The following is a 144179-nucleotide window of genomic DNA, read 5'->3' as shown; positions in this document are numbered from 1 at the left end:
CTGGTCTGTGATATTTTGTTGTGGTAGCCCAAGCAAACTAATACAACTTCCCAGTTAAGGGCCAAACTTCCTGTGAGTGCTCTACCGTTGACCCGGTGGCTTCTAGAACCACCTGAGCCCATGGCTTCTCCACTAGTCATTGTCAGTATGAAGAGAGTTTTAGGGCCACAGCCATCGAGAACTTGAATAAAACCAGCAGAGCTTTGCAGTGCAGCCCCTGTTTGACCTTCCACTCAGGAAGGATTAATGACTAGCCTTTTTTGTTAGGAGAAGATGCTCTGACCGTGTTCAGCCTGACATGGGGGAGTGTTGTTTCCCAGTCCTATGATCAGAATCGGTCCTTCTAGGTCACGAGTTAGCAGGGAGTGGCAGGGAGTCAGGGATAGGGGTGATACTGTTGGCTGAGGCACAGAGTAGAGCAATTGATTTGTACAAAGATGCACCAATATCTATGTCTGTGGCCCAGCTGTCTTACCTTTTTCCAGCTTTGATTTCATTGCCTCTCTCAGGGTCAGTTTTTCCTACTAATGGGATGTTTCCAAAATGAGCCCAAGCCCATGCTCAGTAGGAAATTCTTCCCACAAATTATTTGTCACTTAATCACTGGGTCATCAAAGACTTTTGTCATCCTACTTGCTAGCCATGAGTTTTGTATGGAAGCACAAAAATACCCTGAAGACGTTTGTCCCCCTTAAAGAGTTGATACTCTGGAATCTGTCCCACATAGAAATGTTGAAAACTATAATATTTTTCACCAAGGAGCAAATCATGTAATCTGGAGAAGATTGGGGACCCAGTTTAAGTACTGTCTTTGGGATTTGTCATTTACTTTCCTTGGGCTTTAGTGTCTTTACTTGTAGAACAAAGGTTAATCTCTCTGATCCCTTCCACTTTAATGATCTGATGATTCTTTTGTTTTCAAATACAAAATGTCACGAAGGTCCACAAGAACAAGGGAATGAATATCAGTGATTCAAATTCAGTTCAACTCAACAAAAACATACTGAGTGCTGCTATGTGCCAGACAAGATGCTAAGTGCCGAGCCCTAAGAAATGAGTAAGACGTAATCCTCAACCACTAAATAAAAAGAGAAAATTGAGATCAAACTTCAGGGTAGGAAGAAAGTCTGTGACAACAAAATTACTGTGTAGCAGCTTGTATGTCTGTTTAAGGGAAAATGTTGTTTGTTAAATTTAACTTGGTTTATAGAAGAATATGGAGCGATTATTAGCCTGGCCCATGGGAATAAAATTTAATGGCTACTGAGTAACTGTCTGACCTTAGAGAAGCACATGACCCTTCTGGGCCAAGATTATCTCCTCTTTTAAATACGGGGATTGGACTATGCTTTCCAAGGTTTCTTCTGGTACTAACGTTCTATAATTATGGGACTGTGAACTAGCTAAACAAACAATACGCTTAAGAACCCCCAAAGGTAGAAGAAATTGACTAAATTGCTTAGAAAGCATGTTTTCCTTCCTGTTTCTGACATAACAAGGTATGATACTGTCTACATGTTACCAAGTCATTGATGAGTCAATAAAAAATATCCAAAAGACTAACCTATGTGAGTGGCAGTAACTAAAGTTCTCTGAAGGAATTTGTCGCTGACGAATTCTGCTCTTGCCACCACCCCAAACTTTGTATCCTTCGCCTCTTAGTTGTTTAAGGCTGTATTTTGAATTTTCTGCTGGCATGGTGCTGCCATAGTCATCTTAAAGTATGCATGCATACTCCCTTGAGAATGTATAAGGGCTTATTAGATTGAGCCCGAGAATCTTGAGCTGTGATTCAAGGCAACAAGACTTGTGTTCTCCCTTTCTGATTTAGAATTGTTACCCCCCAAAAAGAATCTGAACTCATTAGACCAGAGCCTCCCTATCTCCTCACATACCATCACTCTAACTTTTTTCCAGCTTCAATTCCCTCTTTCCTCCCTACGCTTCCCAAGAGGTCCAGGTTCAAGACTCCACTTTGTTCTTGAACCCTTGCCCCATACCTAACTCCATAAAAGTTTCTTTCTCTCTTTTACTCAATCCAACATTCCTTTACATAGTTTAGCTGCCTCACATGTGCTTGTACATTTCCTTCAAATGCTTCTTTGACTTGTCTGTGAACCATTTGGACTTTTTCTGTCAGCCAGAATGGAAAGTCTTCCAACATAAACACTATGATTTCCATGTATTTTGTACCTCCCATGATGTGTGGCTAAGTGCACAGTGATGTTCAATAAAAGTTTATAAAATTCAATTGAGAAAATCTGGAAATAGTTTTTTGATTTATTTTTAGTCTAGCTGAATTTCAACAGTGTTTCCTCATTACTATAGGAATGAGGAATACTACTGTGTGGGAGACCTGGGGCTGGATGATGGATAAATAGATAACTAGGATAAAGTCCTTGCGTTTAAGAAGTTCAGGGTCTAGGAGCGTGTATTACTTAATTTCTCTGAGCTTCAATTTCTTCAACTGAAAGTGAGAATGGTAACTATTTCATTGGATTGTTGTAGGTACTTCAATAATTAGTTTCCTCCTCTTCTCTTTTCCTTATTTCTTAAGGGCCTTAAATTAAATTGATTTCATAATGGTTCTATTTTTTTCTTCTTTAAATGACTCTATTGTGTGTTCATTTTGTTCTAAAATTAGCCATGCATTTGAATCCACTTACATTATTTTTAATTTTAGATCATACATGGCCACGTAATAAATGAATCCAGGCATGATTCTGAGACCAATATTAATAATCTCAGTTGTCAATGATTAGATTATCATTGTGCATTATCTTTTATATTTTTACATGACAGCTTTAGAGGCCTAGCCTCAAGAAGATAACCTTTAAATTTCAGAGAAATACGAAGTATGCCTCAAATATGAAGGATTCCTCCTTGACGTGGCATAGTTTAAGTTCAGACTCATTGGTGAGCTGTAGGAATGTAGGTGTGTTCCAGAAGGAGCTGAGAGGAAGACAGGCCATAACCTCGAGGTCAAGTGTCGCCAAATAGGTGGTGCGATCAGTGAGGCCACCATTAGCAGTCAGAGAAATCCATCTTGTCTCTAAATTCTTTGACCCCAGCATATATTTCTCCCATGGAAGAGAGGTTTTGGGTTTATATTAGAAAAGAATCTGGTCTATCCGCCATGCGAGTACTGGTTCCCATTTGTCCCAGAAGAGAAGCCATGGAACCAGAAGCTCTGCTACGGAGCCTTCTTCTTCTATGTCACCAAGGGGCACAACCAAGTTCCTCTAAGATGCTGGTTAAGTGAAGAGAAGTTCCACTTGCCTGATAAACCAACCATATGGTTGAATTTTACCCTAAAGATTTGCTAAGGGTGATCTTTGAATGCAATAATAAGTCAAACTTGGACAAACTGGGAGAAAGGCCTGACTCTGTGATGAGTCTGAATTGTAGTATATTTAAAAAGTGATGCAGTGATTCAGTTTCCCCGTGTATAAGATGAGGAGGTTGGAAGGAGGACCAATCCTCAGTGATCCTGAGAGTATAATATCAATGAATGAACTCCAAAGTCCCTAAAAAGGGAGAAGAAATTGATGAATATCTGAAAGGATGTTTTCCTCATATTTATGTGACCTTATGTATAGTGTTAATTCTAATGCCACTAAGACATTTACAGAAATATAAAGATTCAGGTCTTTACTAATTACTATGATTCTCTGTGAGGTACCTTACCTGTGGTGCTACCAGTCTCTCTTTCAAAGATCCAGAAGCTACCCCTCCTCTAGCATGTAATTGAAGCTCAACAAATACATGTTAAATTATGAGTGAGGATTAAGAACAACAATACCTGTAGAATGTTTCATGGTCTGTAAATGCTAATTTTTTTTCATTATAAGCAAACTTCTACTCTTTCAACATAGCTCAGTCGTCACTTCCTCAGGGAAGCCTTCCTCAATTGTCCGCCCTGTGACAAATCTCCAATTATGTACTCTGACGGCACCATAGGTCTATCACTTGTAGAATATAATAGCATTGTACTTTTCCTGTTTGGTTTGTGAGATTATTTGATTTTGTCTCTCACCCAACTAGGCTCTAAGCTCCACCAGTTAAGGTTCCTGTCTCATTTTGCTCATTTCTCTATCCCTAGTGGGCAGCAGAGTGCCTTGCCACTTTGTGGGCACACTCCACATACTGTATTTATTGAAGGTAGCAGGGAAAAGAAGAAAGAGAGGAATAAAAATATAAATATTTTCAATAACCTGAACTAGAGTGGCAAAATAGTGCCAAGCAGAATTCAGATGGCTTGGCCGGATGAATCAGTGAAAACAGTTTGTGCCTATCGTGGAGCTTCTCTATATGTAAATGAAATCCGAGAGGGGACACAAAGTTGCCTGTTATTATTTACGTTGAATTTCTAGCCCTCAATTCCTCCAAAATTATTTTAGGCTTTTACTAGTCTTATTGTTCTTATGAGCAAGGACAATATCAATACAGATTATCTAAAGGAAGCACACACAGCATGTTCCGCCCCCCAACCCCCAGAATCTGGGTTGGGTACTGATTTGGGTTTTGCGTTTCCTGGCAACTCAGCAAAAGGGGAGACACGTACTTTCACACAGTTTTCTTTTTCTGACCAAAGAAACCATTCAGATTCATCAGCAGACATATATTTTTCTGACACCAAACACAACTGAAATTTCTGAGAGGGTGGCTTACCCTCTCAGAAAGGTCTGTCCAGCAGACCTATCTAAGAAGAATCTATCTGAGAAAGGCCTATCTCAGAAAGTTCTGTCCAGCAAGCATTAAGATGCCATTACATTCAAGCAAAGCTCTTGCACGTTTTGAATTTTGTTTATAGGCGGTCACTTCTCTCGAGAATACCAAAACAATATCATCCCAAGAGGATGGAACTCTTTTGCTTTGGTTTAATGCCTTGAGTTTTCTCGACTTCCCCTGGGGCTCTCAAAGCCCTCAGAACTGCCTCCAGTCTTCTGTGCAATGAAAACCTGAGGCTAGGAGTGAAAACGCCTCCCTCCAGCCCTTCTTTCCACCCCACTGGGAATACTTGTCTGCTGTTGACATCTGAATATTTCCTGTGACAACAGTATATACTATCAGTATCTTATTATGTTTTTCCTCTTTGTTCTGTTATTTATTTATCCACCATCTGGCTAGACCAGAAGATGAAGTCTGGAAGGAAGTTTTTCCTTCTTCTTTACACAAATGAGACTCTGGCAGAGGGGCAGAATAAGCCACGGGCTGGATGAAAATCTCTGGATTGGGTAAAAGGAAATCAGCCCTTCCCTGATGTGGCAGGTGAGCCACCCAAAGGCAACTTGCATAGTTAACAGGCAGTTAGGCAGGTCTACACTTGGGACGACGAGGAGCCTGATGCGCTTGGGCTATCTGCTGCTGTGCCGACTGGCTTGTAGGGAGGTGATATCTGGGGTGCTCTGCCACAGTGGCACAAATGAGGCTTCTCAAGCATCTGGGCTGTCAGTGGGAGCCCGTGGGTATCAGAAGTGAAGAAAAGGCAAGAACAAGCCATGATATCAGGCAATGGGATGCGGGGATTCCAAAATAAATCTAGTTAAATTCACTTTCCTCTTTTCAAATAATTTTTATCTCAATTGGGTCAAATATATAGTAAGTGGACTATGAAATATTATAAATTAGGCCCACCCACTAGGTCAACAGAAACTAAAAGGTCTAATGCTACATTTAAACAACTTAGTGCCAATTTTTTTTTTTCTTTGTAAGGAATCTTTTCTGTGCTTGCAAATGGGAAAAGGGGCGAGAACAATCGGAGCAGAATAGGAAGAAATCTATATTGCAAGGAAGGAAATTTAATAAGCCTTTTGGTCTCTTTTCACTTATTTTCTGTTGTTTGGGAGGTAAACTGATCTTTGGTCCTGCTAACATTCTTTTACCTTCTCTTGCCCAAGGTCATGTCCAGTGGCCACCCTGGAAGTTCTAACTATGTCAATGCCATTTCTTGCACACTGGGAAAGGCAGAAGTTCTTTTGACTTAAAGTTATTTTATCCCCCTTAATTTATCATTTTGAAATGTACCTTTTTTGAGATGAAGCCTCAGATCACAGGAAAAATGAGCAAAGGCTTATAGTAACATAGCGTGTGGTTAACTGAGAGGGACCTATTCAAATGAACCCAGCTTGACTAAGCAGAATCCTGCCAGCTGGCCATTTTAAATCAACCACTACCTATGGAACTTGGTAACAGCAACTTGAAGAACACACATCCTGGGAAAATCCCCTCAAGGTGTTCCAACTCCTCAGGTGGGTCCTTGACAAGTTTTCCAACTTGGGAGTGGCCCCCCCCCCTTGATGCCATTTGGCAGATATAATACCTGGTGAAGCCATTAAGAGTGAAACGTATCTTTAAGAGAGAATTATCCTTCTATCAAGGCAGAGTTTCTCACCTAGGGGCAATTTTGCCACCCTCCGGGGAACACTGGGCAATATCTGAAGACAATTTTGGTTGTCACACTGAGAAGAGAGTGCCAGGGATGCTGCTAAACATCCTACAATGCATAGGACAATCTCCACAACAAAGAACTGTCCAGCTCGAAGAGAATCTTCCTCCCAGTGTGTGGGAACATAAGATCCTTCTGTACCCATAAAGAGGCCATTCTCACCCTAAAAAATATTTCAGTGATGTCTTCAGCACCAGTTCTCTCTCTTCCCTGAAGGTTCTAGTGCTCCATGGGGACTTTGGGTAGTAAATGCAGACGTCAAGTGATTGATTAAAAAAAAGAGAGCGCCTTCCAAACCATTTGTCTTGTTCTTGTCCTTAATCTTGATTTGCCCCGTAGGTTACTCTTATCATGAAGACAGTGTGGATAGCTGTCTCAGCGCCTTTCCTCATTAATGCTGCTAGAAATTGATGAGTCGCTCTCAGGAACTGTGGATTCTTTTGGCAAGAATTATGGCCCCTATTTATTTTGGAGGACCCGTGCGGTTTTCTAAGTAAATATATGTAGAAGATTCCCCCCAAAATAAACACTACAAGTAATTGCCTGATGTACGAAGTTGACATTTTGGCTTTGTGACTTGCTCTGATATGTAAAAATCTAATTTTCTCCATGGAACGATGCCACTGCAAAATTGTGAGTAAATTAGAATCAGTGGTTTACTTATAATTTGAGTAATAGCTTCTGTTATGATGTATCAATATTTATTTACAGTTTCTTAAATTGACCCAAATCCACTTGGCAAATGTTAAGTACATGAGTAAATATGGCAGCAGAGTGATAGAGGTTTGAGTTCTTTTCTTCTGAGCTCATGTGACAAAATTCTCTTTGAGAATGTATTTGATGATTGAAGTTTTGAGGTCTTGTGTACACTTTTTCTGAAATGACAGAAAATAAGATCATCAGGTCTATAATAAATTCAAAGTTTATCTAAATCAAAAGTTCTTACTGCTTTACCATCTCATCAGTGAGACAAGAAGTTGACAATAGCCCTAAGGAGTGCTTCTTTGAACATTGATTTCTGTATCTGGATGTTCTCAATCAGTGTATAAGGAATTAGAATGTCATAGCAAACAGCCAAACCACTGGAAAAATCTACCTCTTAGATGTACATTTGTAATAAAAAAAAAAGGTTCAAATTAGATGTAGCAACATCTCCAAATAAATAGTTAACAAAAAGTTACTCATTAATTGTTACCCCAAAACAGAAAACAAGGGCCTTTGTATGTTTAGGTTAGTTTGCCTTAAGCTCTGGTTAACATTCCGAAATTAATTTGAAATCTCTAACAAAAGCTGATGTTTATTTTTATTTTTTTAAAAAAACCACTTTGAGCTTTTATAAAATGGTAATTACAAAGGCCAAATGTCTGGGAATTACATGCAGTCATTTTTATGGACTGATTTACAAGTAGAATAAATTGTCTTGGATATCAGTGTTTCCTTCTTTTAAATTTATTTTGAAGGTAGTATGTGAACAAGTGTATGGGGATGCACATCACAGAACTGGTTATAAGATAAACGAAAGATTAGAAATAATTAAATGTTCAAAATTATGAAATTAAATAAATTTTAGTATATCCATATGATAGAATATTATACAGCCACTAAAAATGATGATGTAAAATGATACTGACATGGAACAATGATGATGAACTAACTAGTAAGTGAAAAAAATTGTTTACCAACAGCATGAGTAATATTGTATAATTTTTGATATATATGTTTACAGTAGGCAGCCTCTAAGATGGCCCCCAGTGATCATCACCTCCTGGTATTCATGCTCTTGTGTAATTTCCCTGTCTTCCACATTGGACAGGGCTGACCAGTGTAACTAATAGGACATGCAGAATTGATGGAGTGTGGCTTCTGTGTAAAAGTATACACAACATCTCAGCTTCTGAATTGCTTCTTGGATCACTCTCTCTGGGGGAAGCCAACTGCCACGTCATTGAAGAGCAGCCATGTGAGAGGTACATGCAGCAAAGAACTGAGGCCTCCTGCCAACAACGAGCACCAAGCCGGAAGTGTGAGTCCGCCATCTTAGAAGCAGATCCTCCAGACCCAATCAAGGCTTCAGATGACTGTGTCTTGACTGTAACCTCATGAGAAAACCTCAAAGAACCTCACAAAACCCCAAGAAATCACCTTAGTTTCTCCATTAGGGGCAGGATTCATCCTCATATTTCTCTATTGAATGGAAGAGACAAAGGACCAGCTGGGAATTATTTCGGTTGAGAAGATGGCCATGAGACATGAGGGGTCACAAAAAGCTTTGATGATAAAAATCTCTTCCTCCCAGCCTGCCACCATTTGAGGCATCAAATCTCTAGCAAGCCCCAGCAAAAAATACAATATTCATCCTCTAGAAAGTGGAATAGTAAGTCCTTCAGAATCTGTTCCCACATTGGTGTAGAATCGCTTATCAAAAGATTCAGAAACTGTATCAGGGAGGTTTCTGGGAAGCCATGGTTTGTGAGGTGCATTTTGAGGGAACAAAGGCAATGGTATAGTTTGTTGCAATGAAACTTCTCACAGAGGTTGGACTGAGAGAGTGTAAAATGTAATTGAAGGCTCTCACTGAAGTGACACCAAAATGAAGGACACATTGAAAATGCTGCACTTAATAGAGTGAGACACGACCACTTCTTTTTTGGACTTGACTGAATGTGGGATGTAGTCTGAGTTAAAACTACTTATTGTGGAGGGAGATAATCGTGGGTAACCTCTGTGATGTACCTTGGCCTATTTTACTTTTTAAGCTGCACACAGCCAAATCCTAATTTTGAAGTGTTTCTGTGATATAAGCTAAATTGTCAGTTTCTGTGGCATTTTTATGACAGCCTTGACTTTTAAAGGGGAACAAAATTTTATTTGGAAAATGAGCCAACCAAGCATGTCTCTGTTAACAAATCGAGCTTTGATCCTCTTGGTCTGTCATTCTCACATCTAAAGTTTCAGTAGTTTGAGATGGATAGAGGCCTGGGTATCCAGGGCTAACATGGAGTTGGAGTGGGGGAGTGGGAGGATGGGGCATCTAAGGGAGGAAAAGTAGATTGTCACACAGATTGTATAGTATAAGTGAACCAGGAGACCCTGATGTATATATACAGGCTGCCAAGTTCAGGGGACAGTGGAGATGGGAAGAAATGTGTTGATTACTATAAGTGGAAGGGGCCCTTGGCTGCTTTGTTACTTAGTTGATCAGAAAGGAGTCTTATCTCCATAGGAATTGTGTTTAGAGGCTGAGCAGTCCAAAATAAGCCTCCCAGTGGCATTCTCCCTAACCCGCCATGGCGTTTGCCAGCCTCTGGCTCCAGTGTAAGTGGCTAGTCAGTCCAATGTGGGACTCTGGTAAGACACTAAGATCTTGCCATTTGCTTAGGAAGAGAGCTAACTGTTTTTTTGCAAAAACAGTTGATGATGCACATGTTTCTTCTCAATTGTAAATAGTTCTGTGTTTTTGTTTTGAAGCTGGGGTAGAGGGAAGGTGGGAAATATAAATTTGCTGCATGAGGAAATGTCTTAAATACAGACATGCCTCCCTCCAATCAACAGGACTCTTTGTTAAAGGGAGCACCTTGGTAACCAAAGCCCTTTAAGTAGTTGCAAAAGTTTAGTTATATTGACTGAATTACTTTAAAGGCTTGGGTCTATTTCTATAGAACTGAATTGATAAGAATTACAGTATAGAAATTGGACTGCCCTTTGGAGTAATGTAAATTATGATTATAAATAAGCATGCAAAGTCTTAACAATAACCTTAAGAACAACAACAACAGACTCAGAAAGCAAATAGAAAGATGTTGGATTAAAGATGAATTGAACACATATATTTAACTGTGATCCCTCCAAAAACCCATTTAAAGTGGTATTAAAATGTTTATTTTAAAGAATAAACAACAAGGACACTGAGTATGAGAAAGGAGATGATTGCAACAAAATTTTGGAGGCTGGAAAGCAGAGGGACAGTGATACATGTGTCAAGTATCTTTTGTACACCATTTCAAATCTTCACAGCCTTGGGCAGGGCAAGAGAGCTGAAAGATATCCATCCAAGGCACTCTGGGCCTTTCTGAGCGATGCAGGGGCTCTCCAATGCCTGGGGACATAGCAGAAAGAGCGAGAAGAATATTTTGAGGAGCAAAAAGAACTGTCCAGCAATCCCAAAGTTTGGCAGTCTGGCTTTAAGCAGAGATGGATCTCCTCTAACTGAGACATGAGTGGCTGGGCAATAAAGCACAAAGAGATCTTCAGAGTCTCTCCAGTGCTCAGATCCCACAGCCTGCTGAGGAGAAAGTCTTAATCCCTTCTTTAAAACGTTTGAGGCCAAAGTGAGTGAATCTCACTAAAGCTGCAACAAAGTCCAACTACAGAATAAATTGACTCAGCCCCCCACACTTGTGGACTGACACCAGAAGGTGTATGCTCTTTACTGGAGGTAAATATTAGTGCGTTATCTACTATTCTTTAACACACAATTAGTGGCATACAACCAAACTTGAAGAGATGTGACGAAGCAAGAAAATATGAGCTATGGTTAAGAGACATCAATAGAAGCAGACCTAGAGACGTTCCAGGTGTTGGAATTATCAGACAGGGACTTTAAAACAAGCAGGAAAAAAATATATGTTAAAGGATCTAGTGGAAAAGGTGGGCAACGTGTCCATGAATAGATGCAGAAAATCAGCAGAGAGCTGGAAACTATAAAAAAGAACGAAATGCAAATCTTACAAATGAAAAAAAGATATCACAAATGAAGAATTTATTCAATGTGTTGCAAGCAAACTGGACACAGTAAAGGGAAGGCAGGTCAATAGAAGTTATGCAAATTCAAATATAAAGAGAAAAAAGAGTGAAAAAAATGAAACAGAGGGCCCAAGATCTATGGGACAGTATCAAATTGTCTAACAGACACATAATTGGTGTCCCAGAAGAAGAAAGAAAATGGGGCAGAAGAAATGTAAAGAGGCAATTGTAGAGAGTGTTCCAAAATTTATGGAAGATGTCAACCCACAGATTCAAGAAGGTCAGAGAAACACAAGCAGGATAAATACAAAAAGTCTAAACCTAGGGATATCCAAGTCAAATTCTGATGAAAACCAAAGATAAAGAAAAAATCTTAAAAGCAGCCAGAAAAAAAAAAAGACGTGCTATAAAGGGAACCAACTATACAAATTACAGGTGACTTTGTAGAAACAATGGGGGCTAGGAGACAATGGAAGGTATTTTTAAAGTATGGGAGGGGAAAAAAATCTAGAATTATTTCAAAAAATTTAGAATTATATACCAGTGAAAATATCCTTCAGAAATGAAAGCAAAATAAAGACATTTCAGACCAAACAAAAGATGACAGAATTCATCTCCAACAGATCATCACTGAAAGAAATGCCAAAAAAGGGTATTCATATGATAACAAGTGGAAGCCCAATTTTGTGGGAAGAAATGAAGAATGTCAGAATGAATAAATACGTGGGTAAATGTAAAATCCTTTATTGTTGTATATAAATTCAATGTCTTTAATAACAGTGTAATGAGGGTTTAAAATAGATGTAGAAGTGAAAATCATAACAAGAGCACAAAGGACAATAGAGAGGAAAAATAGAAATTTTATAAGGCAATGTTGCTCATGAAGTAGTATAATAGTATTTAAAAGTAAACTGTGATAAGTTAAAGATACATATTGTAATTTCTAGAGCAACCACTAAAAAAAAAAAAAAACCCAAACCAACAACAACAAAAGAAACCAGAAAGAGGTATATCATAAAGTCAAGAGAAGAGATAAAATACAAAAGTATTCACAATTCACTTAATAGAAAGCTGGAAGAGAGAGAGGAAAAAGAACAAAAATGGAGACAAATGGAAAATGAATGCCAATGTGATAGACTTAACCCAGTTATATCAACAATTACATTGCATTTAAATGGAATAAACACTCTAATTAAAAAGTCAAGATAATCGGACTGGATTTAAAAAAAAGCAAAGACCTAACTACATTTAGTTTACAAGAAAAACAGTTTAAATATAGAGACACAGATAGCTGAAAACAAAAGGGTTGAAAAAGATATTCAAGGCAAATCCTGAGCATAAGAGGAAATCAATACAGATCCTACAGACATTAAAATGATAATCAAGCGTTATTTTACACAACTTTATGCCAATAAATCCAACAACTTAGGTGAAATGGAAAAATTCCTTAAAAGTACAGTTTACTAAAATTGATAAAAGAAGAAATAGAAAAATCTAAAAAACTCCTATGGCAATTAAAGTAGTTGAATTCAAATTAGTGTTTTTGTATTCTTTGGATAAACACCCGGAATTGGAATAGCTAGATCATATGGTAGTTCCATTCTTAATTTTTTGAGGAATCTCCATACTGTTTTCCATAGTGGCTGCACCAATTTATATTCCTACCAACAGTGTATGAGGGTTCCCTTTTCTCCACATCTTTACCGCACTTACTTCTTGTCTTTTGATAATAGCCATTCTAACAGGTGTGAGGTGACATCTTGTAATTTTGATTTGCATTTCACTAAGAGTGATGTTGAACATCTTTTCATGTGCCTGTTGGCCATCTGTATCTTTTCTGGAAAAACATTCAGGTTCTCTGCCCATTTTTTAATTGGGTTGTGTTTTTTGTTGTTGTTGAGTAGTTTGAGTTCTTTATATATTTTGAATATTAACCCCTTGTCAGATATATGACTTGCTGAATATTTATCAGAAGAATACGAAAACACTATTCAAAAGGATACATGTACCCCTATGTTCATCACAGCATTATTTACAATAGCCAAGATATAGAAACAACCAAAGTGTCTATCAGTGGATGAATGGATAAAGATGTGGTGTATATATACAATGGAATACTACTCAGTCATAAAAAAGAATGAAATGTTGCCATTTGTGACAACATGGATGGATCTTGAGGGTATTATGCTGAGTGAAGTAAGTCAGACAGAGAAAGACAAATACCATAAGATTTCACGCACATGTGGACTTTAAACAAAACAAAACAAACCAACCAACAAAACAAGACAAAAACAAACTCATAGATACAGAGAAGATATTGGTGGTTACCAAAGGGGAAGGGGCTTGGAGGGTGGGCAAAATGGGTGAAGGGCGTCAATTGTATGGTGATGGATGGTAATTAGGCTTTTGGTGGTGATCACCTTGTAGGATATATAGATGTTGAATTATAATGTTGTACACCTGAAACTTATATAATGTTATATACCAATTTTACCTTAATAAAAAACAGTAATTGAATTCATAATCAAAATCTTTCTCACAAAGGAAATTCCAGGCCCAGATAACTTCACTTGGGAAATTCTATCAAAAGTTTAAAGAAGAAATAATATCAGTCTTGCACAAACTCCTTCAGAAAATAGACTTCTCTAGGGCCGGCGCCATGGCTTAGCGGTTAAGTGCGTGTGCTCCGATGCTGGCGGCCCGGGTTCGATCCCGGGCGTGCACCGATGCACCGCTTCTCCGGCCACGCTGAGGCCGCGTCCCACATACAGCAACTAGAAAGATATGCAGCTATGATGTACAAGTATCTACTGGGGCTTTGGGGGAAAAAATAAATAAAAAAAAAAAAAGAAAATAGACTTCTCAACTTGTTTTATGAAGCCAGTATAACCCTCATAACAAAAATGCCAAAGACATTATTAGAAAAGAGAAAATTATAAACAAATATTTTTCATAAACTTAGAAGTAAATATTCTTCACAAATTATTCAAAAAATTGGACCTATCAATATATTAAAAAATAACATATCATGGCCAAGTAGTGTTTATCCTAGGAATGGAAAGTTGGTTTAAGATTCAAAACCTAGGGGCCGGCCCGGTGGCGTAGTGGTTAAGTTTGAGCGATCTGTTTTGGTGGCCCCGGGTTTGAGGGTTTGGATCCCAGGCGCGGACATATGTACCACTTGCCAAGCCATGCTGTGGCAGGCATCCCACATAAAAAAAGTCAAGGAAGGTGGGCACGGATGTTAGCCCAGGGCCAGTCTTCCTCAGCAAAAAGAGGAGGATTGGCAATGGATGTTAGCTCAGGGTTAATCTTCCTCACCAAAAAAAAAAAAAAAAAGATTCAAATAAGGGAGAAATATTATATGATGATCTCAAGAGAGGCAGGAAAAAATCTGATAAAATTCAGCACTTATTCGTTATAAAGACAAACATAAAACTAGAAATAGAAGGCAACTTGCTTAGTCTAGTAAAGGGCTCAGAGATTGATGGCATTAGGTACCTCTGGGAGTGGAGTGAAGATAGGATTAAAAACAGGAAGACTTATTGAAAGTTTGTTGAAAAGCAGCTAGACTTGAGAACTCCTCACCCACTCCATGCATTACAATGACAGCCTCGCTGCTATCACAGCAGAAAATTTTGAGGTTTGTTCTCTGTAGCAAGAAGAGTGTAGACTATGGGGAAATGGGCACAATCGAGGGTGGAGATTTAGTGACAATTTGTGTGGTGAATTTTAAAACCTCTCTCCCTCTTCAAGCCTTTTCACTAATGCTGTTCCTAGAATGCTGACAGCCAGCTTTAGATTCTGGACAAGAGATTTGAAGATTGTAGTCTAAGAATCCAACTAGCATAAGAGAAAAGTCCTAAAGATACTGGCATCAAGCTTTCCCCAAGGAAATGGCCCAGTCAGAATACCATTTATGGCATTCTAATAAAGACCGCCGTCAGCAAGTCTCACCCGTTTGCATAGATCTTCCAATCTATTGTTTTTTCTTTTTTGGTGAGGAAGGTTAGCTCTGAGCTAACATCTGTTGCCAATTCTCCTCTTTTTGCTGAGGAAGATTGGCCCTGAGCTAACATCCGTGCCCATCTTCCTCTACTTTATATGTGGGATGCTGCCATGGCATGGCTTGGTAAGTGGTGTGTAGGTCTGTGCCCAGGATCCAAACCGTGAACCATGGGCTGCCAAAGTGGAGCATGTGAACTTAACTGCTATGCCACTGGGCCAGCCCACAATCTATTTTTTTAATATCCCATTGTTAAATATGAAGAAACAGTTAAGGATCAGTACACATCTGAGGAAGCTTACAACATAAACGACAGAAACCAAAGTTTCTGGGAAGAAAACAGAGAAAACAACAACTGGGAAGAAACAGAGACTATGCAGGAAGATGAAAACTTAAGAAATAACTATTATTAATATCCTCTGAGGTATAAGACTTATTTCACTTTGCATTATACCCTCAATGTCCATCCATGTTGTCACAAATGGCTGGATTTCGTCGTTTCTTATGGCTGAGTAGTATTCCATTGTGTATATATACCACAGCTTCTTTATCCATTCGTCCCTTGATGGGCACTTAGGTTGCTTCCAAGTCTTGGCTATCGTGAATAAGGCTGCAATGAGAAGGTCAAATACCGTATGATTTCCTTCATTAAGTAGTAGATAATAACAACAATAAACAAACACATAGGGACAGAGATTGGATTGGTGGTTACCAGAGGGGAAGGGGGGAGGGAGGAGGGTGAAAGGGATAATTCGGTACATGTGTGTGGTGATGGGTTGTAATTAGTATTTTGGTGGTGAACATGATGTAGTCCATGCAGAAATAGAAGTACAATGATGTACACCTGAAATTTTTACAATGTTATAAACCAATGTTACTGCAATAAACAAAAAATTAAAAAAAAAAAAAAATATCCTCTGAGGTATAAGAGAATTCATGAAACAAGAAGAGGGTGTTATTTAAAAAAAATGATTAGAGAACAAGAAACACCCCTTGGAAATTGAAAATATAGTACATAAATGAAAACTCAGTAGAAAGCTGGAAGACAAAGTTGGGAATCTCTGTAAAAGTAAAACAAGAAAAAGAACAAAAACAAAAAATGGAGATGAAATAAATGAAAAAAAATGCAAGAAAATTATGAGACATCCCCCTGCCATTAGATCCTTCATTACAATAACAGGAACTCCAGAGAAGAACGAAAAAATGTGGCATATCATTGTGAAATTTCAGAATATTGAGGATAAAGAAAAAATCCTACAAGCTTTCAGAGAGAAAAAAATAAAAACAAGTCACATATGAAGAATCAAGAATCAGATTGCACACCACCACCAGGAGCTGGAATGATATCTTCAAAATTATGAGTGTATATATTTTCCCACCTAGAATTCTATACCTAACCAAACTATGAATAAAGAAAGAAGGTAAGCCAAGGGCATTTGCAGACCTTTGGGGGCTCAAAAATGTTATGTGCCCTGCACCCTTTCCTAGGAAGCTATTGGATAATGTGTTCCACAAAAATAAGGGCATAAAGACATAGGATCTAGGAAGAGAGAGGTCAAAGGAATTTTCAAGTTTGATGAAATGAGATCCTAGGAAGAGAGCGTGGAGCAGGTCTAGAGTGGAACAGGTCAGATAATACCAGGAAAGATCAATACAAGTAACGGAAAAGATAGAACACCCTCACGTGTATGAATATGTAGAGAAAACATTGACTATTGAGGGAGAAATTGGAATGAATTAGTAATAAATAGAAAACTAAGCAAAAAAAGAAAATCATTACTTTAGAGAAAACAAAAAATTAGTGCAAGAAAGGGGAAGTAAGGATGGTGTATATACTATACGTACATGGCTCATCTGTGAATAACATTGCCATTGTCGTAATGCAAACACTGAGTAATGATCTAAACAAAAGTGTGTTGCACTGAGAGGATCGTGGGGCAGAGAGTGTGTGTGTATGTGCGTGGTAGTGGCGGTGGTAGTGTCTGCTTGGTGAAGGAAGGGGAGATGGTGAATAAGAGCTAAATCTTCATCTTCTATAGATAATACCTAAAATTGAAAATTCCAGAAGTATGAAATATAAGCATGTTCTTTAGATATGTGGAGGTGAACAACAAAAGAAACAGCTAAAATGATTGAAAGTGGTTGCTTTTGAGAAAGAGACGAGCTAGATGTGGGAAGAGTATAGAAGAATACTGTTATTTTGTAATGTCTCCTAGAATTGTGTGATTCTATAAGTTATGTACAAATCTAATTTTGATGAAAATAAAAACAAAAATTGAAAATAAATAAAAGAATCATAGTATACTCATTTTTAAAAAGCAGATGGGGAAATAGGGAATGAGGCCAAATTGGAGAGACAGGACCTGTCTATTTTACACAGGAGATTGCAGACTCGGAACACTCTCAAGGAGAAATCCAGGAACCTTTGGGTGGAGGGAAGGTAACCCTGGATGTGGCATAGTGTTTGTACCTACAGATTACTACTGTCCAATTTAAATCTAATTCAAGCCACTTTAATTTTTTGGAAGCCACATTAAAATAAGTAAAAAGGAAATGATAAAATTAATTTTAATAATATTTTATTTAATCCAATCTATCCAAACTATGATCATTTCCACAAACAAGAAATATAAAAATTATTACTGAGATGTTTTCATTCTTTTTTTCATAGTAAGTCTTTGAAATCCAATATATATTTTACACTTAGACACATTTCAATTCAGATGCTAAATTTTCATCAGAAATACTTGGTCTGTGTTTAGAGTTCATAAAATTTACAGTTGAAAAAAATAGATTCACGTACCCAAGTTGTCCCAAACATACTTAAAAATTTTCCAATAACTGAATTGAGTACCAAAAAATTATTTTGCCTTAACGTTCACATTCACATTTGTAAAACTGGTTCATTTTTTTGCTTCAAAGAATTGACATGACTTTGAAGCAAAACCTTATTAATTTTAAAACTATATCTGTCCAAATTAAGTAAATCCACTAACTCTTATATCAACTCAGTATTATTAACATTGAATTCAAAGGACTATTGCATAAATTGAAAAGCAACTCTAAATTTATCAGTATTAACAAAGTGATGTTTACATTTTTCTTATAATTTTTGCAGCCCATTTACATAACACTGTTGATTGCAACTAAAACAGGCATCTTGATTCATGTTTTAAAAAATGTATGAAAACATTAATTTGCTTTATGAAAAATTTCAATTTCAACATAAATTATTTTTGCTTTCCATAGGAATTAAGTTTAGATCATTCATATGCAATATGACATAGTTGAGAAAACATAAATCACTCTGCCTTTTATTTTTAGTTCAATTATTGAATGTGGTAAACATTCCTTTTGTTTCAAAAAAAAATCTTGAAATGGAGTTACCAGTACTGTAAATCTTTATAAAATTCATTCACAACTCAAGCAATGAGTGTTGGTAGAGAATACATGATCACTTAATTCATTGTTTTCTACCTCTTTCAACAATTCCATAAACTAGTGATTTATAGCACATCTATACTGAACGATTTTAACAACTGTTCATGACACTTTCATAAGAAAACTTAGCACAAATATTTTCAATTATGTATCACACAATGGAAGGAAGCAAGTGAAACATCAGTCCGTTGTTTTAAAATTCTGATAAGTCCAAATTTTTGATCTAACATAGTTGTCCCATCATCTGTCTTGATAGAAACTCATTTTTTCATATCTAGTTGAAACTCTTCTTTGACATTTGTAAAACATCCAAAACTACCTACCCATTGGGTTTGATTTTTTTTTCAGGTCATGAATAGACAACTTTCTAAGTAAATTTGGAAGTTCTTTGAGACGAAAGTATACCCAAAGTGTTAACTGGGTAGTGTCTCTTACATCATATAACTTATCTAAAGCTTAAAAAAAAAAAAAAAGAAAGTACATGCAATTTTTCACATTTTGAATCAATTGGCCTTTTATTTTATTTATTTATTTATTTCCCCCAAAGCCCCAGTAGATAGTTGTATGTCATAGCCGCACATCCTTCTAGTTGCTGTATGTGGGACACGGCCTCAGCATGGCCAGACAAGCAGTGCGTCGGTGTGTGCCCGGGATCTGAACCCGGGCCGCCAGCAGTGGAGCGCACGCACTTAACCACTAAGCCACGGGGCTGGCCCTCAATTGGCCTTTAACATTGTTAGAAAGGTGTTACATTCTATAGGTATTTGTTTGGTGGCTTAATTGACATTTTTCATTTTTTGTAAAATATCTTTTAGTCTTTTCCTCATAATTTTCTAACAAAATTTCCATAACTGAAATAATTTCTTTAGCATCTCTCTGTCTAAAAATGATTTTCTTTTTTTGTAAAAGAATTCAAGCCATTTTATAGTTGGCCAAAGTTACAAGGTCAGATCCTGTTAAAAATTGAGAAATTTTTGTTGGGTGTTTAATTCTGATTTCATATCACTCATTTCTTCAATTTTTTTTTTTAGCTGTTGGGAGAAAACTTATCAAATTCATCATGTGTTTGGTTTAAATTGCTCTTAGTATTGTGCTATCCACTTTATTGTCATTTTTTTTTTACATAACAGAATTTTTTGTTTTGCTCTGTGGCAGCCAACTACAATGGCCATATGTTGTGAAATTTGGAGCACCCCTTCTTCCAATCTCTTTTATTCTTTGATGTTCTAGTCATGGTACTAATTTCTGCATCTCCACTCAGTTCCACATCAGGAGGATGACTTCATTTTAAATTTTAAAATTTGTCAATACTCTTTTTTTAACTAGAAACATCATTTAATTATATTATAATTAAAATAAGGATTTAAAATTTAATTACCAATTATGATTTACATAGGAATCACTATAACTTGAGCTGTCTGCATTTTATATTTTATATTCAAATAAACACATTATAATGTTACATTAGTGCATAGAAAAATAATCCCTTGAACTGAATCAATCTGTCCGCTGGCTGGACCAGTGACATGTTATGCATAATACTAGAAATGATGCCAGTGCCCGAGCCACACACTGCCACCTACAATAATATCTTAATGTGATGCAACAGTTACAGTGAAGTGTAGTCCTACCAATATGTTCAAGTTGTGTTTAACAGAAGAATATTTTGCACTGCTTCAGTTTTTACATTTAAATCTAAATTCATTAAAATTAAATACAATTAAAATTTCAACTCCTCTGTCCACAGTAGCTGCATTTCAAGTGCTCAGTAGCCACATGTGTCTAAAAGCTACCTTAACGGACAACGCAACTATGGAGAGTAAGAGAATGAAAACCTACTAGGGTGCCAGGTATTTTGTTAGGGACTTTCAAAGACATGATCTCAATTATTCCTCAAAACAGTCCCATGTGTTGTTATCTACATTTTGCATAAAGAAACAGGCTCATTGAGATTCAGTGACTTATGCAAAGTCAGACGGTTAATCAGTGAAGGAGCTGGTTAGTCTGAACCCAAAGCCCATGTATGTGTGTGCCATGATGACATGGCCATTGCTTGGGTATAATGATATATATATCACCCAGTGGGAAAAACAGGATGCTTTTTCCTTATCTCCCTGCCCCCTTTTAAAGTTTCCAAGCCTCTAATTGTTATAACAATTTTGTATGAGTGAATTTATTCAAGAAATATACATTGTCTCTTATGGGCCAGGCACTATTTTAGTGAACAATAGCAGAGTCTCTGCCTTCATGGAGTTTATGATCTTACGTGAAAGGAACAGAAAATTACAAAACAAAAACAAAAACAAAAACCAACACTTTCAGTGAGATAGTTTTCTCAAAATTAAAACTTGTGAACTTGCCTAAAATGAAGCTCTCAAGGTGATAGTGCTTTCTGTGATTTTAGAATGGGGATAAAGTATCTCCTCCTTCTACATTAATTCTGCCAAGGTCCATCATGCAGACAGTTGCTTAGTAGGAGCTTTCGTTATTGGATGGGAAATAATTGCGTCCAATTCCTGTTTGTCCACTGTTATCTTCGGAGCTGATGGGGTCCAGTCTCTCAATAGAAGTGAGCAACAGGGCAAAGGGGTACGTGGTAAAACTAGAAAGGCAGCATCCTCCCAGATCAAGAGCATCACACTGAAGAGGGGACTTTTTTTGTGCCTTCTAGGGAAGCACAGTCGGATCACTCTATGCTAAGGTACTGATTTGATCTGTAAAACCACGGTCTTACAATGTATTGTACCTTTGGCTTATTTTCAGACTATTGCAAGAACTACAAGAAGCCAAGTTTCCTTTGAGTGGAGCAATCAGCTTCATAAAACTACCACCTGTGGTTTAGGATACAGCTCGAGAGCACTGGGGCTGGGTCTTCAGGGTAGAGATTTATGCAAATAAAAGGATTTTTATTTTATTTTTTTTGGTGAGGAAGATTGGCCCTGAGCTAACATTCATTGCCAATCCTCCTCTTTTTGCTTGAGGAAGATTGTCACTGAGCTAACACCTGTGCCAATCTTCCTCAATTTTGTATGTGGGATGCTGCCACAGCATGGCTTGATGAGCGGTGTGTACGTCCCCACCCAGGATACGAACCTGCGAACTCCGGGCCACCAAAGCCTGCAAACCTAACCACTACACCACCGGGCTGGCCCTGAAAGGATTTTTCTTAAATAGCCTCAGGGGAGATGACTTACAGAGAATTTTAGAGTTCAACCAGGTCATCGTACAAATATGGAAATCTGAAATTCAGAGAGGTTAAGTGATTAATCCAAAGTCACAAAGCATATTCATTCAGTGAGACTAGGACTTCTACATTTTCTTTCCAGCTAATGAGTTGCGGTCAAGGAGGGGAAGCAGGGAGGAGGTGGGAAAGAGAATTGGAGGAAGCTACAGATGGCGGGTAAAGTTCAACAAGTCTGGGGTTTAAAATCTGCTCCTGTCCTTTCTAGTCTGACGTTAGGCCGGTTTCTTAACTCTGCTGAGCTTCAGAATCTCGCTGTGAAATGGGGATGACACAGACCTCCTAGGCTTGCGGTGAAGATCTGATGAGATGATGCATGTGAAAAGGCCTCGACCTTTTGAAGATAAGACTTTTCCTTTACTCACTGTCTCAAAGTACCACTTCCTTTGATTGGTCTTCAAACCATCCACTTCAGACTTCCAGTGCCCCGGGCCCCAGTCTTAAGAGTTCTGCATTGGTGGCTCAAACTCGGCTGCCCTGAGCCTGCTGGTCCCAACCTCCCCTGAGACTCTGTCTCCCAAGACTTCCCCAGTTCTCCCCAAAGCCCCGTTCCTATGATCATACCCTGTACCAGCCTCTTTCTTGTCACCCCTCAGTATCTGGCCCATCCTAGTTGGAGCTCCACCCAACAATAAGAAGCCTTTACAAGTATGTGGATAATGTAACAGGCTTCAAAGTGCTTTCACAGACATTCTCCCCTTTGATCCTCACAACAGCCCTGCGGGGGACACAGGGCAGCTGTTACCCTCCAAGTTTTACCACTAAGGAACCCAAAGTGCGTAGTGGCTAAGTGATTTGCCCAAGGCCACAAGCTGGAGAACTACTTGGTGTGCAAGAAAGAACACAGGCTTTGGGGTCAGGAAGTCCTAGGTTCAAGTCTCAGCTTTTGCCACTTGCTGGCGGTGTGGCCTTGGATAAGTTATAGATCCTTCCTGAGCCTCAGTTTCCCATCTATAAAATGGGGGTATTTGTTGTACGTCCTGCAGGATTGTGTATTTTGTATATGCAGTACTTAGTAGACAGCAAGTACTCAGCAAGCCAGTCCAGAATCCAGTGCACCGCACCATCTCTCTGCACTGTTTCTCAAGACCGCTACAACTGGTAATAAGCTCTTCATCTCTGAACTGCAGGAGCATTCACTGTCTTTGGTTTAATGCCTCAGAAATCAACTCTGGCTTACAGACAGCAAATAGGATTTTGCCAAGACACTGTTAAAGTCACAAAATGGAAGAGCTGAAAACTCACTTTCTGGGAAGGAACCGTGGCAGCCCCAGGGATCTCAGCTGCACATTGGGGATGGTCATTGAATGACTCAGTGCCAACTCTCCTTCTTCCCCATGTGTCTCTCTCCTCTCAAAATCTGAATTTACAGAAGAGAAGATGTGATTGACCTGGCTTGTGCCGTGTGCCCACCATGAGGGCAAGTGGGCAGGGATGGTTGGCAGCCCACTGGAACAACATGGAATGGAGGAAAGGCAGCTCCACAAAGGGAGAAATGCTCTCAGATAAAGGAAGTTCATTACTTAGTCCTCATGTAACTCTAAAACCAACTGTCCCGTGTGGCTGGTTGTATTCATTTGTGCTTCTGTCTTAACACCCAACTAGACCATTAGTCCTCAGGAGTGCGGTGGGAGTGGGTGGGGTGACACCTCTGTCTTATGCTCAGATTCAATATGGAAGCCCAGAGACTGGTCCAGTACCTTGCACATAATTGGTGCTCAATAAAGAACAGATGATTGATAGATTTTGTTTATTTTATTACAGTCCTTAATCTTTTTAGTCCAAAAAACAAATTAATTTGGATCTTTCCTGACTTATGCTAGCTCCTAAACCTCAGAACTCCTACCTACGTGCAGCCACCAATAAAGCAATCAATCAATAACAATTTATCTAATTAGCTTGCTCACGTGAACCAATAGACTCCTCAGGCCTAGCCACTTCCCATCACAACCACTGGGTGAGGTGCCAGGTGTCTTGCCAAAGGACTTGATTAATAAGTCATTGTAATTGAAGCTGAATACAATTAATTGCATAATTTTGAACTCTTCAAGATTAATTCCACAAAAATTACATCACAGAATTGGGGCATGATGAAGTATTTCTAATGAAAGGAATAAACAGAACTTGCATAAGTGCTGTTCATATTTGTGACATGTTATGCACATGCCAGGCATGGACTCTTGGCACTCAATAAAAATTTGCAAAGCTCAAATACATATATGAATTCCTAAACACGTGGTTCATCGTTAAAAAAATGCAGACACCCTTGTCCTAGTCAAGCCCAACATTTTGAAAATGTTGCAGACACCCTCTTTAAATCTATCCTGGTTTTATTCTTTCTGTAGGCAGAGACCCCAGATCGGCTCATATCTTTTTGTTGTTGTTCTTATTTTCTCTCTCTTTGCGGTTCCCTTAAATTTGTTCTTTCTAATGGTTATTAACTTCCTAGAGGACGTGTCAGAAAATAGCTGATGAATAAAAATAGTCCCGTCCTTCGTTGACAAAACTTTTACCCAACTGAGCAGACAGGATTTTCATGAAGAAAATCTGAGAAATTAATTAATTAACTGTAACTGAATTTCACCTCTTTAACCTTAACTCGTGAGGAAACCTGATCTAAATAAACATCTGACCATTCAATCTCTTCCACTTAAGGTTAACTTGAGTTTATTATTCAGGCTACTGCCCTTGTGTATTAGGCAATGCATAAATTACGCATACTAATTACCCTGGATGGGGCACCACTTTAATGAATTCTTTTAATTAAACTGCAACACAGTGGTTTTGCACAGGATGGTCTATATTTCATCCTTAAACTACGTTAACCTTCATCTTTGTCTGGGCAGCTCACATGTCCAACCGGAGAAGGTCTGAGTTTAATTCATCTAAGTATATACACTCAGCAACACCCCCTTGACTATCATAGGAAAATTTGAAAAATGTTTCTCTTCTGCTTCGAGGTTAAGAAATTAGATGCCTCTGTGAAAAGTTATGATTCTGCTGGGGATACTAAGGTGGGGAAAAAAAAGGCAAAACAAAGCAAAAAATTGAAATGACAGTTTCAGCCAACATTTGCATATATAAGTTTGTACTTAGACAAATTCGAGAAGATACACAAAAAAATGTTTCGAGAGTTTGTTTCTGGGAAGCACTGGGGATCTGAGTTGGGAGGGAAGTGTACTTTTCCTCCTCCTCTTCCTCCTCCTCCATTTCCTCCTCTTTCACCTCCTCTCCGCCCTCCTCCTCCTCCTCTTCTTCTTCTATCATAAGCATGTGATACTTTTTAATGCAAAAAATAAAAAACAATAAAAATATCAAGAGGGTTGATAGTCCACTGGGAGAGACAAATAAATCACAATGTAATGTGGTAAGTGCTGTGTTAGGTGAACATGCGGACTATTCTGGAAACACAAAGGAGGGATCATCTAACTTTGTCTGGTGGAGTCAGGGAAGGCTTCTCAGGGGAGGTGGCACTTAAATTGGGTCTTGAAGCATGAGTGTGAGAGTTTTTCAGGCTGAGCCTCAGCTCTTGAGTAATGGGAAGAGAATGATAGCATAAGATGATTCCATCCACTCTAAGATTGTTCTCTCTTAGAAATTCTGTTTATAAATATGCCCCCGCAGGACTTTCCTGATGACATATATAAATGGTGTTTAAATCATTCTAATTTCTGACAAGATGATGGAGAGTGATACATTGTAAATGATCCTAAAGAAAAGTATCTCACTCTGGAAAACAATCTGATATGCCTGAAATTCTAACTTCAGAATTACTCCAACAGTCCTTGTAAATTTTTCACCAAGCCCTAATTTAAATGGAAATTTGTACAAAAGCAACTGACCTGTAGGATACAACCAGTCTTTATTTTGATGAGAAAGATCAAGAATACAGGGTATTTTCATCAGCAAAGCCTAGCTCTTAATATCATAACATTACATTTAGAAACGGAATTCCCACTCTTTCCTGACCTCCATCTGTGGCTACAATAGAGGAAAGATAGGGAAAGTAAAGACCATGATGGTCTCAAATTCCATATTTTACCATTGATGGAGTTCTTTGAGGCACCAAATTCTCTTATTCTGAGCCCATTAAGGAGCTCTGGTATGGACTGGGCTGTTCCAAGCCCTGCAAAGGAATCCTGCCTCCAGTCAGAGCAACTAATCCTAAAAAGAGGGATTTGGTAAAATTTGGCTCTCTTCACCTCTTAGGAACTCCATTTGCACATACAACAACAAGGGGAGAGGCTCGCAGATTTATCTCATCACTACCCTGACACTGGTACCATCAACAGCTTTCAATTATTTACTGAGCCACAGCTATACGCCAGATGTAGGGGATACCAAGATGAATGTCACATAGTTCCTGCTCTCCAATAGCTCACAGGGAAAAGAGTTGCAGACAAACCACTGTAATATAGTGGAATGTGCTCCTCTAGAGGGCTGAGCCAAGCGCAGAGCAGGAAACCAGGACTCTTCCCGGTGGAGCTGGGAGGGCTTCACCGAGAGCCTGGAGACCCCTAACTAGAGTGCAAATATACCTTTGCAGTGGGAGATATTCTGAACTGCTTAACTCCTATTTTCCGTTTTAGACCAAAGAAGCAGAAGAAAGAGAGGATGGCTGATATGAATGGATAGAGTATAATTTAAAGGCAGAGAATTCTATAATTGGTAGATGGCTAAACCCAAAGGGAGATTTTTCTCTCCTCTGACCCTCTCAGCAAATTTAGGAAGCCTCACAGCTTATTAAGTAATCTATGACAAAAACCAGGCTCTAGAGTGATTTTTTATAATGACAGTGATGGCTCCAGAATCACACAACCCAGTTCCTCTTTGGATGTGCTGTGTGACCTTGGGCAAGTCGCTTAGCCTCTCTAGCTCTCAGCTTCCTTGTCTGTAAAACTTGGATAATAATAGGACCTACATCACACGGTTGTTGATGGTAATTAAATGAGATAATGTATGTAGGGTACTTAGCAAAGTGATGGGCCCCTAGTAAGTAATCAGTCAGTGTTAGCTATTATTGTAATTAGTATGAGTAAGGTAAGTGCATCTTGGACCTTTAAGCAAGAGGATTTTATTGCCAGATTTTCAAAATGAATCTAGGAGTCTTCCAAAGCTGATAGAGTGTAAGAATGTAAATTATCATAATGCTATAATCACATGAGCACTTGAAGCTGCAAAATACATACACACGTATTCATTTCAGTTTAGAAACCAAATTACTGTTACAGATGACCCATTTGAAAGGCGTGGGGTGAATTCTTAATCACTGCATGCTACTTTTATTGACGTACTTAAAAGCTGAAAGGAAAGTGTCAATCCTTTCTGACCCTGTGGATTCCTCAGAAGAGACTTGTCCAACACAGAGGGGAAGTTTGTGCTTCTTTCCAGCGTGCTGGTGAGAGAGGGTGTATCCCAGATAGCAAGAGCACACTCTGGAGGGAGGGCCCTTGCCCCCAGGAGGGCGCACTCAGCCGCAGAGGTGACCAGGAGGCAGCCACCTGGGGCCACCCACTCCCCAGAGTAACTCTAGGACTCGCGCTTTGATCTCTGTGTTTCTCCTGGCTTCCTGGTGGCGTTTTCTGCCCCAGGCTTTCCACATGCAGTGTCTTCGTCCTGTCCTCCTTGTAGGGAACATATGTTGTGACATACCATCTGGCCTTTCTGCATCTCCCCAGTGGCCATGGCATAAAAACCTGCCTGTGTGGCAGCTCCATGTGCCCGCAGTCCCGTTGGTCTTTTTCTTGGGCTGAGCGTTTTTCAACATCAATGGATGTCATTAGGAAGAACTAAGACAAGAATATGGATTTAGGACTGCATTAGGACCATGAAGGGAGCTTCACCTTGGAAGAGGAGCTGCTTGGCCGGGCCCAGCCAGAGGCTCCTGGGCAAGCGGGGTGCAGGTGCCGGTGGAGTGGCTTGCCAGTGTGCAGCTGGGCACAGTGTCACACAGGCGTAAAGCTCCAGCGCTGTGGCAGAAGCGTGGCGCATTGGTCGTGCTCACTGACATCCAGAGCCTGGCTCAGAGGAAAGGGGACATCTTGCTGACAAGAGCATATGTGTCTATTGGCTCTGTGATGGAGAAAATACCAGAACTGCTCACATCCTGGGGTCGGCATCATTTGTGTTGCTTCTCTTTGAACAGAGGAAGAATGTCCAGTTGCTGAATGGCAGTTATTTCCAGAGGGTGTGGAGGGAGAAGCCAAGATCAAGCTCCAGAGAGTTGAAAATAGAGGATAAAATTTGGAAGTGTAGATTATTCTATGTACATGCAATGGAATACTACGCAGCTAAAGGAAAGGATGGGGAAATTCTTATGTCCTGATATAGGAAGAATTCCAAGATGTAATAAGCCAAAAAAAAAAAAAAAAAGGAAAATGGAAGATAACTGTGTGTAGACTCTTCTACCATTTGTGTAAAAAGGTTGAGAGTGAGGAGGGTATTTTTGTACTTGCTTGTATACACATAAGAGTGTCTGGAAGAATATATAAGAAACTAATAACAATGGTTATCTATTTGGGAGGGGCAGGAAGAAACTGAGCTGATGGAGGGTGGCGTGGGAGGAAGTTTTACTGTATACTTTTATTTATTTTAACCTAATTTTTAAATGTATTGCTCCTTCACAAAATTAAATAAATTTAAATGTGTTTAAAAGTTTTGAAAGTGACATTATAAAACATATTGACAGCCCAGTGGAGATGGCGTACTAGTAGATTTACAAATACATTTTTATTAGTTTGTCTTTATGTACGTCTTCCCACGTAAATAAGGCTATTTGATTTCCAGAAATATCTTCCATAACTGATTATCATGTGATGGAAAAAGTTAGGCATTGCATATTTTACACTGAGCATTTTTCCATCAAGAAAAAAACCCCAAATAAGTATAAGTTGTATTAATTAACAAATTCAAGGTTTGAATATGGTTATGTGTTAATAACTAGAAGGAAGCATTAACCCTTTTTCCTTTTTCCTGTGATTCAACTAACATTCGTTGAACAGGCATAACACGCTGTTGACAGTTTGCTCTATAGCCCACAGTTTTCACTGCATGAAACTCAGCTTGTGTAGTATAATTCATGCTACATTCAGACAGGAATAGGTTTGGTTCAGGGACTTCTCTGAAAGGTTCTTTAGTTAGCTGGTTTGTCCGGAAAGAATATCAATTGGCTCCTGCAAGTTCAATTTTTTATTTTCTAACAATACCTCGGGGGCATTAGGAAGATGACCAGGATGCTGCTTGGAATGAGCTATATACTATTCACATCCTGGTAGACGCAAGGATATTCATGTTCCTCATTGTCTCCCTCTCTCTCCCCAAAATACACAGATCTAACCATAGGGCTTCTTGTAATACATCCATTTCTGCTTCTCTAAAGAGTTATGGAAATCCTTACTATAATGACTTTGCACGGCATAAACTTAGCTAAATTGGAACAATTTTTTCCAGGATTCCTTTCCCTATAGGGTTCCAGGTTACGATTAGCCATAAAAGAAATTTGCATGAGATTTGGAAGGCAGAAATGAAGTAGTATCAACGTTTAGGCTTTGAAGGTTGGTTTAGGGTGCCAGGCACTGCAGCAACTTGGTATGTTGTCACTGATCTGCTAGCTCGTCTTGTGGGCGTGGGTTGTACCTGAGCCCACAGCACCTTTGGCTTCCACCAGGTTTCCTCCCTCAGCTTTTCCAAGTCTTGGACAAGGTATGTATGCAGGTTTGTGGCAAAACAACCCTTTCCAGCAGGTCATCCACATCATGGAGGATGGAGGCCTGGAGGGACAGAGGCAGGTTCCAGTATGTCTTCCTGGGTTACTGTTTGTCCTTGTTCTCTCCACTTCATTGTCAAGTCCTCTTTCCCAATTACCAACCCAGCTGAGCATGCCAAATTCAGACCCAACACCAGACATAGAGGCCACTGCCTTGCATAGACTCCACTTGCTCCTACAATTGCATAAGGTCTAATCCCTTTAATGAATGCTTTATCCTATATCTCTTATAGTAGTTCCGCTTTTCTGATCGAACTCTGACCGAGGCACTACCCAAAAATGTCCAGGGACATGTCTTAGTGTTGTCATTGCTGACAGCACAGCAAACCTAGGCGTTATGATCTCCATTTTGCAAGTAAGAAAGCTGACTCTAGAAAGAAAAGTAAGCCACAAAGTTGAGAATCTAAGTCTCATTCCAAAACCCATATCTTTCCACCATATTATATTGCCTTGGCTTCCAAAGTAAGAGAGAAACATAGTGCAGAACCTTGTCATAATAACTGAAAAAATCAGCCTTTGGAATAGACTAAGGAGAGCATTTCCAGCTCCTAATTCAGAGCACTGGGGCTTGAAATGGAACTTGCGTTGTGATCCAAAGCAAAGGTCTAGAGCAAAAATGCTTTGGAATCCCTGACTTCAAAATATACTACAAGGTGGAGCTGGCCCCAATGCTTAGCGGTTAAGTGTGCGCGCTCCACTACTGGTGGCCCAGGTTCGGATCCGGGACGCGCACCAATGCACCGCTTCTCCGGCTATGCTGAGGCCACGTCCCACATACAGCAACTAAGAAGGATGTGCAACTATGACATACAACTATCTACTGGGGCTTTGGGGAGAAAAAGGGGAAAAAAAAGGAGGAGGATTGGCAATAGATGTTAGCTCGGGGCCAAACTTCCTCAGCAAAAAGAGGAGGATTGGCATGGATGTTAGCTCAGGGCTGATCTTCCTAAAAAAAAAAGTCTTAAAAAAAATGTACTACAAGGTGATAGTAATCAAAACAGTATGGTACTTGTACAAAAACAGACACACGGATCAATGGAAAAGAATAGAAAGCCCAGAAGTAAAACCACACATCTACGGACAGCTAGTCTTTGACAAAGGAGCTAAGAACATACAGTGGAGAGAGGAAAGTCTCTTCAATAAATGGTGCTGGGAAAACTGGACAGCCACACGCAAAAGAATGAAAGTAGACCATCTTCTTTCGCCATACACAAAATTAACTCAAAATGGATCAAAGACCTGAAGGTGAGACATGAAACCATAAAACTCCTGGAAGAAAATATAGGCAGTACACTATTTGACGTCAGTTGTAAAGGGATCTTTTTGAATTCCATGTCTACTTGGACAAGGGAAACAAAGAAAAAATAAACAAGTGGTATTTCATCAGATTAAAGAGCTTCTTTTTTTTAATTTTTTTTTTAATTTTTATTTATTTATTTATTCCCCCAAAGCCCCAGTAGACAGTTGTATGTCATAGCTGCACATCCTTCCAGTTGCTGCGTGTGGGACATGGCCCCAGCATGGCCGGAGAAGCGGTGCGTTGGTGCGCACCCGGGATCCGAACCCAGGCCGCCAGCAGTGGAGCGCACGCACTTAATCGCCAAGCCACGGGGCCGGCCCAGATTAAGGAGCTTCTACACAGCAAATGAAACCAAGATCAAAATGGAAAGGCAACCTACCAGCTGGGAGAAAATATTTGCAAATCATATATCTGACAAGCAGTTAATCTCCATAATATATAAAGAACCCACACAACTGAACAACAGAAAAACAACCCTATCAAAAAATAGGCAGAGGATATGAACAGATACTTTCCCAAGGAAGATATACAGATGGCCAAATAGGCATATAAAATGATGTTCAACATCACTAATCATCAGGGAAATGCAAACCAAAACCACACTAAGATATCACCTTATACCCGTTAGAATGGCTATAATCACCAAAACAAAAAACAACAAATGTTGGAGAGGTTGTGGAGAAACGGGAACCCTAATTCACTGCTGGTGGGAATGCAAACTGGTGCAGCCTCTATGGAAAAGAGTATGGAGATTCCTCAAAAAATTAAAAATAGAAACACCTTATGATCCAACTATCCCACTATTGGGTATCTATTTAACAAACATGAAATCAACAACCCGAAGAGGCTTATGCACCCTTATGTTCATTGCAGCATTATTCACTATAGCCGAGAAGTGGAAGCAACCCAAGTATCCCTGGACTGATGATTGGATAAAGAAGATGTGGTATATATATACAACGGAATACTACTCAGCCATAAAAAAATACAAAATTGTTGCATTTGCAACAACGTGGATGGACCTGGAGGGTATTATGTTAAGCGAAATAAGCCAAAGAAAGACAAACAATGTGTGATTTCACTCATATGTGGAAGATTAACACATAGAGAGAACTGTTTGGTGGTTACCAGGGGCAAGGGGGTTGGGGGTGGGCACAAGGGGTGAAGGGAGGTGTTTATATGGTGACTGACAAACAATAATGTACAACCAAGATTTCACAATGTTATAAACTATTAAGACATTAAAAAAAAAAAACCAAAAAAATGCTTTGGGCAGGGGCTGGCCCAGTGGCATAGTGGTTAAGTTTGCTCGCTCAGCTTCTGCGGCCGGGGATTCACAGGTTCGGATCCTGGGCACAAACCTATGCACTGCTTATCAAGCCATGCTGTGGCAGTTGTCCCACATAAAATGGAGGAAGATGGACACAGGTGTTAGCCCAGGGCCAATCTTCCTCAGCAAAAAGAGGAGGATTGGCAACAGATGTTAGCTCAGGGCTCATCTTTCTCACACACACACACACACACACACACACACACACACACAAAAAGCTTTGGGCATCCTGGGGTTGAGGAGATGGGTGACATTAGCCTCACAACTTACTTAGCTATTTTGAACGAATGCAGAAATGAGAGCCAGGTGGTACTCAGTACTACGAACTGAGGAATTTGGATTCATTCTCTATAATGCCAAAAAGTCTTCTATAACAAAATCCATAAATATCCCCAAAGACTGAGAGTATTAAGTAATGTTTGGAAATATGGGTTTTTGAATGCTTTTTGCTTGTTCCAGCTCCTCTTAGAAACACACATACACAAAAGTTATATGCACATACTTAAACTTGTTCCTGGGTTATTCTAAAATTTTCCGTCATTCAAAATTACCAGGAAATATGATTTTAAATCTAAATTTATGTTGACTATGGAAAATGGAAGTAACTGCCAACTAAAAAATATAGAGCAAAAAGAGAAATTCTCAATTTCATGTATTAGTTGAAATGTAGTAGAGAAAATGTTAGGAGAGAGCAGCTCAGTTTCGGAATGAGAGATTTCTGGAAAGCCCTGGGCTAATTCATATCTTGGGACAGAGGAGGTTCTGAATCAATATAGCAGAGAATTTAAGATTAGGCCTGTTTTTAACCAAATGCACTATAGTGCAGAGAGAACTATCTGAGTCTGCTTGGGCTGCTGTGACATATGTCACAGACAGGGTGGCTTCAACAACAGACATTTGTTTTCTCACAGTGCTGGAAGTCAGAGGTCCGTGATCAAGGGGCCAGCCAATTGGTTTCTAGTGAGACCTCTCTTCCTGGCCTGTAGTCAACCACCTTCTTGCTGTGTGATCCCTTGGCCTTTCTTTAGGGCGTGTGTGGAGAGAGAGAGAGAGCAAGCTCTCTGTTGTCTCTTCTTATAATGACACTAATCCTATAGGATCAGCTCCCCACTCGTGTGGCCTCATTGAACCTTAATGACTTCCTTAGAGGTTCCATCTCCAAATATAGATACACTGGGGGTTAGGGCTTCAATATATGATTTTGGGGGGGCGGGGGGGGACACATTCAGTCCATATCAAGAGTAAATGTCTGTTATAGAAAAAGTGATCCAAATCAGAGCCTAACGTTCTGTCTGTATTTCCCTTGTAAAGCTTGTCTAGGTAGAAGATTCTACCTTGATTAAAGACCACAAGTAAACAAGAGGAAATGAGAAGACCTTGAGATTTCAGCCTTGTGTTTGAACTTCACCCATTTTGTCTTTCACATCAGCATCTCAAATTTCCTCACCATGTTCAGGTTGTAACCCCTCTGATTAAGGAAATAAGGCTTCCTTACCTTAACAGACAATTAGCTTTTACGATTAAATAGAGAGAGTCATGATTAACGACCTTGGTGGTTGTTCTTCCCTGATGTGCACATTAATACAAGCAGAATGCTCAAAATTCTGAGGAACGTTCATTCTTTGAGCCTACCATGCTCCATCGTTGTGGATCCAAAGCTGAGAAAGACTCAAACTCTGCCCTCCAGGAGATCAAATATAGTACAAAAGATAGGTGAACAGATATATTACAACAAAAAGGGAGAGATCTTGTCAATTTTTCCTGATGTCTGGCATATCATTGATGTAATGTGCACCTTAGCTGATTAATTGCCAATAACTCCAGCAGGCCTGCAAGTAATAAAATGCAGGAGAGATTCTGAATCTTTGGTGGTATGACAGTTGTTATGAGAGGTTCGGGGATTCGACCGGAGACGTAAAAGAAACTTTCTACTCCAAACCAATGGACTGAAGGTATATTTTATTATATAGAGGATAGTAAAGGCAATAGTCCACAAACAGATCCGAATAGGTCAAATAATAAGAGGGAAAAAACACCAGCTCGACTGGAAAGGGAAAACATCCACATCAGCTGAGATAGCAGCAGATCCGAATAGGTCATATAATAAGAGGGAAAAACATCAGATCGATCGGAAAGGGAAACACCAGATCGACTGAAGGGAAATGACACAAATCAACCGGAAAGAGAAACACCAGGTTGACCGAAAAGAGAACACATCAGATCAATTACTTCACAGTAAATCAATTACTCACAACATCCACGCCCCACTGCCGGGAGAGTCCTATCAATCGACACGGCTGGGCAAGGATCACACGTCCTGGGCAAGGCGTCCCTTCCACAGGTGGAAGTCTCACCGGGTCTTAGTCTCCAGCAGTTTATATAAGCAGTTACAGAGTTTACAGAGTAAGCATCTAGTGTTCCCATGCACCAATGTTTATCAGTGGCGTACGTGCATTGAGCCCCTTGGCTAATGTCCCAGCCCAGTAATTGTGTACGTGCATTGTTCTCTTTGGTTATCGTCTTAGCACGGCACAGATGGCCAGTCCATCCCGTGCTACGACGCTCCAAGAGCCTTGAAATGTTACAACTTGCAACTCTCTCCGTGGGAGAAGGGCCAGTTCCCACCACGCAGAAAGCAGCTTTTATATTTCTTTTTGTGTTGGTGGCTGTAGGTCAATGGAGCGGCCAAACATGGCTGTACTCATGTCAAGACAACAGTTTTCTAGAATGTTTTCAAAGCAGGAAAATATGTTCAAACGGTACAAACTAAGTAAGAGCCAGACCTTTAAAGAGAAGCTAGAACAATATTTCTAATTGTTTTCATGTAAAGAAATCCTACCTGTTCTTTAGGAGTCAATTCTTCTATTAAGCCTCTTTCAATTCTGACAGCTAGAAGTGATTGCCCCCTGAGAACACCCCAGAACTCCATTCTACTCACCTACCTTTTATCATTTAATGCCTTCATCTATAATTCCATTATCATGTATGGGGAGTTTTGCATCCTAAAATCCAAATGTCAGCACTGTGGAATGTTAGACTAGAAAGCTCTCAAAGAGATCCTTTGATTCAGCTTCCTCCATTTATAGATGAGGAAACTGAGGCCCTTTCAAAGAATATTCTTTGAGAGATTAAGCCTCTTTGAGATAGTGACATTTAACTACAGATTTAAAGGAGGCGGAGGGAGTTAGTGCAATGTCTTAGAGAGGGCACGTGCCTGGCATGTCCACAGAAGGCCTCGTGGCCAGGAGGCTATTGTGGCTACTGTGGCTGGAGGAGAGAGAGCAAGAGAGAGACTGGAATGGGGCCCGCCCGGTGGCATAGTGGTTAAGTTCGAACACTCAGCTTTGGTGGCCCGGGGTTCGTGGGTTCAGATCATGGGTGCGAACCTACACTCCTCATCAAGCCATGCTGTGGCAGCAACCCACATACAAAATAGAGTAAGATAGACACGGATGTTAGCTCAGCAACAATCTTACTCAAGCAAAAAGAGGAAGATTGGCAACAGATGTTAGCTCAGAGCCAATCTTCCTCACCCAAAAAAAAAAAGAAAGAGAGAGAGAGAGACTGGAAGGGGAGGGGATCTGAAGTGGGGATGGTGGGTCAGATCATGGAGGGCCTGTTGGCTTACAGCCATTTCCTCTGAGGGAAATGAGAGCCTTTGGAAGGATTTTTTTGGGGGGGGAGGTGTCAGCTTTGCTGAGGTATAATTTACATAGAGTAAAATTCACCAATTTTAAGTGTACAATTTGAAGACTTGACATGTGTGTGGAATTGAGTAAACACTACCACAATCGAGATATAGAATGGCTCCATCACCCCCAAAAAGTTCCCTCATACCCCTCTGGAGTCAATCCCTGTCCCTACTCCCACTGATCTGATTTCTGTTCTTGTATTTTTGCTTTTTCCAGAAATTCATATAAATGGAATTATATGGCATGTTACCTTTATATTTGGCTTCTTTTACATAGAACAATGCTTTTGAGACTCAGTCATGTTGTTGCATATGTCAGTAGTTCATTTTTTTTATTGCTGAGGAGGATTCTACTGTATGGACATACCTGTTTTGTTTATCCAGTTACTAGTTGAAGAAGATTTGGATTGTTTGCAGTTTGGGGCCATTATAAATAAAGCTGCTATAAACTCTCATGTATAAGACTTTATGCAGAGTGTTTATTTCTCTTGGGTAAATCTCTAAGAGTGGAATTGCTGGGTTGTGTTTATGTTGTTTATTTGCAACTTGATAAGAAATTACCAAAATATATTCCAAAGTGAGTGTCCATTTTGTATTCCCGTTAACAGTGTATGAGAGTTCCAGTCATCCTGATTCCTCATCAACACTTGGTATTGTTGGGTATTAAATTTTAGTCATTCTAATAGGTGGTTTTTAATATGTATTTTTCTAATGATTAAAGTTGTTAAGCACGTATATTTTCAAGTGCTTGTTTGCCTTCATCTCTCTTCTATGGTGAAGTGTCTGTTCAAATCTTTTTCCATCATTTTTACTCTTCTTATTATTGAGTTGTAAAAGTTCTTTATGTATGTTTGATACAAGTCCTTTATCAGATATATGTTTTGTCTTGTCTTTTCATTTTTCTTAATTCTAATTTATCAATTTTTCTTTTATGGTTTGAGTTCTTGTGTCCCCTTTAAGAAATCTTTGTCTAACCCATGGTAACAAAGATTTTTCCCTACTTTTTCTTCTAAAAGTTTTATACTTTTAGGCTTTACATTTAAGTCTATGATCCAACTTGAGTCAAGTTTTGTGAATGAGGTAAGATAAAGATCGAGATTTTTTTTTCGTATAAGTATTCATCTGTTCTAGCATCATTTGTGGGAAAGACTATTTTTTTTTTTTTTTTGGTGAGGAAGATTCACTCTGAGATAACATCTGTTGCCAATCTTCCTCTTTTTTTGCCTGAGGAAGATTAGCCCTGAGCTAACATCTGTGTCAATCTTCCTCTGTTTTGTATGTGGGTCACTGCCACAGCATGGCTGATGAGTGGTGTGTGTCCACGCCCAGGATCCAAACCTGTGAACCCGGGCCACCGAAGTGGAGCATGCCAAACCCAACCACTATGCCATGGGGCCAGCCCCAGAAAAGACTATTCTTTACCCATTGAATTACCTGGGCACATATGTTGAGAATCAATTGACCATATAGTGTGGGTCTATTTCTGGTCTATGTCTCTCTTTATGCTAATACCACAAAGTCTTAATTAAAGTTGCTTAATGGTAGGTCTTGAAATCAGGTAGTGTAAGTTTTCCAACTCAGTTATTTTTTCTTAAAATCACCTTGTCCATTCTAGGTCTTTTACATTTCCATATAAATTTTACAACCAGGTTCTCAATTCCAACAAAAACCCTTTAGAAAGTTTTGAGTAAAGGAGTGACATGGTCCAACTTACATTTTAAAAGGATCACTCTGGTGGCGGTGATTTGCTCAGTATCAAAGCCAAACCTCAACTACACATTTTACAAGGATATCTTAAATCCATTGGACAGAGTGAAAAATAAATAAGCATCATCTTATCAATAAACATTCTCAAATAAATCTCAATGTATTGCATCACCTGAAGATACTTTACTACTAGAAAATTTAAGAGTATTAGAATGTTAAATGCATTTGGACCGGGTCCAGCAGATGAAACTTACTCATGATTACCTTTGGCAAACTATTTGATGGTGAAAGGAGTCTAACTGAGCCCAAAGGAATGCCTCCCAAGAGTGGAAGACGCTGAAGCCAGGATATGGTCCTATGTCCTCTTTCCTTCCCTGGCAGCTGTGTAACTGCAAAAGTAACAGTATTTTTGAAAGCAGACTGCTTGGGTTTGTAGAATCTTGGTTTTTCCAGAGTTGTACTTGTTTTTCAAGTGGGAGAAAAATGAATGCTATTCTAATTCATAAGTCAGCAGGGGAAGAATTTTGTAGCTTCCCAGATAATCTCTCTGCCCTTTGTGCCCCCTTCTTGCCAAATGGGCAGTTTCCTACATGTCAGAAATCAGGGTGTTCCATATGCAAATAAAACGACATTTTTTTTTCCCCACAAAAGTCAACATTTTTTCTCCTGAAACGATTCCTCATTGGTAGTAGTTCTCTCTTTTCTAAAATTTGGCACTTTCCATCTTTGTTGGTAGAGTTGTTCCAACTGCACAGCATTTGAATGTTCTGGACGGTGTCACAGGAAACTGTGGAAGTTGTCATTTGATTACTAACTGGGTGACCTGAGGCAAAACACTTAACCTGAGCTTCATCTCTTCCAGTAAAACACAGCTTTCACCATTAACTACCCTCTTTACCACAAGTCTTGTGAGAATCAAACGTGACAATGTACATAATGATATGCTAAGGACTCTGGGGTCATAGTGTACAAAGGTTGGTCACTAAAATTGCAAACAGTAGATAATGTTGATTCTGTGGACCTGCTTACATATTTTTTAAAATGTATTGAACTAAGCCAGTGTTTATTGGGTAGCTACAACCCGCTTGCCATGGTACAAATTACTATGGGGCAGAAATGAACAACAACTGCAGTGCCTGTCCCCTCAAAGAGATTATCGCTTTAGCAGGGAGAAAAGTCTTACATACATGAAATAATGAGAGGCCAATAATAATAGCTCATATTTGGCAACCCTTTTCAAGTTTCCGATTTCTTTCACGTGCTCTATCTCATCTCATTCTTACAAACAACTCTTTGCAGTGTGTAGGGCAGATATTTTCATCCTTGTTTTATGGATGAGGAAACCTAGGTACAGAAAGCGCAGGTGATTTCTCTGAAGTTATAAAGCTCATAAACAGTGGCGTCGGGACCCAAATCCAGATTATTTGCTGACTCCTAGTCCAGAAAATATATTCTGGTAGTTCTCAAACTTTGATGTGATTAAGAACCATTTAGGGAACTTGTTACAAATGCAAGTTACTAAATCAGTTGATCTGGTCTAAGATTCTGATCTTTAACAAATAGTTCAGAGCCAGCCCTGGTGGTCTAGTGGTTAAGATTTGGCACTCTCACTGCCATGGCCCAGATTCGTTTCCTGGTTGTGGAACCACACCACCGGTCTGTCAGTTGTCATACTGAGGCAGTGGCTCACATAGAGAGCTAAACTAACAACTAGGATACACAACCATGCACTGAAGCTTTAAAAAACAAACAAATAATTCATATGATTTTCTTGCAGGTAGACTGTAGTTTGTTCTTCACCAGTTTACTCCTCTGGTGCTGACCATGAAAAGCAGAGCAGAGAGCTGCTATGCTGCTGTACAGCTGGCATGCAGAGCATAGTGGTTATGAGCATAAAGTCTGGAGCCAGGCTGCCTGCATTTAAATCCTGCTTTCACTGCTTACTAGCTGGGTGAATTATGGAACCACTCTGTGCCTCAGTTCTCCATCTATAAAATGGGGATAATATCAGTACATACCTGACGGGCTTGTGATGAAGATTAAACAAGTTATTGATTGCAAAGTAGTTAGAACAGAGGTGGCATACATACAGCAAGCTTCGTGTTTGTGAGAAGGGGCCCATAGAAACACTGCCCTACGGAGGATGATGGGGGACAGCCTTTCTGAGGTGCAGTGGCCTCATCCCTTGCCTTAAACAACTCCCATTCCTTCTCCTCACACCCACTCTTCTGATCTTGCAGACAGCTATTGGCAGCCCTAGGCACCAATTCTCTGGGAGGCAGACTGTAGCCCATTATCTCTGCTTGCAAAGGAACTAGAAGGTTCCAAGGGGCCCTCCAGACTTAAGTCAACTTTGTTGCTTTAGCCCATTTAAATCCACATTCTCTGTTGAAGGAAATAAACCAACACAGTAAAGCTAGCTGATAGCCACACCATCTGTATTATGGCACACAATGATGGCTAGAAGTTAAAGGTTTGATATATAGGTCTATTTTTTTATTGCCAGTCCCTGCCCCTGAAGAACGTATTAAAATTTCCAGATGAGTAACCAAACAATAAATAGATGAGACAGTTGCTGTGAATATCTGATTTTTTGCATAGTAATGAGATATTGCTGGATAATGCATTCTGCCATCCCCAGTTTGTCTAAATTATCATTTTGATTGGTCAAATGCATAAGAAAGATATACCAATAAAGTCGTGTCAAGTCCTCTGTTGTAAATTGATGCAGGATGGAGGTTTCTTTAGGTTTGAGGTGAGGTGGGGGCAGGGAGAACTAGTTCTTCAGAAAGTAACTTTGGGGAGATATTTTCTTCAGCCAGTTCGTAATCAAAGGCATCTGAAATTCTCCCTTCCAGAGTCACATGCATAAACATGAGGTAGTTTGTACCTTCTAAGGCCTTGTGTGTTGTTTTTGGAATTGAAAATAAGAACCGAATTTGGAAAAGAAGGGTTGTTCTAGGATATCTGAGGTTTGTTTTGTGTGGAGCATTTTCCCCTTGATTTTGCATCCCTGAGACATAACATCAGAGTGTCGATAGAACTTTTGAATCAGAAAGACCAATCATTAGGGAACATGATGTCAGCAAATCCAAATAGCTCTTTTTCCACCTTAAAAAAAAAAGGAAGAATTTTATAAGTTCCAAATTGGGATGAAAACTAAAATTGCCTGAAGTATTTTGACTTGCAGCTCCTCTTTCTTCTTGGTTATGTAACACTTGGTTTAATCTGTTTGGTAGTTCAGTCTGGATTTTGTTTTTAAACTTTTCCTTTCGCTGGGTTGAACTATCATTTTCATCTTTTCTTCTGATTTCAGTTTTCCATGGCCCAGCCTGTAAACTCCTTGAGGTAAGGAGCGACATCTTGGCATGACTTATGTGCCCTGAGGCGCTTGCGTATACTAGGTGCTCAGAGCACAGACCCAGCACTCAGACAGTCTAGGGCTGCTAAGCACGTATCATGTTTTGAATTTTTCAAAACAATAACCAAAAAGGATAGTATGGTATTTATTGTAAATAAATATGGCAATGATTTATCAAGCGACAACCATGGGCCAAGCATCAGACAGACAGTAGCTCATTTACTGTGTACATCTTGGCAAAGAGGAAATTCTTACCCCTATTTTGCAGGGAAAGAAACTGAGGCTCCAAAAAGCTTGGTAGTTGGGCCAAGGTGACGCAGTCAGTAAGTGAACTTGTGTCCATCTGATTCCAAGACTCCTTTCACTAAGCCACACATTCTTCATCATTATCATTGTTAAAATTATATTTTTCCATCCTCTTTTGTCTCCTGGTTATCCTCGTCAGCAACTGAGCTGACACACACCCCCTGACATTTGAGTGCTTTGCATGTTGGCACGTAGGTCACCCCAGCCACGAGAGCTGGGAACTGGCATCTTCAGAAATCCTATCCATCCAAGGCCCTATTGGCAAAGTTGAAGTAAGAACCTTATTGGAGTGACGGAGCTGAAGATTTCCTGGAAGTCAGAACGCTGCATTCTCAAGTAAAAGGATACTCTAGTAAAAGGAAAAATGCATGAAGGAAAAACTGGGAATTTTTTTTTAAAAGATAATAATATAGTGGGGCGGCCCAGTGGCGCAAGCGGTTAAGTGCGCACGCTCCGCTGCGGCGGCCCGGGTTCGCAGCGACGGGCCGCTTGGCAAGCCATGCTGTGGCAGCGTCCCATATAGAGTGGAGGAAGATGGGCACGGATGTTAGCCCAGGGCCAGTCTTCCTCAGCAAAAAAAGAGGAGGATTGGCAGACGTTAGCACAGGGCTGATCTCCTCACCAAAAAAAAAAAAAAAGGATAATAATATAGCTGTAAAGAAATCCCTAGATGTACTGGGGAAATACGATTTCGGCTAGTCTCAAAATCTGTAAAACAGACAGTGTGTTGAGTTGGGCATTGGAGGGGAGCTATTGCAACCTCAAGGGAAGAATCTTTTGTTGGATTGACTTGCTGTGATTAATTTATTACTAATTAATGACATTTTGAGGATCATCTGAGGAAAAGGATACCAAGTGTGACCTCAATCAGGGATAATGTCTTTCCTGTATTGGTCTAGTCACTATTGGAGATGACTAAAAATAACTAGGATACCCATTATTCTGAGAGATACTGTCTTATAGCTCATTGCTTTAAGCTCCGTGCATTGTATCTGTGCACAGCTTCCCCCCATCCTCCCACCCCCACACCGCCCCTCCATGAGTTCCTTGAAGACATAGATTGACTATCTTTCAGGGCTGAGCATAATATCTGACCAGAGTAAGTATATATAATTGTGGTATGATTAAAAAAAATAGATATTTTGGTTTTATCCCAGGTTCCCGGCACAGAGCTCCTAAAACCCTTAGAATTTGTTGTCTTTTATATGCTAATAAGATGACTTATGGTGGGAGGCTTTAGATAGCTTCTGAATGGGGACTGGTCACTAGAAAAACCAACCAAGTAGTTACAGGGTTAGAACTTTCAGCCCCTTTCTGGAGAGGGGAGAAGGGCTAGAGATTGAATTCAATAACCAAAGGCCAATCAATCATGCCTATGTAATAAAACCTCCATTAAAAGCTCTAAAGGATGGAGTTCGGGAGCTTCCAGGTTGGTGAACACATTGATGTGCTGAGAAGGTGGCACGCCCAGAAAGGGTATGGGAAACTCTGTGCCCTACTCCCCTCCTCCAAATACCTTGCCCTGTGCATCTCTTCCATTTGGCTGTTCCTGAGTTGTATCCTTTATAATAAACTGGTTGAGTTGTTCTAGCAAATTATCAAACATGATGGGGGTTGCTGTGGGAACCCCTGAGTTTGCAAACAGCTAAGCAGAAGTGCAGGTAGCCTGGGGACTCCATTTGCAGCTGGTATCTAAAGTGGGGGCAGTCTTGTGGGATTAAACCCTTGATCTATGGGATCTGCCCTAACTCTGGGTAGCTAGTGTCAGGATTAAATTGAAATGTAGGACACCCAGTTGACGTTGAGTGGTTGAATTGAAGAATTGGTTGTGGTTGTTTGGAAAAGACATAACTTTTGATGTCAGAAAAAAACCCACACATAATGTTTTATGAATGAATGAATAAACGAAGGAATGAAAGAATCTTTGTTACTTGGTGTGTTTTAGTCACAAGCTGACTTCAATAGTAAAGGGAGCTTCCTGGTTCAGACACTTCAAAGGTCCAGGGCAGGACCAGCATCAGGCAGTGCTCTGTAGAGTGACTCAATTATGTCCCAGAGACTGTTTCTTTCTGTCTCTCCACTCTTCTTCTGCAGTGTTAGCTGCTTCTTAAGCTAGCTTCCCTGGGTCTCCCAAGATGGCAGTCAGCAACTCCCAGCCACTTCTCATTCAGTTCCAGCAGGAAAGAATGACCGTCTTTGTGTCACTCTGTGGAAGCATTCCTATCAAAATTCTGAGAATCACTCTGATTGGACCAACTAAAGCCACATGCCCATCTCTGACCAATCACGGTGCCTGGGAATGCCTTGATTGGCTTAGTATAGGTTATTTGGTAGAAGCAGATTTCTTATTACCTCATGCATTCCCGAACTGAAGCTGGAGGTTTTGGAAAGCTGAGAATAGATGCTGGGAAGGCAAGCAGCTAATCTCCATTCCACTTGAAATGTGCTTACATGACATAACAAGTAATGTGGTTCCTAAATGTATTCATTTGTTTGTTTAATACCTTATTACAGAATATTTTAATCAGCTAATCTGTAGTAAATGTTGTGTCAGGAGAAGTCAGGCCTTACCATAAGCTAACTATGTAGCGTATTACATATTAGATCAAACCAGTGGTGTGTTTGATAGTACTTTGTAAACTACACAGCCTGTAAAAATGTATGAGGTGATCCCATGAGCAACTAGAGAAAGATAAGCATGTATAGAGTTGTGATAGACTTTTAATGTTTGATCCAAATTCTGTAACAAGCTTTGAATAAATTTGTTAATAGCCTCCAAATTCATAATCAAATGGATTATTACTTGATGAAAATCTAGACTTCATCCTGACCTTTTGCCAGATTTGTGGCTCATTTACTACTCAATAAGTGTAGGTATGAGAACAAAAACCTCACAGACCAATTGGCACAACCCCAATTAGCTCTGGGGTTGGCAAACTTTTTTCTTAGAGAGCCAGATAATAAATATTTTAGACCTTACGAGCTATGTGGTCTTTATTGCAACTTAAAACTCTGCTATAGTAACACAAAAGCAGCCACAGACAATATGTGAATGAATGAATATTTATGATGAATAAATTTTGATAAAACTTTATTTATGGGCACTGAAATTTGAATTTCATATAATTTTCATGTGTCATGAAACGTTAATCGTTTGATATTTCCAAGTTTTTAAAATGTAAAAACCATTTTTAGCTTATGGGCTGTACAAAAACACGTGGCAGGCTGGATTGGGTTCGTGGACTGACATTTGCCGGCCCCCGTTTTAGCCCAATGCTGCAGAAACACGAGATTTATGAAGAGGAGATGAGAACGGCATTACCTGAACCAATACTTTGTGCATTCACACACACAAAAAATCACCCTATTTTGTATATAGGTTCTATGAGTTTAGTCATTATTCTTTTTTGTCCCTTTCACCAAACTGATAGCAATGGATGATCCAAAATTCCCAGAATTCACACTTTTACCTTTAAAGTTAAAAATATTTAAGCTTTTTTGAGGAAACATGGGAATGATTTCAGGTTATCATTGGATATCTTCATGATTAGGCTGCATCTTTGCTGGAGCTGGTGCAAGCTCCCAAGCTTAGCAGATCCTTACCCAAACTCAACATTTTCCTCCCAAAGTCACTTGCTCTCAACCATCCCTATTTCCATCAATGGAATCTCATTTCTAGTTAACCAGGCTTGAATCTTTAGAGTCATTGTATAGTGACCATTCTATAGGAACCCTGCTCAGTCTGAATGATTCTGTGTGGTTAGAACTATCAGGTTGAATTGGGTTTCTGTTACTTGCAACCCAGGGAATTCTGACTAACTGATTTGCCATTTAATTCCTTTGTTTCTTACCTCTCCTTCCCAGCACCTCTCCCTCTCACTATCTAGTTAGCCACCATGTCCTCTAATTTATTGGAGATGTCTTTCAGATCCATCTCTTTCTCTCTAAACTATCTCACCATCACCTCCTTCTGTTTGTCAGAGTAGCCTCAATAAACATTTTGTGAAGGACAAGCTATATATTACAATGGCTGTAGAACAGATCAGCAACAGCACTGGATTTAGAGTCAAGTAGAACCTGGATTTGAATCTTATTCAGCCACTTACCAGAAAACTTATTAACTCCTCTAGGTATTAGTTTCCTGTTTGTATAATGAGAATCACCTCATAAGGTTGATGTGAGGATTAAAGAAGAATAACATATGTGAATCAAACAGTACAGATACACAGTTGGCACTCAAGTAATGAGGGTTCCTATTGGGTGAAAGGAACTGTGAGAGACCCATCTGGCATCCTTGAAGAGCATTCAGATGTCCTTTCCATGGGCCTTACTCCCTTCGATCTATCTTGCTCATCACTTCTTGCCTTCCTGCCAAGGCCATTTCAGTGTGCAGCCTCGTTGCTCATAAATCTCCTAAGGTCTCCACTAAACTCCACAGACTCTTCATTCTGGCCCCAAGAACCTTCTATCTTCTCTCTCCACCCAATCTGACTTCCCTCTGGTCTCCACCATAAGGCCTCTTTTTCCACCAAGTGACCTCTTTTCTGTCTACCAGATATGCCACCTGAAGTCCTTATGCTAGTAAACTTGAGTTTAAGCTATTTGCCTTCACCCAGTGCTAAACCCCAAATTCTCTCGAGCCCTTCCCTTCCTCCTCCTTCTCCTTCTGCTCCTCAGAACTTTCACAGAACCTGGTCTCTCACCTAGGCACACTCTCCATGTGTGTGCTCTCCTCTTCTTCCTGGAGATCAGGGCTTATCGTGTATATATGTTTAACCATTTCCCTGTTGCCCAACTCCTAGCACAGTGGAGTGCTCATGCCCAGTGTTCAGTAAGCATGGGTTGAGTAAAGGAATACAGACTTTCACAGAGCTGTTGGATTAAGTGACCCAGGATCATAAACACATTATGACTCAGGATTTAGTCTGGAAAACAGAAACCACACTAGATATTTCAAATAGATGAAATTTAATACAGAGAATCAGTTACATGGGTGTTGGTAGGCTTGGAGCACAAGAAAGAAACACTGAGAGAACATCAAGGTAGTAACTGCAGGAAGCAGCTACCACTCCTAGGACCACAGAACAGAAAGGAAGAGGTGGGAGATGGCAGAACCTAGGAGTGTGGAGAAGGGGCCCCATAGAGCTGAGACCAGACCTCAGGAGGGAGTGCTACCCAGCTGATGGTGGTGCCTCTGGAGGTCAACAGAGGGACCCCAAGGAGCTGGTGCTCAGATCTCTGCTGGCACACCTCAGGGGGCATGGTGAGGCTGGCCCTGGGAGTGCTGAAAGATGGTGCAGGCTGGAGCCCAAGCCACTGCGGGAGGGAAGCTGACAGGAACAGCAAAATCAGGAGGAAGGTTTCTTCCTCCCCCTCTCTCCTTCCAACATTCCTCTAGGACTTCCTATTTGCAGAAACTCAAAGGATGTCAGTTGGCAATGGAGTTTGGGACATAAAATTTTCAGAACAAAGTATAGACGGCTGAATTTGGAGCTGAGAGAGGATAGATAAATAGCCAGCTCAACACTTCTGATGTAACTCTCAATTTTCTAGAGGAAGAAAGTAAGGCTCAGAGGGTTTCAGCGATTTGCTCAATGCCCCCTCTTTGCATCGTTGATTCCATGATCTTCCCCTTAGGAATAGTGTTGTTATTTTTATTTTAGGAGGAGATAGTACCAAAACTTGATAAATTGTGAGAATATATTTCTACTTCTTGTCTCCCTTTCAGCCATTTCATGCTGATTAATGGTTTGTAGCATATGCCATATAGGACCACATATGTTGCTGTGAACAACCAGGAAAAAAAAGCTTACTGCTTTGCCAACTTTATTGGTTCCAAAAAAGGATACTTTTATAAGGTTCAGGGAGGGTCATGTGAGTCAGCCTCCCCAACAGCATATTAATATCCAGTTACCACCAAGTTGGTGGAGACAAGGGTACCTCAGCATCACTCTGAAAAACAAGCGTAACAAATGGCAGCAGAAACCATCATAGAACCTTCTACTCCAAAGTGGTAGCAAGTTTTAATTTATTTTTTCTGTAAGATAGTTGATAAATGAAGGCAAAACAAGAACATCTCCTAACTAGATTATTTAATATCTAAAAGCATCTTCTCCCAGTTCTCCCTTTCCTGCTCCATCTGCTGAGCCCCAGGGAACATGGGCATTCACGGACACCAAACCCAGAGGACTGGCAGTCGACTGGCTGAGCTCTGCCTGGTTGGGCATTTTGAAACTCAGATGGAACCAGAACAGAAGAAGGGAGAAAGGTGCAAAAAGAACCCTGAGCTTTGGGGTAGGATCCATCGTTAAAGATAGGCTGTCGTGACTCCAGGACTAAGCCTGGTCATTCAAGTAGTAGCCCCAGCACCTCTTGTAGTGGGGGGTCTTGTGCAGTGCAGAGAGGCCAGAAACATGGGGTGTAAACCCTTATGTGGCAAGTTGAACCACCACACCAGGGTAAGGTGATCAAGAAGGCTGGGTGAGCCTCACCAGCATTCTTGACCCAATCACATATGGCAAGCACAGCTCTGTTAAGAAAAGGCTGAGGGGCTGGCCCGTGGCTTAGTGGTTAAGTGGGCGCGCTCCGCTACTGGTGGCCCGGGTTCGGATCCGGGGCAGGCACCAACACACCGCTTCTCCGGCCATGCTGAGGCCGCGTCCCACATACAGCAACTAGAAGGATGTGCAGCTATGACACACAACTACCTACTGGGGCTTTGGGGAGACAAAGGGGAAAAAAAGGAGGAGGATTGGCAATAGATGTTAGCTCAGGGCTGGTCTTCCTCAGCAAAAAGAAGAGGATTGGCATGGATGTTAGCTCAGGGCTGATCTTCCTCACAAAAAAGAAAAGAAAAGAAAAAGGCTGAGAGACTCCCAGCACACAGCAAACCGAGAGCACACAGCAAACCGAGAGCCCACTACCCAAGTGTAAAAACAGACTGTGTCCTCGGGAGTCCCTTAAACTGAGGCCCGTGGACAAAATGGAGGCCAGAGCTGGACAGTAAACACAAAGACACACACCCTTCTTAAAATGCATGCTTGTAAATATATATAAACGCCAGACTCCTGGTAAGTGGATTGAAAAAGATATGTCAGTACACAAGCACACTTTTAGAAAGTACCACTAAAGACATTTAAGCATTAAGAGAAAACATCAAATATTGACCCCTTCAATATTTGGTTCCATCAACAACAAACAAGAGTAGTATATTTACTGAGATAGACAAAGTTACATGAATCTTCCCCTCCCACCCTCGCTGCTCCCTCCCTTCCTTCTGTATTTTCCTTCTTTCTAAAAACACATTGAGGGGCCGGCACCGTGGCTTAGCGGTTAAGTGCGTGTGCTCCGCTGCTGGCGGCCCGGGTTCGGATCCCGGTGCGCACCGGTGCACCGCTTCTCCAGCCATGCTGAGGCCGCGTCCCACATACAGCAACTAGAAGGATGTGCAGCTATGACATACAACTATCTACTGGGGCTTTGGGGATTAAAAAAATAAATAAATAAAATTTAAAAAATAAAAAAATAAAAAATAAAATCACATTGAAAGTACAAAAACTGTACTTCCTCCCCCTTCTGATTTATGTTATGATCTGACAGAGACCGTGAGGGAAGAAAAAGGCACACAGGTTAGTCATTTTCTTCTGAGTACAAGAACACATCCCTGCTTAGATTTCATATCTGTTGCCCTTGTTTCCAAAAGATTTGAGTTCCTCATGCATGGATCCAGGTTGGTTGGAAATACCTTGAGACCCATCATTTTTTTTTGTGCGTGTGGGGGTTTCCATTGTAACATTTTTAGTATCCAATCTGAGATCAAAGATCAAATATTGCTGTGAGCTAGCATAGAGGGGTATTTTGGTCTTATTGAAGGTGGTCCTCGCACACACATGAGTTAAATAGAAGATTGTTTAAGAAGAAAATGCAATTTAGTGAATCACAACTCACAGCAAAGCTGGGAAGGGTGAGAGAAGTAACAAAAGAACAATTAGATTGGCAGCTGCAAAAATTATCTTGTGTCTGAGACAGTCTGCTTAAAGCCAGCAGAGGGGAACCCTCCTTCTCCCACTGCAGACCTCAGAGAGCTCACTAAAGCCCTTGAGTCTAGAAAATGATGGAGAAGCTGTCTTCAGTAACAAAAATATCTTTATATTAAGCCAGCTTTAACTGAGAGTCCATTGGGCATTGATACCATTTACTAGCTGGGTAATCTTGGACAAATTAGTTAAATGCCCTGTGTCTCAATGTTCCCATCTGTAAAATGGGCGTAATAAAAAGCGCCTATCTCAAAGATTGTTATTAGGATTAAATTAAATGAGTTAATATTTGTAAAGAACTTAAAACAGTACCTGGCACATGGTAAATGCTACATAGGCATTTATTAAATTTTTGAAGTGGCAGGAAAGTAGCTTGTACCATTGGTTGGTGGAGAAAAGAAGACTAAAATTGCCCCAATTTTTATGTTAACCATCTCTATGTGTCTGGCTATTTCCTCTCATATCTTCTCAGCAATCTTAATAACAGATCGTTAACATCATATGTTACAATCTGTGAAAAGGCCCACTTTAGGAGAATATGCAAAAAAGGAGCAACAATTTCCCTTGCCATAGCATCCCCTTTGCACTGCCACGTTACTTCACAGAGTTGGGAACAGGAGGGCAGACAGTGAAAATTTGGGGGTTAAAAAATAGCATGACAGGGCCGGCCTGGTGGTATAGTGATTAAGTTCGTGTGCTTTGCTTCAGCTGCCCAGGGTTCGCAGGTTCGGATCCCAGGCACAGACCTACACACCACTCATCGAACCACACTGTGGCAGGTGTCCCACATATATAGTAGAGGAAGGTGGGCATGGATGTTAGCCCAGGGCCAGTCTTCTTCAGCAAAAAGAGGAGGACTGGCAACAGATGTTAGCTCAGGGCTAATCTTCTTCACCCAAAGAAAAAAAAAATGATGAAAAATAGAAACAGACTTTCTGTCTGCGAGTCTGTCCTGAAGAGTTTAAGACTAAATTCCTCTTAGGCAGGCCAATTTTTTTTTTTTTTTTTTTTTTTTTTGTGAGGAATGTCAGCCCTGAGCTAACATCCGTGCTAATCTTCCTCTTTTTGCTGAGGATGACCGGCTCTGAGCTAACATCTATTGCCAATCCTCCTCCTTTTTTTTCCCCCCAAAGCCCCAGTAGATAGTTGTATGTCATAGTTGCACATCCTTCTAGTTGCTGTATGTGGGACGTGGCCTCAGCATGGCCGGAGAAGCGGTGCGTCGGTGCGCGCCCAGGATCCGAACCCGGGCTGCCAGTAGCAGAGTGCGCGCACTTAACCGCTAAGGCACGGAGCCGGCCCTAGGCAGGCCAATTTTTAATAGCTATTTTTACTTTACTATTTCTCTATTATGGCCAGTAATGGTAACTTAAGTTTGCATTACACTTCAAAGCACTTTCATCTGCTTTGCTCAACTTGATCACTGAGACAAGCCTTTGAGGGGGCCCTTATTCTCATATGAGAGACGGGTACTTGTGAGCTAAGGAGACTTGCTCAGAACCATTTAGGTAGAAGGTGATCAAACTAGGACTCAAATTCAGGTCTTCTGACCAAAACATTTTCTTGAAAGATCTTGTTTGTGTAGGTGATCCTGAGTAATAGTTGCAGAATTGGATTGAATCAGACTGAGTTGAATTGGCTTGAACAGAATTAGAAGGACATGTGGTCAAGATGTCCTGGGGGATCCTTTTAAAGGACCATGTTAACAGAAACATCAGATCTTCATCCAGCTTCTCTTTCTCTCAGCTTTCCTCTTTCCTTCCTCTCTGTGTTAAGTGAGCCAAGCGGAGGGTAGGCGTGATCAGCCCTGGGGTGGTTGGGGTGGTTTGAGGGCTATGGAAAAGTAATTGTGAACAAGTTCCCTTGGTCCCATGATTTTTTTTCTTATTCAAAAAACATTTCTTCCAGTTCAGGAGAATTTCAACCTTAGCCACTAGCTATGGCACTTTTCCTGCTTGTTCTTTCTGGGTCTGCTCCAGGCTGCCCGGATGTTCTCCAACTGACAAGTACCTGATCGGCACCTGTGTCGTGCCTCACACAATGTTAAACCACTCTGTTAAAAACAAATAAAATCTCAAGAGCCTGGAGTGGGAAAATCAGACATCAAAGAACCATATAAGAGAGGTCAAAACGAAATGCTACAATAAGGAGACAAAATCTGAAGCTCCGAATATTTGCCCTTCTTTCCCATCCCCACCACAGCCTCCTGCCACATCTTCAATCTTGATAATTAGCCATCTCAAAGCAACTGAAGAGATGACATAGTCAACACCCACTGTGGGCCTGGACCCTCTAGACTTGTGGTACTTTGTCTGGAAGACTGTTTTCAGTTTCAGGATGTAGATAAAAGAATATACCAGTGGGATTCACCAAATGAGTAAAATAAAGGACGTGGTTTACCTGGAATCTCTCAGGACCTTTCCAACTCAACATTCAGTGTCTTTATTTTTTTTTATTCTTATTTTTTGCTGGGAAAGACTTGCCCTGAGCTAACATCTGTTGCCAATCTTCCTCTGTTTTTTTTTTCCCTCCCCAAAGCCCTAGAACATAGTTGTATATTCTAGTTGTAAGTCCTTCCGGTTCTTCTATGTGAGCCGCCGCCACAGCATGGCTACTGACAGACAAGTGGTGTGGTTCTGCACCCGGGAATCAAATCCAGGCCACAGAAGCAGAGTGCACTGAACTTTAACCACTAGGCCATCAGGGCTGGCTCAGCGTTCAGTGTCCTTATGATTCTAAGTTGAGGCAATATTGTTCTGGGTCCCTGGATAGAAGGCAGATAGAAATGGGGAAATCAAAGCTGAAATTCTAAATTAACTTACATTATTGAATTTGCAGGGAGCTGTTAGAGAATTCCACATGCCAGCACTAATGTATTTTACATCATTGGAAACAGTGTTTTGTTAGGTATGAAAGATGTTCACCGAAACAATCTTTGTATTAGCAAAAACAAACAAAACTTAAAAACATTCAAAATACCCCAATTAGGCATTTGGTATGCCACTCAGCATACTATACAACCATTAAAATCTATGGTTATGAAAACTGTGTATTCCCATGTTATGAAAACATGGGAAATTCTTATGATATAATGCTGGATAAAAGCAAGATATAGAAATGTAAGTAGTATACTGATTATAATTATGGAAAATATTGAAAGGAGAAGTGGATTATTTTAAAACATGCATAGGAAAAATAGAGAAAAAACATTTCTATAAAATAGTTGTAGTATTTTTACAGTAAAGACTAAATTTCTAAATGAAATAGAACAGAACAAAACCATATATTTAGAAATCAATATAAATCTCTCCATAAACTCCACCATTTCTCAACACAGTGAAATTCCAAGTAATTATTTTATATACTTTATTCAGCATCTGTCATTGTAAGAATTGGATCATGTTTGGCTACATAGCAAAGAATAATTAGCAATATAATTAATCAAATTGCTGTTCATATTTTTATGTCAGTTAATCATTTTCTTGTTTTATGGGAGGGGCTCTCCTTTTATTAAAGCCAGTAGCATCCACAAGTAAATTTAAATATATTTCACATGTTTTAATTGTATAATCTTCGTATCACAGCTGAAACATACAGTCGATACTCTCATATACTGACACCTGGCACAAAGGCATAGTGTTTTTACCTAAGCTAAACTAACAGGACTATTTTCAGAACTCCCATCCATTCAGTCAACTGTTCCTCTGTGTTGGGGACAGGAATCACTGCATATACACGATCTGGAATAATCTGATGTTCATAAAATTTCATCCTTGCCTGTTCTTCCTGCCTTCTCCCTATCCACCAACACACACTGTTAGCATCTTCCAGGCAGTCACAGAAATATTTGATTCAGTCTAGCTAATCCGTTGAACATGGAAAGGCTGGGTAGTCATTTGTCAGTTTTTCTCTGATATGAAATCACACCAGGAATCTTGAGACAGACCATTATTTCAGTTTTGGGTTTTTGGTTTTGTAGCTGACATAAATATCATGGCACCCAGGGTGATGGGGAACTTTTCAGTGATCATTTTATTGTTATACATAGACCTTCAGTCTATCAAACATATGTAAATAAATAAAATATGTGTTGGTATTTCCAAGTGAGCCAGACATTTGCAGCTCTCTGTTTCACTGTAGCAAGTCTGGTGGGGGAGTACAGATGCCAGGAATTTTCCTGTTGTGTGAAACCAGTCTTGGCTGTAATGTCTCTCCAAGGAGTTGCTCTAATTAATGCAAAACACTCTAGATACTATTTAATAAATACTAAGCTTCCTCTAAGTGGCACAAAATTAAGATCCTTTATTGAATGGTTTCTCTATATGCTACTCTGTGCTAGAATCATTGGACCAATACATTCTATTTCAGGAAGGAGAGGAGAAAAATCTATAGCAAAAACAGAGTTTGGAAACAATTATCTCTGCAAACCAACAACTCTTTCTGTACTCTATACCTTAGTAAACCCAGTCAACAGGGAACACTCTGGGGAAGAAATTAACTGAGTAAATAAAAATATACAGGCTGCAAAGCATGAATCAGAATTACAATGTCTCCAAACAACAGATACTTAAAGAATGCTTTTTATCTGTGAGCTTAATCTGCTCTAATTAATGCTCCGAGTTTGTTCCTTCAAAAGCTTGCCACTGGTTTGACACTGGTTATTTGCAGACACAGGCAAAAGGAGGCTGCCTCCAAAGAAGAACCCTTTGTCCATTTTTCTTGAAAATTTCTGGAAGGAAAATCTTCCAAGGAAGGTTTCATTTAGCCAACTACCATTTTTCATGGATAATTTCTGATTCGTTCATTATTAGTTCCGGTGAGTTTGATAGCTTATGGTTATAAAACAACCAACTATTTCTTCAGTAGTTTTGGTGTGTCTCTAGGTCTGAGCCACCTCCCATCCTCAACTCCAGATACTAATCCCACAAATTAAATGAAGAATAGTGTCAAATATGACCTTACAAATCTTGAAGCTAAAATCAAAAGTGTTCAAGGTTTTGGTGTAGCTGGAAAAAGTACCAGGCAAAATTTTAAAATACAATAGAAAACCCTCTATATACTTTCTACTTCAGATCAGATCTCAATTAGACTTCAATTTGAGAAAAACTGATCCATTCCTCTGCAATTATACCTCGAAAGCTGAGGAGTCTGCTTCTTTATTTTTCCCTGCTCTGTCCCAGAAGCGGCTCCAAAGTCACTGCAAGCTTTCTAAGATGCTGACACATAAAAATCTATAAAGTTCACCAAAACAAAAATGTTAACCATTGAAGACATAGGAGAGAAGTATCGTCACAAATTATCTCAATTACCACCGACATGTGGCTTGTTGTTTTCCCCCTGAGAATGGGAAATGAAAATGTAAGAAGATTCTGCCTTGGAAATTCTAACCAAAGAGTAACTCCTGTCCTGATTTTACATTACAAGTTTACCATCACGGTGCTCAGATGGGGTAGCTATCAGAAACTGGGGTGTGTGTGTGTGTTTGTGAGAGAGAGAGCGAGCAACAGAGCAGGTGAGGTTGAAAGCTCCACTTTCACGTCTGTTGTGACACCTATGACTGGATATTGGTTGAAAGAAGAAAACTGGATGACCCAAATGTAATTCTGGTCATTGAAAACAAGCTGTTGATATAATCCATGCCAAGCAAGGAGGTAAGAGACTTGGAGGTGCGTGTGATATAATGATGTTTATGTTGATATAGATAAAGATTTGTTTAAGTCAGAGTTATTATCTCAGACCTGGGTGTTAGTTGATCATCCAGAGCTCCTTGGGAATCCTGAGGCCCACATTGCCACCCCCACTCACTTTCTTCCCCTCCCCCCCTTTTTCAGAAGCCAGAGGATGCCTGCTGCATCTTGCACTGTAGTGCAAACAGATCCCCGCAAAGAGAGAGGAAGATAAAATGAATTTAAATTCCAAAGGGGTTCCAGTGCCCGTTTCCTAGTCCCCGAGTCAGCAATGTGTTTGTGAAAATTCAGCCTTTTTGTCTCCCAGTAAAAAGGAGCTAAATCTACATCGGTGGCCCAGTCTCGGGTTGCTATTCTTTGCATTTTCTATTCGAGTGAATGAGAGTGAATGAAGTGGCCGGGACCCTTCATTTGATCTACTCAATTGCATAAAGTGACAGAATTCTAATATATTTGTTTAATGCTCTTCAATGGGCTTTCACTTTTTTGCTTGCAAATGAAGCATCCGTGGGCAAAGTTTCGTCCCCCTTTAACACCGGGACATATTTCATAACTCAGGCCGTGGTTTGAAGTGATCTTGAGAGGAGTTTTACACTCAAAAAGTGGAAAATAAAGAAACAGATGTGAAGTTATTGTAAATTCCTAGAGTGGGCTCTGGGGCTATTGTGTCCCCACGGCGGGCGGTCCAGGGGCTGTGCCTTTCATGCTGTAATTGAAACATATTAATTAGATAATTTGTTGTTAGTTTAAACGAAACAAATGCATCCCCTTTGAGGCTTCACAGCCGGTGGGTTGGGTTGTTTTTGTCTTGTTTTTGTTTGGGTGTCTCTGTGCATATGTGGCTTTAGGAGAAAAAAATTAATTGACATTTATATTAAGAATTTGAGAACAGATCCTGATACTTTCCATTTCTTAAATGGATACCTTTTACAAAGAGAGTTTCCATTTGTAAGGGTATAAACCATCCCTCACCGCCCCCTACCCCAACCTTGCATAAACTAATGTAAAACCTGCTGTTTGCAACACTCCATTGGATTCTTCATCCCTCCCACCCCCCAACTTCACCCTACTGGCCAGATTTATGCTTCCAAGACACTCAATGTCCTCGTCTATTTTAAAGGAATTAAACTCACTGCTGTAATATTTAAGCCATTCTGAAGATCATTTACTAGCACTGCTTCTGCTAGTCTTCAGGCTTCTCAAAACCCCCAACCCAGGCGATAGGAGCAGAGAGAACTTCTGCAGTTTCCCTCTTGAGAAAGGGCACAAAATTCATCCATTGTGTAAGCGTTTCCCCAAATCACAGAGAAAGCCGTTTAAAAACACAGTTGAGTATAGAATCACGTTAAAAAACAAAAGTTACAGAATAGCTGAGTTTTCAAATCAAAAACCTACATTTAAAAAATCAATACTGCCCAAATTTACAAAACAGAAAATAATATAACTTAACTCAATTCTCAGGATAAGACCCCAAACGTACACTTCACTGCATGGTGTTGTCTCTTCCAGTTTTATTTTAAAGCTGTGTGTATTGACTTTGGACTTGAGCCAGGTGAAAAGATTTAACATGACAAAGAGAGCCATTGAAGGTATCATAGTTATAAACTTCCTTATTTGTGGGGCACTTCAGCTAAACAGGGTGTAAGTCTCAAATCTGGGGATGGAGTAGGGTGGAGGCATGTGTGTCTGGGCTGCCTTTGGATTTCTGATCCAGGTCAAAATATCATCAATGGATTTTTTACTTTACTCATTCAACTTCGTCTAAGATGCCTGCAATTGTGAAAGGAAGGCTCACAATGCCCAAGTTATTTCATTCTTCGCAATACACCATGACGAACTTTCCAGCTGAAAAGAACATTTTCAAATACTGAGTTGAAATCACTCCTTTGCTAAAAATCAGAAATAGGATCTGCATCTTATTTACCTCCATTTATTAAATATGTGTATGTATGTACACACCACTTATCCCTGAATTCTACTTCATATTAGAGGAAGAATATTTTACCTGACTATTTAAGCTGATAATTTATAAAATGTTTGAGGCCCATGTTAGCTTTATGCTTCCTTCATTCCCAGTTTGAATTCAGTGTTAGTAAATTCAACGAGACTAGAATATTCCAGAGATGGTCTTAATTTTATTTTGCAGGAAATATATTTAAATTTTTTAAATGTAGATGATTTCTTGTTGAGAACAAAGTTTTAAGAGTTTCCTAGCCCAGGGTGGATAAGTTTTCCAGGCTTTCTTTAGCTGATCTTGTTGATATAATTGTGAATTGGGCTTGATGAATGAGTTTAGTTGTCCCCGTCTGACGAGCTTTAGTAGCTTCATGCATTTTAATCAGTCCAATGATTCATTTATTTTCCACCCTTTTTTTTTTTGGCTGTGTGTGGGATCTTTCCTTTTTAAAAATGGTCACAACAGGATTAATTAGCCTTTGCATTAATCCTAAAATTTTTTTAAAGATAACCCTCTAAATATATAAGGGTGGCAGGTGGTAAGGATTCTCCTGATAGAGTATAATGATCATGATTTCTACGTGGGTTTCTCTGGATTGCACGAGGCTCTCTTGTTTAATCATTTTACACAGTGAAGTGTTAATCACCATTTAAGTTTTTCTTTGTCTTGTGACTTCATTAGTTAAATACACACCTCACTCCAGAAATATTGTGACCCCTTTCAATAAAGTTTCCCTTGGCCATGAGCCATAAAATCTTGGCAAATTTTAATTCTCTGCAAAAATCTGAAGAAAAGCAAATACTTAGAGTCAAACATTTAAAATAACATCATTCACTTCTTTAAAATAAATGCATCAAGTGTTATTTTCCCACATGAAAGAGTGAAAAGAAATCTGTTCAATTCAAAGTAAACAGGTTTCCTGACACGCAAGGTGAACTTTTAGGTAACTTCTGAAAAAGAAAATTTCAATAACTGCAATAATTTAAAGGAGCAAGGAAATGAATATTCACTCCAAATAAGATTCATCAGAATATAAGCATTAAGTAAGCAAGTCTGTTTTTACTTTTTGTATCTCCATATTTCCTCTACCTGATTTCTACCTAAGCCTTACATTTATATAAGTGCTGTATATTTTGTGAAATGTATATTTTAAGATAAACAAAAATACATGTAAAGTACTATATTTTTCAATAAGTTTTTCTTTCCGCACTACACCTGTGCACCTGATCTATAGTAGAAATAGTTTGTTTCCTCTTTCCCTCTGCACAAATATCTTCAAGAGTCCGTCTGAATTTCTCCCCCAATCTGCAAGTGCATAAGAGGAGGTTTGATTGTTTTAAAAATAAAATATGAAGAAGACAAGCTACTCACTGTAGTGCAGAAAGCAACCTTCAAGAAGCACTACATCTCTTTTGTAAAGTTATTGTTTGCAGCAACTCTTCAAAAACACACGAAACTAAAATTTGAATTTACATATTTTAATGAGAAAATATTATTTGGACTAGGTTCATAATTTAACGTAGACACCTTTTTAAAATTCTTTGTCTTAAAACAGGCATGCTGGGAACAAGAACATCAATATTTAAAATGCCATGCTAATTCTGTACAGGGAGGGAGAAAAATGAAAGGTAAAAATTTTACAGCTCTGATGACACTACAATTTTTTTTTTAACTTAAGCAGGTCACACCAGAACAGCAGTTCGTTTTCCAGCAAATTACCTAAGATTCTAAAGGAATATAGCAAACAAAAGTGCATTTTACACAGTGTATAATCATTCCTATTCACAAGTATTTACATCTCTTTGCAGCCCTTTAGCTTCTGGGAAGAGTTCTTGTAGCAAACAGAAAGACTTGTCCATGGGAGACCTATCCGGTGACGTCTCCTTCATGTTACCAGTCAGTTTATCTAAGTTCTTCTAGGGTTGACCTGATGCTTTCTTGGTTTGGGCTTATTTCATTTTCTTTCTTTTTCTTTCCAACAATAAAATAAATAGCTAAAAAGGTCTCTAAGTAATCGGAAAGTTAACATCCCAATTAACTTTCCCATCCCCCCCTTCCCGCCCCTAAACCTGGCCAGAAATGAAGAGTAAACATTCACATTACAACAGGTACTTGTAAAGTGGGCTTTGCCCGCTCGCCCGCCAAGCAATACGATTCAAGTTCACTGTTTACATTTTCCGGGCGCTTTGTAAACAATACAAGGTTACTTTTAGTTTTGTTTTGCTTGTGTTGAGGACAATCGTCCCCTTCCCAGCTTGGCAGCCTCTTCCGTAACTCGCAGCCCCTGGAGCCTCTGGCAGGAAACAGAATCCGAAACAAAAAAACTCCGCAGAAGCCGAGGAGGCAGGGCCGCTGCTCGGGGAAGCTGTGGTCCGCCCAGCGCCTGCCGGATGGGCGGAGGCGAGTGGGGTAGGAAGATTAGTGGTCCCTTTTCGCGGCAGATTTCCAAGACGCAGACAGAGATCCCGCCCTCCGCTGTGCTGCTGCAGCCCTCAGGGAGTTCTGTTCCAGGAAACCCCTGAGGCGGTTTCTCTGGTCGTAGAACTAACCGCGCCGAGTTCGGAGCCCAGCGGATCCGGACCGAGGGAAGACGCGCTCCTTTCCGCGAAGGCGGGAGGCAGGATTTCCCCTGCCTCTTAAACGGAGGGGGGTTCGGGGCTTCCGGGGATGGGACGGCTTGGCTCAGGTGCCCCCTGCCTTCGCCTCTTGTGGGAGCGAGGATAACTCCCACGCGCCTCCAATCCCATCTGCAAGTTTGTGTTTTGTCTCCTGGGTCCAAAACAAAGTTCTCATGGGGGAGCGAGGGTTGGCCGAAGGTGAAACGGACAAATTAGGGTGGCAGTCCCAGGTCGGGGAGAGCAGGACTGGGAGCCGGGGAAGACGAGTGAGCTGGCGGGGAGGGGAACAAGATGGGGCGCCGGCCGCTGAGGGTCAGTGCACCGCCACCGAGTGCAAGGCGGAGGCCGGGCTGGTGAGCGTTTCGCTGGGAGTGGCGGGGCTGCTTTGGCTGGTGGCTGTTTGCGAGGACGTGGGGCTGAGCGAGGGAGGCGAGTTCGAGAGCAAGGTGGGGATGGGCGCGGGCAGCGAGGGCAGCGCGGGCACTGCGGCCGGCGTGGGCTTGATGGGCACCGGGATGGCGGGCAGCGTCTGGCCCGCTGCGTGGCACAGCGGCTTCAGCGGCACACCGTAGGCGCTGTAATCGCCACTAGCCATGGAAATGGGGGTGGCCGAATCGATCATGCCTGCAGAACCGTACACGTGTGGCCAGCCAGTGCCCAGCGAGCTGCCCATGGTAGTCAACTGGTTGGGGAGCGGGTAGGCGGCGGGCACCGGCTGCATGGCGGAGAAGGCCAGCCCCCCAGGCATCTTGTACTCGCGCGCGATGATATTCTCGATGGCGAAAGGGTGCTTGAAGCCCGAGGGCTGCGCCACGCCGCCCAGGTTGTAGGCGGCAGCAGGCATCTGCGGCAGGTGCGTGCCAGAGGCCGCGAGCGCGCTGAGGCGCAGCTTGGCCTGCTGCTGCAGATACTGCGCAGCGTCGGCGGGCTTGCTGGGCGCCAGGTGGTCCGACTTGAGCACCTTGAAGCGCTTGCGGCGCCGCAGGAAGCTGCCGTTCTCAAACATGTCCCCGCAGCTGGGGTGCAGCGCCCAGAAGCTGCCCTTGCCCGGCTGATCTGGCCGCCGCGGGATCTTGATGAAGCAGTCGTTGAAGGAGAGGTTGTGGCGCAGGCTGTTCTGCCAGCGCTGCGTGTTCTCCCGGTAGTAGGGGAAGCGGTCCATGATGAACTTGTAGATCTCGCTCAGCGGCAGCATCTTCTCGGGCGAGCTCTGAATGGCCATAGCCGTCAGCGAGATGTACGAGTAGGGCGGCTTCTGGTCGCTGTACGTGTTTCTGCCGGGCCGAGGCATCTTCTTGTTTGCCCCCTTCTTGCTCTGGGTCCGCGCGGGCCGGCGGCTGCTCGGATCTGGCAAGGAGGGGAGATAATGGGGACGGGGGGGGGGACATGGATGCACAGACAGACATTGTGAGGTCAGCCAGGCCCAGTACCAACTTAGGGGGTGGCGGCTAGGGGCTGCAGCGCTGGATCAGCCGGCGCCCGCGCTCTTTAACCAGCAACTTTGCGTGTAGAGTGAGACTCGGCCAGGGGGCGCGGGAGGGGAGGCCGGCGAGCGGCGCGAGGGTAGCATGGAAGTAAACGGGACCCGGAGCGGAGACCGGGGCAGGGATGCAACCGAGAGTGGCTCACCTTAAAGTTGCTCCAAGTTGCGCGTCCGCATCCAGGATGGCGCTGCAGCTCGCCGCGTCCCTCCCGGCGCGCAGCCGGGGCGCAGTGTCCCGGCTCCGCTGGGCTCCCCACGTCTCTGAGCTCCGCAGCTCAGCCCCGCAGCGCCCGGCGCCGCCCGGTCCGCAGCGCTTCGGAGCAGTGCGCTCCGCGGGCGGCCCAGCTCTGCTGCGAGTCCCGGCGCGGACGGTGGCAGCGGCGGCCTCGGGGCTCAGGAGGGCGCTGCTGTGGGCTCCGCTTCTCCGCTGAGCTAAGTGGCTGCCTCCATGTCCTCCCTCGAACCATCTGATAGTTTTAAGCGGTGACAGGAGCAGAAAAGACCCCTGTAGCGGCGCTTCATTAATGTGCCACTTCTTAGCTATCATATGACAATCGCCTTGGGAGGAGGAGGAAGAGGAGGGGGAGCGGGGGCTGCAGAGGGAGGGGACTGAGCGAGACGGGAAAGCCTGGCCAGCTCTGGTTTCTTTCACACCTATTTACATGGACACCTTGGCCAATAGGAATCACTTCCAGCTCAAGACTGGGCGAGGGGGAAGAGCCTCGGCCACCGGCGGGGAGCGGGACGCGCCGGCCTGGGTGCGCGGTGTGAAGGTATGAGGAGGCGGCCTCCGCAGAGCGGGGATTCAGGCGACCACTCACGTTCACAGACGGAGCTGCTGCGCAGACGATGTTTGACATGGAAATTGCTTGGCTGGGGTATTCTGTTTCCTTTGCATTGTATCGGGTTTGTATTGTTAGCTAACTTCAGGCATGGCTTTCCCCTGAAGCAGACCCTTTTCCTGCGCTTGGCATTACCCGGGGTGGTTGCATGGGTTGTTAGAATGAAAATACACCCTTCCCCCTAGTCCTCCAAGAGGCAGGTCAAAGTTTGGTTTGACCTTCCTAGGCTGCTGCCTTAGCTCTGTACAGTGGGCGTGTATCTTCAAGTGATGGGGTTTTTGAAAATACTTACAAAAAATATAATCGGACAGCCTCGTTTAAGAACCCATTTTGAGTCTAAGTGTATTGGCCGAATTAAAAAAAAAATTAAAATAGTGTATCTGGATGAATAGGCACGGTCTTCACTCTTCAAGTCCTCCAGCAATTTAATTAGACACAGGATGAAGGCTCTGGGGCTGTTGGGGCAGACAGCGTGCGGACCTGGGGAGGCCTGAGGTTATGTGGCACACTTTGTCACCAGATGAGCCTCAGGGTCTCTCGCTTTCCCCAGGTGGTTTGAAACTTTAGGAGTTAGGCGTTGCCTGGAAGTTTGCATTTTACAGCCGGAACTTTCTCCCCTCCCCGCCCCCCCGTTTTTTTTTTGCATGGTGAGAACTTAGGGTTTGGAGAACCCAGCAAAAGCTGCCTGTGGCCCCACCAAAACAGCGGTACCTTCTAGGCTTGCAAAGAACAAGCGAGGTTTCTTTTTTTGGGGAGAGGAGAGGGCGAGGATGTGCCTCAGGTCACCCTGCCCGGTGCGGGCGGCAGGCTCCCTTCGGTTCGGAATCGTATCGAGAGGTTCAATGAATTATTATTATTATTGTCATCATCATCGTCGTCGTCATCATCATCAAATTGCTATGAAATAAATAGTGAGTCGACCTCGCCTGCATGCATTGCCGTCTACAAGTAGACGCTAGGAGTTCCCACTGGTTTCTGCACATTCCCCGACCTTTATGGTTTTTAAAAGTAATTTATTTTACCGCGTTGTTAAAAACTAAATACCTACAGCCTACGCTGAATCATCTTCAGTTAGAAATGTGAGAACTTTTTTTTTTTTTTTCCAGGAGGTGGTGGTGGTGGTGGTGTTAGAGTTCTGGGTGTGAAGTTTCGACACCTTTACTATGTTAGATCATTATTAGTAGAGCTGTTTGGGGTTAGCATAAAAAAAGATCTTTCAGCGCGCGCGCGCACGCACACACACACACACACACACACACACACACCCTCCTTTAACCACAGTTTCGGAGGTGGTCAGTAACTCACCAAAACGTAACTTAAACACGATGAATTTAGGAGATTAAACAATTTCATTAATATTGAAAAGGCTCTCGCGTCTGGGCTGCCTCGCTTGAGATGCAAGCGCACGTTTTTCAATATTAACAGAAGTGCTTGAAGAAAAGAATAATGTCATCTTCTTAATTCGGGAAAAATAACGAGGAGGAGGAGGTGGGTGCGAGGGGTGGGGGAGGACGCTGACCTGTCTCTGCGGGTGCAGCTCGAGAAGGGCAGGTAAACCCTCCGCGCAGAAACCAGGTGGACCCCGTGGGACCTCTGCCGAGCTTCGGCGGGAGGCAGCGGTGCTTCCCGGAGCTGCGCGCTTCAGCTCCTCACGAGGTGCGGCGTTTGGGGGTTACTTGGTGCGGCCGAGTTCGGCTCGAGGGTCCTGGAATGGGAGGAGCTGCGGAGCCCGGGAGCCTGAGGGATCCCTGATGAAGAATAGTGGCGAGGGCTTGTGTTTCCCAGAGAGGCGTTGGTCCACAGCTTTCCTGCTACAGAAGGCAAGCTGCCCCTGAGGTACAAAACAGAGCGTGCTCCTGTGGGCGAGGCAGGAGCGCTCCTGGGAAAGAGCGGTACCAGCATCGAAGCCCCTAAGGATTTTTAGGATCCTCTTAGTAAATAGGTGCATATTGATATATAGATACGTAGATAAAATATTGAGAGTGGTTGGGTTCGGGATATGGAAGATCTCTTTCCCCCCAGTGACAGCCAGGAAGATTCTTTTCTACCGGGTGTGTGTGCCTGTTGAGGGTGGGGGATGGGGAGAGAGAAATGTTTTATTTTAACAATTGGCATTTTGTTGCCTTGCAAAGGGCCTTTGTATGGCTGTCCAAATCATTGCTCGGAGTAAACAGAAGATTAACTAAATGCTAAGAGTAGAAACGTTTGGGTTAAAAAAAAAATCCAAGTTGGAATAAATCAGTCCATCTCCCCGGGAAAGTTGTCACCACCAAGTTGGACATGCGAGGATACAAGTAGGAATTCGTGTCTGAGGAATCTTCAGAGTTTGGCTAGGGTGAGAATGGGAGGTGAGGCACATTGCCCATGCCCAGGGTTAATTAAGGAAATCGAACCTAATAGCACAAGTTTGTCTTGGGTGGGGTAAGGATACACATTTAAAAGGTGTACTTTGATACAAAATTGTATCTTGGTTTCTACTGAGGATCTACAAAGCCCAGAGAAAGGGGTGGGATTTGCATGCTATTTATAGCGTTTTAAGACCGGTATTATGAAGAGGAGGAGGGAGGTAGCACTTTCCAGAAATCTTCAAAAGTGCATCAGAGTCTATTGTACGGAACCCAAAGCAAACAGAAGCTTTGGGGAGGGGGCACATCCGACCCGGGAAAACTGTATAAAATGCACATAAGTCAATTATACCCATGTGCAAACCAAATGGAAATCTCTTTCGTGCAATAGCCATTCATCGCCTCCGCGGAGCCCACCACCGACCACCTTTCTGCTTGGAGAGTTCGCAATAGCCTCTTTTCCCACAAGCTGGACCACACACGGCTACAGATTTCGTAATAATTTATGCTAATTTCCCTCCATAAATCCACAATTCGCTTCAGTGGCACCCGGGCTGCTGAGGGAGTAAAAAGGAGACAGAGGGGTGACAAATACAATATTGATTTTGATTCCTTCTGTTGTCAAGCAGGTGTGTGTGTGTGCGTGAACGGTGGAGCTGGGGATTGGGGGCGGGGGCTCCAGGAGAGGAAAACCGTCCCAAGCCCAGCCAACCCCTTCATCCACACTCCAGAAAGTAACGCGCCCTGGTTTGTTAATATTTACCAAACACCAACGGGAGGTGGAGGGAAAGTACCCGGCAACTTCCGAAGGTTTCCTAGGCGCCAAAAACAATACCCGCCTTCCCGACTTAGAAAGTGAACTCCTGCCTGGAGCGTTTCGGCTAAGCCTTCCTTTGCCTTCTCCTCCTTTCTCCCTCCGAGACGTTTCCTCCCTCTCCTCGAGTGTCTCCCGCCCCCAGTCTGAGTCTCTCGCTCCCTCTCATCTTTCTTTCCCGCCTCGTCCTGGACCCTTGCCCCTCACTTCACTTCGCTTTTTTCCCCTCTCCCCTCCACTTTTTCCATCTTCTCCAAATCGGCAGTGAAAGAGCTGGGGCCGGGGTGGGGGGTGGGGAAAGGGAGGTCGCGGGCTGGCGCATGTCGATGTTAGGTTTTCGGGCCTCCTGTGGCCCACCCCACCTTTCCAGGCCGCCCCCCGCGCTCGCCCAAATTCTTAGCCCTCTCTGGGGACCCGCGCTAACGCACCGCGCTGCTTTGTCCCATCAGTCATTCTTCACCAAATCTGCACTTTGGTGGCGTGAAACGATTTAACTTTCTTTTCAAAAGGATTTTGTTCCCGGGGTATTCAGCACTAAAACAAACTCCCTCAGCCTGTCAGCGGTCAATTAAAAAAAATTGTCGTCCTGAGTGTCCTGGATGCTGTTTGTGCTCGGAATCTGTGCGCCTCCACCGCCAGCATCCCCGCATGGCACAGCCTAGCTCTAACATTCTGGATCTGGGGACCAGAGGGAACCCGCTCAGTGAGTTCTCCCGACCTGGGGCAACCAGAGGGCACAGTCTTCCGGGTTCATAGGCCCCCCAGGGACCCTCACCCAGTGGGCACCGCGTCAGGGGAAACCTGTCAGCCATGACTTTCCCAAGACCGCCCCAGAAGTTTGAGCCTGCACCCCTGGCCACTTCCACCGAGTCTGGCGGGAAATCAAATTGCCCAAGGAAGAGAGGCGGGGGAGGAGACACATTTTGCGCTCTGGTGCCAACGGCCAAGCGGCAGTGAAAGGACACAGCGCCTTTTCCTCCCCCCTTCGCCAACGCCCCCCACTCCAACCCACCCCGGAGCTGGGCATCAGAAGGAGTCCGTGCTTTTTCCGACTGGTAGAAAAGAATGTCTGCCACGGAACTTTGGAGCCATGTATTTCTTTGGTTGGTGACTGGGTTACATGGGCTTTGGACCTTAACTCACAACAGGGAGGTTGAAAAGAAACTTTCAAAGAGGAGTATATCGCCTGAAGCCAGTTCTCCCGTCCCTGTTCAATCTGGCTGGGTTCTAAGAAAGGCAAGAGTCTCAACCTGCTTCTCAGTCTTCACTCCCATCCAAACTGTGGGGGGGGGGGGGCTCAAATTCTGAGGTGTCCCCTCCTTGGTTCCTGTTGCCTGGCAGTGGGTAAGGCCTCTGGCTGTGGCTGGGGCAACTGAAGTTAAATCTGTGTTTGCCTTGGGGTTGGGAGAAAAGGAGTGGCAACACCCCGCCACACACACACACATTTTAGAAGTATTTCCCAAGCAGCTGCTGCAATTTGGAGAGTATGGAAGGCTCAGTTTTCCCTCCACCACAAGCACAAGACAAACAGTAGCCAGCATCAGGTGCCGGTCTGCTTGACCTCCATCCCCAAGAAGTGCCGCCCCCCACCCGTAGTGAGCAGGGAATTTCAATGTCTGTGAAATCAACTCGCCCTGCTCACCATAATGCCCTCTCTTTGGAATCAGTTTGCTAAATACCATTTGGTCTTTGCTTGCTGTGGTTTGCTTTGAGATTTCAAGACTTTAAAGCCTTAGTTTCCAAATCCAATCCCTCCTTTGCACTAACAATTGCATAGCTTTCAATTGGGCATTACCGAACCTACAAATGTGTTTGTCTAAAAAGTTATTTGCAAAAGGTTGGTGGGAGGATTTTTGTTGTTGTTGCTAAACCCTCCCCATAAGTTTTGCTCTGCCCTGTGTGAAATAGAAGCAGCAATTCAAATCTGTTATTATTATTGGAGGAAATATTGCTAAAGCCACCTTGGTATTGAAGGGATTAACTTGCTTTTCTCCCAGCCCCTAACTCTGGGGTTAAGACAGCAGTAGATCAACTGTATAATGTGTGCACTGTTCGCTCATTTGTACAAGCAGAACAAAGGTTGGACTAAGCCAAATTGCATTGCACTTGTGAACCGAGTCCTGATGTGAAGTATCTTTTACAGCGGAGGGAATGAGAACAATTTCGTGTATGTCTAAAAGGGAATAACAAAGCCACTTTCTCGAGCATCTCAAAGTGAAGTAGCGAGGCGTGACATTCCCAGGGTGAGGAGGGACAAAAGCAGGGTCAGGGGGATGAAAAAGAGAATCAAACAGCCACTTTCACATGTCTGCCCTCAACTGCTGCACCTCTCCATAATAGGAAACAAATGTTGTAAAAGGGGGGATTGCTCCCATTCATTCAAAATAGCAAATGATAGCTAAACAACATTGTCAAAACTGAATCAACTTCTGTGCAGTACCACCCAGAAAAAGGTATTGTGTTTTGTTTAATAGCGGGGTGGAGCAAAGGGTCTTTTTTTAAGGGGGAGGGGGAGAAAATCACCCTATACTTTTCATATTAATTTTCTTTGTCAAGAATTACTTGTTTGCTCAGATTTTAAGGAAAAATATCAGTATCTGTGGCTAGGCACCCACTCTTAAAATGTTAATTTTTGGAGGATTTTGGGAAAGCAGAAACAGGAAGGCGAGTTTTCCCTTTATAAAGTGTTTCAAAGCTTCCAATAAGTGGGAAAACTTTTAACCTGCTTTGAATGTGTTATTTGGAAAAAATAAGATATTGATTGCAATAGAATATTAAGGTCAATCCTGGACAGTAGGCTAAATGTACTTTGCTCACAAATTTGAAAAAAAAATCGATTCTAGGGGAACTGCAGATATCTGCAATGAAAAATATTTTGCATCCATAATATTTGTTGGTGCATTCTCCCGCTTTAATTTGTTTTGAAACCGAATAACCTGTAGGTCTTCAGCCTTAAAACTCCGCGCTCTGCTTTGTTCAGGCTGACGAGGAGGAGAGCTTAACCCGGTGGACGTGTGCAGTATATGTGTTTTCTTAATGGCAGAAGCAGGTTTCGCTGAAGACCACAACAGCCTTTAGATACAATAACTCGCTGTGTTCCTGGGAAGGTTAAAACTATTTGATTTCTCTTTTTCTTTCCCTCTCTCTCCCTCCCTCCCTCTCTCCCTCTCTCCCTCTCTCTCTCTGTTTGGGCTTTTTGTTTTTTGTCTCCATGCGTCCCCCGCTGAGCTGCCACCCACAAAGCGGGGTTTGGAAAAGAAAGAAAGAAAAGAAAGCAGGCGGCTGATCCTTACTGGCCTCCCCCAGCTAAGAACGGCCAGGAGGCGGGGCTTGGCGGGGCCTGCAGCGCCGGCCGGCGCTCGCCGCCCCTGGGCGGCCGGGTCCTTCCGCTCAGGCCCGGCTCACCTGGGACGAGGGTTTCGCTTCGCGGGTCCGGGTGCGGGGTGTCGACCCCTCGCGGGGTGCCCTCGTCCTCAGCACCGCCCCTGCTGCGGACGCTCAATTTGCTCACTCCTGGTGGGTCGCTGTGTACTGACAGGCTGTAGGGGGAAACCAGGTTGCCCCGAAGGCTTATCTGCGCCTCAACAATAGATCCACCGTCTTCTGTGTTCCTCAACCTCTCTCTCCTTCCCCCTTTCCTCTCCCGCTCTACCCCTATCCTTTCTTTCTCAGACTCTGGTTTCAATTTCCGCAGCGGAACGGACACCAGATTTTAGGTCCACAAACTAGTCGCCTTCCCAGCAATGCAGAATGTCCTGGATCGGCAATGCATTTCCTTGGGTCCCCAGCCGGCCCAACCAAATGAAATGAAGGAAGGAAGGGAGGGAGGAAGAAAACAGAAAACTTAAACATTTCCACCCCAACCCCATCACCCGCATACCTCTGCGGCATAGTGGTAGGCCATGATAAGTGGGTGGCTCCAGAGAGCGGGATAAATCGTTAACTCGAAGTTCATGGCATCTGTGCAGTTTTTAGGAGACTTTGGCACTTAAAATTGTGACTGACATTGTTCACCGCCCCCTGCCCCCCGCACCAACAGCGGCCCTAGTAAGCAACCCCTCACCTCCCCCTCATTTATTTTATTTAATATTTTTATTAAGGAAGAATTTTGGAGATACATGTTTATATATAAATACTTATATATTTAAAATAAATATTAAATCTGCACTGCCATTTTTCCCTTAAAGTGCCTCCCTCTCTCCATCTTTTGGATAAATCCAGAACCACGGAACATTTAATAATTCCAAAAAATAATTCCGATTCGGCCGGTGAGTTTCTTTGGAGTGATAACCATTTGTTTGTGGTGGCCATAGCGATTTGATTGGTGGAGCCGATGGCTTCCCTTAACTAAGGTAGGCTGCCTTTTCTTCCCGCGCCGGCAGTAAAGACAACCTCTCACCTCTCGTTTCACCGCCCCCCTCCCCAGAGCAGTTTGGGTTCATAGTCTTTAACTGGCTCTCCTGAATGCCCGGAGTTTGGGAAGGCTATTGATGTTTCCGTTCCGTCCGTTCATCCTCTTTTCACCTATTTTTCTTTAATTGAAAAGAAAAAAACTACACACAGAGTAAATTAGATGAACCGTATAGAGTGAATAGAGTGAGTCAGAGCCTTCCCTTTTTCCATGTCTTTTACCCCTTTCCAAAAGGACAGAGGGAGCGGCGGGACTCGTAGGTTCCACAGATCTTTGGTAATTATTAGCAACTTAGGTTCTCGCGCCCGGATCTCCGCGACCTGTTGATGACTCGAGTCGCGGAGCGCGGAGCTCCGCGTGGAAGTTGGTTATGTAAACTGCTTGTGTATTTCACATTATCATCGCGCTGTCTGGAGGCAATGTAGATTTTCTAAAGATCTAATGAATAAACAACTAGCAACTGCTGGCGGTGTAATTTACATTGTTAATGCCTACATGTGTATAATAAATATGCATTTGTATGTCGTCAAATAAACTCTTTTTAGTTTCTAACCTGTGGTGATTTTTTTTTTTTTCAAAAAGAAAGAGGGTGGGGGGAATCTCGTCTTTCCAAGGAAGAGCGTTTATTTCACTTGCGTGGCTCTGATGAACAGGGCTCTGCCATCGAGTCCAGGTGTAGGGTCCGCAGCCAGGCTGTCCCTCCTACCCGCCGAGGAAAGCTCGGCTGGGAGGAGCCCGGGCACTGGACTCGCCAAGAAAGGGAGAAGAGCCCAGGAACTTGGCGCGGTTGGGGGACGGCGGCGCATCCTGGACCCGGGAGAGGACAGCATCCACAGGATCCGCGTATTGTCCCCCGAGCTATCGCCCTGCCCCAAAGAGAAGTGCCAGCGACTTCTCTCAGCTCGCCACTTGGGTTGTGAGAGTTGGGCTGCTGTGGCTTCGACAGCCTCTGGGAAAAGTTTCCCTCGGAATTTCCCAAGTAAAGACTTCCCCACGCGCCTCTGTAGACAGCATTTCGGACCCGCCTGGGGGACCGCAGGGAGGAAAGAGACGCTCTGGCCCCGGGTCGGAGTCTTACACTCCGCCGGATCGGCCGCTTCCCCCGGTAGGCAACCTCGCGGAGGGCAGCAGGAACACGGATGCTCCCGGGACCCACGGCCTGCCGAGCCGCGGGGTAGCTGCTGTTTTCAGAAGCCCTCCCTGCGTGTCCCTCGCCGCTTATTTCAGGCTGGGCGCCGACGTTTGATATCTCTCCCTTCCACCAACCAGGTGCCACTTTCTTAGCGCGCTCGAAGGCAAATGTCTCATCTTTTCCCGTCCTGGATCTGGAATACATTATTTTAATTAAGTCTATGGCGATTTACTTTCCTCTGAGATCTATTCCACGGTGCAATTAGGAACGTATTGGTGCTAGCTCCTATGAATATTCAGGAGCATGTCAATTAATTAGCAGACAGAGGAATCTCATTATGGTGCTCAAAACCCTTTTAGTGTTAAACAGAATTAAGGGGGTATTTGGCAATGCGCTGGATTAGTGAATATTTTACTGTGCACTCATTTAACTTCATTATCATAGCACTTACACTACTCTCTGATTTTATTAATTAAATTGCTCATTAATTTGTCCAAAAAGGATAAAAGTTTTAACGTGCCACCCAATAACTTGGAAAGTAAACTTTCGCCCTGCTTGATCTTCGCTCCCGGCCAGAAGAGGACAGATGGCGGCTTGCACAGCCGGAGATGGAGGCGCGGTTCTCCTCTCCCTCCACTCTCAACTTTGGGGAGCGCACGCACTCCGGCTCCCCACACTCGGGGAGCAGCGGGATGTCCAGGAGGAAGGGCCGCGACCACACAGCAGCCTATTTGCTTTTTGCCTTCCGGGACTGGCCTGGAAATCTGAGTCGTCCTTCAGCACGCAAAAAAAATGAAAGCTTTTCGTTCGCCCTCGGGAGTGCGGGTGACTCGGTCCGGAGCGATTTGTTCAGGGACCCGGGAAGAGCCCTAGGGACTTCGGTCAGCGCGCCCAGGCCCCTCTGCCTCCAGGCCCCAATGCTCGCTGTTTCCCAAAGGCGTGAGCAAAATGCATTTCGTGGGGTCAGCATCCGCGACGCCCCCTAAAGGCCTGCTGAGAGCAGCGCCCACGCCCTAGGCCACTTGAGGCCTTTGTCGGAACACTCTGCCCTCGACCGGGGTCACCCCTCGGGCTTCAGCCAGGTTCGCGCCCAAGTGCCGCTCACGCCCACCTGCACCTCCCCCCATCCTACCCCAAAAGGTTGGAAAGACAAATATTAAAATTACTTGCACAAGGGAACTGCTAAAGAGATCCCAAATTAATATGCATGTAAAATTAATTAGTTGCATTTCGTGACATCAAAATAAGTACCTGGGAAACAGAACACCTTCTGGGCATTGGGAACATATGCTGGAATTAGAGTTAATTGACTAATTACATAAATTAGGCATTAATTTTGCAACACATCAAGTATAAAAGATATCTCAATTAATTTTGCATAAATTACCAGGTGAAACGGGGCAGCGGTCCGGCCAGGATCCCGGTTCTCCGACCTCTCTGCCCTTTAGGGCCCAAAAGCTAGGCGGCGCGGCGGGCGCCCGGGTTGAGGCTGACTGGCCCGCGAGGAGAGACCGAGATCTGCACCGGGAGTCGCCGCCCGCGCAGGCTGATGACCCGGGGCAATCGTTAATGCGAAGAAAACTTCCCCACTCATTAAAATCAATTACGTGAGGTTAGATTGATCAGCTTTTGTCAGAAAAGAGCGAAGCAGACCCCTTTACTAGTTTCCCCTCCCCCTAAGTGCCCCCCCCCCCATCCACCTGGTTCTGTAGCGATCCGGGCCATCGCTGAAGAGGTCCCGCCGGCTGGTCCTCAGTTTCCCTCGCTGAAGACATTAATTTTTCTGGGTTTGACGTCGGCTCTGGGCCACTTTCCATCGATCTGGACTCTGGCCTGGCTGTGCAGGACGCCTGGTTTCTCTTGGTGGTCTACATCCTCTCGGGCACACCATCACTCCTTACTCACGAATCCAGATTTGAGGGAGTGATGCTAAGTGATTTGAATAATCTCGTCCGTTTTGAAGTGGCTGTAAATTAATCTCTGGGATGTGAAATCTAGGTAAATAACCCAAACATTCTCCTAGAAGACTGGTTCGTCGGAGCCCCTAGCTTCCTCCCCCCTCTATGGCATAAATGAGTTCTCTCCTTTCTCATGGATGAAAGAACAGAGAGGACACAGCATGGGTGTTCAGTTTAGTTTTCTGGGTCGCCCTTCCCTAAGGGGAGCTTCAGGGAACACACTAGTAATTCTCCCTCAAAAACCATCATATGTAACATTTGCCTTTAAAACAGTTTATTGTTGGCAAAATATTAATAATCTTGACAGCAACTTTCCCCTAAGTTCTCTACACATTATAAGTGAAAGGAAAAGGAGTCCCAAAGTAAAAGGGTTACTTGAGCAGTGGATCAAGTCATGCCACTTCCAAACCCTAGTGAAACCGCAACAAAACTCATATGCATTCCTCACATAAATTACCACCAATTACAACACAGTTTGGTTCTGTTGATCTAGTGGAATGTTACTAATGGAGGGACAGATTTCTCCGTAGCTTCTGGAGCTGTCATCATGTGCCTGGTGGGTGGTTTGTAAAAGTATCTGAAGTCACAGACCCATGCCCCACCTCTGCCCCAAGATTCCCAAGTTGTAATCATTTTCTTTTTGCGAACGCAAACACAGAGAATGAAAGGAAATCCTGAGAAACCCTTTATCGTCTGATTATATACATCTTCATCAAGGTGCCTAGGTGACATTTGTTAGAATATAGTCCTAACTCCTGATGGGCTTAAAGAAACCTATGAATTCCTGAGGTTACTGAGACAAGTACTCATTTTGATGTAGAGGTTTCCTGCGGTAGCCAGATGCTGAAGGCACTTGAGGGAGATGTCGACAAGTGGATAATTGTCAGCAGAACTAAAACAGACACTTTGTTTACAGTCGAGCATGATTAATTGAGAGTAAATAAAACAGCACTCTTTATAAAATCACCATCCAAGTTCGAAAAAGGCGGTATGTTTCTAGGAATAAAAGAAGTGGACTTATGTACAAGGGCTAGTTTTGCCAGCCCCTTGAAGCGGCAGCTGGCAGTGGTGTGTATCAGAAATAGATATGCTTTATTGCTTTGCAGCTGGTCTGCTTTTTAAAAAAATTTTTTTTGCCAAATTTATAGCACTGGATTAGAAACATTTTTCTCCTAATTCACTGAGTTTTAAATTCCTCTCATTAAAAGATTATTCTTCCCCCTCCCTTCATTCTCTCTTTAAAATGTGAAACTCACTTAATGCAAAATAATTTTTAAAATGAACCAGATGTGATAAGCCCAAACTGATGTTGTCAAATAAGGCTATTAAATGCCATTGTGATACTACAGTTTGTAAGAGAGCATTTCTATTCCCCGTGGCTCTCATAAATTGCAGAGGCCAGACTCTAGTAAACATCTTATGATTGTCCAACATAATAAATTTTAATGGAACAGGAAATATGTCTTTCTTTCAAAGCACAGTGTGACATATATGCAAAGTATTTTTTTGGCCTTTGTCCTGCTAGACCAGAGGGTAACCAGGCGAACACCTTTCTAATAAACTTTGCTAATCATGTTTGTGCAGATTAGTGCTGCAGGCATACTGATCAATTGCCTTGGATAGATGCCTTGAATGGATTGATTTTTGGCAGTCTATAAGTGGATATTCTTCGTATTGTAATATCATGCCCAATGAAGTTCAAAACAATGAGCCTAAGGCAGTTAGAAATAGTTTTGGATTACTAACAACTCAGTGAATTCACTCCTGTTGTCCTACTGTAAGTCTGGATACAGAAACACAAGCCAGGCAAATAAGATGCCAACCAGGACTTTCTTCGCGCTGCCGGAAATGGCTTTCTCTTGGGACTTCTTGCAGTTAAGAACCAGGAGCTTCTGAGACTAAAGCAAAAGCAGAGTGGCACGGAAGGATGGAAGCAGAGAGTGAGTCGTGGGGAGGAAAAAGAAAATGGAGGAGGAAGAGGAGGAGGAGGCAGCAGAGGAGGAGGAGGAAAAGAAGAAGAGATGGACCCTTTCTCTTCTGTGATCCCCGGACTTTTTGTGAATCGATACTTTTTCCTTTGCCTTGAGCCTGTTTGAGCTAAGTTCTGAAGGGGTCACGACTAATATACTTTTCCTATTGTCGTGAGACCCGGAGCAGCTTTCGTCCTGAAAACCTTGCCTATTCCTTCTGTTTCTCCTCACTGTACGTTGGTGGGCACTGTATGTTGCTGGTGGGCACTATCTATTGCCTTGCTGATTGCACACTTGTGGGATACTTATCAGGGCTCCCAGAGCTTGCCAGTCTTAGGATGAGGAGCTAAAGTAATGTCTCCATCAGCATATCCCTAAGCCTTTAAGAAATCTTAGAAGTCAGACAGCTTCCCCCTCTCCCTCCCTTTCTTTCATCCTTCCTTCATTCTATAAGCGTTTCTGAGGACTAATTCAGTTCTAGGTCATTAAATAGCAAAGCAGGGCTCTGATAAATTCATTTCAGTTTAAATTTCAATTGGTGAAAGAAAATACATACCCAAGAATAGGCACCAGCTTCTCAGATTGGAGTTTTTTTCATGCTGTAAGCTCTTCATAATTTCAAAGTATTTTAAAAAATACGTTCTCTCATTTGACCCTCACAATAACCCATAGGGGAATGGAATCTATGAATAAAAATGGCTAACAGCCATTGAGTGCTACGTATTAGGCCAGCAGTTCTGAAAGTGTAGTTCTGGGACCCTGGAGTTCTCTGAGAGCCTTATATGGGTTCCATGAGGTTCACATGATCTTCATGATAAGACATTATTTACCTTTTCCACTCTTATTCTTTCACTAGTGTACAGTGGTGTTTTTCAGAAGCATCATGCCGTGATTTTTGGAACAGATTGAATACAAAAACATGAGAATCTAATTGTTTTCTATTAAGCCAGACATTAAACAGGTTAACAAAAATGTGAAACAATGGTACCGTTCTCATTAATTTTTTTGTTGTAGAAAATAGATTTTCTTTTTTTTTTTTGTGAGGAAGATTAGCCCTGAGCTAACATCCGTTGCCAATCCTCCTCTTTTTGCTGAGGAAGATCAGCCCTGGGCTAACATCCGTGCCCATCTTCCTGTACTTTATATGGAATGCTGCCACAGCATGGCTTGACAAGCGGTGCGTTGGTCCTCACCAGGGATCTGAACCTGCCAACCCCGGGCCTCTGAAGCAGAGCATGCCAACTTAAGCGCTTCGCCACTGTGCCAGCCCTGAAAAAGATATTTTTATAAAAATATGTTATTTATGTTAACACGTAATGGATTTATTATTTTTTAAGTGAATTAACAAATAAATATTTAAAAATTTTCCCAGTTTTAATTTTGAATGCAGTAAATACCTATAAATAAACTCTGATAAACAAAATCCTTTGGGGTAGGCTCTGCTATCATCTTTTTTTTTTTTTATAATTTTATTTATTTATTTTACCCCCCAAAGTCCCAGTAGATAGTTGTATGTCATAGCTGCACATCCTTCTAGTTGCTGTATGTGGGACGTGGCCTCAGCATGGCCGGAGAAGCGGTGCGTCGGTGCGCGCCCGCAATCCGAACCCGGGCCGCCAGCAGCGGAGCACACGCACTTAACTGCTAAGCCACGGGGCCACCCCTCTGCTATCATCTTTTAGAGATAAGGAAACAAAGGTTGGGAGTGAGCTTAGGAAACCTTGAGGTTCCACAGACAGTAGGTAGGATGGGAGCTCAAGGCACTCTGCTGCCAGAGTTTGAGATTTGACTTCTATTTTATAGTTGAAATTGAAGTGTTCCTGTTCTTAGTTAAGAATGCTGAGACCCAGAAAGGTTATGTGATTTGCCTAAGCTCACACAGCCAGTGACTGAGCTAGGGCTCCCACAGGTCTTCCCACTATAGCCAATGACCACTATACTCCCTACTGTCCATTCAGTGGTGTGAAGGGAAGCTGGCTCTTGGTGGGGAAAAGCCTTCATTTGTAGTATTTGCCGATTTCTGTAGTGTAAATACTCCCACCATGGCTGATTTCAAGCCATGACTTCCCATCAACTGGGAAGAGATGAGCACAACGGGCTTTTGTGAACTGGTAAAAGCTGGTTCTAGTATACCAGTGCCTCCACTCTGTTTCACGTATAATTTTGCTCTTTATCTTTGAAATTGTTTTCGGGTCACCTCAAAGCAACCATGACGTGGTAGATGATTCCCTGCTCTTGGACTCAAAAGACCTGGCTTCATCTCCCAGCTCTGCTGCTTACTCGCACAGTAAACTTGGGGAAGGGACTTCATCTCTCAGACTCAGATTCTGCTTGTAAAACAGGGCCCATAATATCTGCCCTGCCTATCTCGCTGTTTGTGTGTGCGCGCACATGCATGTGTTCAGGAAATGCATTCCTTTATATGAAACCACTTTATGAAATGCAAAATGTTATACAAATGTGAGACATGGTGACTGGACTGATCTGTTCCTTGTTAGATGTGCCCAGTTCACACTCCTCCTCTGGAACATCTTCTCTAGGTTCTTTATCCTTGGTCAGAATTGATGGTTTTCTTCTTATACTTCCATAATACTTTGTCCATACCTCTATTTCACCACCCATGCATCATCTCATAATTGCTCTTAAGTCTGTCTGTCACCAAAGCAGTAGAATGCAATAGTTAAATTCTCAGAATCTAAAGCAGTGTTGTCCAGTATAAACATAATGTAAGCCACGTATGTAATTTTGAATGTAGTTTCTCGTAACCACATTTTAAAAAGTAAAAGGAAACAAGTAAACTTAATTCAATAATATATTTTATTTTAATCCAATCTATCTAAAATATTATCATTTCTACATACAATCAATATTAAAAATTACTAATGTGATATTTTACATTCTTGTTTCATACTAAGTCTTTGAAATATGGGGTGTATTTTACACTTACAACATATTTCAATTCAGACTAACCACATTTCAAGTGCTCAGGAGCCACATGTGGCTAGTGATTACTATATTGGGCAGCATAGCTATAATATCAGTCTCCTTGGGTTCAAATCCCAGCTTTTCTATTTACTAGCTGGACAATTTACTTGGCCTCTCTGTTTTTCAATTTCCATTTTGTGAAATGGAATTAATAATGCCATCCACACCACAGGGTTGTTGAAAGAATTAAGTTAATATATACAAATAGTGCTTAGTATAAAATATGCATACCATAAATGTTAAACATGATAGTTTTATTTTTAGATTGTAATATTTCTAAAGACAAAACTGTATTTTATTCATATTCTCATTTTTCAGAACCTAAAATTGTGGCTGACATACAGTAGGTCCTCTGCATTGGCTGGCTGGCTGAATGAAAACTGGCTTCTACCACTTACTGCATATAGCATCAAAACTTCAGATGAAATCCTGGACATTGTAAGCAATGGCAACTGAGCATTACCTATTAATGGCGGTAGTGGTGGGGAGATACCATTTGCAGATGTATTTTAAAATAATCAGCTTTGTTAAGGTATAATTATCATAAAACTCACCCATTTTAAGTGTACAGTTCAGTGAGCTTTGACAAATATATCAGTCAATCAATACATAGAACATTTTCAGCACCCAAAAAGTTTCCTTGTTCTTCTTTATAGTCAATCCTCTCTCCCCACCCTCAACCCTTGGCTACCATTGATCTGCTTTCTGTTATTTTCGCTTTACCTTTTTAGAATTTCATATGAATGAAATCAGAAAACACAGGGTCTTTTGTGTCTGGCTTCTTTTACTTAGCGTAATGCTTTGAGGTTCATCTGTGTTGTTCCATGTATCCATAGTTCATTCCTTTTTATTGCTGAGTAATATTTCATTGTACAGATATACTACAATTTGTTATCCATTCTCCTGTTGATGAACATTTGAGTTGTATCTAGTTTTTAACCATTATTCTCTTAAAGCATCTCTCACAGAGCAGAATTTTTTAATTTTAAAGTTGAATTTACCAATTATTTCTTTTATGGATCATGCTTGTGGTGTTGTATCTAAAAAAAGACATCCACCATATTGAAGGTCACCTAGATTTTCTCCTATGTTATCTTCTAGAAGGTTTTATAGTTTTGCATTCTACATTTAGGTCTATGATTCATTTTGAATTAATTTTTGTGGAAAGTATAATGTCTGTGTCTAGATTTATTTTTTTGCATGTGGATATACAGTTGTTCCAGCACCGTTTGTTGAGAAGACTATCTTTTCTCATTGAATTGCCTTTGCTCTCTTGTCAGTGTTTATTTTTGGACTTTCTCTTCAGGTCCACATATCCAGATTTACAGTAGTTCTGCATTTTTTGATTACTGTAGTTTTATAGTAAGTCTTGATATGTCTCAAGCGTTGTAAGTCTTCAAACATTATTTTTCTTTTTCAAAATTGTTTTGGCTATTCTAGGTCCTTTAAATTATATAGAATTTAAAATCTATATAAATTTTAGAACGAACTTGTCAATGTCTACATAATCTCTAGGATTTTGAATGAGATTGTTTAAAACATCGATTTGGAGGAGAATTAACATCTTAACAATATTGAGTCTTCCAATCCAGAAACATGGTATCTCTCTGCATTTTTTACATCTTTTTTAATTTTGCTCAACAATATTTGGTAGCTTTCAGTGAACAGATATTGCATATTTTACTAAATTTATCCCTAAGAAACTCGTGTTTTTATTCTATTATAAATGGTATTGTTTTTTAAAATTTAAATTTCCAATTGTTTGTTGCTAGAATATAGAAAGACAATAGATCTTTATTTACCTTATATTCTGCAGATTTGCTAAACTCACACATTATTTCTAGTGGCTTTTATATAGATTTGTTAGATTTTTCTATGTGCACTATCATGTCATCTGTAAATAAACGCAGTTTTACTTCTTCCTTCTCAATCAGTATGCTTTTTATTTAGTTTTCTTGCCTTATTGCACTGTCTAGGACCTCCAGTAAAATGTTGAATAGAAATGTGAATAGAAATGCTCACTTTGTTCTTGATCTTACGGGGAAAACGTTCAATTTTCCACCATTAGGTATGATTGCTGTAGGTTTTTCATCAATGTTATTTATTAGATTGAGAAAGTTCCCTTCTATTGCTAGAGTTATTTTTTAAGTCATGAGTGGAGATCAAACTGTATCAAATACTTTGCATCTATGAGATGATCATATGATTTTCCTTTATCTGTTAATATAGTGAATTATATTGGTTGATATTGCAATATTAAATCAACCCACTTGGTCATGATGTATTACTCTTTTTATATTGCTAGATTCAATTTGCTGAAGGAATTGGTTTGTAGTTTTCTTTTCTTGTCTTTTTCTGGTTTTAGAATCGAGTAATTATGGTCTCATAGGTGATTTGGGATATGGCCACTTCTCTTCTATTTTGTGGAAGAGTCTGTGTAAAATTAATATTATTTCTTTTTTTTTGAGGAAGATCAGCCCTGAGCTAACATCCATGCTAATCCTCCTCTTTTTGCTGAGGAAGACCGGCTCTGAGCTAACATCTATTGCCAATCCTCCTCCTTTTTTTTTCTCCCCCCCAAAGCCCCAGTAGATAGTTGTACGTCATAGTTGCATATCCTTCTAGTTGCTGTATGTGGGACACGGCCTCAGCATGGCCGGAGAAGCAGTGCCTCAGTATGCACCCGGGATCCGAACCTGGGCCGCCAGTAGAGGAGCACACACACTTAACCGCTAAGCCACGGGGCCGGCCCAATATTATTTCTTCCTTAAATCCTTGGTAGAATTCACCAGTGAAGCCGTCTGGGCCTGGAGTTTTCTTTGTGGGAAAGGTATTATCTAAAACTTCAATTTCTTTAATAGATATGCTATTCACATTATTTACATCTTCCTGAGAGGGCTTTGGTAGTTTGTGTCTTTAAGGACATTTGTCATTTCATCTAAGTTGATTGATTTGTTGGTATAAAGTTGGTCATAATGTTTCCTTGTTATTATTTTAGACTTCTCTTATCTTTTTCTTGATCAGTCTGGTTAGAGGTTTATCAATTTTATTGCTATTTTCAAAGAATCAGCTTTTGGTTTCATTGATTGCTGTTGTTTTCCTGTTTTTTATTTCACTGATTTCTGCTCTGATCTCATGGTTTCCTTACTCCAGCTTCTAGTAGGTCTAATTCCCTTTTTACATATTTTCTTTTTTATTGAAGCTGGAAGCTTAGATTATTGAATTGAGATCTTTGTTTTCTAATATAGGTATTTAATGCAGTCAATTTACTTTTAAAGATTGCTTTGCTTCATCTGTAACCTTTGATATCTTTTCATTTTCATTCAGTTCAAAAATTTTTTTTAACTTCCCTTGTGATTTCTTCTGTGATCCATGTGTTATTTATAAGTGTGTTATTTCATTTTCAATTATTTGGAAATTTCCAGATTTTTAAAAACTGATTTCTGGTTTCAATCCATTGTTGTCAGAAACCATACTTTGTATGATTTTAATCCTATTATATTTACTAAGCCTCTTTAATGGCACAGTGTATGGCTTATTCTGGTGAATGTTCCAAGTACACTTGAAGAAAATGTTTATTCTGTTGTTGGATGGAGTGTTCCATTAGTGTCAATTAGGTCAAGTTGGCAGAGAGTGTGGTTCAAGTCTTCTATATCCTTACTGTTGTTTTCTATTTGCTTGTTCTATCAATTACTGAGAGAGGAATATTGAAGTCTCCAACTAAAATTGTGGATTTGTCTATTTCTTCTTTTAGTACTTTAGTCTTTGGCTTTATGTATTTTGAATTTCTGTTTTACTTCCATAAATATTTAGGATTATTATGTTTTCTTGATCAATTAATCCCTTTATCTATGAAATGTCCATCTTTATCTCTTGTTTATTCTTTGTTTTGAAGTCTGTGTTATCTGATGTTAATATAGCCACTCAGCTTTATTTTGATTAGAGTTCTTGTCGTATCTTTCTCATCCTTTTACTTTTCAAGCTATTTGTATTTTTATATTTAAAGTGGATTTCTTGTAGACAGCATGTAATTGGGTCTTACATTTTTATCTAATTTCACAAACACTGCCTTTTAATTGGAGCATTTAGACCATTTACACTTATCTATATGTAGTTGGACAGAAAACTACTATCTTGTTATTTGCTTTTTTTTTTTTGTCCCATATGTTTGTTATTCTTTCACCCCTTTTATTGTCTTCTTTTTGAATATTTTTATGATTCCTTTTTATATCCATTATGAGCTTACTAGCTATACTGTTTTTCTCTTTCTTTCCTTCTTTTTTTCTTTTGTGGTTGCTCTAGGGTTTAAAATATATGATTTTAATTTATCACAACCTACTGTCAAATAATATTATACTACTTCATTTGTAAAAACCTTGTAGCAATTTACTTCTATTTTCCTCCTCTTATCTTTTGTACTATTGTTATAATACATTTTACTTCTATATATGCTCTGAATCCTACAATGTACTGTTATTATTTTTGTTTAAAACAGCCAATTATCTTTAAAGAGATTTAAAAATGAAAACAAATGTCCTATATTTACCTAAATATATGCCTCATTACTCTTCATTCCTTTGTGTTGATCCAAATCTCCATTGGGAATCATTTTCCTTCTTCCTGAAGAACTTCACTTAACATTTCTTGTAGTGCAGGTCTGCTGGTGATGAATTCTCTCAACTTTTGTTTGTCTGGGAAAATATTTGTTTTGACTTAAATTTTGAATGATATTTTCACTGGGTATAGAATTCTAGATTATCAAGTTTTTTCCTTTCAGTACTTTAAAATTTTTGTTCCATTGTCTTCTGATTTGCATGGTTTCTTATGAAAAGTCTCTGATAATTCTCATTTTGTTCCTCTGTATGGATTGCATGTGTTCTCTCTGGTTGCTTTTAAGATTTCATCACTGGTTTCAGTAATTTGATTCTCATGTGCTGTGTCATGCTTTATTCTGTGTGTATTTATTATGGTTAGACTTCTCTGAGCTCCTTGGATCTGCGAGTTTATATTTTCATCACATTTGGAAAAATTTTGACCATTATTCTGAAAATATTTTTTGCTCCTCCTCCTTCTTTTTTCTGGAACTCCAACTTCATATATATTAGATTGCTTAATATTGTCCCACAGATCACTGATTTTTATTAGTCATTTCTCTCTCTCTCTCTCTCATTTTGGATAAATTTTATTCCTATGTCTTCAAGTTCCCGATTGTTTCTTCTGCAATGTCTAATCTTCTGTTACTCTCATCCAGTACATTTTTATTTCTGATATTAAGTTTTTCATGTCCAAAAGTTTCATTTGGGTCTTTTTTAGCCTGTATATGCTAATTAAGCATCTCTGTCCTTCCAGGATCTGTTTTTATTGAAGGATTTTTCTGCTGATTGTGGGTCATATGTTTTGCATGCCAGGTAATTTTGATCAAATGCTGGTCATTGTGAATTTTAAGTTGTTGATTGCTGAAAGACACTTAAAACAATGTCAGACAAAATTATTTGAATCAGTTTGATCCTTCTGAGTCTTGATTTTAAGCTTTTTTATGGCTGGCTCAGAGCAGCCTTTGCTCTAGGGTTATTTTAGTCCCACTACTAAGGTATGATCCTTCAGAGAACTCTGCTTGATGCCCTATGTGTTACAGTGTCTCTCCACTCTGCTTGGTGGAAAAGGAAACTATGCCTAACTGTGTATGAGCCCCAGTAATTGTTCTGCTTACTGCTTTCCAGTAGTTCTTTCCCTGACCTTATGGATAGATCTATAGTCATCTAAGGACTCCAGGAACTCCTCTTCAGATCTCCAGTAATGTAGCCTGCAAAGTCTAGATACCTAATCCTTCCCAAAATTCAGTTTCTGTCATCTTAGCCAGTGACACTGCTGGACTTTTTTTAGATTCTTTCTCTTTGTGCTGTGGCCTAGAAACTAACTCCAGGCAGTGAGCTGGGATAATCATAGGGTGTCCCTCATTTGTTTTCCATTGCTCAGAGACCACAGTCCTCCTCTTCCTGAAACAGTTTTTAAATGTATTTTGCATGGATATCTATTTAGAGTGGGAAGGCAATTCCCATGGCAGTTAATTTTTCATGGGCAAAACAGAAGTCTGTCTATGAATAAAATTTATTGTGAAAGAGTTTTACTGAGTAGAATATCCCCTTTTTTAGGAAGTTAATTAAAAGGTTTGTTCTTCTCCATTTGGAAATGTCACAGTCTCTTTAAGTTTAAGACAAACTGAAAGTCTCCAATTTCAACATTCTTGGACTAACACGAAGAATATCAGTGCTTTATTTTTCTTACAGGGTCTCCTTTTTTCCAATACAAATCATGTTTTAAAAATCAGGCTTTATCCACACTAAGCTATTGTAAGGAAATATATAGTATTGGGAGACTTGATATTATCTTTACTAGAAAATGCACTACCGTCCTGTTCACTTAAGCTCTTATTAAATTATTATTTTTTCCTCCTAGTTACCAGTTGGGCTTTAAGAATTGCACAAGTGACAATTTATATGGCATTCTCAGAATTTGATCACTTAAAAATAAAAAATGATAAACTATCAGTGACTTCACATAAAGTGTGGATGAGTCCTTTATCAGTATAAAAATTTAGCACACAATGAGAATAAGAAATATCTATATATGGCTGGTATCAGAATGTGCACTTCTCACTTCAATAGAGAACACTCAGTACCTCTTAGGAATAAAATTCTATTCTTTTAAGCTCTCTCTGAACAGGTTGTAAACATTTGTGATTTTCTTTTCTGAAATTAGCCTAATCCTTTGTAATAAATTGAGTTTCTGTGTTTGGCAGAGCTTCTGGAGATTAACTTAAGAGGCAGGAGTTTGAGGAATTAGAAATATATTAAATTAAATGTGTTCAAATATTTCCTTCCTCTCATGTATTAAGTACTTTGCAAAAATAATTACTTTAATTTTCTTTTGTGAGAGAGAAAAACTTTTCCTTATATATTTCATTATTCCCAAATAGAAATAAACTTTCATAAAATACCTATCATATCTTATTGTCATATTATTTTTACCTTTAAAGACAGATACATTTGGAGACATCATAACTTGGTAATAAGTAGGTAATTCCTCTATTGTGTTGTATTTTTTATATCCTGATAATTAAGCATGGTATCTTCAGTAGAGATTATGACCATGATTATGAAACTGCAAAGCACCTATAGGAAGGGATGATTAGATTCCTTATAATACTGAAAAAAAACTTTGAATTTTTCTGGTTGCTACCATGTTTTGGGCTACTGAAATACTCATGTCTTTATGGCCCCATTTTTGCTTCTAAATAATCAAAATAATATAATTGAATATCTATACAAAGGGCTAAACTTTTAAAAATTCATAGATTTTTATTTTCATTTTGTTTATAGTATATTTATGCATTATGAAAATGCATTTCAGGTTTAGTATATTACTTAGAAGAATAAGTGCAGAGTCTTCTCCCTTTATATAATTGTATACTTAATGATAAAAAGGAAATCATGATGTCATGATGCCTGTGGTTTCTCTGGTGTTCTTTGTTATCAATTAAAAAATAAACCAGATTTCTAATTCCCCAGTTCCTTGGGGATTTATTTAAAAGGCAACCTGAATTTTTACCTTCATGCAAAAACATTGCATTGTTTACAAGCTGAATATTAAAATAATATAATTAGAATGAAAAGTGTTTTCCTTTGGGGTTCTCTTTAGAAAGAGAGTGAGACAGAGAGACATCTTGGGATATAGCAGGGAACATGTCTGCAAAGCTGATTTGATATTAATGCATTCTGCTAATCAAGTGTATTTTCTGTATTGACTGAAGTTAACATTAATCCTTTAATTTGCAAATACTACAGTTCTAAAAATTACATTTCCTAGTTGATCACTGGTGGTTATGCTACATAGTGTCATTGTAAACTCACTGCAGAACAGATTACTTACACTCACTCTAGCAGATGAAATTATCCCCCAGCATATCTTGCAAAATTAGTAGAAATGCTGGTTGCTATTAAACCTGATCAGCTGGTATCACAGCAGGGTACTTGTGAAAAAATTACTTAATATCTCTTTGTTTACAGTCTTCTCTGAGGTGAATATATCTAATGTAATTATTCAACTGCTAACCAGCTACTGATGTTAACTATTTCTGTTTAAAGAAGTTACATTTTTAACAAAACCTATGCCACACTAAGGTTTTATTTTCCTAAGAATTTTATTTTGTGTATATATCTAGAAAAGGAGTCTTAATGAAGAGGTCTTGTGCTGATTAAGCCCAAAGGTGTTATTACACAGAAGAAATTTGATCATTCTTGCATCTTCAGAAAGGGTAGTATGGTGTAGAATTTAAAATTTGGATTTTGTAATCAGCCACTGATTTATAAGACAATTTGGGGACAACCTACTTTACGAGTGCCTCAATTTCCCTTTTTAAGCAGCAATTAAACTTTAATGAGACCACTGTGGATTTAGTGAAACAGACGGGAACAAACTTAGATAAAAAGAGTGACTAAACTATAAACTTCTGTTCTATTCTATTCTATTATTATCATACAAAAAAATTATTCCAAATCAGAAATGGGTAAAATATATAAATATAATGCCCTTAGATGTACGTGTAGTTCCTGTTGATTTCAAGAGGAGCCATGCAAATGTATACGAGTAGAATTTGATTCTGTCTCTTCAGTTGGCTCAACAATTTAGTTTTTTAGTTATATTTATGTTGCACTATATCCTTCAAACAGCTCCCAGAATGAATGTATTTCATGTCTTAAATCATTAGACCAGTCTTAAAATTGCTTTCTCTTTCTTTACATAAATATTCTTATGTAGCTGGTTGGCTAACAAGATCACTTGGTCATTCAGGAAACCTCTAATCCAAGGCCTATTAATTTTTCTTGGCTCTGAAATATGACCTTAAACTGGCAAAGAATCTTTTAAAAAATATATTGCTCCCCAAGCATCACTCTAAGAAGCAGAAGGTAGCTGGATTGGCTATTATTTTGGGATTTGGAAAAGCAGCTTAATGATATTCATATTAGAAATGATAAACTTGGAGAGTTATAACTTCTTTCTCCAATATATTATTAGGCTGAACCTCAGCTCACCTCTTATTTTGATGGAAGAACTTGTGCTGTTTTCCTGTGTTTGAGTTACCAGAATTCTTGAATTTTAAAAAGAAATCATAGTTAGAACAATTCAGTATTACATAATAATTTTAGTTATTTATGTTATTATTTGTTGGAGGTTGGAAGTGGTACGCGTTTTTGTTCATATCAAGTTCCTATACCCAGCACAATTTCCAACAAATAGTGGGTACTCAACTAGTATTTGTTGGGCAGGTGAATATCGGCTGCGTCTGCATCCTTCTGTTGCTGTGCCCTTGTTATAACTGCATAACTGGGCTCCAGGTGTCACACTGTTTTGCCCCACTTTCTACCCTGAAACATATCACTTAAGGTCCAACCAGGAAAAAGGAGCCACTCTATTTAAATCAGAGGGAGTTTAGTGAAGGGAACTGGTTACACAGGTGCCAGAAGAGCTGAGAAGATAAAAAGAGGATGGGAAGGCAACCCAAAAGTTAGCAGCATCAGGAAGTGACACCCCTAGACTGGAGAGACAGAAGGAGGAAGTGGAGTCACCACAGCTCAGTGCCTGGGACCACCCGATAGAACCTGAAACCACAGAGGACCTGAAATACTCTGTCTTTTCCCTTCCTTCTGCTCTCCAATTTCTCATTAGAAAACCCTGCAGAATACCGGCTGATATGGGAGCATAGGGAAAGCTGCCTGTACTACCTCTCCTCCCCCCTACCCCCCAACAGAGCAGAGAAAGGCAAGGAATGAGGCTGAGAATAAACAAGCCATGGTGTGACCCACCACCAAAGGAGGATGCTTTAGGGATAATGCCAATTTTGTGCTTTCTGTCTCCCACTTACATGTCCATCTCTGCCAGTTACTCTGCCTAGTTACTCTGACGAACCCAGTATGACTTTACCAGTGACGCATCACCAGCATCCTTTCATCCTAAGAAACTCCTTCTTGGAGCACCTGACAACTCAAGATCGAGCAGCTGGCCTTATTTTAGACTCTACTTGCCCAGCCCAGTAGAGACAAATCAGCCCAGTGGACCTTTCTTCAGAGCTCATCCACCAGCTTCCCAGATGGTCTCATGCCAAGAGCCAGCAGATGATCCACCCGAGTTCAGGGTAGAGAGAGCAAGTGATCTTGATGACCCAAGCCAATGTCCAAGTGTGATGTGATTAGGGCAGCCTGTGCATCACCACAATTCTAGGCTTACACTTTTCAATGATGATATTTTTCCTTTAGCTATCATTGGTCTTTCATACTTATTTTATGATTCGTCAATGAGAGTTTAATTTGTGTTGTGAAATAAAGACTAGCTACAAATTAAGATTTATTATTATTATTACCACTCATAAAATATTTCACTAAGCATCTGCTTCGATCCCTATAACTCCATGATATTAAGGCAGAGTTTCTCATCCTTGGCACTATTGACATTTGAGCTGGACAGTTCTTTGTCGGGGGCTGTCTTGTGCATTGCAGAACTTTTAGTAGCACCCTTCACCTCTACGCACTAGACACCATCAGCACTCCCCTCCCTCAAACCGTGACAACTAAAAATGCCTCCAGATGTTGCCACATGTCCCAGGGAAAGTGGAAATCACCCCTGGTTGGGAACCATGTGTTAAAGGGAGTACAATTATCCCGATCCCATTTTACAAGTGAAGAAAACAAACGTCAGAGATGTTAATGGAGTATGCCAGGTCTTCTTATACACTGTCTTATATTTTAAGTTTTTATGTAGGCTATATGTCAAATATCAATGAGAAATTCTTGGGGTGAAACTTTTTTTTTTTGCTGGTCTGGAGCAAAGTTAAAATTGGGAACCAAAATGCGAGAAGAAAAGGCACCACTTACTATTTTGAAATCCACATCTAGGCCCTAGAAATTGAAGTGAGAATCTTGATTTTGATAACTAAAAGGTTGAGGAATATTATCCTAATAGCTATACGTTGTAAGAAATTGAGTGTTAGGACTACTGGGGACAGAACTGGAATTTGCTTAGCAGGGAAAATAGCACTCGTGGCTTTCTATCAGGCTTTGACTTAATGACCAAATTATTTTAATTTTTTCCTACATTTTAAATCTTTGGTTTCTTCAAGATAAGAACATCTTAATTTCCCTCATTACATCTGTCTGCTCATTAATGTGGATATCTTCCTCTTTGTCAGCAGTTGGCTACCAGATGAAGTTTAGATAAATGGTCGTCAGCTTACCTTACAGTTGTTCTATGATGGAGTTTGGGTGGAAGAGTTACAGCAGATACTCCCAATGAGAACAGGCTATACTCTCGCTCTGTGGTTCATTGAACCCATATGGATAAGAACAGCTGGAAGGATGGATTTGCTACCCGAGGCCAGCAATTGTGTTGCCAACTGTGACTCCCACTTGCTGACCCTTATATAATGCATTGCAGTTGAAGGAATGTTGATCACTCCTTTCTATTTTGTGATGGATGGTGTTATTTAAAACCGATGGTCTTATAAACCATTGGTGAGTTTCCACATCTCACAGATGTGAGTGAGGCAGATAATAAATAATGCCATGATCTAGAGGAACATGCGCTGCTCTCTACCATGCAGGCTAAATTGTCCTGCTAACAAGCAGTTATGAAGGTAGCTTAGACCTGGAATGGAAAGGCTTCTAGAAAAAATGGTTTCTGGCTGGTATCGTTATAAGTAAACTTTCTTCTTTCCAGGCCTGTGTCTTAAGATTGCTCTATATGAGATGCTTGATTCCTAGGTCAGCTCCTGAGAGCACCTGCCTTACCTAGAATGCTAATACGTGGTTAGCAGAGTTACAACAAAGCTTGAGAGGACAAAGTCTTACTGATTTAGATATACTCATTCAAGCTGGGGTAGCAGGTGCCACTTCACGAAAGGTGATTATCTTTGACTGTATAAGGTCATGTGAGCCATCCACAGAGAGTTGTCTGGAAGGACTGTCATGGTTGACACCATTAACATCCACATAACTCGCCTGGCACTGAGTCCATGCTCCTCAAGCAAGCTTTCAATTACAACTTGGCTTTCCAAGTAGCCCTATCTCCAAGTAGAGTATAGGGCAGATGAACAAATGGGAGTGTCCTAATCATGTCTTAGTCAGTATGCATGACAGGTATATTTTTCATTACATGAATTAATAAATTGGCATCAAGTTGAAAAATGAATAAAGTCAGTTAAGGAGCTTTTACATTCACAGAAAGGTCGGATGGAGTCCTTGTAATCTAGCTACATCCATTTGTAGAGAAAGAAGTAAAATGAAGCAGCAGAGTGGTTTTGGCACTTAATCAGGTATTCTGAAACATACTTTTCCAGTTGCTGTTTGGAGTTTTCTCTCCCCAAGAAGATGGCAAGTTTCCTCTAGGCAGGAGCCATTTTTTCTACTATTTTTGTATGTATTATAGTGCATAGTGCAATGCTGGGGACATGCTTAACATTCACTTAAAACTTATCACTTGTCTTCTGGCTCCCATAATATATTGAATTAATTAATTAAAGTAAAGAGGCATTTGTTAATATGGAGAACAGCCTATTACAAGTACAGTGGAGAGCTATGACATGATGACTTGGTTGATTTACAGCATTATATACAGTGGGGCCACCTGTAGTAAATCTCCATTGCTGTGTAATCCATGATGCCTTTTTCTCAAGGAGCGTTTATTGTGAGTTCCAATATATGTGTGTGCCTTAAAGAGCAATGGTAGAGGCGACTGCTGTATTGGATTTATATAAAGGAAGGAAAATTCTAAATGTATCAGGAGAGTGGGTAGTCGAATATACTGGTAATACATTTACGATCTTAATTGCTATTGTGGTATTTGCCACACTACTTCCCTAAACACGAAGACTGGAACAGTGAAGAGCTCCGCAAAAAGAGTTTTTTGGAATAATTCTGTCCTAGGTGTTGGCATGGATTTAAAATACTGGGACAGAGAAGGCTAATTAAAATAGGAATTTCTCAGATCAAGAATAAATGACTGTTGGTTAAAATCTGTATTTATCCCCAATTTTGCTGGTTATTAATGGTAATAATTTAATGTTGGATTTACTTTAAGTTGCTTTGAGGGGCTGGGCCCGTGGCATAATGGTTAAGTGCGCACGCTCCACTGCTGGCAGCCCGGGGTTCGGATCCCAGGCACACTCCAGGGCCCCGCTTGTCAGGCCATGCTGTGGCTGCATCCCATATAAAGTAGAGGAAGATGGGCACAGATGTTAGCCCAGGGCCAGTCTTCGTCAGCAAAAAGAGGAGGATTGGCATGGAGGTTAGCTCAGGGCTGATCTTCCTCACAAAAAACACAACAAAAAAAGTTGCTTTGAATCTTTGGATGTTTATGTTTTTGCCTGGCTTTGAAATACTGTTTTAGTCTTTTTGGTAACCTCTGAGCTGTCATAGACAAGGTGCTCAATTGTGTGTACTGCACCTGAAATTTCCAGTGTATCAGTCTCTTGTGGCTGCTCTAACAAATTATCACAAACTGGTGGTTTAAAACAACAGAAGTTTATTCTCTCATGGTTCTTTAGGCCAGAAGTTTGAAATCAGTATCACTGGACTGAAATCAGGGTATCAGCAGGGCAGTGCTCCCTCCAGAGGCTCTGGTGGAGAATCTACTCATTGCGTCTTCCAACTTCTGATGGCTGCTGATCCCTTCGCTCGTGGCCACATCACTCCACTCTTTGCCTCCATGGTCATATTGCCTTCTCTTCTTTCTGTCAAATCTCCCTCTGCCTCCCTCTTATAAGAATACATGCAATTGCATTTAGGTCCCACCTGTATATCCAGGATAATCTCATCTTAAGATCTTTAATCTAATCACATCAGCAAAGTCCTTTTTTTGCCATATAAGGACACATTCATAGGTTCCAGGGATTAGCATAGGGATATTTTTTTTTGAGGGGGGCATTATTCAGTCTACTTGAATTATTTATTAATTGGTATAGCACTTTAGTTCAAACCTCTTTTCCCTCAGTATTTATAAGACATTTTTTCCATTGCTTTCTAGTATTCCATGGTACACATAAGAAGTGCAATGCCAGTTTAATTACCATTCTTTAGTAAGTAATCTTGTCTCCCCTGGTCTCAAACACACTTACACATACTAGAAGTTTAAAAGGTTTTCCTTTTATTCTCAAATGTTACAAACTTCTCCAGAATTTGTCTATATATTCTGCGTCCCCCCACACCTGTATTTCTATAAAATATTTAGCATGTCCTTTCTATCTAACTACTTAAAACTTTCTTCACTTCAAGGAAATATTCTCTGTAGTATTCTTTATTTGTTTCCCTCCATCTTCTCTATCTCTTTTTAGAACTCTTATTAGATAGATTTTGGACCTCAAACTATCATCTATGACACTTAATTTCCTTTAAACTTTTTATCCCTTTGTTATTTTTGCATTGTATTCTGCAAAAATCCCTTTGCTCAATCTTTTGACTTTGTATATTGAACTTTAGTCTTGTCATTACTGATATTCATCTTTTCTGTTTGAATTACTTTTTCTTTTGGCTCTCATATTTTTAATTTCTAGATGCTCTGGATAGTTCTTTTTAAATAGTAGACTGTTATAGTTTTATGGCTCTGATGTTTTGAATCTCTGAAGATTTTAACTATGCTTTTAAAAATTCTCTTCTTTTTCCTGCGTTAATCTGTTTCCTTTCATTGAAGTACTATACAAAGATAAGTTGGGTTCATTCTGCACTATTATAAAGCCATATGATAAGAACCTTTTTGTGATTTCTACACTTAACTACATCAAGCTGAGCCCTTGGGAGAGACATGTTCAGCCTCAGATGAATGCAGTGTCCAATTGTTCCAAAATATAATAACTCTAAGATTACTCATAGAAAGAGTACATTGAAATGGGCAATTTCCAACTTACTGACAGCTAATCTTCCCTATCAGGTTGTGAACCTTTTGAAAGTCGATAATCACATTTTATCCAATGCTGTGTCTGCAGCCGTTAGCACAGTTCTGGCCCATAATTACTGCTTAATAAAATATTTATTAAATAAAAGAATGAACAAATATATGATATTCCAAGTTTCACATAGATTATTACTTGATTTATATTGAAGGCAGAAACTAGAGAAAATGAGGTCTTTTGGGAAGAACATTTTATTCCAGATTTCATCATTTATATATAGTTGGACTGAAGTAAAAATATAACCAGAGGACACATCTTACAGAGGGCTTCCTGGACGCTTGAGAATGGTCACAGTCACTAACGAGCACTTTCTCTGCCTGTCCATTCTCCTAGAGATAAGAGGTAGGAGAGGCTGCTTTAATACCCCTCATGTTTCCATGCCTCTTTTGGAGCTGTTCCTTCTTTTACAAGGACCCCTCCCCCAACCCTGCCCCATCCAGCCTTCCCTGACTACTTCAAACCACCTTGATCTCTCCATTTTGAGCTACCATGGGACTTTTTATGTGTATCACACTATTTACTACTTCAGTTTTGTTGAACAAATATTTATTTTCTCTATATATGGCTCTAAGCTAGGTTCCAAAGGTGATACAAAGATGAAAAAACTTCCAGTCCTGCTTGCAAAGAACCTTCAGCCTGGTAGGGAATTTAGTATATAATAAATAGCTGTAATACAACTTAGCACGACAACTAACATGGGAAGTTCAGGTGGGAGAAATGATATCTACCTGGTATAGCCTCAAAAGGTACGTGGCTTTGGCAGTGGGTTTGGAAGTTGGACAAGTTTTTGTCAGAAGATAATGGAGGGCCAATGAGGAAAAGAGAAGATAGGAAGAAGCAAATATGTATAAAATGCTCAACTAACACTACAAAAGGCAGAAAAAGAGTGGAAGACAAAAATAGGAACAAAGAATAAGGGTAACAAGTAGAAAACAGTAATAAATATGGTAGCTACTAATCAGAGTGGATCAAAAAACAAGACCCAACTATATGTTGTCTATAAGAAACCCACTTTAAATATAAGACATTTATAGATTAAAAGTAAATGGATGGAGAAAGATAGACCATGATGATACTAATCAAAAGAAAGCAGGAGTAGCTTTATTAATTTCAAACAGAGCAGATGTCAAAGCAAGGAAAGTTATCAAGGATAAAGAGGGGCATTACATAATGATAAAGGAGGGTAGTCAATTCTCCAAGAAGACATAACAATCTTTAACATGTATGTACCTAACAATAGAGTGTCAAAATATGTGAGGCAAAAACTCCTTATATGTAAGGAGAAATAGATAATTCTACTATTATAGTTGGAGACTTCAACAGTCCTCTATCAGACATGGACAGATCCAGCAGGCAGAAAATAATTAAGGACATAGTTGAACTCAACAATACTATCAATCAACTGGATATAATTGACAACTATAGACTAATTCATCCCCCAACAGCAGAATTCTTTTCAAGAGCACATTTCACACTCACATGGAACATTCATCAAGAAAGAACACATTCTGAGCCATAAAACACAACTTAACAAATTTAAAAGAATACAAATCATAGCAAGTCTGCCCTTAGACTATTACAGAATTAAACTAGAAATCAATAACAGAAAGATAACTGGAAAATCCCAAAATACATGGAGATTAAACAACAAGCTTCTAAATAACACATAGCTTAAAGAAAAAATCTCAAGAGAAGTTTAAAAATATTTTGAACTAAATGAAAATGAAAGTACAACTTATCAAAACTCGTGAGATGCTGTGAAAGCAACGATCAGAGAAAAATTTACAGCATTGAGTGCATATATTGGAAAAGAAGAAAAATCTAAAATAAATCACCTAAGCTTCCACCTTAGAAAGCTAGAAAAAGAACAAATTAAATCCCAAGTAAGCAGAAGAAAAAAATGTTAAATAGTAGAGGAGAAATCAATGAAATTGAAAACAGGAAATCAATAGAGAAAATCAATGAAACCAGAAGCTGGTTTTTTGAAAGGATCAATAAAATTGATAAGCCTCTAGCCAGGCTAACTAAGAAAACAGAGAGAGGACACACTTTACTATATTAGTATTAATATAATCTGACATACTGTTACTAATACAGTAAAGTATGTCAGAAATGAAAATATCAGAAATGAAAGAAGAGATATCACTACAGATCCCATGGACATTAAAAGGATAATAAAGGAATATAGTAAAGTATGTCAGAAATAAAATATCAGAAATGAAAGAAGAGATATCACTACAGATCCCATGGATATTAAAAGGATAATAAAGGAATACTATGAACAACTCTATGCCCACAAATTTGACAACCTAGATGAAATGGACCAGTTCCTTGAAAGACACAATCTGCCAAAACTCATACAAGGAGAAATAGACACTCTAAATATGCCTATATCTAATAAAGAAATTGAATCTATAATTAATAACTTTCCCAAACAGAAAATACCAGGCCCAGATGGGTGCACTGGTGAATTCTATCAAACATCTAAGGAAGAAATTTCCCCGATTTTCTGCAACCTCTTTCAGAAGATAGAAGCAGAGGAAATACTTCCTAATTCATGCCATAGGCCAGCCTTACCCTAATATCAAAACCAGACAAAGACATTATTAAAGAAAGAAAACTACAGACCAATATTTCTAATGAACATAAATGTAAAAATCCTCAATAAAATATCAGTAAATCAAATCCAACAATTGATAAAAAGAATTGCACACCAGGACCAAGTGGGATTTATCCCAGGTAAGCAAGGCTGGTTCAACATTTGAAAACCAATTAATGTAGTCCATCATATCAACAGGCTAAAGAAGAAAAATCACATGATCATATCAATAGACAAAGAAAAAGTATTTGACAAAATACAACATCCACTGACGATAAAAACTCAGTAAACTAGGAATAGATGGGAACTTCCTCAATTTGATAAAGAATATCTATAAAAAATCTACAGCTAGCATCATACTTAATGGTGAGAAACTAGGAGTTTTCCTACTAAGATCAGGAAGAAGGCAAGGATGTCCCCTGTCACTACTGCTTTTCAACATTGTACAGGAAGTCCTGGCTGATGCAATAAGACAACAAAAGGAAATAGGAGGTATACTGATTGGGAAGGAAGAAATAAGACTATCTTTATTTAGAGATGACATGATTGACTATGTAGAAAATCTGAAAGAATCAACAAAACAAACAAACCAACAAACAAACAAAAAAAACTCCTGAAACTAATAAGTGATTATAGCAAGGTTGCAGGATACAAGGTTAATACACAAAAGTCAATCTCTTTCCTATATGCCAGCAATGAACAAATGGAATTTGAAATTAAAAACACAAGGCCATTTACATTAGCATCCCTCACCCAAAAGAAATACTTAGATATAATTCTAACAAAATATGTACAAGATCTAGATGAGGGAAATCACAAAACTCTGATGAAGGAAATCAAAGACAAACTATATAAATAGAGAGCTATTCCATGTTCATAGATAGGAAGACTCAATATTGTTAAGATGTCAGTTCTTCCCAACCTGATCTATAGATTCAACACAATCCCAATCAAAATCCCAGCAAATTATTTTGTGGATATTGAGAAACTGATTTTAAAGTTTATATGGACAGGCAAAAGATCCAGAATAGACAACACAATATTTAAGGAGAAGAGCACTTGGAGGACTGACACACCCGATATCAAGCCTTACTATAAAGTTACAGTAATTAAGGCAGTGTGGTACAGGTGAAAGAATAGACAAATAGATATGAAATATAATAGAGAGCCCACAAACAGACCCACATGAATATAGTCAACTGATCTTTGACAAAGGAGCAAAGGTAATACAATGGAAAAAAGGTAGTTTTTCAACAGTGGTGCTGGAACAATTAGATATCCAAAATTAGATGCAAAAAAAAAAGAATCTAGATACAGACCTTACACCATTCACAAAAATTAAGTCAAAATGGATCACAGACTGACATGTAAAATGTAAAATTATAACACTCTTAGAAGATAACATGGGAGAAAATCTAGATGACTTGGGTTTGGTGATGACTTTTCACATATGACACCAAAGGCATGATCTATGAAAGAAAAAATTGATAAACTGTACTTCGTTGAAATTAAAAATTTCTGCTCTGTGAAAGATACTTTCAAGAGAATGAAAATATAAGCCACAGACTGGAAGAAAATATTTTCAAAAGATGTATCTGATACAGGACTGTTATTTAAAACGTACAAAGAGCTCTTAAAACTCAACAGTAAGAAAATAAACAACCCAATTTAAAAATGAACAAAGACCTTAAAAGACACCTCATCAAAGAAGATACACATCTATTAGAATGGCCAAGATCCAGAGCACTGACAACACCAAATGCTGGTGAGGATGTGGAGGAACAGGAACTCTCATTCATTACAGGTGGGAATGCAAAGTGGTATAGCCACTTTGGAAGACTGTTTGGCAGTTTCTTAAAAACTAAACATACTCTTACAATACAATCCAGCAATGATACTCTATGGTATTTACCCAAAGGGGTTGAAAATATGTCCACACAAAAACCTGCACATGGATGTTTATAGCAACTTTATTCATAATTGCTGAAACTTGGAAGCAACCAAAATGTCCTTCAGTAGGTGAATGGATAAATAAACTGTAGTACATCTAGACAATGGAATGTTATTCAGTGCTAAAAAGAAATGAGCTATCAAGCCATGAAAAGATATGGAAGAACCTTAAATGCATATTACTAAGTGAAAGAAGACAAACTGAAAAGGCTACATACTGTATGATTCCAACTATATATCATTCCGGAAAAGGCAAAACTCTGGAGACAGTAAAATGTATCAGTAGTTGCCAAAGTTTAGGGGGAGGAAGGAATGAATAGGTGGAGCATAAAGGATTTTTAGGGCAGTGAAAATACCCTGTATGATACCGTAATAATGAATACACATCAATTACACATTTGTCCAAACTTAAAGAATGTACACCAATAGTGAATCCTAATGTAAACTATGCACTTTGGGTGATGATGTGTCACTGTAGGTTCATCAGTTGTAACAAACGTACCACTCTGGTGGTGGATGTTGATAATGAGGGAGGTATGCATGTGTGGGGGTGGGGGATATATGGGAAATTTCTGTACCTTCCTCTCAATTTTGCTGTGCACCTAAAGCTGCGCTAAAAAAAATAGTCTTTAATAATTAAACAAGAAGCAATCATGTGAGCAAAGACATGGGGTCAAGAAAACTGAGGCATTTTCATGGAACTGAAAAGTTGGCTAGTTTCCAGGCAGAGATAGTATCTGGTTCTCTGACAACAGCTAAGTTTCTGCATGACAGCAATGGACTGGAGCCAAAGAGTTGATGGATTCTTTGCGGGGCATAAACACTCAAGTTTATTTACTGCCTACCTCACACATCTATGTAACCTGCCTGGTCCCTTTAGGCATACAGTGGATAAGAAAGAATAATTTTAAAAGTATTTGGACAGCTTTTTTGAGATTTTGGAGGATCTTGATTGCCCTGATAAGGAGTTGGTTTTCCAGCTTTTAAGTGTTTCTCTACACTTATTACCCTGCAGGCTGCATATGCTATCAGAACTTTGAAGATTACAGAGTGGCAGTGAGGAGCTGAGTCACTGGATTTCCAGAGCATAGGTGAGTGCACTGGATGTTTAAAGCTTAAAGCTTTGCCCTGTTGAGCTATAAGCAACCACTGAGAAACATTGAGCTAAATAGAAAGTGCCTTCCATCAAAGAATAAGTATCTTGGGCAATGGGAATAAATGTATCTCACACTTATCTTGGACCTTCCATAACTCCAGCAGAATTCTACCCTTGGACCAAAATTCATAGCCTTACCAAGGCCTATAAGGCCCTGAATGATTTAGCCTCTAACTATCACAGCTTTTTGGGTTGACTGAGTTGATTTGTTTTCTTATCTCATTGATTTCTCTCTCAAATTTGGAAGTTATCTATGCTACTTCTATTCTTTCACTGGTTGTCCTCAAAATCTTATCATGCATCTTAAATTATAAAATTAATTAATATCTTAATGACTTTCTAAAATAATACAGAATACCTTGATCAGATTACTACTTTTTAACTGATATAATATTATTGCTCAGAAGTTTACATGCTCTTTTAATCCCATTAGACATTATTATTTTTATATAAATAATTATACACTTTACCAATTTCTTTGATTGTTTTCCTTCTTGCATCTCAGACCTTTCTTCTGAGATTATTTTCCTTCTTTCTAAAGAAAATCTTTTAGAAATTCCTTTATTGAAGGTTTGTTGATGATAAACTCTCTCCCTTTCTGTTTTTGTCTTTAAAATCAGAAAATATATATATATATATTTTTTAAAGATTTTATTTATTTATTTTTTTCCCCCCAAAGCCCCAGTAGATAGTTGTATGTCATAGCTGCACATCCTTCCAGTTGCTGTATGTGGGACTCGGCCTCAGGATGGACGGAGAAGTGGTGCCTCGGTGTGCGCCCGGGATCCGAACCCGGGCCACCAGCATCGGAGCGCGCGCACTTAACCACCAAGCCATGGGGCCGGCCCCAGAAAATATATTTAATTTACCACATTCTTAAAAGATGAGGATAGTCTTAAAACTTAGAAAGATACCTTTGCTGGATACATGATTATAGGCTGACATTTATTTTTTGCTCATCTCTTTGAAGACATAATAATTCACCATCTCCTGGTTTCCACTGTTGCTGTTCATCTAATTGTTATTCTGTGGAGATGCTTTGTCTTTTCTCTCTTGCTGCTTGTAAAATCTTTTTTGTTTTGTCTTCAGTGCTTAGCAGTTTCACCACACTATGTCTAGGATTTACTTAATCTTATTGATCTGTTTGGTATTAGCTATGCTTCTTGTATCTATGGATTTATATCTTTCATCAATTCTGCACAATTCTGTCATTATCTCTATGGTGTCTTTTCCATTCTCTTATTTCTATCCTTATACAACTTTGGTTAGACATATGTCAGATCTTTTCTTTTCCTCTTTCGTTTCTCTAAAGTTCTATTAATATTTTCCATCTCCTTGTCTCTGTGTTGCATTCTGAGTAATTCCCACTGATCTATATTCCAGTACACTAATTCTCTCTTCAGCTGTGTTCAATATGCTGTTTAATCCTGAATTAGTTTTTTTCTTCAGATGTTTATTTTTAAAATAAACTTCATTGAGTTATCATTTACGTAAAACAAAATACACCTCTAGTAAGTATACAGTTTGGCGTTTGACAAATACACTCACTTGTGCAATCATCACCCAAAATAAGAATATTAAGCATTTTCATAATCACAAAAATTTCCCTCTTTCTCTTTTGATCTATTCTCCTCCTCCCCCAACCTTGACCCCTAGCAACTACTCATCTGTTTTCTGTAACTATAGGCTAGCTTTTTCTATTTTAGGATTTTATATAAATGGAATCATATAGTATGTGCTCTTTTGTGATTGGTTTCTTTCACTCAGCAAAATGCTTTTGAGATTCATGTATGTTATTGTGTGTATCAGTGGTTCTAACCATTTTATTTCTGAGTAGTATTCCATTTAAAGGATAAAGATATCACAAATTTGTAGCCCATTTTCCTATTGATGGACATTTAGGATGCTTACAAATTTTTGGCTCTAATGAATGGAACAGTTATGAACATTTGTGTGCAAGTCTTTGTGTGGACATATGTTTTTATTTCTCTTGCTGGATTGTATGATATATGTATGTTTAACTTTAAAAGAAAATGCCAAACACTTTCATAATGTAGCTGTATATATTAATTCCCCTCAGCAATGTATAAGAATTCTAGTTGCTCCGTACGCTCACCAACACTTGAGATGGTTGTAACCGTTCTAACAAGTGTGTGGTGGTGTCTTGTGGTTTTAATTTGCATTTCCCTAATGACTAATAATGTTAAGAATATTTTTATGCATTTAATGGCTCTTCACATATTTTCTTTGGTGAAACGTCTGTTCAAATCTTTTGACCATTTTTTAAATTGGGCTATTTATATTCTTATTGTTGAGTTGTAAGAGTTCTTTATATATTCTGGAGAGTAGTCCTTTATCAGATCTATGTATGGTATACTGTTTGAGGTTAGGATTGAGGTTCAGGATTTTTTTTTTTCATGTAGATATCCAATTGTTCCAGCACTATTTTTTGATGGGACTGTCTTTTCCACATCAAATAATATTGGCATCTTTGTTGAAAATCAATTTACCCCATATATCTAGATCTACCTATGAACTCTATTTAGTTCCATTGAGCTACATAACCATCCTTATGGCAGTGCCATGCTATCTTAATTAATGTATCATCATAGTAAGTTTTGAAATCAGAGAGTGTAAATCCTTAACTTTGATCTTCTTTTTCATAATTATTTGGCTATTCTAGGTCCTTTGAATTTCTATATAAATTTTAGAATAAGCTTGTTGATTTCTACAAAATTGCCTGCTCAGGTTTTATTCGAAATTGCATTGAATCTATAGATCAGTTTGGGGATGACTGATATCTTAACAATACTGAGCTTTCCCATCCATGAACATAGTATATCTCTCCTTTTATTTTGGTCTTCTTTAATTTCTTTCAGCAATGTTCTATAGTTTTCAACAAACACGTATGGCACATATTTTGCTAAATTTCTCTTTTAAATGTTTAATGAATTTGTTGGTGCCAAAATAAATGGTATATTTTTTTAAATTTCAATTTCCAATTGTTTATAGCTAATATATAGAAATACAATTAAGTTTTCTGTATTGACTTTGTATCCTGTGACCTTGATAAACTCAATTGTTCATTCTCCTTACATTTTGTAGTTCTACTATTACGTGTCTAATGCTGCATGACAAATTAGCCTCAAACTTAAATGGCTTAAAACAACATTTATCATCACACAGTTTTTGTGGGCCAAAATTCTGGATATGACTTAGCTGCATCCTCTGGCTCAGGGTCTCTCACAAGGCTGAAATCAAGGTGTTGGCCATGGCTGCCATCATCTCAAGGTTTGAATGGAGAAGAATCTGCCACTACAATGTTGAACTGAAGTGGTGAGAATAGACATCCTTGAGTTCTCTCTGATCTTAGAGGGAAAGAAGTCAGCCTGTCACCATTAAGTATGATGTTAACAGTATGATTTTTTGTAGATCCCCTTTATCAGCTTGAGGTTTGATTAAACATGTTGGAAAGCTAAGTATTAAGGGTAAAATTTTTAAAAGGCATCTTTTAATATGAAACTAAAATAAAGACTCACAATCTCTTTTCTAAAACCTATGAGGTCTGTTATGTTTAGGAATTGAGAATTTTCGAATTTAGAATGATAATTTAGTTCATATAGTATTTATTACTTAAAAATTCCTTGGGGACTGGGCAATACCTCATAATCAAAGCCGTAATTATTTCTGCAGCAAAACATGAATGTTCACTCTACATGGGATAAATGGAATCCTTAATAGTCTCCTGTCAGTTCAAGTCAGGTTTTCCCATTAAATGAGCTCCAATCAGATCAAGTTTTGCTACCAAAAGTGTACTGATAAAACTGTTCATAGCTTTTTTTTGGGATTTTAAAATTGCAAATAAGAGATTGAGGACCCGTAACAGACAGTACTAATAAACAGATATGAGGGAGAAAATTTGGATGGAAGTCAAAGCATACTAAAAGCCTTGCTTTAGGAGAAGATTTTGGTAGAAAAATAATTCTAAAGCACCCAACACGAGAGGCAGCATGACAGAGGTCTCAACTGAAATAGGCAGTTGTCTTAACTGATTGAAGTTGCATTATCTTAATTTTTCAAATTTGCAAAAACATGTGACTATATGAACACATTGCTAAGCACCTCCCAAGCCCTTGGGAAAGATTTATACAAGTGAGAGGCCTTGAAGTTTAGACTTCATTAACTTCTTGGTAAACCTGACTGTGTACAAGGAAATAAAATTGTTAAAGTAATGGCTCAGAGCCTGACTCTATCTGCCCCCTTCCGCAACAATTACCTATATCCTTTAGTAAAAACGTTCCTATGAACTTTATATATTTATATAAAAACAAGCTCATACTATGCATGTGGTTTTCTCCACTCAAATTGTATTGAGCACATTTTCCCTCTATTTTATTCTTTTAATAGTTGCATAGAATTTCATCATATGAACGTCCCATAATTTAACCTACCTCCTATTTGATGGGTATTTAAGTTGTTTATAATGCTTTGTTCTCACTAACAATACTGCAATGAACATTTTTGTAAATACATCTGCACACATATCTATTTCCATAAGAGAAATACCTAGAAGAGATTGCTGTGTCAAAAAGAAGATATATTTAAATTTTTGATAGGTTCCTCTAAATTGACCTTCCTAAAAGTTTGTACAGATGTACTCCCTACTAAGTGCGTATTAATGTGTCACTTTCCTTACTCCTAGCACACACTGGATGGGATCATTCCACACAATCTTTAAATCTGATATGGTATCAGATACAGATATGGTATCTGTAATGATTCCTCATTGCTTTGATTTGCATTTCTTTTATCATTAATGAAATTGAGCATATTTATTTTTATTAATAGCCATTTCCTCTGCCATTGTCTGTTTTGTCTGTATGTTTAGTTTTGTTTGTCAATTCTGATATAGGGGTACTCATCATTTTTATTGATTCGTAGAAGACCTCATTATTGCTACCAGTATTGTTTCTTTGTCTTGTATTTTGCAAACATTTCCCCTAGTTTGTCGTTCCCTTTTGGTTTCAGATAGACCTGGTTACAAGGTTTGACTCTACTATGCTAGCTGTGTGATTCTGGTACACAATCTAAGCCTTAGTTACCTCACACACTAAAAAGGGGCAATACCAGTGTGATGGTTAGTTTTATGTGTCAATTTCACCGGGCCATAGGGTATCCAGAAATTTGGTCAAATATTATTCTAGGTGTGTTTGTGAGAGTGTTGCTGGAGGCAATTATCCTTTGGATGGGTAGATTGAGTAAAGCAGATTGCCCCCCCCCCAAGGTAGGTGGGCCTCATCCAATCAATTAAAGACTTGACTAGAACAAAAAGGTTGAGTAAGAGGGAACCCTCCCTACCTGACTGCTGAGCTGAAACATTGGTCTTTTCCGGCCTTCACACTGGAGCTGGAACATCAGCTCATCTCGGATCTTGAGCCTGCTATCTTTTGGACTGGAACATCCACCATTGGCTCTCCTGGTTTTTAGGCCTTCAGACTAGGACTGCAACTACATGTTGGCTCTCTTGGGTCTCCAGCTTGCTGACTACAGATCTTGGGACTTCTTAGTCTCCAAAATCACTTGAGCCAATTTCTTATAATAAATTCCTTTATTATATATACACACACTCTATTGGTTTTGTTTCTCTGGAAAACTTTAACTAGTACAATCAGCTATCTTACAGTACTATTGGGAAGAAAGGAGTCAATATACATGAAGACTTAGCTTAGTTCCTGTCACAGAGTGAGTATCAAGTGAAGGTTAGGTAAAGTTTACTTTATTTAATTATTTTTTGCCATTCAGAAATTTTACATAGTCAAATATATTAATCCTTTCCTTTATGACTTTATTAAAAATTTTTTTGCTAGTATTTGTCAAATGCTCCTACTTCTTGTGTTTAAAAAGTTAATCCATCTGGAAATTTATTTTTATATGTGTGTAACTTAGGATTTAATATTTTCCCCCAAATGGATAGCCAGGGCATGCTATTTATTGAATAATCTATTCTTTCAGTGTTCTCTAAAAGCCCTGTTGTCAGGAAAGTCTTTTAGATCAAGGGAAAAACACTTCTATTATCAAGATTATAAATTGTGTATCTGTATATCGACATAGAAACATACCCCAAATAAGCTGTTTCATCTTCTCAATCTGACAACCTAGAGGGAAAGAAAACAAAGAGATATTTGTATTTTTCTTGTTTACACACCTGCTTATGTAAAATGCAAGATGTTAAATCTGATTGGTGTCTTAAAAGCCATTTAGCAGTTAAACATAATCCAGGCAAACAATGGCAGAGGAAAGATATTGATTTTGTGTCACACAAATGTAGGTGGAACATCTCAGCCTTAAATGATGCTCCCAGGGCACTTTTCGGTGTGATCAGGCAAAGCCGGAGAGCACGTTGTATTTAATGATGTGAGAACTCGTTTCTCCGAGGTCAATGGTATGTGCTTAACCTTTAGGCTCTCGCATGGCCGGCTGCCCCACTGGTTTATGGAGTGGAGGCCGGCCGACATGATTGGGGATTTAGGGCAGTGATGACTTGATCTCGTCGATGCTCGCTGCTCTCACCCAGAGATGGGGAACAAATCCATCGCAGGGGCTGCCGCCTGCGCTTCTCTGAGCTGCCCAGGCCTGTCTTTCATTTCAGATTTACCTCCCGAGGTGGAAGGAACACAGCTGTTTTTGGAAAACAGGACTCCTCACATCACCGTGAGAAAAAATGGTTTGTTTTAATTGAGCTTTTAACGCCTTAAACAGCATACAAAAGGCAAACAAAGTCTAGATGACTCTAGATCAAGACTGCTTTTGTTATTATTTCTGATTTTGCATGAGCTTCCACTTTGCGCGTTTAGTGTTTTCCAAAGTTGTTCTGAAAAATACTAGTTCTTTGAGACTCTGCTAGGAAGGAAGGAGGGAAAGAAGGAAGGAGGGAGGAAAGGATGGAAGGAGGGAGGGAAAGAAGGAGAGAGGGAGGGAGGGTAAGCTAGCTGACGTTCATCATGTTTGGGGCATAGGATACCCCCCTTGGGGGACTCGCAGTGCACTTCAGCAATTCAAGTTCAGCTCCACCAGTTAAGAAATGTGTTTTATTTACAACTCAGGATTTTTAATTCATATTTGAGCCTGCAACCCATTTTTTAAAAACGTGCAACATCTGTTCTCCTATTTGGCAAATGTTTCTATTTGGTACACTGCTTTAAAATTGGGTGTAAAACAAAACTTTGCCTATTGAATGCTCTTTTCCATTAATTTCCATTATAAGCCAAGAGGTGACTTCTTATGGAAGGAAAAAATCGACCGTATTACATAACCAAAATATCAGGGAAGAATTCCTACCTTCATGCTAAAGCTCTACATTCCACCTGTGTCGATGTGCAGTTAATGCTGCCCTGTATATCTTTCAAAGAAGTTAGTCAAGCAGACGAAGCATATCACTCTGGAGCAGACGGGAACCTAACCAGGGCGTACAAACGGCTTCTCCATTCCCAGAGGAGCAGACCAAGGTGGGCAAAAAGCCACAAATGGATTTTCCTCTGGCTGCTGGCTGAGTTTTCCCTCCAGTTTTGTCTTCTTTACGACAGCTTCATCCCCAAACCGGAGTCTTCTGAATTTACAGGCCACACCCATTCGCAACAATGTTTGCCAGAAGTGTCACTTTGAGAAACTTTCCCTGAAGGCGAGGAAAAACCAATCCCCCGCCTCCTGAAGCCCTGTGGTCTGACACTGTGATGAGACCTTCTGACCTTCCCAGGTTAGCCTCACCTGACAGAGTGGCTGATACCCAGGGATGATGAGTTCATGGGCCAAAAGCACCAACATCTGAGGAGTGCAGCTGTTTCAGAGAAAAACAAAGCCTTTTTAGCAGCTAATAATATGATTATATTATTTTTCTCCTGTAACTTTTTGATGTTGTGAATTATGTTGCAAGACTTCCTAATCCTGGAGTAAATTTCTGGAGTAAACCCTACTTAGTCATAGAGCATTGTTGTTTTTATATGCTGCTAGATTCTCTTTGCTAATACTTGACTTAAAATTTTGCATTTAAATTCCTGAATGAGATCGGGCTATAGTTTTCTATTTTTATTTCATTTTTTTCAGGTTTTAGTATTAAGATTGTGTTGGAATTATAAAATGAATTGGGGTACTTTCTAACTTTTTATCATGGTCTGTAATATTTTGAATTATAAAGGAATTATCTGTTCCTTAAAGATGAGACAACTCAGCTGTGAAACTCTAGTTCTGGTTCTTTTAAAAATGACAAGTTTTCAATCATTTTTACAATGTCTTCTATGATAACTCATCTATTCAATTTTTGTCCTGTTTTGTAAATCAGTTTCTTTTGCAAACTTTTTTTAAACAGCTTTATTGAGGTGTAATTTGTGAGGTCGCAAAATTCAATTATTTTTAGTGATGTGCAATTTTTTAAGTGTACAGTTCTATGATGTTTAGTAATATAAATCAATTTTAGTTATTTATATTTCTAGAAAATATCCATTTCCTTCAGATTTTTAACTGCTTCCATATAATTGCTCATAATATTTTCCTATAGTTATACACTTATGGAAATGTTGGCTTTTCCAATGAACATGCCAGTGTGAGAGAAAAGAGAAGGAAATGGAGATAACGCCAGAGGCAGTAAATGAACTGGGGGGAGCACGTTTGTTGAAACAGCCGAGCAATATGTAAGCCAGGAGTTACAAAGTGCAATTTTTACCTCCCCAATTGGAAGGGCTTTCTAACTGCTAGTCTAGTTTAAGTACTCAAAGTTCCCTGGATGGGAGCCAGGACTGAGAAGTTTCAGACCAGGAAGGCAAAACCACAACATCTGGCACTTTCTGTTTCTTTGTGGTTTTTTAAGTTGGCCATTTCCTTCAATTAAGAATTCTCATAACACCAGTGTGTTTTACCACTTTACGTGGGGAAATTTCACTGCCTGTGTGACCATATGTCAAACAGTTTTTAACAGCAAGAATCCACCAAGCTGAACCCTCCACGTTAAAATCAAAGTTGTATATAAAATGCTTAATACCACTAAACTGTAGAATGATCATTCATGTGGATATGTTAGACAAAATGTAATATGAACCAAAGCAAGTATGAATTTATGCCCTATTTTTAAAATCAGTTTTATTGAAGTATAATTTACATGCAGTAAAATTCACCCTTTTGAGTTGTACAGTTCAATAAGTTTTCATAAATGTATATAGTCCTATTACCCATTATCAAATTCAAGATATAGAATATTTCTCTCATCTCCAAATTTTCCCTTGTATGCCTTTCTAATCAGTCCTCTCTCAGGACTCCCAATCTCTGGCAATCTCTGATCTGATTTCTGTCTCTATAGTTTTGCCTTTTCAAGATTATTATATAAGTAGAATCATACAGTATGAAATCTTTTGTGTCTAGCATCTTTCAGTCAGCAGTATTTCTGAGATTCATTTATGTTGTTGCATGCATCAGTTCATTCCTTTTCATTGCTGAATACTATTCTATTGTATAGATATACCACAACTTACTTATCCATTCACCCTTTAAAAGATATTTGGGGTGTTTCCAGTTTGTGGCAATTATGTATAAAGCTGCTCTAAATAACATATAGGTTTTTGCGTGGATATATGTTTGCAGTTCTCTTGGACAAATACCTAGTGGGATTGCTGCATAGTAATGTGTGTTTAACTTTATAAGAAACTACCAACTGGTGTCCAAAGTGACTGTCCCATTTTGCATTCCCACCAGTAATGTAAGAGAGTTGGAGCTGCTCCATCTCATCACCAACTCGTCATATTTTCAGACTTGTTAATGCTTGGCCATTCTTGTATGTATGTAGTGGTATCTCATTGGGTTTTTAATTTGTATTTTCTAATGATTTATGTTTTTATTTGCCATCACATCTCTTCTTTGGTAAAGCATCTGTTCAAATTTTTGCCTATTTTTAAAATTGACTCATTTGTTTTCTTATTATTGAGTTATGAGCTGTTTATGTATTCTGGATATAAGTCCCTTATCAGATGTTTGTCTTGCAAATATTTTTCCCAGTCTGTAGCTTGTCGTTTCATTTTTATAACTGAGTCTTTAGAAGAGCAAAAGTTTTTAATTTTGATAAAGTCTAATTTACTGATTTTTTTCCTTCTATGGTTTGTGCTTTTTTGTGTTCTAAGAAATCTTTATCCTAACCTAAGGTCATATGTTTCTTCTGGAAGTTTTATAATTTTAGGTTTTACATATATGACTATGATTCATCTCCAGTTATTTTTTATATATAGTATGAAGAAAAGATTCAAGTTCATTTTTTTGGCATTCAGTTGCATTTACTTGTTCTAGCACCATTGTTGAAAAGACTTTCTCCACTGACTTACCTTGGCACCCTTGCTGATTATCGATTGACTGTATTTCTGTGGGTCTATTTCTGGACTTTCCATTCTATTCCATTCATCTACATGTCCAGCCTTATGTCAATGTTACACCATCTTTATTATTGTCACTATTATTGATTAAGTCTTAAGATCAATTAGCGCAAGTCTTCTAATTTTATTCTTCTTTTCAAAATTACTTTGCCTATTCGAGATCCTCTGCTTTTTCCATACAAGTTTAGAATCAGCTTGTCATTCTCTACCACAAAGCTTGCTGATGCTTTCATTGGGATTTAGTTGATTATAAAGATCAATTTGGAGAGAATTAAAATCTTAACAGTATTGAGTCTTCCAATCTGTGAACACACTGCAGCTCTCTATTTAGGCCTTTTTTCATTTCTCTCATTGATGTTTGATGGTTTTCTAGCAGCTCTTACACTATATTTTGTTAGATTTATCCCTGAGTGTTTTATTTCTAATGCTACTGTAAATAGTACTGTTTTTTAAATTTTAATTTCCAATTGTTCATTGTTAGTGTATAGAAATACAATTGATTTTTGAATATTGTCTTGTCTCCTATGACCTTACTAAACTTACTTATTAGTTCTAGTAGTTTTTTAGTAGCATCCCAATGCTTTTTTCAATGAGTTATATCCTGTTATGTCTCAGGGGTGGGGGCTATTTATTTTTTGCCTGATGCCTGTGTGTGCCTGGTTAAAGAGCGATAGAGATTTTTGAAGCCTTATAATGACCACAAAATTACCAACTTTTTAGGCCTCTTGCTCTGAGTGCATCCCCTGTTTATAAAATAAATCATAATGCCCATCGTCTGTACTTGACTAGAAATTGTTACTTCTCCCAAGTTGACTAACAGGTGTTTTCAGGACCTTCTGGGTTAGGGGCTAAGAGATTGGTGATAGAAGATTGTATGTGTGTGTGCTATGGTGTATGTGTATGGATATTGAAACCGACTGTAAAGTTCCTGGGTAAAGATTGGGGGTGGGCTTCTACCAATAGGTAGCAGAGAGGGATGGTGGGTGCAGAATTTGGAGACCTTCCGGAAAAGTCTTAAGCTCCATTGCTATGTCCTAATTGTCAGTGTGGGACGGTATGCCTTATACTGGTGTTTCCTAAATTGAGTTCTGTGATACTCCAGTTTTTTTCCTTCTCAGTAAAAATTCCACGACCAAATAAATTTGGGAAACACTTCGTACCATATCCTCCTCTTGGAGTTTTACAGTATCCATTAGTGTATTAAAGGCTGTGAGAAAACCCAAAGTAAAGATGCATGTTTACACAGCTTTGTTTAATCCAGCGTTCCCCAAATTCATTCGACCACAGAACCCTCCTTTAATATAAACCCTCCTAATATCCAAAAGCTTTTTAGCTTATGCTCTACAAAATACACTCAGGAAAATACTGCATGGATAATTCTATGATCTCTTTCTTACCTTCAATAGGAGAACAATACTCATATTGGTTGTTATGGTTATTACTCATAAGGCTTTTATGTGAGAACAAGCTGATTGCTACAAAATGCTCTGAGCAATAGAGTGTGCTTAGAATTCTAGAATGGAGAGAGGTTTATGTTTTAGATGTCTTTCCTTTTGTTTGGACTTAGAAATGACAAGCAAATATTCTCCCAACATATGCTATTGAACTAAGCCAAGGGAATGATTCTCCCACACACTCAATGTTTCTTGGTCTTTCCTGATGTTCTCCTTTGCTTATACTTCAAACTCTCTGTCTTGCTTTGCTCTGATTTGATGCAAAACAGAGCCATCACACTGTAAAAAAGATTTTCTACAAAGGCATTATACCACCTGCTTCTATGCTTTGTGCAGTGATCAGGGCGATGGGAGAAAAACAAAGTAGATACTCTTCATTTTTCAGAGAAAGTAAGTTTCTAATGATTGACAGCATGCAATTAAGCAGCACTAAAATCAACGACATTGCAATTTTTAGTGTGAAGCAGCTTGTGTTGTAACTGATCTTATTTGAGACAACAGCTGATGACAGGATTTGTGTTGATCCTCAATGCAAAGTTGTAGCTTTTAAGGAAAGTGCAGCTGGAAACCTGCTCCAAATTTTCTGCGTCTGTAATTAAAAGTATAAATGTTTCAAGTAGACTACATCCTATTAGTAAGATTTTAGGAAACAAAAAGTTAATTTATTCACATTCGATATGGTCTGTAAATGCCACCATTATATGCCTTCTGCTGGCCTTTGATTAGCTATGGATTAATAAAACTTTTATACCTCCTTTGTCAGCCTCATTTTGAACTCTGTTTTTGCATACTGTTACTATTAAATAAATGAATTAGTGTCCAGAAATGTGTCATGCATATTACCTAGCAGCAGGAAGCATAATACAGTGGTCAGCTCCCCAGGAGCGTTATAAATCCTAATGTGCTCGGTAACCTGCTCACGTGGACCTATTAAAAGCATGATGATTTAGTGAAGCAGTATTTGTGCTTAACAATGGAATTTTAGTTAATTCAAAACAATGTAAATCATCTCCAATTACAGTATTTGCATATTCACAGTTGCTTCACAAGTACGTGTACTGTTGCTAAGCCAAAAAAAAAAAAATTTTTTTTTTTTTTAAAGCATTGTACTGAGTCACTTGCCTGGAGTAACGTTCAGGCACGTTTTGGTAGCTTCTGTTAGAAGTAAGCAATCTTGGAGAACAACGTTTATTTGGCGCAGCTTGCTACCTCAGCCAAAGCAATTTAGGGCATCCAAAAAATGGAAAGTTGCAGGAGAGGGGAAGCAAGCAGCAGCACCGCTCCCCCCCATGCTGTTGCACCTGGAGAGCTCAGGTGAGCGCCGCAATTGTGCTAGGGAGGTGGTGTGGCTACGTGCGTTCCTACAGGCAGCTGACGCCTTTTTGTTGCTGCTATCAAAGTCATTTCAGATCCATGTCAGTAGCTTTTTGATACCACAACTGCTGCTGGGTCCCCCTGGGTACAGCACAGACCAGAGAGGATCCTCTGGTTTGAAACAGGCTCTTTTATGCTTCAGGTCTCGAAGGGCCTTTCCAGGAAATAATGATAATTAGCTGTCCGGCTCGCAGCAACTGCTTTCGGCATTGCAGGCCCTTGGCGCTCTGTCAGGATCAGCTTGGACCTCTGCATCAGAGAGGGGACCGGCCCACTCTCCCACCAGTCCCCAGTCTTTCTCGTGAAGTGAAACAGGAGGAGAATTAATGAGGAACAGGGTGAACTTTATTGAAGGAGTTGATTCTGTGTATTGTGGATCTGGCCATTTAGGGACTAAGCACAGCTGTCCTGGCCTTCCAAATAAGTCTGGGATGAATCGAGTACTTTTATTTGGTGAAAAACAAAACCTGGAGAGAATGCTATCAGACACATTTTTCCACAGTTTGCCAATGGGCAAAGTCCACTTGGTATAAAATTGTAATTATTTGCAATATCACCATCAATTTTAGCCAGTGATAAACAGTTAGAGTGGCTTTGCAATCAGCAATCCTGGATTCAAAACTTGATGCTATCTCTTATAAGCTGGGTGCCCTTGGGTGAACTCCTTCCCCTCTCTGAACCTCGATTTATCCATCTGTGAGGGAGGTATAGGATTATGTGCAATAATATGTTGTTCTGTGGGGAGGGAGTGTAGATTAAGTGAAGTGATGTACATAAAACAGTCACAGGGTAGTTACTGCTGTTTTTACTGCTGATTCGTAGGGTGTATGATTGTGTTGAGTAAATGTGGTCTCAGTTAGAGGTTCTATGTATAGTCTGCACAAGTTGTTTCTCTGATTTCATGTAACAACCATAGTTTTCTATTGACTGTTTTATTTCTCCCTCCATCCATTCATTTGTCCATCTAGCCATCCAACCATCCGTCCTGCACCCACCCAATTAGTAATACATATGCATGGCAAAAAAAAAAATTAAAACACTACGAAACCGGAAGTCTCCTCGCCTCTGTCCCCCAGACCCTCAGCTCCTCTCTCCATAGGTGACTGTGGTTAGTGGCTTCCTCTGTGTCCTTCTGGAGGTAGTCAATGCACATCCAAGCACATATGGCGGACCCCACGAGCAGCAGCATACTATCCACACTGTGCAGCATCTGAAAAGTTAGCAATATATCTTGAGCTTTCCGTATTAGTACATATCATCTGCCTCATTGTTCTTAACAGCTGCATGATGTTTGGTACTGTGCGTGTATCTTAATTTATCTAATCAGTCCTCTATGATGGGCCCTTCAGCTGCTTTTAATCCTTTGAGGTTACATACAGTGCTACAGAGAATATCCTTCTGTGCGCTCCTCTATGCACATGGGCGAATACAGCTGCAGGGTATTCTTACAGCTATAGGATGAATTCCCGGAGATGGATTTTTTGGGTCAGATTTTTATAGAAATTGCCAAATTGCCTTCAAAAAAGATTATGCTAATCTACCCATCCTCCAATAATATGAGAATATAGGTCTCCCCACACCCTTGCCATTTTGTGTTGACTTTTAACTTAGAGCTCAATAGTGTTTGAATCTTCATATAATATCCTGACCAAGTTAATTTGCTTCTTTCCAAATTACTGTTTCAGAACCTACAGATCTACACAATAAAATGTAGCTGCTAAATGTTCAAGTTAAATAAATAGAAACAGAACCAATCCCTTTTAGAAATAAAGGGGCCTTTGAGATGGTTCATTCTAGCAGAGCAAAACCAAGGCTGTCAGTGTTCAAGTGACTTCTCTGAGGCCACACCTTTAATGGCAAGTGGAGAGGGGACTTGGTTCTCCTGAATCAGGTCCAGTCCTCTTTTTATCACTTCACGCTGTCCCCACTGTGTGAATATCCTTATGCAACATGGATCAGACTCTTCCCCCATGTATGTAACACTAATCCTGGTCACATTCAAAAGGCAGTTATGATAAAATGGGATGAATGTTGAATTGAAAGTCAACTGACCTGGGTTCAAATACCAGCTCTGTCACTTACTGATTGTGTCTTCGGGCAAGTTACCTAACCTCTCAGAGTGTCAGAATTCTCATCTATAAAACAATGGTGGCAATGTGTATACAACAATACCCACAAGGAGTGCTTTGCAAAATGTGTGGCAAGTATAAGTGTTCAGTGTCTTATTTTCTAATTGTTCATTTGCACAAGTAATTAGCAACATTTTTGTCTTCCATTAGTGTGATTTCCAAACCTGTGCTTATACTATTTGTTTTTTCAATTCTAAAATAATGTCCTTGTTTCATTAAATATAGATTAAAAAGCAAAGGCATCCATGAAAATCTCACCCTCTTTTATTGATGGCAGTGGGAGATGTGGAAGAAATTATACCTTATTTTCAATAATGGCGGAAACCTGTTTCTAGGATGCTCATTTTGCTTGAGAAAGACAAATAGCCAGTAAGCCTCATCAGCATTTCAAGGAAGGAAAATCGAGTGAATTCCCCATTGCCCCTTCGTTGAGGGGTGGAGTGAGAAGGGAGGAACATCTAGTGTTACCAGTTTTGACTGTAGGGCTGCACATATTTGGATCACTTAGAAAGTTACCATAATCCCAGCAAATATTTGTTAAGAACTCACATGTGGGTGGGTTACACAGCTATGGTCCTGGGCCTAGGGTGGTAGGGAAAGGGACAGGTTAGGAGTAAGAAGCAAGGGTTCTAGTGAGACCATTGCCACTCATTAGCCATGTGATCACTCGATAAATTGTTTAACCTTTCAGCATTCCGGTGTCTTCATCGATAAAATAGCGATAAGATTCTACTATTTTGTTGACTTATTTGTAGTTAAGGTACCACTGATCAAGCATAGTGATACCCATGGTTTATCAGTCACTTGCTATTGGTTAGGCACAGGCCATCTCTGCTCTTTGAGGCAGGTACTATTATCATCATCACCCCTGGAATCACTCCTCCATTGATAAAGAACTGGGAACTTAGGGAGCTGATGTACTTTGCCTGAACTCACATAGCCAGTCAGTTGCAGAGCTGGGGCTTGGACCCCACATCTCTTTTACTTCAAAGACTCTGCTTAACTACACTGTCCTGCCTCTGGGGCCCTTCTGTGGGGTAGAGAACATCATCCCCATTTTGCAATCAGCTGAGGCTCAGAGAGATGGTGAGTGGGCGTTAGGGATTGTCTCACAAGGCTTGGAGAGGAATGAAAGAGAGAGAATGTCTGGGAAAGTGCTATGTAGACTCAACCCGTTTACAGAGATGAGCTCATTAATCGGACTGTTGCAGATGGGTCATGCCGATGGGTAGAAGCTCACACACTGTGAGGAAATGATGCTGCGAGAGCAACTGGGTGAAAAGGATGGGGATTTGCCAGTCAGTTGCTTTGCTTGAACAATGCCTAGCAACAATTTTTGTTGTGTTTTTATAAAACTTACTGGATTTTTTGACATGGTGTAAACATAGCATAAACGATTACTATAAACACTGTAAAGTACTGTTTTATGTTTCATATTGCAAATGACTATGTGCAGAAGTTAATATACATATCCACATGTATATACATATTTATATACACATACACATTAAATACATATACATATATCTGTATTTATGTATAAAAACACACAATCTCTTTGGTGTTCTTTTTTAAACCTTCTTACAATTCCTTAGGTAGAAAGAATAATAATGCTGGCCGGTGCTTAAAAATAAAGTAGTAGGGGAGTTATTATTAAGATAGTAATTTACCACTACAAAAATGAAAAAATAAAAAGATCAAGCTGCCCTTTATTCATGAAAACAACTCATTCGTTCAACAAATGTGCTACTAAATTTAATAGTTCCAGCTTCTAGTTAGTGTTTTTAATAATTGCTGTGTTTTATTTTCTAATCAGAATATAAACTGGAAAGATGCACGGTACCTTAAGGCAATGTCATACAATTAATATGTGGGTTTTTTTTAAATCAAACACTTGGAAATTTAAAAAATGAACTTAAAAATCATTCACTATCTGACCATTGACTGGTAGCTGCTGTTAATATTGGCGTATTTTTTCCAGTTTTTTCTATCAGTGTATTGTGAGCATCTCAACACTGGAAATTTGGTGAGGACCCAAGAAGAATGAATTGTATATCAAATGCCACTCAAGGGAGAATAAAAGAGATGGCGTTTAGTTATTCATGTTTAAAGGACTTACATTATAAGTGAAAGTACTAGAAATAGTTGACCGAGCCTTGCTTAGTATATGCAAAAATATGAAGCCAATCCATTTGTAAAATCTACACACAATCGTTTTCTTATGAGAATTCTTGGTTGGTAGAAACCTAGAACATTTCAAAATTCCCATAAAACCACGAAACAGTTAAAATAAACATGAAACTGCCAAAAGTATCCTAGTGGGTGAATTTGCTCACTTTTCTTTCTTCAGTATTTAACTATAGTCTTTACCTTTCTTCTGAGCTCCAGGCCATTATGGCTCACGTCATGGGACATCCCAATTTGGCATCTCGCAAGCATTTCAAACTTAATATGTCCAAACTGAACTCTTGCTCTCCCACTCCTACTTGCTATTCCCCTGGTCTCCTCCATCTCAATGATTGACATCTCTACGCTCCCATTACTTGAACCAGAAATCTAGGAGTAATCCTTGCATCCTTTCTCTCCGTCATTTCCATATCCAATCAGTTTGGTCATTTCTACACCTCAAATCCCTCTCAAACATGTCCACTTTTCTCCATCTCCTTGGCCTCAACTCTAGTCCTAGCCACAGTCGTGTTTTGAACCACGGCGATAGCTCACTCACTGACCCCCGTGCTTCCTCTCCAGCTCACCTTCAAGCCATGCAGCTGGCCAAGGTCATTGCACTTCCCTCCTCAAAGTTCCCCAATGGCTTCCCACTACTTTTAGGACGAAATCCAAAGTCTTCAGTGTGGCCTCCAAGACCACTCACTCATTCTCCGGGCCACCAAATCCTTTGGTGTTTATCTTCCTCACTCTTTCACTCACTTTGTTCCAGCCTCACTGGCCCTATTTTAGTTCGTTGAACTTGGCAAGTCCTTCCTTCCTCAGGGTCTTTTCATATGCTGCTCCTTAATTCCCTCCCCCGTGACCTAGCTCATTCCTATTCATGTTTTAGATCTCACTATAAATGTCTCTTCCTCAGAGACCTTCCCTGAACCCCGATTCAAAAATAGGTCTTCCCTTATACTTTCTGATCGAGCCCTATAATTCCCTTCACAGCCACCATGACAATTTATTATCATATACATGTTTACATGATTGTTTAATGTCTATCTCCCCAGCAGACTATAAGTTCCCTGAGGACAGGGATTGTCCATTTTGCTCATTGCTGCACTCTCAGAAGCATAATGCCTGGCACATAGTAGGACTCAAATATTTGTTGATTGAATGAATGAATGTATATTTTCTTTCTTTAATGCTGCTTTCTGGGATTAAAGAGATTTGCGCAAACACAGGAAGCAGAGGAAAGAAGTTTTCAGCAATTTTTCCAGCGTTTTCTTTTCAATGGGCTTTAATTGTCTTCAAGAGGAAATTGCCACCATTGTGTAATCTCCGATTGACAAATTTCCTGTGAAAACTCCCACTTTCCCATCCACTTGTTTACTCTATCACTTTAGTTCAAGGCCCATTCCAATGCCACTTTCCCGTCGCCTAGAAACATATTACTCTCTTTTTTGAACTCCTATGGTGCTTATGATCTGTCTGACTCAAATGGTATGCAGTGTTCATAAAACTCAGGCCTTAAGATTCAGCCCCAGAGTAATAACGTGGAATAAAGAACAGCTAACCCAAAGTCTTTTAGAAACAATACATAGTCCCCTGCAATTCTTCTTTTAAAATTCTAATTGTTGTTTCATCCACTCAACAAATATTTATTCAACGTGTGCTATGTGCTAGGAACTGTGTTCTACAATGAGATATACCAATGAGCCAGCCCTTCAGGAAGCGTGTGGTCTAGTGCTGTCTGAACAATTGAAAAAATGCACAGTCACACAGGCTCATCGTGTGGACACCTCTCAAGGTTTACTGTGGAACCTGAACCAGACCAGAAAGACATTACACATGGCCTTTATAGGGCCATGCAGTATCCTAATGTCTTTCTTCCAAGAATACCACCAATAATGCCATATAACTTTCTAGGTATCTGAACTCCAAATGTCATTAGGAATATTGAGTGCCTGTAGCTTATGCTTGTTCACCACGCAATATCCCTCACCTTGTCTGGTTTCAGCACAACCGTAGCGGACTCTTCCGTACACTATTGTGTGCGCCGCAGAGTTTCTGCTCGATGTTCTCTAATGTGCAGAGAGCAACCCAGCCACCCACAGGTACAATCCAAAGTGTGTGTGTGCATGTGTGTGTGTACATGTGCTCGCGCACATTGAGAGATGGGAGGTTAATACTCTGGAAGGTACTACTCCATCAATGTGGGTCACATGTCAGTGGATAAATGCCCCAGCCTCCTGTCTCAGGGTGGTCTAGTGCGTTTCTTTTTTTATTTTGGTGAGGAAGATTTGCCTTGAGCTAACATCTGTTGCTGATCTTCCTCTTTTTCCTTCGGGAAGATTAGCCCTGAGCTAAGATTTGTGCCCATCTTCCTCTATTTTGTACGTGGGTTGCCACCACAGCATGGCTGACGAGTGGTGTAGGTCCGTGCTCAGGATCTGAACCCGTGAACCCGGGCTGCTAAAGCAGAGCACGCTGAACTTAACCACTATGCCACAGGGCCGGCCCTGAGGTGGTGCTCTTCTGAGGCTGGCTCATGTAGAGCCTCGGCGGCTCTGCAGTGGGATTGAGCCCGGTTGCCTCAGCTGTAGCTAGCACATGAACACACTCTTTGTCGGCTCTTCTCTCTCTCTAGTCTCTCTTCCCAAACAGACTACCTGCGCCCAAGTCCTTGTTATAGAGTTTGCTTTCAGAGAAACCCAATCTAGACACACCCCAAGACTCTGGACCACCCTCACATAGAGGAAACTCAGTAAAAACAACTAAATTTATTGTAGTTAACTGCTTCCTCATTATTTTACCTATCAGACATAAAACACCTCAGCCAAATTTCTGAGTATCTATGAGGTTCTGAGAAAACTAAGATACACAAGATAAATGTGGTTCCTGTCCTCAAGGGACAATAGCCTATCACAAGAACCACTTTTTCTAAGCCTGAGCTACTAAAGGAGAAAGTTTGGTTAGGAAGCTCCATTATCCCCCTTCTCTCCAGCCTACATTTGACTTCTGTTGGAATATATGACCCAATGAGTTACATAACTGTACAAATTGGGCCTGATGCAAAATCTGGTGTGGACTCCATTCTCCTTTTGCTGTAAGCCTAGACTCGCAATGTTACAAGTATAGAAACTCAACTCAATAACTTAAGCCAAAAGGCAATTTATTGGCTGGAGTAGCTGGGAAGTCAAGGGATGCCCTGGCTTCAGGCATAGGTGGGTCCTGAGTCTCAATGATGTTGTTAGGGTTTTGTCTGTCTTCATCTGTCATGTCTGATTCCTTTGGGTTGGCTTCACTCTCAGGCCTCTCCACATGAGAGAAAAAATGGCTCCCAACAGGTCTTGACTTACCCAGTGCTTTTGTCTCACAATCCTAGCAAAAAAGATCCCCTCTCTTTCCCAGTATCCATGTAAAGAAGTCTCATGGAGACAAGCGGGCCCTGCTTGGATTGTGTGCTTATCCCTGAAACAATCATGATGGCCGAGGGGATGGGAAACCCTGGCAGGGCTGAGTCATGTGCCCTTCACTATCTGAGAGGGGTAAACCCCATCCCCAATGAAACAGGGGCTCTGTTACTAGAAGCAAAACAGCCATAGCAGGCTGGCACACTAAAGCTAATCATAGTCCTTTATAGATCCCAAGGCTACAACAAGAAGTATTTTCCTCTTTTTTCTAGGAGTAGGGGAGTGGGTGTCCCCGAGCAAAATGAGATTCTTAAGTGGAGGGTGGATGTTTGTTTATTTGGATTTACCAAAAACAAGCAGGGGACTGCTTCAAGGTTTCTGGAGCTCTGCGTATTGCTCTGGGGGCTTCTACAGATACCCAGGTTAGCTGTGTCCTGCACCCCTTCTGATTGGTGGACACTGCAGGGGTGAACGTGATGTCCAGGTTTTTCCTATTAAGGCCACCCATGACTGGAAGCCACCGGAAAGACGCCCCAGCTGGGGGCAGGGAGCAGAAGAGGGAGCAGTAAGACCTTCATTCCTGAGCACATTCCTGAGAGTGAGAAATGCCCTCTCCTGTCTGCCGCTGAGTCAGGGGCAAGGGCAGCTCCCCCAACCCTGTAAAATGTTGAGACATAGCGGGAGGAGCCGAAAGTTGGTCCCCTGCCTCAGCTGCCAGAAGAGCGGCTGACAAAAGCTTGGGCCAAGGCTGTCTGTGCACATAGCATCAGCATCTGGATGCTACTGGTTGGGAAACTTCAGAACTTCAGCCTCCTAGCAGTGTGTTGGCTGCTGCAGGAGGCTGATTTCCTCACTGGCCCAGCCCACAGCAATATGTGGGCCTGCTCAACCCCAGGATGGGCAAAGCTGAAGCTTCTCTCTTTGATCCTTGCCATACACCTTTAACCTAAGCCTAAATGCTTTTTAGGTGGGTGGCGCCCATAGCACCTGGTCCTTGTCCATTTTCAAACCAGAGCCTTTTCCATGATCAGTGGGCAGCAGTAGGTACTCTGACAACCCCATATTGGCATTTTTTCCCATTCCTAGTCTGCATGTGGCTCTCCCAGCTGTATGTGATTGCACATCCTCCTGGTGATTCCAGGTTTTAAGTAATCAGTAGTCGAATCTTAGTCGATTCCATTTCTTTCCCCACCTTCCTTTCCTCTTTAGCTTATAATTAGCCATTTTTCTTCTCAGTGTTGAAGTCTGCTTATTTGAAACCCATCAATGAGTTAGTCCTGTGGGAGTTACTCTCAATTACAAATTGAAGACTAATTGTGTCACAATCACTGTTGCTCTAAGACGCCTCCGTGTAATCGCTCCCTAAATTAACTCTCGCCTCTCATTTAACACTAAGTTAAGGTTTTAAGATGAGCTGTGATTTGTAGTAGGAAATGCAGCAGTTGGTGAACTGTAGAGTCTCAACTATATATTTTTTAAATTTCTTTTTCTTTTCATTTGAATTCTGGAGTATTTTTAAAATCTAAAAGTAAAATGCGCTAAACGGAAACAGCATAGATTTTGCTTTTACTGTAAACAGTTTAACACTTTTTCCTGATTATTGCCAGTCTTGTTCTGAAAAACAGTTTCTAAAAAACTTAAGTCACCTCCCCCCAACACACATCATTTTTTATGTTGTCATAATGTATTTTTTTGCTCAGTGTGCCTCTTTTTATTTGGGAGGGGCGGTTAGAGGAAGAGGTTGAACTGCTGATCAGAGTGACTTGCATGATCTCCTGTATTTTGAGCTTCTATCCAACCATTGCCACTCTGATAGTCAGGTGACAAGCAGCAAGCTGGGGAGAGCTAAGTGTAAATTAACCTGGGATGGGGGAGATTAAAGGCAGTGCCCACAAGAGGAGGTGAGGCGGTGGCTTGAATCAAGAGCCACGATGGAACGAAGAGGACCTGTTAGAACACATGACATCTCCAATGGTTGACCAAGGATCGGCCCCCTGGCAGACATTATCTTCAAGACACTTCCATCAAAGAGTTGAAGAGGTGACTTCTACAAATTTGACCCAAGCTTCAGCTGCAATTCAGACTTTGAGTTAAGAATACACTTTTTATTTTCTAGCAAAATATGGCTATGTGATATTAAGTATAAATTAAAAAGTAACTTAAAAGTCTTCTTAAAAGGTTCTCTTGGCCTTAACCAAATGATGATGATATAAAAAGCCTCCAGTTGGCTTCCCCCAAAAAGACAGGTGGGGCCAAGCTCACTTGGTTTGCTGTTCTGCCACTGTGCTCAGTTGCGAGCACACAACCCTCCAGTACAGCACAGGCAACAGCTCAAAACAGATTGGCCTTGAAGACAGTTATCAGATGCTAGGGGAAAACCAAAAGGAAATGCACCAAAGAAGAGCAAGAAACATAAAACCATCAAACTTCTCAGGTACAGGTTTCAGGTCTGACAAAAGCTGCTATCTAGCCAAGCCCCCACCCCAGACTCTCTCCACTAGGACACTGCTGGGACCCTGCTGGCTTTCTGCCTGCCTCTTCCTCATGGGCACCGTCTTATGTCCTGTCACTACAGAGTGACCCCCTGGGGATTCTGGCTTCTTATTTGCTGAGCTCCAAAGACTTCACTTCAACGTTTCAGCTCACTTGGTCCCAGATTTCCTGTGAGGGACTCGTCTCATCTACACACGTTTGGAGTTCTGTAATGAGGCAAAGAACAGTCTAATGCTCCCAGCTCAGATGATTACCCATGAGCATCTCCGTGAGAATTTTGACTCAGATTAGGTGCTCCCCACACAGAAAATTCACTCAGAGTTAGAAATGGAAGAGTGATTTCCTTGAGCTGCCAACACACTCTGACCCAACCCTAGTCCTGAAAGGGATCTGACTAATACGGAGTTGCAAATAATAAACCAGAACTTCTCCCATCAGTCTACTGAACACCTCTGGCAGCAGTAACAAATGGCTTTGCCCATCTAATTCCAAAATTAAACCTTATTTCCATATTATAATCACCACTTATTGTGTATAGATGATTTGGAAAACATAGAAAAGTAGAAGCAAGTGGGGAAACTCACCCTTAGTTCCACCCCTAAAGAAAACTACTGTTAACAATTTGGTACACTGATTTCCAGTCTTGTCCCTAATATACTAGGAACTGCATTACTTAGGCAATTTTAATTTAACATTGTAATAGATGTATTTCCTCCTCTTAATATAAATTTGTAAATATATTTAATACAAATATGTATTATTATATTTATACAATATAATTAACACATTAATATATTTATACATTATATATAACAATTATATAAATCTGTATTTGTAAATATATTTATATTTACATTAAATTACATTCATTAAAAATATATTTACAAATGTAAGTTTATAAATATTTTTGATGTATTTATAAATATATTTAATGAATGCATGATAATCCATTGGCTGTATGATAGTTAATCTAAATGAGTCCCAATAAAGGGATTTATTTCCAATTTTCCCTGTTATTATTAATACTGTAACTAACACCTTTATGCATAAACTCTTTTTAGATGTTTAGGCTAGTTTCTTTACAGTAGGTTCCCAGCAGGGGGATAACTGGGTCTAAGGGCTTCTTGATGCTCATTGCCAACTAGCCTTTTTAAAGGGACATTAGGAAAACTGTTTCGTGACAGTCACAAAAGCTCTTACTGATTCAAAGGAAAGGATTTGCCCCTCAGCTGATTTGAAACAAAATAGAATTAAAGTTTTTTACATACTGAATAACAGCTAATGAGTGAGTGACCCTCATGCAAAAGTGCAGCCTGCTTTGATCGTTCCTGAAGGCAAATTAACGTCCAACCAATCTACCAAGGATGCGCTTGTATGATTTCGAGATTTCCCCAGAGCTCTCTTCCAAATGTTAAAAACAGTGATTTTTAAAATTTATATCAGTGTACATTAATGACACATTTTTTGTTAACTCTCCTAGATAAGCGGAGAACAGGCCTTTTACAAAACAATCCTTTATATATATACACATATACATATGTACATATGTACATATATATATAATGTTTATACACACACACAGAGACTCAAATGAACTCAATGAAAGTGCTTATTTTATGTCTTTGATGAAGCAGATTTAATTTCTCCCTTTTCTACACGGAATGTTCAGTTGCACTTCCTTTGAACAGGATAGTTGATGTCACTTGCTGTTACTGCAGAAATAAAGGCTCTTCTCCTCTTTGTAATGCTACACACTGATGAGGAGAAGCATCGGAATTTGCTAACAAATTACTATACGAGCTGCTTGGTGCTATTTTCCCCTCCTTCTGCCTCCCAGACAGACATTTCTTGCCTATCTAGAGCCATTTGAATTCTCAGTTCAAAGAATCTTTGTTAGATGGCCAATTTGTTCCCGAGAGCATTGGAAACAGCTATAAAAAAGGACAGATATTTCATGTGTGATGGCATCATGCCAGTCTGACTCCGCAAACATTGCTTTCGAGAATGCTTGCCAGCACGCCCGCCAGGGCACAGCAGGCTGAGGATGTGAAGAGGACCATGGTTTAATGCATATTCACAAGGTGCTCTAGTCTCCTGTGAGGTGTACTGAGTGCCCACTGGGTAGTTTGTGTCCCCGCTAAGAGCCAACTGGCGGCAACTCTAAGGGAAGCAAACATACTAAAATATTGTAATCAGATTCCGAGGGCATGGTTTTTTTCCTAGCTCAGCAATTAGAGATTTCCCCCCGGGAAATGTTATTCACATGAAAGTCTTCAAATCAAAAATATTGTACTAGAAGAGGAAGGGGTTACACAGAGATCTATAGTCAGTTCAGAAATGTGTGTATATATGTGTGTCCATATTTTTAAGCACACTCACATACACCACAAATTACATGCATATCCCCAACATATGTATTAGATGGAGAAAAAGAGAGCAATGCTGTTCCATGTCTGTGCATGCAAGCAGAGGAAATGTTCCATTCCTAGGTTGGACATCTCTGAAGGCTCTTTGAGCTTAGGTCCTGATCATAAGCATAAATAGGCTTTTCACCAAGTGGATGACTAATTCATTCATCTTGATTGATAATTTGAACCGACAAAGAACAGATCAACACAAATCACGAGGGCAAAAACATCTGGGACTTAGTTTAATGAGAATACCCCAAAACCTCTTTAGTGGTAATTGCATTGCAAGCACCAAATAGCTTTCACAGTTGTTTTTGCAAATGATACAAATTAGCACCCAAGATCTGGACAGTATATTGACTGTAAAAACACTGAGGAATTTAGCAGGGCCCTGGGTCTTTTGGCCAAATATATGCATTAACCTAGATACACTCTGGCGTATAATTTGGGGACTTCTTGCTGCAGAAAAAGTTAAGACTCTGGAATCCTACTGCTATTTGCACTTGGGACTCCCAGGTGGGTAAGTTCATCTTTGAGGCAGTTTTCTCCTATCCCCACAGTCTCCTTTACCAATTTCCCACAAATACCCTGAGAATTTTTAAATATCCAAGATGCTTAAAATCTGCGGTTTAAATCCTTTTCCATGTTAGGAAACAGATACCACACAAATTGTTTAATTTGAAGGTTTTATGGGTGCTTCCTTATACCTAAAAAGTCTGGGAAAGCTGTAATGAGATGTAACAATTGTATATCTTATTAGATCTTAACACACCTAGTGAAACAATAAGAAAAGATTTTCAAAGCAGTCGGCTGTGCTTTGATTTATTTCCTTCTTCAGGCACCTCTACCTGAGTCCAGCGAGAAGTCAGGAGTAGGTGCTTATTGTACAAATCCTGCAGAGGGAAATTTCAGACAAATTAAATATATCAGGCTGGAGCAGGAAGGCTTCACTGAAAAAAAAAAAAGAAAAAAACAGGTGTCATCAAATGTGGAGTGATGAATGGATAATGCCTTTCTCACTGCCTAAAATGTTCTTTCCCTCCTTTTGCTCATCTCTATTTCCTTCTTCAAGACGTTCCTGGCAGCTAGACGCCAGCAAGACTGGGTGTTCCAATTTGTACAGCATTTGCTTGGGCTACATTTTAGCACCTAACCTATTCTACCTGCACCTGTTCATTTCTGCCTCTTGAGCTTACAAGATACATGTGTGTTGATGGAACCCCACCTTTTTGAATCACTGTCCTTTTTACAAAGCATTTCTGCATGCAGTTTTCCCATGACGGAATGCCCCAAGGTCATCAACATCATGTCCCAAGGTCAGCAAGGCAAGTTCTGTGAACCCACTTTACAGAAAAGATGTTGCAACTCAGAGGGATTGCATGACCTCTGCAAAGTCATGCACCCACTAAAGTGCAGTTAGAACTTCCAAGCAAGCTGCCATGGCCGCTAAAATGAAACAGGTTAAATCAGACTCATTTTTTAAAATAAATCCTCTCTCTGTCTCGTGGAATTCTCTAGCAATATTAATGAAACAATTTGAGGTGAATACATTTTAGGCTCCTCATCTTTTACCTGTGGAGAATTTGTAGAAAATTAAGCGCTTATTGAAACATAGTTATCAAGCCCCATTGGTGATGGTTCCAGCTGCCTTGTCAGGGAAAGTGGAAAATGAGTAATAATACCCACACTGTATCTGCAGAATCTTCCAGAGAAGATTTGGGAGCTCAGAGTCATTCTACAGAAGAATAAGAATGGACAAATCATTTTGTGATTTTCAATCAATCCCCTTCCCCACAACAACAGTATTTTGCTTCAAGTGAAATCAAGTTAAAGTAAAAATAATTTAGAATATTCTATAGAGAAAAATGCCACCCAAAAGGGTTTTAAATGAGCATTAAAGGCAGCTGGAATGGGAGGGGTGGTCCCGACTCCGCCTTGAAGACTCAAGGAGAGTTAGGACCTCATGTTTGTACAAAAGTCTCTGGTCCTTTTTGTCTTTAACACCAGCTAAGCCCCCATGTCTAATTCCTTGTTGCCCCTCTGCCTTTTGGATCTCGTATGTGAAGCGACTTCTGTAAGCCAGGAGCAATCATTTTGAAGTTCATATGAAATTGTAAGTGACAAGTTATGAAATGGACTTTGAAGTGGCAGAGTTGCAAATAATGTCTCTACTAAGCCTCAGTAGCCACCTGTCCCATAATAACCAGAACAGGGAGGACAAACCGTGGCCGAATCCACTGCCACCTACTTTTGTTCAGTCTGTGAGTTAAGAAAGGTTTTAACCTTCTTAAATGGTTGAAAAAAAAATCAAAAGAAGAATATTTCATGACATGTGAAAATTATATGAAATTCGAATTTTAGTAGCCACAAAAAATTTTATTGGAATACAACCTTACCTATTTGTTTCCATATTGACTCTGACTGCTTTCAGTAAAGAACAGCAGACTGACGCGGACCTATAACCGACAAAGTCTAAAATACTTACTATTTGACTCATTATAGAAGAAAGCATTGCTGAGGCCACATGAAGGGTTGTAGACCTAACCAATGTATACTGTACAGATAAATTCAAGATCATCCTTGGGACAAAAAAGACCACACTCTTTTTCTAAACTGATAAACAGATTTTTAAAAATGTCAATGGCAGTTAATAGGGCATATATTCACAGGCTGCTTCAATGGCCCTCCTCCTATCCTCTGTTTCAGCATTCACTGTATTGCAAAAATTGTAACTGGGTGGCCCAATTTGATTATTTAGTCTTACTGTTGTCTTTTGCATTCTTAATGATTTAATAAATTATTTGTGGCACCACTCTCCCAACAGTTTTTAATCCAGGTTAAACATTTCAGTTCATAGCACAGCTAACAGAATCCCAAAGTGTTCCAATAATAATAATTAAAAATTTTAAAAAATATCAAACAAATCTGTGGAAAATTCCAAAGAGATAGCATTAACATTGGCTCAGTAATGAGAAGCAATTTCTCAGCAATCTGGGAAAATACAGTCTAAAAACAATTACCTTCCTACCTAATTCCTCCCTCATTTACAATCTACCAGGCAGAGATTTTAAATGGAAAGACTGTCTTATTCTACAGGGAATCTACTGAATTTAGCACTTAGAATGAATTCATTTGGGGACATTTAAAGGGAATTTTTATCTTGTCAAATTCATTGTGTTTAAAAACTAGTAAAAAGTGAAAAAGTATTTTCCATCACACAGTGTGTGCTACACCTTCGGAATTCCATATTGTTAATATTAAGTAGAAAGGTTTGCTTAAAAAATTCAATTACTGTATTAAAATTTGTTTCAGGAAAGGTTTAAAAATATCCTTTAGTGGGCAAGTCTTGAAATGTTAAAAATAACACGAGATTCAAATCTGGACAACTCTCTCAACGTTAGGGTTATTTGAGTCGGCTCATTTAGAAAGAGAAATGACAAAGAATTCCTTTTATAATCTTCAAAACACAATCACTGTATGATGCTAGAGTTGGTGTGGGGGGGGGTCTCTTAGCTTAGCCAATACTGTAATTACAATAGCACGTTTCCAGAACGTTCACCAGACCCTTCCTGGGCCTCTGTCTTGAAAACATGCAACTGCTGTATTCCATGACAAAATCCTATATGTGTGGGTTTTGTTATTAACTCTAGATTTGAATTAGAATTCCCTATCTTACAGCTTGGAGCTAAACTCTGTTTACAAAACAGTATTTACACTCGACTAATTTTGCAGATCAAACTAATTAAATCAATTAAACTGGTGATTAACCAAATGAAGGCTGATTGCAAAAATTAGTGGGTTTATTTTGGAGGACTGGAAGTAAGCTAATTACTGCAGTGATTACTTGAACCTGGAGTACTCTAAATGTGGTATAAATTGAAACCTCATAGTGAATTAGACTGGGAATTCATTACAGTTTAAAGCACTGTTAATACTATTCAGTCTGTTCCTCCTTGGGGAAAATTCCCTCTCTGTGTTTTGTATACCAATAAACAATCACTTGGGTTATTGCTTTTTGTGGTGCAACCCAGTTAAAGTGGGGGACACTGAAGAAAAGTTATTTACTTTTAGAGTGACATACATCAGTGCCTGTCAAACTTTGACGTGCATTCAAGTCACTTGAGGATCTTCTGAAAAGAAGATTATGATTCAGTATGTTGGGGGTGGAAGTGGTGATTGGGTGGGGATATGGGGGTGTGTGTGCACAACCACAAGAGTATGCTCGAAAATTAAGATGCTGCCTGTCTAGCAAGCTCCCAGGTGATGTTGATGCTGCTGGTTCTTGAACCACACTTTCAGCAACAAGCACATACACTGAAGTGGACATACAAACTGTCGGAATTAGAATTGATGCTTCAAGGTGGGATATGGAGACCAAGCTATCATCACATTCCTTGCTGATGAAAACGGACCCACCATTGCTAGACATGCTTGAGCATCAGCTGATTTCAGTAATGGCTACTACTGACGGGTCCTCATCGAGTGCTTTTTCTCATGGTCTTCTAATTGCAGGCATATTATAACAGAGTATTTATGTCCATACATAAAGCACTCTACTAATTGGTTTTTAAAGGATATCATTTTAACAAAATGTGAACACAGCTGAGCGTGTGGTCTACATTTTGCTCATTTAAATATCACTGAGCTTTCGTTTCTCTGTTTTGCCTTGGTTTCAGATTTATGAGATGGTATTTACAGTAATAAGAGAAAGATTTCAGATTCGGCTGAAAGATGCAGTTAAATCTGGGAGAGAGATGTTGGTTTTATGCAAAATTTTCAAGACAAGCAAACAGCTCTTATTTGCAACCTAGCTGGAGGATAGACGTATATGTATTTTCAGTGTTGCATCCACTTTAGATGTTGGGGGGAAAAGTTAATTTTCCCAGTTAATCAACGAACCTGTCTTGATGTTTGGTTTCCTGCATGTTGCAGGTTCATAGCAAGAAACAGCTTATCCCTACAGGAAACCCCACAACCTTTAGCAACGACTATTCATTGCCATTTGATAAGTAGTGCCCTCTGTGTGCCAGGGGCTAGAGAGTGCAAATTTGAATAAATTAAGACCACAGACTGTGTTTTAATAAGGACAGAGCTCTCAGAAAGGGAAGGCACATCTGATGAGTTTCCATCTGTTGAAAGAACAACACTTGAACGACTACAAGAAACAGCTTTACGTAAGAAAGATTGCTCAGGGTTTTGATGAGTCGCTCGAAAGTTAATCAGGAACACTTTTGGTTGCAATTCGTGTTGAAATGCTTCATAGATTATTTTTTCACTTTCAAGTCTTGTGGAAGTACTTGGATTTTTCCTTAATGCTTGAGACATTTGCAAGCTGCTGGCTTCCCAGTCCCAATATGAATTAGCATCTCCGAACCTGTGGGTGGAGATGGAGAAGGTGCAGGAAGTTGAGCTGAATCTTTATAGATCCCAGAGAAGTGGCTTTAAAAACTAAACAGTTGATATAAGCTTGTCTGACTGGCCTCTTTCTTCTAAAACTTAAATGTAGTAAGGAAAAATTACAGGCTAGAATATTTAGTTGAGTGAGAGGTTTTGTGATGGTAAATTTGTAGATTTTGTCAAGTTGAATTAGTGGAAGACACTTAGTATAAAAGTTGAAGGGTTTTCTTGCCTTACTAAACAAAGATCATCACAATGTTTCCATTAATAATCAATTTACAATCTGGTCAATAATTCCTAATTATGGAAGATGACAAAAACAAATGACTAAATAATCAGTTGAGAGACTATCCAGGTGACACTTCCTTCAGGGAACTCACCACCAGCCAGGACAGCGTGTTGGGATTTTGTTCACTGACCTGGAGTGGATGGACTGTCTGTCTCTTGGGGAAAGATGAAAGTAACTGAAAAAATATATATATAAACGGGCATCCAGGTGTGTCTGTATGCAACTCTCCTACATACACATGGGAATTCTAATATCTGTTACAGTATCAGGAAGTCGGTTCATAATTTTACAGTGAGAAGTGTCTTAGTCCATTTGGGCTGCTATAACGAAACACCAGAGATTGGGTGGCTTGTAAACAAACATTTATTTCTCACAGTTCTGGAAGCTGGGAATTCCAAGATCAAGGTGCTGGCAGATTGGGTGTCTGGTGAGAGCCAGCTTCCTCTTGACTGCTGTCTTTTCACTGTAACCTCACATGGTGGAAGGGATGAGGGAGCTTTCTTGCCCTCTTTTATAAGGGCACTAATCCCATCTATGAGGGATCTGCTCTCATGACCTAATCACCCACCTCCTAATCCTGTCACCTTGGGGGTTTGGAGTCCAATATATGAATTTGACCGGGGAGGGGGACACGAACATTCAGACCATAGCAAAAAATGTACCTGTCTAGGGGTCAGATTGCTCACACAGACCTGCCTAATGCGTTCATTCCCTGTGGGACAAGCTAACAGAGGCGCCTTTAAAAGATACTTGTCGATATTAGGGAAAGCTTCTCAGTTAATGTAGTCTGAGGCACTCTTACCTTGCCAAGGAAGGCTTCCCTAGAGCATTCCATGGATGAGCACTGACAATGATTGCTTCTAGGATTCTGTTTTTAAAAATATTCTGTGATTCTTCTAAACCCCTCTATACATATCTCTTTCTCTTAACAAGATGCAATGATGTTGATTAGGTTATGGCCTATTAAATATAACCCCATCCCTGGTCCCTCTTTAAGAAATGCACCCCAGATCACCTTGACTGTATTTTGGATCTTCCTAAACCCAGTCTCCTTGTTTTCTCCCACAGCTAGTCACACATAGTATACGGGCTTTGTTTCCAAGCTCTCAGAGAAAAAGTTACCTAATTGTCATCTCTGCATATGATCCCATGAGTGAAAGCACTTTTTATCATTCACATGTAAAGTCAGAAGTTGGAGAACTTTTACTAGTATAATTCATCTCCCCTTTCTATCTCTAAATAAGAAGATGCTGTAGGCTGTTAGAATCACTGATTTCTTGGTGTCTGCCTAACATGTTGTGGCAGAAGAGTCCAGTCCCAGAGATACGATTCCCATGTCATTCCACAGAGTGTGTGTTCCCCTGTGGGTTACTTACCGATGTCTGTTCCTCCCTTCTTTCAAGCAAAAAGTTTATTTAGGTGTCTGCTCCTCAGAGAATGTGACCACAACTCAAGGGTAAGTCCTGATTAGGCTAACCCAAGCTTGGTAATCTCATTTCCATTGCCAGTGATTGGTTTAGAGGAAAGCATTTGGCTGAGTTTTAGCTAATGCAACTGGAGTGGAAATCTGCTTCAGGCTTCTAGAAATGATGCTGTCTCTTAGAGAGACATGGGGGAGAAATGGCCTACCTCTTCCCATGGAAGTGAATTTGTATCTGCTGGCCCATGAAGGGAGCCAGTCTGAGGGCAAAGCTGACATGTTGACATTGGCAGAGGGAAAAGATGGAGAGGACCTGGGCTCTTCATGACAGCAGCCCAAGCTGCTGATGGAAATGGAGCTGCCCAACTCAGGACTTCCTCATCATGTGCTACATTTCCTTTGTTTTTAAGCCATTTGAGTTAGGGTCCCTGTTAGGTACAGCTAAAAACAACAGAAACTTTTATCCTTATTAGAGTCACACTTTTTTCTTATGCAACCCACAACTTTTGACTCTATATTTTTACTGGATGAGCACTGGGACTTTCATCTTGCCTATTGATTCCATCTCTCTATTTTTCAGATAAATAAATGGCTTGAATAAATGAATCCAGGACTTAGTGGATACACAAAACTGTTATCAGAACTCTCTCAATTATTGTCAGCCAAGATGACCCTTCCCAAAAGATTTCTCTCATTGGCTCACAGTTCCTGGGGAAACTTCTCTCTTGAAAGCTGAGTAGACTGACCTGCTATTCCCACGTTAGTCCTCTACTGCAAAGAGTGCAGGTAAAGGATAAATTTATTTAGGTTAGATGCAAACTCTTACCATGCAGCCCCAGTTTGGAATTAACAAAGCCTATTTAAGATTTCATCCAGGTTACTTTTCCATACCTCTACACTTTTGCTGGGTACAGCCTTCAAAATTTTAAGCCAATTTGCATTTGATTATTTCAAAAAGTACACATTCAGGGATTGAATTACCAGTATGAAATGTTAACACAAACAAGATAAATAGTACAAAGTAAATTACGGTATGATGATAAATGGACGTATCCACAGATTAGAATAGCAAACATGTTAATGAAATTTATAGTAACCTACAGTGGAGATATTTAATATTAAGAGTTCAGTCTCCTTTAACCTGGCAGTTGGAGAGATTCTTTTGGGACCTGACTTATGCAGGGTAGTCAATCCATTAGCCCAACTTTCAGTGATAGCATTAGTTTATCTTTTAATGTCTCACAATTTAAGGTGTGAAAAGCAGAGAAAAATCCTCTTTCCTTGGGACCTTGAAGAAGCCCGACATAAGCTTTTGAAAGATTTCACAAAAGAGATTTCACATAGATACATTCATGTACATCTCGAACACCTGATGTGTGAGAGGCATCAGGCATCGGTGAGGTGCTGGGGAGCTTGTGAAGATGAGTCAGACTTAGATTCTACTTTCAAGAGATCCCAGATAAGATGTTAACTTAAGACAGTGACAAAAGAAGAGAAAAGTGACTCCAAGATTTTGTACCTGGAGAACTGTGAGGAGAGTGATGCTGTGAGGGACATGGAGACACCGGGAGGGGTTTCTGGTTTTAGATGAGCTTAGATTCAGGGTGCTTAATCTCAGATGTTGCAGGACAGGTCTGTGGACGTGTTTCATGCAGCTGGATATAGTCAGGCTGTTTGAATTCCCACTTCTATGCAGTACTTCCATTGCATTTATTTAACAAATTGTCTCTGTGTTGATAACTAGACCATCCTTAACAGGCAAGCCTCTTGGTTTGGAAAGTCATTGTGATTACATGCTAATAAAATATTAGAAGTGAGAGGGGGCTGTTTTTCAAATTGAAACTGGAAAGGAAACATCCAGCAGATCATTTTACTTGACCTTTGTCAGGGACAGTCCTGAACACAACTTTGGGAAATATCACAGCCCAGTGGAGAGGACACTGGCTAGGGAGTCAGGAGGTGCGAGTTGTGTTTCTGACCATGACCCTTAGATGAGTCACTTTCTGCACTTCAGGTTTCTCATCTGTAAAGGTGGATTGGGCTAATTAGCTCCAAAGACTCTTTCTATATCTTAAGGTATTGTTCACACCCCACCTCTATTTTGCCCTTGATGCTCAGCCTCATCAGAAGTGTTTAATAAAAATTTGTACTATTTCACTTCCCAAAGCATAGTCATTGTTTTCACATTTGTTCCTTTCTGAGCCCTGAAATGGTGGCATTATAGACGACACCTCCAGTCAGATGATAAAACCAGGGTACAGAGAGATTAAGGGGCTTGTCCGAGGTCCCTGGCGGGTGCATGTCAGAGCCAGGACTTGAGCTCAGGCCTCCTCCATTTCCCCCTCACCCACAGCTTCCCCCACCCCGCACAGTCCAGGCTCAGGTTGTCCTTTCTTGAGTGGACTTGGTTAGGGGAACTCTTACAAAGATACTAGCCTTTGGGATTGCAGGTACAAAGATTTTTTTTTTAACTTTTTATTTTGAAGTCATTTTGTATTTACAGAAAAGTTGCAAAGATAGTACAGAGAGTTCCTATCCACCTCTCACCCAGCTTCTCCTAATAGTAACATCTCACATAACCATGGTACATTTGCCAAAACTAAGCAATTAACATTGGTACAACACTATGATCTAAACTGCAGATTTAATTTGGATTTCACCAGTTCAAATTTTTAAGGGACAAATTAAAGTAAATTGGAGAGTGGAAACAGAGTCAGGGACATAAAGTCTTCTGGCCCCCACCAAATAATACTGTGTACTCCATGTATGCTACAAAGGCCAGCCTTACCGCAGGCACAGACTTCTAACACTGAAGCTTCCCCCCGACTTGATGAGCAAGTCAACAGACATAGGGAGCTTTGATGATGAGAAAACCAATGGCCATCAGGAGGACTGATAACCCAAAATTCCAAATGCTTAGGTTTGTGAACTACACACCAAGTAGCAAACCAAAGATACATTTCAGATCCTATCTTTTATGGACAAGATGCTCACAATCACCATCTATCATTTGCTAAGTACAATCCTTTCCTGGAAGATATTGCAGTATTATTCAAAACGTGCCAAAGTGGGCAGGAGATCCCAAGAGTAATTGTGAGTTATGAGGTCATGGGGACCTCATTGCAAACTATTTGCAAAACTTAATTGGGGTAATAAATAAACTAAGCATGTAAATTAGATTGAAGACTACAGTGTGAATTAGAAGGAGGCCATTAGCCTGCATAGTCAAAATGCCTTCTTCCTGTTCGTAATATTTGCTGAATTGAACTATTAATCGAGCAAGCATTAAATTCAAATATCCTAAAATTTCACAACTAAAATGACTTGGAAATAAAACTTTTTAATGAGATTCTTTCTGGACAAGATGTGAACTTTATTTTTTATGATTAGGTACTTAGGCACTTCTTGAATAGAAGATGGTCTGGCATTCACATCTGAATCCACCTGCCCCCAGGGTGTGAATTCATCTTAACCAGGCTACTTAGAAGCAAATGCAGAAGGAAAAAAAAATAAAGCTCAAAAGGAATGAAATAAGGAAGCCATTTCCAATTGTTGAAAACAAATAGATCTGTAGGCTGAAACGGCACTACACCTCTCTCCCTTTTCTTTTCTTCTTTTTAAAACAAGGTGATCAAATATAACTTCAGGCGTGACATTTCTTTTTCACATATCTGAAGAATGAGTAAAGGGGCCTCTTGCAGGTGAATATAAACATAAAAAAATAAGAGAAACCAGGCGCCCAAACACTGCATCTAATCATCCAGCCCAAGTCAAGTCTTACAGCGGCTTTTTTTTTTTTTTAAGCAGTTGATTGAATGAATACAAATGCCTCTCTGTTGTCACTTGGGATGCCACTTGATATATCCCATTTTCTAGACTCTAATTATTCCATTTGTAGACATGAATGCCATTTAGATGTGAGCTAATTCAGCATGGTAACTCAATTAGATTTGTACCGACTTGGATTTATGAAACATCAATGGGTTCTTGGTGAGACCAATGGGACTGCGGGCGATTCATCCCGAAGTCTCACCAACACGGCCTCTCAGGAGCTCAATTAAACATGCCAGCCATGAGGATGTTTTTTAGCTGGAATGTTTCACAATTAAAATAAAAAAGATTTCTGAGTACCTTGGTGTGCTTGGCCCAGCAGAAAAGAAAGACCTGTCATAACACAGGCTGAAGTTTTCCTTTAGGTTATATGTTATCTCCATCAAAGAAGGCTGTCGCTCGCCTAGGCTTCAGATCACCTGTGTGGCTGCACTCGGCCTTGCCAGCCTCAGTCGTGGATCCACATGGCAAGGATTATGGAGTTTCATAATGCCTCACATTCAAGGGCACTCAATAAATGTTGGTTGAACTAAATTGGTAAGTTCATCTTAGAGCCTGCAACTTCATCTTGGTTCTGAGAGCTGAAAGGCAGACGCTGAATGCCAAATTAGATTTGTATAAACATAAGAAATCTCAAAGTGATGAAAGTTATGCTAACTGTATTTTCAGCATAAAAATATGGCCCATGGTCAGAAAATGAGGGAAAGGATTCGAAACCAGGACTATCCCCTAATGGATATCGTGTAAAAAGTACTCCTTCCAAGGAAACCATATAACTGTGCAATTCTGTGCCAGGCTTAGGAACGTAAGCAGGCACCTGTGTGTTAAATGCCTGTGCCTGGCAGAGATTTGCCTCACGTTCCATCTTGTTCACTGTGGGAGTGTTTGATGATTAAAGGCTTCACTGCTTTTCAACACAAAACCTGGCACAGAGGGCATACCTGGAAATACTGTGTGAACTAATGAAACAACATAATAGGTGTGAACTCATTTTGTCAATGTTGAACAACTTTGGAAATGTCTGTTGTCATTTTCTTAAATCAAGTCTTGGATAAGAAACACGATTACATTTGTTTTCCAAGACCTGGATGAGGGACAACGTAAAGGGGAAAGAGTTTCAATTTTACTATGTCTCCTTTTCTTTCCCTCTCTGTTTAACCCTAATATTTATTTCTATTGTGAGATTGATTATTGTTAGGTGTAGAATAGTGGTAGTCATAGTGGTAGAAGAAGTAATACTTGGTTAAGTCTTATAAATAATATTTGCTTTGCATGTCATAATTTTCAAAGTGCAGTTTCATATAAGTTGTGTCATTTCATCCCCACAACACTCCCGCAGAACAGTCATTTCCTCTGATTTTACAGCTGAGGTAACTGGTCAAGAGAGGTTGTGCGTCTTGCCTAAGGCCACGTGGCTGAATCTCAGTGAGGCTGCTATTTCAACTTTTCCTGTTAAATCCTTCTCATGTGGTGTTGCAGAAATAGCATGGGTTTTAAATCAGAAAACACTGTTTTACTTTCTAGTTTTATCATTTTGGATCTTCTAACCATTGATGGAAATATAGATTTAACCTCAGTACATGATGAATCTGGGGGGCATTCTTGAGTTTGATTTGGATAAAAGTTCCAAAATTTGATCCTTAAAACTAATCCCTGAGACTATCTGATTAAACTGGCATAGCATCAGCAGGCTAGAGGTGCCGGGGGAGGGAATTAACGTTATCCGGGGAGAGGAGATGCTTTGAGTCTGTGCGCCTCAGTTTCTTTAATCTCATGGGAACCTTCACTTAAATTGGAAACACAGGTTAGAACTTCCTTTTATTGTTTCTGTGGTAACTCCCTTTCTAGCTGCTAATTTCCTACACTAATGGTCTCTGCAAAGATTTTCTGAAGAGCCACCTGAAAGAGAAAGGCCAGGAATTTATTTGTACTACGTTTGCATCAACTAACGTTTGGAAAATTTGCTGTAATCTTGCCATATCCACACAGACCAACCAGCTCTCCTTGGCTTGTTTTTATTCCAGGAACCACCACCTCAGGTAGCAGAGGAGAACATCAGAAAGACCGCGGTGCTGGGGGTCAGCAGATGCTGCCCTTCTGCCATCTTGCTCCGCGGCTGACCCCCGTGGGACTAGGTTGGCCACCCGCTGGCTGGCAGCCTTGGGCAATTCACTCAACTCCTCTAGTCTTATTTTCTTCATCTGTACCAATAGTGCTTCCCTCCAAAGCTGTTGGAAGGATTAAATAAAATAATATGTGTGGAAACATTTTGTAAACTGTTAACCTGTGCTTTTTCCAAGGGACACTGTATCATAACATGCTGTATATATTTTTTAAAGTCCATGTTTGTAAAATGCCACATCTTAGAAACTCAAAGTGCACTTTGGCATATTGAAGAGAGAAGTGAACTCTGTGGACATTTGTTTAATGTGTTGTTTCACAAACTATTTGACCACAGAATCCATTTTTCATTTACTACCTCATGTCAAGCTGTGCTATAGGCAGCTTTTTTTTATGATTTTTATTTATTTATTTTTTTCCCCCAAAGCCCCAGTAGATAGTTGTATGTCACAGTTGCACAGCCTTCTAGTTGCTGTATGTGGGACGCAGCCTCAGCATGGCCGGAGAAGGGGTGCGTCGGTGCTCGCCCAGGATCCAAACTCGGGCAACCAGCAGTGGAGCGCGCGCACTTAACCGCTAAGCCACGGGGCCGGCCGTATAGGCAGCTTTAAAGCACTGACTCCACACGACTAGTTCTCATTGCCCTGTGTACCCCTCCCCCGCTCCGTCTGCCACAGCCACCTTCTGTGTTGGCAGGCTTCCCCAAACATTAGAAAAGATGACTACCAGCAGCCTAAGACTCACCTCCCACAGCTTAGGAACCCAGGAGAAAGAGCATCTCTTTCCCGATAATTCTAGAAAGAGTACTGATCTCATTGACAAACTTTCCGTCGTATGCCCAACCTTGAAGCCACTACGGTGGGCAGGGGGAAGGAATCTTCCTGTTGGTCAGGCCTGGGTTACATGCATACTTCTGGAAGCGTCAGTCACATCTTAGCCACGTGCACTGAAAATAGGAAAGATTGGTTCTCCAAGACTGATGTTACAAAATGTTAGTTTGGGCTTTAGTGAAGGAATTTTAGACAGGCCAAAAACAGAAGGAGCATTGTGTCCTTCCTTCTCCATCATCCCTTTTCCTAGAGCAGAGGTTCATAAACTTTGGTATACATAAGAACCCCCCGGGAAATCTACTGAAAATACTGATTACAGGGCCTTACTCCACCTTTGAGATTCTGATTCCATATGTTCAGGTGTTGCTCAGAAATCTGTCCTTGCTGCAAGCACCAGACACAAGTGGTCCAGGTACCATGTTTTGAGAAACAGGGCAACAGAATAAAGACACTTCTAGTGGTTCTCGGTCTTTGCTCTATATCAAAATTGCCTACCAAATCAACATTTGCTGGGGTGAGGCTGGAAAAATATACGTTGACATTGATTCTCAGGTGTTTCTGATGTGCCTGAAGCAGTATTTCTCAAGCTTTACTGTGTATATGAGTCAGCTGGGCATCTGCTTAAGATGCAGATGCTGATTCAGTAGGTTTGGGGTAGAGCCTGAGATTCCGTGTTTCTAACGTGGTCTCAGGTGCTGCTGCTGCCTCTGGTCTGTGGACCACACTTTGAGCAACAAGATACTAAAGGCTGAGAACCACCTGTGTATTTGGTTTGCCTATTTTAAGACTGTGTCCTTCAGCGTCTACTGGCCTGCTGGGCCAGCACCAAAGGACCTTCTGTTTCTAATGGGATTTGTTCATGCTGATGTTTCTCACTTTGTTCTGGGCTGTGCAGAGCTCATCTTCAAGAGGCTCAAAGAGAACACAATTTAGCCCCTAAAAACTGGAGCGCACACCTGCACATTTTCCATTAAATTAATCTTTTAAGGCTTCAGATCTCATGGAGACTCTGGAAAGACAAAGAAAAGTGATACAGGATCCTGTAGGGAACTCACACCTGGGGTGACCAACTGTCCTGGTTTGCCCGGGGCTGTCCTGTTTATAGCACTAAAAGGTGACCCTGGCAGTCACAGTTTATTGGGGAAGAAAGACGTGCAGACCCGTAACTATAACACAAGGTAGTGAGTACAGGTATGGAACCAGCTGATTCAGCCTGAGGGCTCGGGAAAAGCCGGGTTAGAGCTGGCCTTGGAGACTGAATAGAAGTTTACCAGGTTGGGGGCTGAGGATGAATGGGGAGTGGGCATTGAAGGCCGAGGGAAAAACATGTGCAAAAGTAGAGATACATGTGTTTGACAGTAGCCCTAACTGCTCTGAGCCCTTGTCTACTTTGAATGCAACCCTATCTTAATTTGGCAAGGCTCAGTAATCTCCACATTGTGGTTCATTGGAAAGGTTTCTTCCTCCTGAATAAAGCCCCACCCTGCAGCTCTGCTAACACCTATTTCCTCATAGCCAACTCCTTTATTTAGTTTGGCAAATGAACAATTTTCATTTGTTCCTGGATATTTCTCTGGCCACATTTCTGTGCCCTGTTTTGGTTCATTCATCCACTCAACAAGTATTTATCCTACACTTACTGTGTGCCAGAACAGTTCTGAGCACTTGCAAGATATCAGAGGATAAACAAACACCTCTGCCCCCAGGGAGCATACATTCTAGAAGAGGAAATAGACAATGAGCAGTAAGCATTTAAAAAGTAAATGATATATGCTGGCACGTCATAGGTACTGTGGGAAAAATGTACCAGAAGGTAAAGGTAATCAGGAGTATAATTTTATACAGGTAGTCAGGCAAGACCTTTCTAACTTGGTGATATTTGAGCAGAGGTCTGAAGGAAGTGTGAGAAATGACTGTGCAGTTATCTTCAGGAAGCCATTTCAGGCCTAGGGAATTGCAGTGCAAAGGTCCTGAGGGTGCCTGGTATGTGTAAGGACCAATAAGGAGACTCATGGGTTTGGAGTGGCGTGAATGAGGCAGCTGTGTGTAGATGGAATGGAGGGCAGACAGATGGACACATGGGGCCTGGGGCCAGTGTAAGGATTGACAGTAAATGGGATGGGAGCCCTTGGAGGTGGTCTGAGCAGAGGAGGAACATGATCTCACTTATATTTTTAGAGTATCATTCTGGCTTCTGGTTGAGAAGTGACTGTTTGTGGGGCGTGTGTGTCACTAGGGAGACAGTTATAAAGCTATTACAATACCCCAGGCAAGAGATGATGGTGGCTCTGACAATGGTAGGTACAGGGGAGTGGTGAGAAGTAGCTCTCTGGGTCTGCTGATCCCCTGCACAACTACTGGCCTTTCAGAGTCCGGAGAGCTTCTCCAACTACCTGGATGATCTGAGCAGATCTCTCCACCCTCCTGGGGCTTCATTTTCCTTATCTGTAAAATGATGCCAAACAGTAATATCTGCCTAACCAAACTCATGAGCATTGTGAAAATTAAACGAGATTACAACTTGGAAAGCATAAAGCAAAGCAGGAAGAAAAACACATATGTGTCCGAACCCCAGAACCCACCAGCTAGATAACTAACCTGCCAATACAGAAAAAGAAATGCTGCAGTCTAATCATTGGTGTAGATAACTCACAAGGGAGTGCAAGGAATTTAAAGGTTAAACCCCAAATCATAGATTGAGAGGAGACACTTATGATCATCTGGTCAAAACCTGTATCTCTTGGATAAGGAGACTGAGATGCAGAGATAAAGGTGGCTCTTCCAGGACAATCCCGGGAGTGGTGGAGCCACACGAGGGTCCTACTTCTGAGTCTTCTTTTACCAAGAGGCTCAATTAAAAGTGGTGACAAATATCCCTATCTTGAAAGCTAATCGAAGCACAATTACCAACACAGGAAGAGGAAGAGAAGGCTCTCAATTGTGAGGCACAGAGCAGCTTTGTAGCTTGCAGCTACGGCATCGCATTTGATCCTCCCAACGACTCCATGAGGTTTTGAATACCCTGTTTTACAAATAAGAATACAGTGGCTCAGAAAGATCAACTGAGTTACCCCAAGGTACACAGCTAGCAAGTGGCTAGGAAAGGATTCCAGCTCACCTCTTCTGGCACCTAACCTGGCGCCTTTCCCCTGCATTTAATGAAGACCTTTGGAGAGAGCAGAAATTGGTTTAATTTGGGGAGGTATTTTCTCTATTGTTCTAATTATTCTCCCTGAATCCTTCAGCAGAGGATTGGAAGGAATGTTTTTATTTGTGAGTGTAGTCTAGTGCTTATTAGAATTTCTGAGCTTTTACACTGGAAGTTTCAACAGGCTTACTGCGATACTTTTGAAGTGTCGAGTGTAAATTTAACTCTAGAAAACATTATCAAGCCAAGTGCACTGACATATTTTTAGATAATGGTGGGAAGAGTTATGGAGTTGTGTAAGTGCATGCTTTACAGAGAGACACGCATGCTGCAGTTTTCCTAACTGTAAGAGGAAAGAGAGAGAGTGGCAGAGAGAGAGAGCGAAAAACAGCGAGTGACATCAGGAAGGTTCTGGAATTTGGTGCAGCCATCATAGGCAGAACTGCTGTTGAAAACGTAGACCTACAAGACTCGTCTGTGCTATTCATCTGGGATATGTGATGTGTCCTTTGGTTTTAACGGTTAATCAATGTCTTCTTTCGAATCAAGAGCTAGAGGAAGCTTTTAAGAGGAAACACTTCTGCTAGAACACAAAACACAGGTAAGGAAACCAAAGTTTGAGATGTCAGTACGTTCTCTGGAGCTAGTCATGGCTAAGGGTGGTGTAGACTGTGAACCCGTCCAAGGAATACAGGTTCCTTCCACTCCTGATTTCCCTTGGTAGCAGGTGCGGAGGCCTGGGAGCTATCGGGTTAGCTAAGGCAAGTCCCTCGGCAGGATATTGGGGGTCCTTAGGATGCGAATCTGTGGGGTGTGAATCTGGGCACCACGGCCCAGAGCTGTGGTCCTCTCCAATCCCCTGCTGGGACCTTGTCATCACCACTGAGCTTTCGCCCCGTTTCTGAGTTGAACCCTAAGCATTTTCCTATTTAAAAATGCTACTATACTAAATACAATACTCTCTAACATTTTCTCTCTTAACGACACACATTCCAGATATGAGACAGAGATGAAGTAACCTGTCGATGGTCACACAGCCAGTGAGTGGAGAAGCTGGGATTTGAACTGACGAGGCTGACTCGAGTCTGAGCTCTTAACTGCGACAGAGGACGGCCCGTGACAGAGGGGAAGGCTGAGAACAGACCGACGGGGCAGGAGAAGAGGACGACAAGGAACAGTCTGCCCCACAGTGGTTCTCCCTCTTACTCCTGAACTCCAGCAGGATTTCTGAGTCCACACGCCCTCTCTGGGAAGACTCTGTCCCTGCATGAAGAGGGGCAGTCTCTGGCCGCAGTCAGCCACACCACTGGTGCTCAGGAGCCGGTGGCGGGTGGTCAGCTGCTTTGTGCCTAACCTGCTTGTCCATTCCTGGCAAGCAGCTGTGCATGTTGACTTATAAATGTCACTAGTGGTTGAAAGCAAACAACTTGCACACCAAGCACCCCCTGGTTCTTGGATTAAGGAGGGAGAATGTCAACATTTCAGTCTGTAAACACTCCTGGGTTCAGGCAATTCTCAACATTTTATGACAGATAATTTTATAACTGTGAAAAAAAATTGTACACATGTGCCAACTGACTTGGGACATTTAGTGGCTCTTTTAATTAAAATTCAGACAGGCATTTTAGATTTGTTACTGAACAACCGTTGATAATGCCCATGAGCAGTTCATTCTGAATTGATCCTAACTTGCAGGAAATGGCCATTTATAATTCACAAATCACTTTCTTCCCCACCTCTTCCCATCTCCATGCCACTTTCACTTCTCTACTCTCATCTCATTACCAGTCTTCTTGCCTCTTGATTAAAAAAAAAAAAGAAAAAAAACAGATTCGTTCATTAAATACTGCATTTTTATGAGATGTATATTGAAATTCTGATGTTCAAGCTTATAAATATAATCATGGAATTGCTATTTGTCACATGAATTCAATTTGATTCAACAAACATCTGAGGAGTGCCAATGTGTGCCCTGTGGCATACTAGGAGCTGGAGATACCAAGATCACGCACAGTAGGTGTAACTAGATTATCTACAGCATGGTGTGCAGAGTACAACAGAAGTGTGGGCACACTGTAGTGGCAGCACAGAAAAGAAACTGACAAGAGAGAAGGAGATATGAGGGAAGCCTTTGTGGAAGAAGTAGTTGTTTAGCTGGATTTTGAAGGCTGAATAAGAGTTCGATAGGTGGTCAAGTGGAAAGAGAAAGTCATTCAGGGCAAAGGAAATAGCATTTGCAAAGCGCAGAGGTAAGAAATTGCATGCGTCTGCCGTTTAGTGATAATGGAGTGTGACGGGCGGATGAAGGGGGGGGTACAAAATGAGAAAGGATAGGTTTTTAGGGGTTAGACTCTAACTGTTAGAGCATGATTTTTAAATTTTTATTTATTTACACTTGTTAGGTACCAGACACTGTTGTTTTACAAATACTAACTCATTTAATCCTCATAACAATTTAGTTAGACTATTGGACTGCAGATTTGAAATAAGGGCTGTCCTCGAAAATCTGGGATGATTGGTCAAGGGGGAGAAAAGAAACCATGGTAAATGTCAATTATAGAAGCAGATTCACAAACTTTGAAATCCATATGTAAGCCTTTCTCTAGCAATAAGTCCTCATGTCCTCTATGAAGATTTTGGCTTGATTCTGGAACAGGGAAAAGGGGTTGCTATGTACAATTACTGTGCACCTGAGCCTTCTCATACATATGTCATTTAACCCTCAATGTCATCCTATGAGGTACATGGTGGTCTCCTCATTTTACACGTGAGGCTTGGAGAGGTCAGAGAAGTTATCCAAATCAGACAGCTGGGTGTGATGAAGGAGACAGAATTTGTCCACCTCGAAATCTGAGGTTTCTCTATTCCACACCTTCCCAGAGAAGGGCCAGAGGGAACCAGACACCACAAATTTTCCTCAAGCTACTCCAATCTGTATGGCTACAGGTAGGGATCTGGGGTGCTTTCTTGAAAAATTTGTTATGGAGTGTGGTGAAGAGAGGTGGAAGGAAAGGCTGTATCTTTTGGGTACT

The 144179-nt window shown here is 40.4% G+C and overlaps 1 protein-coding gene and 1 long non-coding RNA gene across 3 annotated transcripts; one reads left to right on the top strand and one right to left on the bottom strand.

Annotated features, from left to right (window-relative positions):
* Positions 1–59081: 59081 nt before the first annotated feature.
* Positions 59082–61686, bottom strand: FOXB1 (forkhead box B1). The gene is made up of 2 exons (XM_004421642.3): positions 61267–61686; positions 59082–60984 (listed from the first exon to the last, which is right to left on the bottom strand). Exon 2 carries the CDS (start codon positions 60926–60928, stop codon positions 59951–59953), a length of 978 nt encoding a protein of 325 aa, XP_004421699.1. The 5' UTR covers positions 60929–60984; positions 61267–61686; the 3' UTR covers positions 59082–59950.
* A 104-nt stretch (positions 61687–61790) lies between these two features.
* On the top strand, positions 61791–137315 carry LOC147917571 (uncharacterized). Of its 2 annotated transcripts, none has more exons than XR_015550936.1 (4): positions 61791–61893; positions 77896–78015; positions 98137–98212; positions 137073–137315. It is a non-coding gene; the product is annotated as an uncharacterized LOC147917571 (long non-coding RNA). The 2 variants fall into 2 exon arrangements; XR_015550935.1 differs by having other exon boundaries at positions 61791–61998.
* The last annotated feature ends 6864 nt before the right edge of the window (positions 137316–144179 follow it).

Source organism: Ceratotherium simum, chromosome 3 (assembly GCF_057802395.1).
Source record: "Ceratotherium simum simum isolate JZ-2026a chromosome 3, ASM5780239v1, whole genome shotgun sequence".
Classification (NCBI taxonomy): domain Eukaryota; kingdom Metazoa; phylum Chordata; class Mammalia; order Perissodactyla; family Rhinocerotidae; genus Ceratotherium; species Ceratotherium simum.
The sequence above is the reverse complement of the archived record's forward strand: the minus strand, read 5'-3'. Positions and strand labels throughout refer to the sequence as shown.

Excerpts from the sequence above, each read along its gene's own strand:
- FOXB1 (XM_004421642.3), bottom strand. The coding sequence starts at position 60,928 with ATGCCTCGGCCCGGCAGAAACACGTACAGCGACCAGAAGCCGCCCTAC.